Here is a 144,179-nt window from a genome sequence, read left to right on the forward strand (position 1 = left end):
GTTCTGTTTGTGACCAAACTTTTTAACTTTGTGTCCTAAAAATGATGTTTTACTCCCCTGATTCCTTTTATTTCATATTTGGTTACATACTCTTCTCTTATTCATGGATCTGTTAGGTAAAATTTTCCATACTCCCCTAATTTACTTATGATATCACCTCATGTGTCTGAATCATGTACCCATTTTGATCTTATTTTGGTATAAGGTGCAAAATATTAGTTTATATTTAGTTTCTGCCAAATTGCTTTCTAGTTTCCACAGCAATTTTTGTCAAATGGTGAGTTCTTGACCCCAAAGCTGGATCTTTAGGTTTATTCAACACTAGATTACTATGGTCATTTACTATTATTTATTATGCAGCTAATCTATTCCACTGATCTACCACTCTGTTTCTTAGCTAGTACTAGATTGTTTTGATGGCTTCTGCTTTATGACATATGTTTTGAATATGGTATTACTAGACCACCTCATTAACATGTTTTTCCAATGATTCTCAAGAGAATATTCTTGACTTTTTGTTCCTCCAGATGATTTTTGCTATTTTTTTCCAGATTTATAAAATAATTTGTTGGTAGTTTGGTATGACACTAAATAAATCAATTAATTTAGGCAGAATTGTCATTTTTATTACAATGGTTCAATCTACCCATAAGCTGCAAATATTTCCAAGTTGTTTATTTATTTTTAAAATTTTATTGAATTAACTTAGAATATTTTTCCATGGTTACAAGATTCATGTTCTTTCCCGGCCCTCCTTCAGCTCCCTCCCATAGCTGATGTGCAATTCCTCTGGGTTCTACATGTGTTATTGATCAAGACCCATTTCTATACCATTAATATTTGCACCAGGGTGATCATTTAGAATCTATATCCCCAATCATATCCCCATTGACCCATGTGATCAAGCAGTTGTTTTTCTTCTGTGTTTCTATTCCCATAGTTCTTCCTCTTAGATGGCATTCTTTCTCATAAATCCCTCTGAATTGTCCTTGATCATTGCATTGATGCTAGTAGAGAAGTCCATGATATTCGATTGTACCACAGTGTATCAGTCTCTGTGAATAATGTTTTCCTGGTTCTGCTCCTCTCGCTCTGCATCAATTCCTGGAGATTGTTCCAGTTCACATGGAATTCGTCCAGTTTATTATTCCTTTCAGCACAATAGTATTCCACCACCAACATATACCATAATTTGTTCAGTCATTCCCCAATTGGAGGGCATCCCCTCATTTTCCTTTTTTTTTTGCCACCATGAAGAGTGTAGCTATGAATATTTTGGAACAAGTATTTTTCTTTATGATCTCTTTAGGATACAAACCCAGCAGTGCTATAGCTGGGTCAAAGGGCAGATAGTCTTTTAGTGCCCTTTGGGCATAGTTCCAAATTGCCTTCCAGAATGGCTGGATCAATTCACAACTCCACCAGCAATGCATTAATGTCCCAATTTTGTCACATCCCCTCCAACATTTATTACTTTCCTTTGATGTCATTTTAGCCAATCTGCTAGGTGTAAGGTGGGACCTCAGAGTTGTTTTGATTTGTATTTCTTTTTCATGTGTTTATTGATAGTTTTAATTTCTTTATCTGAAAATTGCCTATTCATGTCCCTTGCCCATTTATCAATTGGAGAATGGCTTGATTTTTTGTAGAATTGATTTAGCTCTTTATAAATTTGAGTAATTAGACCTTTGTCAGAGTTTTTTGTTATGAAGATTTTCCCCCCATTTGTTGCTTCCCTTCTAATTTTGGCTGCATTGATTTTGTTTGGACAAAACCTTTATTTTAATGTAATCAAAATTTTTTATTTTATATTCTGTAATTTTTTCTAACTCTTCCTTGATATTAAAATCTTTTCTTTCCCAAAGATCTGACAAGTATATTATTCTATTCACCTAATTTATTTATAGTCCAAGTTATTTAGATCTGTATTCATGTGAAAAAATTTTATAATTGTGTTCATATAGTTCCTGGGTTTGTCTTGACAGGTAAACTCTATAGTTATTTTAAATGGTATGTCTCTTTCTAACTCTTCTGCTGGGTTTTGTTGATAATATATAGAAATGTTGATGATTCATGTGGGTTTATTTTATATCCTACAACTCTGATAAAGTTGTTCAGTGTTTCAACTAGCCTTTTGGTGGATTCTCAAAGTAATACAATCATATGTAATCTGCAAAGAGTGATTGTTTTGTTTCCTTGTTGCTTATTTTTATTCCTTTGATTTCTTTTTATTGTCTTATTGCTAAAGCTTGCATTTCTAGTACAATATTAAATAATAGTGGGATAATGGACATCCTTGCTTCACTCCTGATCTTATTGAGAAGACTTCTGGTTTATCTCCATCACAGATAATGCTTGTTCTTGTTTTTAAATGGTCTTTACTTATCAGTTTAAGAAAGGGTCCATTTATTCCTCTGCTTTCTAGTGTTTTTAATAGGAATAGGTATTATGTTTCATCAAAAGCTTTTTCTGACTATCTTGATATATAAATTATAAGCCTAACTAACAATGTCAATTAAAAAAATGTTTATGTTTTTGTTGTTTTTTAAAATGGTTAGTTAGGATTATGGGTTTCCTAATATTGAACCAGCCCTACAATCATGGTATAAATCCTCACTTATCTAAATATATGATCTTTACCATAAACTTCTTGCTATTCCCATGTTTCTTAATAATTACTTTATTCGGTGGAGTCAAGATGGCAGCTTAGCAAGCAGCAAAAGTTCAGACCTCGTGGAAGACCTTTCCTTAACCAATACAGACTGAATGCTCCTAGGGCACCGAAATTCAATCTGAACAACAGGACAAAAGTGGGGAACCCTCCTTCTGGATTCAAATCAAAAGGTATGCCCCCCCAAAAGCCAGAATCCGAGAATACTCAGGGCTAAGGGGAAGGCAGACTGAAGGTCCCAGGACCCCTCCCCCACAACCCAGAGGGCTGAGCCCCCAGCAGCAGCGGGAACCTCTAGGCAGGCAAAGGTGCTGGTTTGGAGGGTCTACCTTGTGAGCAGCGGGGCGCCGGGCTTGGAGCATCCAGCTTGGACAGCTGGGAGGAAGCCAGGGAGAAATGTGCCGTGGCTGGGTCCCTCCATCGGGCTCCAGTCTCACCCTTGCCTCGGGGCACATCCAGACCAATTCAGTTAAACATAATTCCATCAGAACTCCTCAGAGTTTAGGGAGGCGGGCAAAGGCACTTGTGGACAGCAGAGAAGCAGCTGGAGAGAACTGGAGAGAGCCTGGATGGCCCAGCCTTCCAGGAGTCTTCAGAGCCTCAGAGCTTCATACCACATACAGCCCAACCCAATTGAACTCAATCCAATCAAAAGCCTCCAGAGGACAGGGAAGCTAACATTCCTCCCCTAGAGACTGTACCAAGAGATCTGACAAAGCTCCAAGAGGTGAGACTGACAGCCCCAAAACCAAAACAAAATGAGAGGAGCAAGAGCAGAGCCAAATACGGGGAGCAAAGAAGGGGTAAACTCAAGCAAACAACAGAAAAAGAAGAAAGAAATTACAATAGACAGCTTCTGCACAGGTAATGAGCAAAGAGTGAATGAAACAGTGGGGGAGGACCCAGCAAAGGAAAAATCAGAAATTCCAGTGAATTGAATACAGGCTTTGGAAGAACTCAAAATGCAATTCAAAACACAATTAAGAGAGGCTGAAGACAATTGGGAAAAGAACTTAAAAACCAAGATAAGTCATCTGGAAACAGAAAATAGTGTCTTGAAAGCCAAAATCAACCAGCTGGAAAATGAGGGAAAGGAGATGAAAGATGAGGCAAAGCAGATGAAAGATGAGGTGAAGAAGATGAAAGATGACCTCCAAAGAAAATCCGACCAAAAGGAAAAGGATGACCAAAACAACTAAGGATGAAATCCAGTCTTTAAGAACCAGAATACAACAACTAGAATCGAATGACCTCACAAGGCAGCAAGACACTATAAAACAAAACCAAAAGAATGAAAAAATTGAGGAAAATATGAAGCATCTCATTCACAAAACAGAGGATTTAGAAAATCATTCAAGGAGAGACAATTTAAGAATTATTGGCCTACCAGAAGACCATGACAAAAGAAAAATCCTGGACATTATATTACAGGAAATTATTAAAGAAAACTGCCCCGAAATCCTTGAACAAGAGGGAAAAGTGGAGATTGATAGAATCCACAGATCACCTCCTGTACTTAATCCCCAACTGACAACATCCAGGAATGTTATAGCCAAATTCAAGAACTATCAGACCAAAGAAAAGATATTACAAGCTGCTAAGAAAAAGTCATTCAGATACCAAGGAACCACAGTGAGGAAAACTCAGGATCTGGCTGCATCCACATTGAAAAAAAGAAAGGCATGGAATACAATATTCTGGAAAGCAAGGGAACTAGGTCTACAACCAATAATCAACTACCCAGCAAAACTTCTTACAGGGGAAAGTATGGTCATTCAACAAAATAGAAGAATTCCAAGAATTCGTAAAGAAAAGACCAGACCTGAACAGAAAATGTGATGTCCAAGCACAGAACTCAAGAGAATCATCAAAAGGTAATTAAAAAAGAGGGGAAAAAAGAAAAACAAAAAAAAATTTTTAAGAGACTCAATAAGTTAAAATGATATGTATCCCTATAAGAAAAGAGGTCATTGGTAACTCTTAAAAACTGTTGTTATTACCTGGGCAGCAAAAAGAAGTATACTTAGAGGGAACAGCAACAAACTGTATAGGATGAAAGGACAAGACATAAATAGGTATATAGATATATGCATGCAAAAATGCATACGCATAAGTATGCATATATATATATAACTAGAGCTTAAAAATAGGTTAATATTAAAAGAAATGGGAAAAGGAACAAATGGGGGTAAATTTATATGTCATAAAGAAGCTCATGGTGGGAGGGGGGAGAACATCAATACACTGGAAGGGTAAAGAGGTCAGAGACAGGAAATACTCAACTTTTATGTGCTTTGAAAGTGACTCAAAGAGGGAAAAACAATCCAATCCATTGGGGGCAGAGAATAGATTTGCACCCTATAGGGGAGTAGAAGGGTAACAAATGGTCTGGTGGGGAGGGAATCAGTACAAGAGAGGGAGGGAGCAGGGGGGTTAATTTTAGAAAGACTACAGGGAAAGAAGGGGGGATAAACAGGGAGGGGGGTAGAAAGGGAAGTAAAATAACGGTGGGAACAAGGGGGACTATTCAAAAGCAAACATTGGTGTAGAAGGAAATAGTGAAAGAAGAAAAGGCAGGTAAAGGAGCAGAAATCAAAATGCTGGGAAATATACAGCTAGTAATCATAACTCTGAATGTGAATGGAATGAACTCACCCATAAAACACAAGCGAATAGCAGAGTGGATTAGAGTTCAAAACCCTACCATATGCTTTCTACAAGAAACACATATGAGGAAGGTAGATACACATAGGGTGAAAGTAAGAGGGTGGAGCCAAATCTATTGGGCATCAGCTGACAAAAAGAAGGCAGGAGTCACAATCATGATATCCGACAAAGCCAAAGTAAAAATAAATCTAGTTAAAAGAGATAGGGAAGGTAAATATATCCTGATAAAAGGGAGTATAGGCAATGAGGAAATATCAGTAATCAAAATGTATGCACCAAATGGCATAGCATCCAAATTTCTAAAGGAGAAACTAGAGGAACTCAAGGACGAAATAGATAGAAAAACTATACTAGTGGGAGACATGAACCTTCCTCTATCCAAACTAGATAAATCAAACCAAAAAATAAATAAGAAAGAGGTAAGAGAAGTGAATGAAATCTTAGAAAAATTAGAGTTAGTAGACATGTGGAGAAAAATAAATAGGGACAAAAAGGAATATACCTTCTTTTCTGCAGCACATGCTACATTTACAAAAATTGACCATGTATTAGGGCATAAAAACATTGCAAACAAGTGCAAAAGAGCAGAAATAATAAATGCAACCTTCTCAGATCACAATGCAATGAAAATAATAATTAGTAAGGGAACATGGAGAGGTAAATCAAAAATTAATTGGAAATTAAACTACGATTCTCCAAAACAAGTTAGTTAAAGAACAAATTGTAGAAACAATTAATAACTTCATTGAAGAAAATGACAATGATAAGACATCCTTTCAAAACCTATGGGATGTAGCCAAAGCAGTACTCAGGGGGAAATTTATATCCTTGAGTTCATATATTAACAAATTAAGAAGGGCAGAGGTCAATGAATTGGGCATGCAAATTAAAAAATTAGAAAGTGAACAAATTAAAAATCCTCAGATGAAGACTAAATTAGAGATCCTAAAAATCAAAGGAGAAATCAATAAAATTGAAAGTCAAAGAACTATTGATTTAATAAATAAGACTAGAAGCTGGTACATTGAAAAAACAAATAAAATAGACAAAGTACTAGTCAGTCTAATTAAAAAAAGGAAAGAAACAAACCAAATTGACAGTAGCCAAGATGAAAAAGGAGACCTCACCTCTAATGAAGAGGAGATTAAGGCAATCATTAAAAACTACTATGCCCAATTATATGGCAACAAATATGGCAATCTAAGTGATATGGATGAATACTTACAAAAATATAAATTGCCTAGACTAAAAGAGGAAGAAATAAATTACGTTAACAACCCCATTTCAGAAAAAGAAATTGAAGAAGCCGTCAAAGAACTCCCTAAGAAAAAATCTCCAGGTCCAGATGCATTCACAAATGAATTCTATCAAACATTCAAAGAACAACTAATCCCAATATTAAACAAACTATTTGACAGAATAGGCCAAGAAGGAGTTCTACCAAATTCATTCTACGACACAAACATGGTACTGATCCCAAAGCCAGGCAGGTCAGAAACAGAGAAAGAAAACTATAGACCAATTTCCCTAATGAATATAGACTCAAAAATCTTAAATAGGATATTACCAAAAAGACTCCAGCAAGTCATCACAAGGGTCATCCACTATGACCAGGCAGGATTCATACCAGGAATGCAAAGTTCAATATTAGGAAAACCATCCACATAATTGACCATATTAACAAGCAAATTGACAAAAATCACATGATTATCTCAATAGATGCAAAAAAAGCCTTTGATAAAATACAACACCCATTCCTATTGAAAACACTAGAAAGTATAGGAATAGAAGGGCCTTTCCTAAAAATAATAAACAGTATATATCTAAAACCATCATCAAACATCATCTGCAATGGAGATAAACTAGAAGCCTTTCCAATAAGATCAGGAGTAAAACAAGGATGCTCGTTATCACCTCTATTATTTAACATTGTACTAGAAACACTAGCTATGCAATTAGAGAAGAAAAAGAAATGGAAGGTATTAAAATTGGCAATGAGGAGACCAAGCTATCACTCTTTGCAGATGATATGATGGTTTACTTAAGGAATCCTAGAGAATCAACCAAAAAGTTACTTGAAATAATCAACAACTTTAGCAAAGTTGCAGGATACAAAATAAACCCGCATAAGTCATCAACATTTCTATATATCTCTAACCCATTTCAGCAGCAAGAATTAGAAAGCGAAATACCATTCAAAATCACCCTAGACAATATAAAATACTTAGGAATCTATCTGCTGAGACCAACACAGGAACTATATGAACACAACGACAAAACACTTTCCACACAACTAAAATTAGATCTAAACAATTGGAAAAACATTGATTGCTCATGGGTGGGACGAGCTAACATAATAAAAATGACAATCCTACCCAAATTAATTTACTTATTTAGTGCCATACCCATTGAACTACCAAAAAACTTCTTTACTGAATTAGAAAAAACCATAACAAAGTTCATTTGGAAGAACAAAGGATCAAGAATGTCCAGGGAAATCATGAAAAAAAATGCAAAGGAAGGAGGACTTGCAGTCCCAGATCTCAAACTATACTATAAAGCAGTGGTTATCAAAACAATTTGGTACTGGCTAAGAGACAGAAAGGAGGATCAGTGGAATAGACTTGGCATAAATGATCTCAGCAAGACAGTTTATGACAAACCCAAAGACCCCAGCTTTTGGGACAAAAATCCATTATTTGATAAAAACTGCTGGGAAAATTGGAAGACAGTGTGGGAGAGATTAGGTTTGGATCAACACCTCACACCCTACACCAAGATAAATTCAGAATGGGTGAATGACTTGAACATAAAGAAGGAAACTATAAGTAAATTAGGTGAACACAGAATAGAATACCTGTCAGACCTTTGGGAAGGGAAAGATTTTAAAACCAAGCAAGACTTAGAAAGAGTCACAAAATGTAAAATAAATAATTTTGACTACATCAAATTAAAAAGGTTTTGTACAAACAAAACCAATGTAACCAAAATCAGAAGGGTAGCAACAAATTGGGAAACAATCTTCATAAAAACCTCTGACAAAGGTTTAATTACTCAAATTTACAAAGAGCTAAATCAATTATACAAAAAATCAAGCCATTCTCCAATTGATAAATAGACAAGGGACATGAATAGGCAGTTCTCAGCCAAAGAAATCAAAACTATTAATAAGCACATGAAAAAGTGCTCTACATCTCTTATAATCAGAAAGATGCAAATCAAAACAACTCTGAGGTATCACCTCACACCTAGCAGATTGGCTAACATGACAGCAAAGGAAAGTAATGAATGCTGGAGGGGATGTGGCAAAGTGGAGACATTAATTCATTGCTGGTGGAGTTGTGAATTGATCCAACCATTCTGGAGGGCAATTTGGAACTATGTCCAAAGGGTGATAAAAGACTGTCTGCCCTTTGATCCAGCCATAGCACTGCTGGGTCTGTACCCCAAAGAGATAATAAGGAAAAAGACTTGTACAAGAATATTCATAGCTGCGCTCTCTGTGGTGGCAAAATATTGGAAAATGAGGGGATGCCCTTCAATTGGAGAATGGCTGAACAAATTGTGGTATATGTTGGTGATGGAATACTATTGTGGTAAAAGGAATAATAAAGTGGAGGAATTCCATGGAGACTGGAACAACCTCCAAGAAGTATTGCAGAGTGAGAAGAGCAGAACCAGGAAAACATTGTACACAGAGACTGAAACACTGTGGTATAATCGAAGGTGATGGACTTCTCCATTAGGGACAATGCAATGTCCCTGAACAATCTTCCGGGATCTAAAAAACACTATCCACAAGCAGAAGATAAACTATGGGAGTAAAAACACTGAAGAAAAGCAACTGCTTGACTACAGGGGTGGAGGGGATATGACTGAGGAGAGACTCTGAATGAACACTCTAATGCAGATACCAACAACATGGAAATGGGTTTGAATCAAGAACACATGTGATACCCAGTGGAATTGCGCATGGGCTATGGGAGAGGTGGTAGGAGGGAGGGAGGGAAAGAAAATGATCTTTGTTTCCAATGAATAATGTTTGGAAATGACCAAATAAAAATAAAAAAATAAAAATAAATAATTACTTTATTCATTTATTTACATTGTGTTATATATTGTATTACATATAATATATAAAGAGCTTGTTATATATGTTATTTTTAGAATATATTTATATTATATAATATATTTGTTTATAAATTAATAAATAAACTCCTTACCTTTCATCATAGAAATAATACTATGTATTGGTTCTAAGGCAGAAGAGTGGTAAGAGTTTTCCAACAGTGGGTTAAGTGACTTGCTCAGGGTCACACAGTGCTAATGATTGTCTTAAATTGAGAAAAAAATTAAAACTGGATCTAGCCCTGGCTGGAAAGTGCAAGGACCACTCATAGATATGATCCCACTCTGACTGGAATAGGGACGGTGACCTGTTCCATTTTTGACTAGGGCTGATTTGCCCCTCTGAAGAGTTTAGCATATTAATACCAAAGGATTATCTTAGCCCACTGCATCTCAGAACTCCTGAGCTCAAGAGATCCACCAACTTCAGTCTCCTCAGTAGATGGCATTAAAGACATGCAATTCCATGCCTAGCACTTTTTTCTTTTTAAGTTTATTTAAGTAATTAATTTAGACTATTTTTCCATGCTTACATGATTCATGGTCTTTCCCTCCCCTCCTCCCACCCCTCTCCTGTAGCCAATGAGCAACCTAGAACTTAAACATTTTTTTTCCAACAGAAATTGCTGTCAGTTTTTTTCAAAAGACAATTTTGCATCTATTGACATAATTTGGAATTTTTTTTTTCATGAAGATCAACTATAACATATTGATGTGATCTGGGATAATAGGCTGCCCTGTTTTTCTTCAGAAATCAGATCTTCAGGGTAAAAAAGACAGTTGAAATGTAAAAGAAGATGTCTTCAGATGCAAAACAAATGTTGCATACACAGGAAGAAACCAAGCAAAACCAGTTCTTTAGTGTATAGGCTGCTTTTCTTTACTCACTCCTCCTTTTAAAGATCCAGAAGCAGTCTGAGAAGTGGGACTGACTAATTTAGGGCTGACCACCATTAGTCAAGGTGGAGTGCTTTCAGCCAGGGAGAAATGTTGCAAGAGAAAGGTCAGACCTCTCCAGTCTTCTCCTGCCTGGGGGGATAAGCCAGTCATCTTTGGAACTTCACTTCTCCATGTTAGCAGCTATGCATAGCTAATCCTACCCATTATTTTATAGGTAAAGAAGCTGAATCACTTCATTTTGTTTTTATCCCTCAAGACAGATTACTTTTTAGATTTGGAGTCAGAAGATCTGAGTTCAAATTCTGACTCTGCCACTCTTAGTTTATAGATCTAAGGCAATTTGACTCCAGATATTTCTTAGCTGGTGACCCTGGGCAAGTCATTTGACTCCCATTGCCAATTCTTACCACTTTTCTGCCTTGGAACCAATACACAATATTGATTCTAAGAGGGAACGTAAGGGCTTAAAAAAAAAGAACTAAGTCCAAGAGACTAATCCAGGGTCACATGCCTTGTAAGTGTGTGGTTTAATGATAATAATAGCTAACATTTATATGATGTTTAGTATGTACCAAGCACAGTACTAAGTGCTTTATAATTATTATCTCATTTGATCCTCACAAGAGCCCTGGCAGGTAGGTGCTATTAATTTTTTTTTAAAACCCTTACCTTCCATCTTGGAGTCAATACTATATATTGGCTCCAAGGCAGAAGAGTGGTAAGGGCTAGGCAATGGGGGTCAAGTGACTTGCCTAGGGTCACACAGCTAGGAAGTGGCTGAGGTCAGATTTGAACCTAGGACCTCCCATCTCTAGGCCTGGCTCTCAATCCACCAAGCTACCCAGCTGCCCCCCGGTAGGTGCTATTATTATCTTTATTTTGCAGTGGAGGAAACAGAGGCAAAAACAGCAGGTAAGTGACTTGCCCAGGGTCACACAGCTAGTGTCTGAGGCTGGGTCTGGTTTCAGCCCTAGCATTTTTTCCCCTTGTACCATCTAGTTGCTCCAGATTTGATCCTATATTGTACTGACTTTAAGTTGTGGACTTTACCACATCTCTCAATTAAAGCATGAGAAATGGGGGCTACATCTTTTAGCATAAATGGACAGAGGTAAGGTAGAATAATCTAGGAAAGTTTCATGGAGGATATAGGTGTGGAGTAGTTTTGGAAAGAAGGTGATCACACTGAGGCAAGAGGGAATAGCTAAAGGTAGATAGATGTTCTAATACAATTTTGTGGGAACAGCTTCTCTGAGTAACTCAGCTAGTAGAGGCAGGGCCAGGTTGGGGTAGAGTGTCATGTAGGGCTATTTAACCGTAGTGGAGGGTGCAAAACAAGTTGTGATTATTGCCAAGGGAAGTTTGTTAAGAAGGGGGGAACTGGAGCAGATCCCAATTGTACTTTTAACATAATAATTCTAAAGCTAGCAATTATATAGCATCCTAAGGTTTGCAAAGCACTCGTACAGATGCTCTCTCATAATAACCCTGGCAGACAGGAGCTATTATTATCCTCATCTTGCAGGTAAAGAAACTGACCTTAAAAGCAGCTTCATGACTCGTCTTTGGTCACACAACTAGTAAGTGTCCTAGGCAGGATTTAAACTCAAGTCTTCCTGGACTCCAGGTCCAACCAAGAGCCCTTGCAAAATTCTGGAAAGGAGAGTCAGTGGTCCAAAATTGCATTTAACTAAGATATTCCCTATGGTGTTGGATAGGACAGACTGCGGAAGGAAGTGTCTGAAAGGAAAGAGGCTAGTAAGGCTTTTGCAGTGGCCCAGTTAGTTGGCTGCCAGTCAATAACATTTATTGGGTGTTCACCACATGCAGAGGACTATAACTAGGCATCATGGGAACAAAAGACAAAAATCAGACCGTACTGACAACCTGGAGTTTAATACTGTGAAGGGTCTGGTCTAGGGCCATGACTGTGGGAATGAGGAGAGTCACATGTAGAAGTACCACAACATTTTTGGAATCTTGGTAACAGTAGATGTATGGGATGGGGAAAGAACTGCTGAAGATGGCTGCAAGTTTTTGCACCAAGGGAGAAAGGAGGATTGTGCTCTAGAAAGGAAGGAGGCTTGGGAATACCGAGCGATAAGTTAGGCAGGGGAAGATGAGTTGTTCTGGTCCTTAAATGTTGTTAGGGACCACTTTTTTGGGAGGGGGAAATGGGTGATAGCTTGGATAATGCAAACAGAGAAGATGGAAGATCATGCTGGAGAGAAGAGGAGGAGTATTGCTGGAAGAATCATCCGCTGAGAGCACAGCTGAGATCTGAGATCTCTGGAGTGGGTTGTTTTGACTGAAGCATTGAGATTCCAGCTATTTGGTAAAGAGAAAGAAGGGAAGAGAACAGACCCATCTTTTTGTGATCAAAATGGTGTTAGAACATGATAATTCTGATACCGAGACAAGACAGGGTTCTAAGGAAGAGAGGAGGTTCAGTCTTGTCAGAAGCAGTGGACAGATCCTGGTGTGTTGAATCTCTTCAGAAGAAGGTCACTGTGGACCAGCAATATTCTGTTGAATATGAGCTGTGAACCAAACTTATTGTTGTTGAAATGCATGGACCTGGGTGGGATCCTGAGGGCAAGAAGGAGAATAATCCAGAAAGAAATATAATGTGGCTGGGCTACAAACCCTCAATTTACAAAACAACTCAAAGAGGAGTTAATATTAACATTTCCAGAATGTTTTCTTTTGCTTTAGCAAATGATTCATAAAAATTTGACTTTATGAAGACTTGGATTCCTCACAAGATGAAGTTGTTTATATGGAACAAGGTGTACTGAGACAAGATACACTTGAACTAGATTTGTGATTTTATTGGTATAAGGAGTTCTTGATGAGGAAACTCTTTCCATTGATATAGATTATCAACTGTGTGGCTAATTATAGTCTTCTAAAAACAAAACTGAACAACCCTTACCTGCTGACTTAGAATCAATACTGTGTATTGGTTCCAAGGCAAAAGAGTGGTAAAGGCTAGGCCATGGGAGTTAAGTGACTTGTCCAGGGTCACAGAGCTAAGAAATGTTTGAGGCTGCATTTGAACCCAGGACCTCTCATCTCTAGGCCTGGCTCTTAACCCACTGAGCCACCTACCTGCCCCCTAATTATAATCTTAAAGAATTGCTAAGGGCACTGAGTGGTTAAGCAACTTGTCCAAAGTCGGAAATGGGAATTAATGGGGCTCAGTTCTTCTTCTCCGTTCATTCACTGTTGCCCTAGGGTATCCCTCATATTGTATATTATGAGCCCCAATCCAAGGAAGAAGTGATTCTCCTCTTCTCACTGTGCAGTGATTATCTTCCATAATGTAGGACTAGCTCTCTTATTTCAGACTTAGTTCTAATTGTTTTTTTTTTAAACAGATATAAGCATTTTTCTCCAACATACTTTCTCCAGGGTCCCCACTTGGAGTTCCCAGGTCTCCAGCTGACTTTTGGCCCTGCTTTAGGGGTTGTGTTCTTCCTGCCACCAGACCCAGGCTTCCAGTCTACAAATAGGAAATGAAGTGGGGGAAAGAAGGAAAGAAGGGAGGAATACAGGAATGCTATCCAGCTGGTTGTTGGCTTCCTAGACTCCCTCACTAAAACTGTACTTGTGCAGCTCTTGGTTTTGACCTGAAAGTGTTTCATTGCCTTCATCATTGAAGGAAGGAGCGTCTTAAAGCCATTTCAATCAAAGATCTGAATTCAAATAACTCAAAACCAAAATTCAGAGGGGCCATGGAGAAATACCATCTCTTCTTCATATTCCCCCCTCCTCGTCAGTGAGCTGACAGTTTGATTGCAGTACAGTTCAGTCTTCAGACTGTAATATTATGCTCAAGACTCTCATACAACACTCAATAAATCTGCTGGAACTAAATAAATAATGAATTTATTTAAGTCCATGTACAAATGAAATCCAATACAGCTATTACAAAGCATTTTGTTTTTTGCAAAAAAAAAAATATCCATACAGTGATGTGAGCTACTTTGTTACACTAGGATTTTATTGGAAGAATACTGTCCAAAACACTTAGTGGCACATATGTGTTCAGAGATCCCATGCAAACGGAATGTGAAAGAGGGCAGCTCGGGCTCCCCTGTAGTCTCCCTCCTCCTGCATAGTGGCCTTTCGCCTTGATACATTTAGATAGTTAAGACAAAAAGGATGTTTGGGGATCGAATGAGCCAAGTAATTCCCTCAATTCTCAAAATCCCTTTCTGTGTGAGTCAATTATAACCTCAGATTATGGAAGGGGAAACCAACTGCTTTTCCAACTGGACACAATTGTAAAAAACCTATAAATGGGAGCACAATAGGAATAAGTGCCTAGAAGAACGTAGGGGCTTCTTTTGCTCCGACAACCAAACTTCTATTTACAAAGAGCCAAAATTCTCATCGATTACTTGGTCTCTATAATGTGAGGCAATGGTATAGAACTTGTTCCCTCTATCATTAATCTAGTTTAGAATTCAGTTTTTCTTTTGAGAGCAGCATAATGGAAAAGATATAACTTTATCCATAAATATGGAGTCATGTGTGTATGTATATATATATATATATTAATTTTCTTTTTATATAAATGTATATATACAGATAGATATGCTCTCTATATAGCAAGTGCATATATATACTGTGTGCATATCTATATATCTATAATCATACATTGATATAGATATATATGGACTGTATATATGAGGAAAAGCTTACTTTTAAAGTAGTGTATAATGTTATAAAGACACACTTTATTATGACAGCTGAAAAAAATCCAATGAAATGTTGCTTATTGTTTTACTAGTACAATATTAAGAAAAAGCAAATACAAGGTCAGATATACAAATTCACAAATTCCCCCCCCCCAAAAAAAAACAAACCAAAACAACATATCTCTTACCTTTCCATTAGTGTATCCCGTACACTTCCCTCCTTTAACTAGAACTGTGAGTCTCAGTTGCTGACCTTACATTGCAGAACACTAAAATTCACTCAAGGTACTGCCCAGCTCTTGGGTAGTTTATCCCCAATATTTTGTCCTTTTTCTAACTGAAATAGGTGACTTAACTATTAAAAGAAGGTAGCTTTAGCGGGGATATGGGAATTTAAATGTCCATTTCCTCAACTCAGAGAGTAGTTGCATCACAGTTACAACAATACTTCCAATTAATATCACGCCATTCTCTACTCTTCTCTACTCTACTCATATGACTGACTCACAATAATACCCATCCATTATCCTTCCAATATGGGAGATTCCCATTTTAGAGATCAGGAAACTGAGGCACAAACAAATTAAGCTTCAAGTCCTAGAACAGGGACCAGAAACCTGCCTTCAATGTAGTGACCCAATCTCTTCTGCTCCCCTCCCCTTCCAAAACCACCCACATCTCCACTACCATTCCACCATCTGTCTATTGAATCCACTTAGTTGTTGGTGATTCCCTAAATGAAAAGAACTCCTTTTCCTTAGTTTGCTTGAGGACTACCATCCTTATAAGGAAATAGCAATTAACTATGTTTACCTTTTTCTTCTCTTTCCTTTTCCCCTCAAATCTAACATTCCTTTGAATCATTGAGTTTGGAAGCTGGAAGAGACTTAAGGGATATCAAAATAACCTCTTTACAGATGAGGAAACTGAGACCCAGAAGAGTCATGACTCAACCATAGTAATACCATCAGTTTGTGACAAGAGCTGGGATTTGAACCAATGTCCCACTAGAGTCTCTCTAGTTCACTGCTCTTTGTGTTGGGTTACATGACTTGGGTAGCTGGGTCCCAGGCAGAAAGCCTCTTAAGTTCCCTTTCCCAGGAACCGCAAGGCCATTCAGCAACCACTCAACACCAAGCTACTTACTGCCTTTCCCTCACTATGTGTTCAGTGCTTCCCACCCTGTATCAAAGGGAACCACCCACAGCTTTGCAGACCATGAGAAAGTTGTTCGTAAGACCACCATCAGGACCTAATAACAAATAAATTATTTTAAAGGTTACAATGCATTACATTCACCCTGGACACACACAACCTATGCTCACAGGTTAGCTACCAATCGCCAGCTGACTCTCCCAGGAAATAGTTGGAAGCACCAATAGAAAGACTCAACAGAGATGTGAGAAAAATATCGTAAGATCATCTGAGCAGAGATTAGTATTATTATTATTTTTCTTTACCAAAAAGAAGGCCTCATCTTGGAATTATAAACATAAGCAGATATAAATTTCTCTTTCTACAAATATATATAGACGGTTTTTATGGAGTACACAAAACAGCGTTCTGAGAGGTGGCAGTGGCCTCAAAGGCTTCATTACAAACACAACGAGACTACAGTATTTGTTGAAAATGACCTCTCTGTAGAGCATCGTGGCACAACTTTGTAGCTGTACCCACACCTGAGATCTAGAGCTAAATATTCACTAGAAAGGAAAAGAATTCTTTATGCAAATCTGTAGGTGGCTTGTTTTTGTTTTTTAGTGAAAAGCAATTCTACATTGAGCACTTGTGAGTGTGTGTGTGTGTGTGTGTGCGTGCGTGCCAATGCTTCATTTCAGAAGGAAAGAGAACCCCAATGCTATAATTAGTAAACAGATGAATACACTCTCCCCTTTCCTCGCTGTCCCCCCTCCCCCCTCCTTTCGTCCATTCCTGGAGACAGTTCCCCGCCATTGACTCGGAACGGAGGCTCGGGGCCTCCCTCAGGACTGGTGATAGTGGTGATAGTGGTGGTGGTGGTGGTGTTCGTGGTGGTGGTGATGCTCGTGTCTCTGAATGACGGGAATGACGTAGCCCTCGTTGGTTAGGACAGGGGGTAAATCCCTGATCACCTCATGCTCCAGGACTGCGGGCTGCGAGTGAGTGGCTTTCAGCGGGGAGTGGGAGTCCTTCGCTTTCTGCCGGTACTTCTTGTGAGCGTGTGGCTGCTGCTGGAGGTGGTACACATCCTGGGCGGCCGGGGAGGGGGCGGCGGGCATGTAATAGTTAAAAGCTTTCCCCGGCTTCACACCCCCACTGCCTCCTGTCACGGCCGGCATCTTGCCAGAGCCTTTGGGCGACTTCAGGAACTGCTTCTCTTGGCCTTTGAGCCTCTGCTGCATCTCCAGGACCCTCGGGGTGGGTTCAGCCGCCAGAGGGACAGCATAATCGGCGAGCACCTGGGACCTCCGGTGATGCACCACGTGAGCCTCGGACTCCTGGGAACGGGACCTGTTTTGGGAATGGGAGGCTCGGCCGTGGTGTTCTTGTTTGGGTTGCGCTGGAGGGGAACCTGCAAATACAAGGGGTGGAGGGTTAAAACCTTTCTCCTGACCTCCCTCTATGGGGGAGTATGAAAATGCATGCAATCAACGCTTGGCGCATGTTTAATAAACGTTTATAGACCGATTTCTGTACTCCTTGTAATGATATGGAGTCATTCATTATGGTTAATTAATATGGATTCATAGATTTCAAGCTAGAAGCAACCACCTAGCCCAAATCTCTCATTTTTGGGGAAGCCCAGTGGATAGAATACTGGGCCTACAGTCAGGAAGACCCAAGTTCAAATGTTGCCTTAGACAATGAACACTGTATATCACTCTTTGCGGATGACATGATGGTCTACTTAAAGAATCCTAGAGATTCAACCAAAAAGCTAATTGAAATAATCAACAACTTTAGCAAAGTTGCAGGATACAAAATAAACCCACATAAATCATCAGCTTTTCTATATATCTCCAACACAGCTCAGCAGCAAGAACTAGAAAGAGAAATCCCATTCAAAATCACCTTAGACAAAATAAAATACCTAGGAATCTATCTCCCAAGACAAACACAGGAACTATATGAACACAACGACAATGAACACTGTGACCCCTGGGCACTTTATTGAACCAGTTTGCCTCAGTGTCCCCATATGTAAAATGGGGATAATGATAGAACCTACCCCTCAGGGTTAAGGATAAAATAATATTTGTAAAATGCTTTGTAAATCTTAAAGTACTACATAAAGGCTAACTTATTTTTTTTAAATAATTTCATTTTTTAATGTCATGCAAAACACAATTCTGTATTGGTCATTGTTGTGAGAGCAAAACTCATACATGACAACCCCCCCCCCCCTCCAAATCCAGCCATAAATACACTGATGTGAAAGACAACTCCAGTAATTCCTCCTCTGGAGGTGGATAAGGACTAGTTATTATTACTCAGATTTGGAAACCGAGATAACATGATGTTGAATGCCTGGCCTGCATTCTCTGACTCCAGTGCTCCATTTCACCAGGACATTTTACCAAAGGGAAATTTTCAAAGGTCCAAAATTGACTCCTTAGATACATGAGAAGTAGAAATGCTCAAGTAATATTGCTTATAAATAGCTTTAAGCATCTGTGTCTACTACTAGAGGTTTTGAAGTATAGATTCTATCTTGAGTCATAGAAGTCAGACAATTGAATCTTAGGCAAATTAATTTTATTGATTTTTTAAAAAAACCCTTACCTTTTATCATAGAATCAATACTTAGTATTGGTTCCAAGGCAGAAGAGATGTAAAGGCTAAGTATTTGGGATTAAGTGACTTACCCAGGGTCACATAGCTAGGAAGCATCTGAGATCAGATTAGAACACAGGACCTCCTGTCTTCAGGCCTGCTGCTCTATCCACCAAGCCATCTAGCTATCTCAAGTTTATTAATTTTTATGAATTCACTTCAAATCTCCTTATTTTTTTGTCTGAAACTATGATTTCATTAGTGCAAGAAACTTCCTTCCTTCCTTCATTCCTTCCTTCCTTCCTTCTTTCCTTCCTTCCTTCCTTCCTTCCTTCCTTCCTTCCTTCCTTCCTTCCTTCCTTCCTTCCTTCCTTCCTTCCTTCCTTCCTTCCTGTGTCTCTGTCTCTGTCTCTGTCTCTCTGTCTCTCTCTCTGTCTCTCTCTCTCTCTCTGTCTCTGTCTCTCTTTCTCTCTCTATCTCTCTCCGTCTCTCTCTCTGTTTTTCTCTGGCATCCCTTCTGTCTTGGAATACATACTAAGGAGCAATTCCAAGGCAGAAGTCATAAAGAATAGGTAAGTAATTGGGATTAAGTGACTTGCCCAGGATTTCACAGCTGGGAAGTGTCTGAGACCTGAATGGAACCCAGGACTTCCCATCTCTAGACCTGGCTCTCTATCCATGGAGCCACCTAGCTTCTCCTAGCATTCCTTTCTAAAGTGTGGCACCCCCCCCCCCCCATGCACAAGCACCACTGTTGATGGAAGAGGTATCAGATAGGAAATGCCTCAAGTAATGCATTAATATAGCCCATTGTTAGAAAAACCGGATAGTTCAGTTAAACTATTGGTACTTCCGGAAAGAAAAAAAGCACTTTCAAGTTTAGTTTGGATTTAGAAGTCATTAGGCAGTTTTTGGACGTTATGTCTAATTGTTTTATTAATCTCGTGGGTCAGGAAAATTTAAGAACATTTCTACAATAGCTTTTCCACTCTATGCTATTTAGATTAAAACAATCCCCCTCTGCTTTTTTCCTTTTTTTTTTTTAAGGTCTTTAGAGACTAACAAAATATAGCAGAAAAGCCTACGTAGAAGCCATTAAGAACAAGCCATGGCTCCTTTCACTAGAAGCACCCTTTAAACATGTCAGAATAGAATATATTGGTTCCAGGTTCAGGTCATGATGAAATGTTTTGTAACACAGGTTCAGGTTCTATGTTAACAAATGACAATCCACATTTGTATATGCTAGTTATTTCTTAGTCTAAATGTGCACTTGAATTATGCATTAATAATAATGATGATGATGCTTTTCACTTTTAGAACACTCATTATTATTCCCAGTTTACAGATGAGGAAATTGAGGTTGAGGGAGATTAAGTGGAGCCACATAGCTAGTATCTAAGATAGGATCTGAACTCAGCAGTATTTAAACATAGGTCTTCCTAATTCCTAGGGGCAGTGAGTTGGTACAGTGGATATAATAGTGGGCTTGAAGTCAGGAAGATCTGAGTTGAAATTTGGCTTCAGACGCTCACTAGCAGTATGACCTTGGGTAAGCCACTAAACCATGGTTGCCTCAGTTCCTCATCTGCAAAATAAGCTGGAGAAGGAAATGGCAAACCACTCCAGAATCTTTGCCAAGAAAACCCCAACTTAGACAGTTTCCTGGAGGTAATAAAATTAAAAGTATGGAAGTATAAAAATTTTGGAACAATTGCTGATCTGCACTGAGGAAGGGAAATTCTTCACTGAGTTTTCTACACTGATTAACCGATAGGTTCAGACCAAAAATCAAAACAAAGATATTTGAAGTGAATTCTTAAGAAATAGCTGAATTTGTGCAAGATTGAATTATCTGGCTTGAATGGACCATGTCCTATTTTCCTCAAGAAAACCCCTATGAAGGGTAGGACATAGCTGAAAATGACTAAATAAGAACCACTTCCTAACTCCAAGTCCAGCTGTCTTTGTATAATGGACTGAAATAAATCCAAGCATTCTCTCCTCCTGAAAAGGATGACAATACAGATACTTTCTGTATCAATTGGAGTGCCTTCACTGGTGCTTAGCTCCTCATTGCTATAGGTCTTTGATCTTTATGATGAAGGCCATTTTTTTGGCCCACTAGATTGGGGGAACATTGTTCAGGTTCCAATTTGTCAATACAAAAATCTGTGAGAATCCAGAAATTCCACGGCATCTTTCTTCAACTTCTTCAATAATATTTGATGCACAAAAAGACAGGTTGTACCTTGTAAATTGAGGTGGAAGGATGCTATTGTCCTTTTCCCACTTGCCACACTGAGAATTATTGGCATGTGAATTCATACCATATCATATGGTGATAATTTATATTTCATGTTGTCATATGGAGGTGGCTAGGTGGCTCAGAGGATAGAGAGCTAGGTTTGGAATCAGGAAGACCTAGGTTCAAATCCTGCTTCAGACACTCACTAGATATGACTTTGGGCAAAACATTTAGCCTCTGTTTGCCTTAATCCACTAAAAAAGTAAATGGCATGCCACTCCAGTATTTTTACCAAGAAAACACAATGGACAGTATGGTCCATGGGGTCATGAAGAGTTATACATGACTGTTCAACAATAAAGCTATAGGGAAGAGAAACTGGAAAGACAAAACTCTCCAAATTAGCTTGCATAAGAAGTTTTATAAAGCACATATTCAATCAATAAATAAGGGATGAGTTTCCCTAAACTCTGAAGAATGCTGATAAAATTAGATTTTATTTTATATGGACTCTAGAAATCCTTCTCCTTAGCATCTGGACCCCAAAGAAGAGGATTATCTGCAGTCAAAGGCTGTATCTGGTTTGTGTGTCTACCTGGCCCAAACTTTGAAGTGTAGTTCTCAATTCCAGCAAGGTCAAGGTAGTGGTTCCTTCTCTCGGTATTTTCATCAACACAGTACTGCTCACGCACAGTGTAATGGTGGTGATCATTGTTTGGCCTCCTGTGGTGTTTGGAAATGGATAGGACAGGAATCCATTAGTTACAAGACAAAATTCATACAGACATAAACACACACATCCACAATCCCTGCTTAAGAGTCTATAAGAGGCAGTGTGATGAGGCAGAAGGGATGCTCTGCTTGAACTCAAGAGGTCTAATTTGGAATCCTAGCTCCAATAGTTTTAATTTTCATGACCATCTTCAATTCATTTAGCCTTTCTGAGTTTTAACTGTCTGAGGAGGAGAATAACATTTGCACTCCTGCTGGATGAAGAGTTTTCAAAAGCTGAAATTGCTATATAAATGTGATTTACTGTGATTATTTCATTTTATACTTAAAAGATAACAGAAGGCTAATTGAGGTGTTAAGAGCATTCCATTAATAATGGCTTATGTTAAGATGGGTTCATTTTGAGAGGTAAAATGATTGGCCTAAGATCGTCTAATTAGTATGTAGTAGAACTGGAAAAACAAAATACAACAAAAGCCATGTTCTGCAGCCAAGCCCGGTGCTCTTGAGGCAATCTGCAAGTGTTCATCATTTACAATATTCAAGGCACTGGATTAGGTACTGTGGATACATATGCAAAAAAAATGAAAACAGATGTTGCCCTCAAGGAGTTTACATTCCAGTGGGGGAAATCCATTCTACATCAGGAGGGGTGAGGGGTACAATGACCCTACAATCTGGAAAATCCAGATTTTTTGGCCTTTCCTTTGATCTGGAGAAATGGGGATTTTTTTCTTTTTTTTCTTTTATGGGATGTTTACAGTATTTTGTTGTATTACAAGATAAAATGTGTTGATATTACATAAATATATTTTGGGCATTTCTGAGTTTCTAAACTTTTTCTCCTCAAAACACCCCTCCCCCCAATTCCCATTTAATTTCTTATGCAGACCCACCATATATTGAAACCATGATGGGGAAAGGCACAAATGTGGAAGGGATACTTGTATATGTATATAGGTATATACAAAGTATGTACAAAGTAAACATGCAACAAAACCTTAGAGGGGAAGATGCTAACATCTAGGAGAAAGAATAAAGATCTTCTGCAGAACGGGATGCTTGAGTTGAGTCTCAAAGGAAGCTGGAGAAGCCAGCAGATAGAAGTGAGGAGGGAGAGCATTCCAGAGATCGTAGACATCCAAGGCAAAGACACAGAGGTGGTAGATAGAATGTTATGTTAGAGGGACAGCAAATAGGTCAATATGACTGAATCTCAGAGTGTGTGAAGGTAATTGGAATAACAGGAAGGGTCAAGTAATAAAAACCTTTCAAGCAATTCATATTTGGTCCTGAGTAATAAGGAGCCTTGTGAGTTTACTGAGGAGGGAGGTGACATTGTTAGATCCTCACTTTAGGAAACAGTTATGGCATCTGAGTAAAGGATGGAATGGAATAGGGGAAGACTCGAGTCAGATAGACCAATTAGGAGATTATTGTAATAATCCAGGGAAGAGGTGATGAGGGTCTGAACTAGGGTGGTCATAAAGGGAAGGGAATAATACAAGAGATGTTATAGGGCTAAAAATGACAGGATTTGGCAACTGATTGGATTTGTGGGATGAGTGAGTATAGGGAGTCAGGAATGATACTGAGGTTGTGACCCAGGATGACTGGAAGGATAATGGTATTCTCAGTAGTAACAGACAAGTATGGAATGATTTTTTGGAACTGCTGTTTTTGAGATCCCTCTGGGATATCCATTTTAAAACGTGTAATAGGCAGCTAGTGAAGCAAGATTGAAGCTCGGGAGAAAGACAAGAGATGGATAAATAGACCTAGGATAAATAAATAAATAGCCAGATAAATAGGAGCTTGACTTCCATCAAGTTGACAGTTGAATTTATGGGAACTGATGAGACTGGGAACCAAAAGAATAGAGTGAAAAAAGAGAAGTGGACCACTGAAGGACCCACTCCCAGTAGTCAGTGTGATGTGGATATAGATGCTGCAAAAGTGGCTTGGAAGGCACTAGTCTCATGAAATCCCAGAGAGGAAAAAATACCCAATAGAGAAGGAAATCAATGGTGTCAGATGCCGAGGAGAAGGCAAGAAAGAAGAACAATAAATTAGATTGGGCAATTAAATTAAGGTTATTAGTAACTTTGGATAGCATTTCAAATTGAATGATGATATCTAAAGCCACATCAAAGAGGATTTAGAAGAGAGTGAGAGGAGAGTAAGTGGGGGAACCAAATGTAGACAAATTTCTCAAGCCAAAATGAAAAGGAGAAGAGAGATATGGGCCAATAGCTAGCAGAGATGGCAGTATCGAGTGAACATTTTTTTTAAGGATAGGGGAAACTTGGGTGTGTTTGGTGATAGTAGAGAAGGAACCAGGACACATGGAGAGAATGAAGGTTAGAGAAAGCAGGCCAATCTGTTAGAGAAGACATATAATACTAGACAACACTGTCTATAATAAATACAGGAAATAAATCATAATAAAATAGTAAAAAATTTCATATATTTGGGGATATCATATATTTCTACATCACACTTAGACAGTTTAAATGACCAATGCTTATAAGAGGAAAAAGCAAGGAGGAAGTGAATTAAAAAAACAAACAAACCTTTAACTTTTGTCTTAGAATCAATACAAGGTATCAGTTCTAAGGTAGAAGTATGGTAAAGGTTAGGCAATTGGGGTTAAATGACTTGTCCAAGGTCACACAACTAGGAAATGTCTCTGGGAAGGGAGGCCAAATTTAAATTCAGAACCTCCTCTCTCCAGGACTGACTCTCTATCCACTGAGCCACCTAACTGTCCCAAGCCCCTGCTTCTTTTAAATGAATTATAATGAACACAAGGACATGTCCTGGTCTTTGAACATTTCTTTTTGGTGGATGTCATTTCTTTCACCTTGTTTGTTTCTATTTGTTTCATTGAGAGATGATTTGGCCAAAAATGAAAGCTTGGCACTGTTTACTAATATCTCTGTGATCCTTCCTCATATAAGTTGAAACCAAAGGGGCAGCAAGGTGGCTCAGTGGACAGAGTACAACTTGGTTGTCAGGAGTACCTGGTTCAAATCTTGTTCATCTGCCATCTCTGCTAGCTATTGTCTTGTATCTCTCTTCTCCTGTTCAAGATGACTTGAGAAAGCTATCTACGTTTGGTGTCCCCACTTATTCTCCTTTCACTCTCTTCTAAATCCTCTATGACGTGGCTCCAGACCTCATCCCTAGGCAAGTCCCCAATTGCCTAGTCAGGATTTTTTTTCTTCTTAAATGAAACCAAGGTAACTTTCAATGAAAGGGCTCCAAACTTTTCAGTGTCTTACCTGACATGAGCAGATAGTCTCTTGTCTGAAATCCTCATTTCTTCAGAGTGTTCACCTTCGGTTTTACATCGAATAGCTTCTCGATCTAAAAGACACATAATTAGGATCACTTTACAATAAAAAAGGACATGTGGCAGTCCATAATACACCCAGTCATTCAGCATCCTCACCTGGATGTCCCTCCTTCCTCTTGCTCGAAGGCTCAGGACTCACAGTCAGTTTCACCCGGAGTGTCTTGCTGTTGGTGGAGGAGTGGTTGACTGAAGCATCTACAACTTCATAAATGGTGTGCATCAAGCTGGACATGTCCTTGCATAAGGAGCAAAGCAGAGAATATCAGTATCCAGAATTAATAACATCTCATCTCCAAACAACTTAACCAAACAATCAACTCATCCACATTTTGTTTTTGTTCTTGTTTAAACCCTTACCCTCCATCTTAGAATAAATACTGTGTATTGGTTCCAAGGCAGAAGGGCAATAAGGGCTAGGCAATGGGGGTTAGTGACTTGCCCAGGGTCACACAGCTAGGAAGTGTCTGAGGGTAGATTTGAAGCCAGGACCTCCCATCTCTGGGTCTGACTCTCAATCCACTGAGCCACCCAGTTGCCCCATACTCTTTGCTTTTAATTGTTGCTTTGATTGAAACAACTGGCGCAACTCTAGCATCATCTAGCTAGTAGCCAGGGATAGAATTTCATTTTCGTTATAGCCTTGAATTTAATCCCAACAATTCCAGAAAGAAGGGAAGGATTCTCGTTGCTATTGAAATGACCTCTAAGTGACTGAAATTTCAAATAGATTTTGGTCTCCACACAAGTTTGTTTTTCTCTTATCCCTAGCCCGAACTTAAACTCTAGATGCCTAGTTCTTTTAGAAGGCTGGGGATAAATAAGGGCAAAGGACCTTTAACATATGCCCCTGGACTGACTGCTGCCACTTGTAGGCTCCTGCTCATGCAGTGTATCACCAAAGAAGGCCCCTGGCATGGGCAGACGGGCAGACGAGAAAGAGAAGAAAATTGACTAAGGCAGCTCTTGTTTCAGGTGTATTGGGGAGGTGCTAGGGGCAGCCAGGTGACTCAGTGGCTAGAGAGACTTGAGTTCAAATCTAGCTGCATTACCATAGGTTAAATCCTGCTTACCTCACTTTCCTTATCTGTAAAATGGGGGTGATAATAATAGCAACTGTCTCTCAGGGTTGTTGTGAAGATCAAATGAGATAATAATTGTAAAGCCCTTAACACAGTGTCTAGCACATAGTAAGCACTGTATACATGCTAATTATTATTGTTATTTTTGCTGGATCTCCTGAAGTTGCTTTTGAATTGAAGGAATGGGTTCCAGAGAGAGCCCTTGATGATGTCACATCCAAATCTTGGTTGATTCTGACCAATCCCTACACACAAGGCTATATTCTATCCTGTCAAGGGGCCACTTTTTTCCAGGTAAAAACAAATATTACCTCTTTGGTTACTTTTCCACTGTTGTCAAAATCATACAGGGTAAATGTCCATTCTTGACGATTGTCATCTTCTACTGAGACATCGCATTGAAGCTCCTGCAAACAAGGATTCTTTTTTTTACCAAAAACTAAAAATCCTAAATAGAATATGTAATGTCTTTTCCATATGTAGCAAAGAATGGAAGCATGTCTTTGTTCCAGTTTTATAGACCATAACAGGTAGGGGAGAGGAAGAAGCTAACAACTTTCCCTATTTATTTTATTTTTTTAAACCTTTACCTTTCTTCATCATAGAATCAATACTAAATATCAGTTCTGAGAGGGGTAGGCAACTGGGGTTAAGTGACTTGCCCAGGGTCACACAGCTAGGAAATGTCTACGGCCAGATTTGAACCCAGGATCTCCTGTCTCTGGGCCTGGCTCTCCATCCACTGAGCCACTTAACTGCCCTCTCTAGTATCTTTCCAAGAAAATCCCAATTGGGGTCACAAAGAGTCATACATGACTGAAAACAATTGAATGACAAGTTGAAAAATGCTGGAGTGGGTCAAAAGAGTTTGGATTGTGTCCTAGTTCTTCAACTTACTTGCTAGGTAACTTCAGTTTTCTTATCTATTAAAGGAAGACTTTAGATTAAAAGGTCAATTAGAATCCTTCTGGGCATCAATACTTTACATATTTTTAGGAGTACATTTATGACATTACAGAGAGGCATACCAGTATGGGTTTTATGTTAGGGCAAAGCCTTTAATCATTTATCGGAAATAATTTTTAAGGTTTGAAGGAAGGGCTATAGTGCTTACAATTTAATCTTTACATGACTTTAAGTACGAATTTTAAATACTCCTACAGAAAAATAGTTCTTGTTTATGGCCAAAGCTATTGGAAAGACCTTAGAAGCCAAACATTTCAGGGAAAATGGTGGGCTAAAATTTTTTCCCTCCTCATTCTGGGTGGGAACTAATAATTCAACTTGTCAACTGTGGAATGCAGGAAATTCCATTTGAGACCTTTTCTTGGAGTTTCTACTTTGGTCTTGTAGATTCATTTGTCCTGATGCTATCCCTGAGATCATTTATTCCCAATTTGCAGATGGGAAAACCAAGGCTGCAAGAAGATCAAAGAACTGATTCACTGTGAGGAGAAGAATGGAGGAAAGGGTGCTGTGGGTATAGTTTCTGTCTCTGGTGCCAGGCTAATGCCCTCCCTAGCAATCTACTGTGTACATTGTTGACAGTTCCCCCAAAATGGTATCTGTCCTATAATCTGAGGTTAATAGATGTGCATCATTTGCTTTTTTTTAAGTTCAGCAATGGAGGAGGAGGGAAGAAGGAAAAATAATATCCTTTTATAACCCTCTACCCCTGAGTGTAGCTTGCCTTGCAAAATAATAACTTTTTATTCCAATAATACCAAATATCTTATAATGGGCACCTTGTGCACCAGCCAAGGAATTCTAAATTGTTTGTGAAAGTTTACTTTATATCACTTCTGTAGTGTAAAATGTGCAAAGCCAAGCAAAATACTGAATTTCTTTAAAGATTTTAATGTAACGTAAGACAATTTTAGCCTTATTAGCAAAATTCCATGGCAGGATCTTTACCCCCTACAAACTTGCCAAATTTAAAGTCAATTCCACCACATATTTTAACACTGCAATTTGCTAGAGTAGAAAAGAATTTCCTTCTTGAAAAGTCAAATTGGAACCCCAATTTGAGGGCCAAACTGTATAGTGAACACATTCAGGACCTGGTGAACTAACGTACAGAGAAAGAGACATTATAATTAAACAGACAAAGATAACATACATCGATATTTAACCGCTTCTTCCCCATTCCTCGGTTTATGTCTTTATTGGCATTTTTTTCTCCATCTTCTAGATTAAAAGGTTGTACGTAGCCTTCACATCCTTCTACTTTCTCAGGAGGAAGAGCAACTGTGAGACCAAAAGAAAAACTGGGTAAGAAGAGCATAGAATCTCTCCAGCATACTTATTTAATTGAATGTGTTGAGCATTTATAAATGCTACCAGGTGTCAAGAATGTAACTACTGGTTAGACCAGCATACTCAGAATCAGGATTCAGAAATATGGACCTGTATTCTTGCCTTCTCTGTCTCTCTCATCCTAGTCCTTCAAGGGCAGTCTTTAGACTAGGGAAGAGTAAGGAGAAGGGAGGGTTTCCTTTGGCCTCCTCTGCCAAATAACTTTGAATAACTCTTTTAACAGATCCTATAGGAGGGTAAATAATTCACAGGTGTATGGATGGTATACAGAAAGAATGGTACCAACTACCAGTGAAATCTTTTTGTTAGCATCTAGAGATGTGATCTTGTCTTTCCTGGTTTCTCCTCTAGGGTGGTAGAGAATGAGATTAGGGACAGAGAGAATGAAAAAGGAAATCAAAATGGTAGATGGGCAAGGCAATATTTACCACAAGAACCAGGTGAATTATCATGTAACTTCCCCCCCCACCCCACTTCTTCTAATTAGGATTTAGTTACTTGTCCCTTCCTATTTAGAGCTCATATTGAGAAACTCTAGAGTTCAATACAAGGAGCCCTCTAGAATGTTGAGTAAGACTTGGGTTCAAATCCAGGCTCTACTGTTTATCAGCTGAGTGATCAAGCCAATGATTTAACTTTTCAAAGCTTTCATTTCCTGTTCAATAAAATGGGGCTAAAAATTCTTCTTTTTTTTTAAGTTTACTCATTGCCTTTTGTTTTTATGCCACAATCACTTACTTTTGGTCTTTCCCTTCCTGAATCCACCCTAACAATTAAAAAACTCCAGCAAACATGTGAGCACAATTGACAGTAAACACATGTGATGGTATATTTCCCCTTCAAAATCTATAGTCTCCACCTTGATGCTGGGAGGAGGGAAGCATTTCTTCTTGTCATCTACCTTACAGGGTTGATATTTGAGACAGATAAAAACAAAACAAAACTATATAAAAGTTCTTTGTAGCTAACTATCAAGTACTATATAAAAGTAAGCTGCTGTTACTGCTTCATGCATCATCCAAACCTGTACAGATCAAGAAAATGATTCTTCTACAATTCAGGCAGAATTTGGATTCTCTGGGTGTTCATGTTTATATGTATAAGCCTGTAAAACATGGGGGAATAGCATACACTAAAAGCATATTGTAAGCTGCTTTTGAAGAATGAATCACTGAAAATGAAAATAATAAGTATGTGTGTAGAAAGATTGGCACTAAAAACTATGTAGTTTAACATCTTTAAATTGCAAACACTCCATACATATTTTTAACCAAGTCACCAGTCCTAACTTGGCTTAGATTTAAATGGAGGAATGCTGGTTATTTGAAAAGCTGATCAGGGTCAGCATCTCAATGTAGATTTCCAAAAGGCTATTAATGCTCCTTCGAACTTTTGAATACACATGTGGATGTTTTTAAAGTGCCAAGGAGGAAAGTGGCCTTTTGAGTTTTCTCCCTAGCTCCAGGAGTAAGATTATGTACTTACCCTCCAGGGGGCATTGATCCTCCCGAAAATGTCCCTCTTTTACTTCTCCATTCAGTAGCTCCTGCAGGGAGAACAAGGCCCAGCTGTAAGTGAATATGCAGGATTTCAGCTGCAGCCCCAGTGAAAACAAACAGTTACAGGCAGAAGCATTTCTTACATGTAGAGTTCTGAGATGTGAGATCTGGGAACAAGTCCCATCATATGAACTGAACATCTGCAAGGGCTATTGTGTTACACTGTCTGGGTCCAAAAAATTTAACAACTGCCAAATCCTTTATGCCTCATTCAAGTTTCAGATTTTCAGAAATCAAAATACCACCCATACTCTATTATATCGTCAGATTTCATTGTGACAGTCTTCATGACAAAAAAAAAATTGCTCGGCACATGATGGCTGACATGTCAAATGAAGCAATTAGAGAAAATGCTGGTGAAAATGACACAAATGGTCTTCACTCATCTTTGCACCAAAATAAAGAGCATTGCACTCTATCAGCCCCAGATTCTCTACTTTGGCCACACATTTATCTCTCAGCTCACAATAATGATACAATACATCTGAACAGCCATTGCTGAGTGGGAGAAGGGAGGTGGAAAGGTGGGAAGAGATAAGACAGAGAGACAAAGAGAGAGAGAGGGAGGAGAGTAAGAGAGAGAGACACACACAGAGAAAGATGGGGGGGAGAAAGAAAGAGAGAGGGGGAGAGAGAAAAAGAAAGGGGAAGAGAGAGGGGGAGAAAAAAGAAAGGAAGGAAGGAAAGAAGGAAGAAAAAGAAAGAAAGGGGGAAGAGAGGAAGAAAAAGAGAGAAAGATGAGAGAGAGAGAGAGAGAGAGAGAGAGAGAGAGAGAGAGAGAGAGAGAGAGAGATGTTTTGGCAGAAATTTCATATTCCTTCCATCCCTGACCCTGCTGATGACACTTTGCTCTGGAGTGGAATGAAAAGAACTTAATTGTCCTGCTCACTAATGCAGTTGCCATGTGCAAATCCAGGGCCAGTGAATTTCTCAGGGCAAAAGTTGCCTCTGAAGATGAGGAGATGAAAGGTGAGCCCTATTATGGATTTCCATGGGGTTTCTAAGGGCCAGAGGGTGGGGAGAGCCTGCTTAGGAGACAACTCTACATCACTTTTGACAACAGATTTCTGGATCAGATTTGGGGGCAGGGAAGACTTCATACCTAGGTGAATAAAGTTAGCCAAAAACTACATATAGCTCTTCTCATGATAAATAATGACTACATTCCCAAATGGGGAAAAGTAATATAGGAACATACTATTTTGAAAGCACTCTTAAAAATCATTACACAACAATAGGAAACCAATGCAAACATCTTGCTTCACAATGAGCACAGGACTATTTTTTTCATCATGTTTCTGCTTTTATGGAATCCCTAACTCCTGTCACTAAGTTCTCAATAGCAAAGTAATACTCAGAGGACTGACCCATGCCAGTGTGGGATTCCATTCTAGGGACCATTCCAGGAAGGGCATTTCTGAAAGTTGCTACATAGACTGGAAACGAATCTTTTTCTTCCAAGATTTAGCTGAAGATATCACCCGTGGATGAATATGAGCCTCTGAAAATGCACCATCTCTCTCAGGTTGTTTCGAAGTGAATAATTACTGTGCTTACTTAACTGCTTCAGACATTGCTATCATAATTCCTACAGTTTTATTATTTCTTCCTGACAAAGAGCTTTATCCTGTGTAACTCGAGAAACCTCATAATCTCCCTTTCCGATCTTCTGTGTGGCTTAAGTCCCAAAGCATCAGTGGTGCTCCGTGGAATCTGTCTTGGGCAGAAGGCCAGAAGGATTTACCCCAGTGAGGGCTTCTCGATTCTCCAGCTGCCTCCCTGTTGGAGTATTGCATCATGAAATGGTTTTATCTCCAGCCAGGTGCCCATAAACTACACACTGCCCACAGATGGAGGTAAATAGCCAGGGCTCTCTAGGTCCCTCCTGTGAGCAGCTGTCATCAATCAGGGTCCCCAGCAGGAGAGCAGCCAGGAATGTTCCCCAGCACCAGACAGGGCCCTTTCCAGTTGCCCTCTGCTGAGTCCACATGGATGTTTATGAAGGGCCAATAAACCAGAGCCAGGAGGACCGCCCCCCCCCCCAATACCTCCAGCCAGGCTGCAAAATCAAGGCTTTAATAAAATCACTCCTCACAGTAAATTTTGAGTATGGCTTGTAATTTAGTTAACTAAGAGTTATCCTATTGATCCATCTCCTAAAAAAAAATGGAAGGGGTTGGGGGTATGGGGAGCAGAAAGGGCAGCCTTTTCAACTGAGAGGTTAAATTCCAGGAACAAAGCTGCCGCCTTAAGGAAGCACCGGCTTTGTGGGTTCCCAGCCAGCTATTGCCTGGTGTATTACCTCACCATATGGTTGGGGTGGCTCAGGGCCCTCACCTTCCAAGGGCCAACATTCTATTTTGGAATCACAAGTATTTGTGTTTGCCTAAACTCAACGGGGGAGGCCCATCTCCCCAGAAAGGCAGCCAGGGCTTCTAATAAAAGGAAGTGCCAATCTGCAAGGGTTTGGCAGCCCAATTCGGTCGGATGGAGGAGTCAGCCATCCAGCCTTTATGAGGGAAAGCTTGACTCTCCCCTCTCCCATGTTATGTCTCATTAAAGACACCCAAACCCCCAAAGGACGCTGAAACATTAATGAAATCCATCACCTTTGCAAATGACTGGTTGAGCCTTTGTTTATAGTGAAAGCCAGTTAGGGCTTTATTCTACAGTTACACACAGGGGCTGAGCCACAAGGACAGAGAGAGGTCTCTGATGGGCCTGATAGGCGCTTGGAAAACAAACAAAAGAATCAGCTGGCTGTTTGTTCCTGTTTTTGCAACATCACTGCCAAGCATCCTTCAGCCGGGCCTTTTACCAGCCTTTTAAGTGATATCGGATTACTCTGAGGTTTTCATTGCTAAGGACCCGGTGACATCAGCCAAATCTTCAGCTCTCTCAACCCACCCCCGCTGGTTGGGGGAACACTACAGATCTTTGTTTCAACCTTTTCCTCTCAAAGAAAACCAGGCAAACTTATCAGGCTATCAGAAATTCCACCTTTGGGGACTTGCACATGTCAGTCAACAAGACTTAAAAGGAAAGGCAGCAGACTCCATCGAAAGACTAAAAATGCAAAGCTGCTTAAAAAAAATAATTAGGTGGCTTTGTGATAAATGAAGAAAATAATTACAGGAGCAACATTTTCCTCTGGATGATGCAACAACTAAAATTAAAGTGAAAAAAAAAGTCCTTCCTGAGCCCTGCCTCCTTCTACCCCAAAGTGCAATCTGGTCACTGGTTTTACAAAAGTTTGGAGGTAGAAGATTTTCAAACATTAAAATTTCTAAGTCAGTCTCTCTCTCTCTCTCTCTCTCTCTCTCTCTCTCTCTCTCTCTCTCTCTCTCTCTTCTCTCCCTCCCTCTCTTTTCCCCTCCCCCTCTTTCTTTCTTTCTCCCCCCTCTTCTCTCCCCTCTCTCCCACTCCCCTTCCCTCTTTCTTTCCTCTCTCTCCCCCCTCCCTCTTTTCCCTCTCTCTCTTCCCCTCTCCCCCCACTCCCATCTCTTTGTCTCTCCATCTCTGTTTCTGTCTCTCTTCACTGATTTAGCATTCTAATGGCTACAAAGCATATTATAAGCATCATGTCATGTAAGCCCTGAGGTGCGCTGGAGCCAGAATAAACCAGCTAGTGAGAGCCAAGTGTTAAATTTTCAGGGTAAGTATTTACACCTCAGAAGTTGGCAAACATTGCAAATTAGATCTTGATTTATGGTTCTGTTGATTGTCCAGACATATGAAAGTGATGGAAAAAATGTTAATGTAGATTAAACTTGAAAGTATATCATTCCTTCCTTTTTCTCCTTTGGAAAGCTGGTTATTAAACATTTGTCAGTACATCTCTATGTAAGGTCTACAAGCCAGTGAGGTAGGTATTATGGGTATTGGTGTTCCCAATAGATGAGAAAACTATTTTTTTTAGCCTTATATGATGAGAGAGAGAGAGAGAGAGAGAGAGAGAGAGAGAGAGAGAGAGAGAGAGAGAGAGAATGACTTAAGGTGATATGACTGCTAAGTGTCAAAGTGCATGGGAAGGGCACCTAGACAGTTCATTCAAGAGCATGCCAGACCTGAAGATGGGAAGTCCCGAGTTAAAATCTCAGATACTTCCTAGCTGTGTGATCTTGGGCAAGTCTCAACCTCAACTGCCTAGGCTTTACCTCTCTTCTTCATTGGAACCACCCTTAGTATCAATTCTGTTTAAAAGCAAGGATTAAAAATAAAAGTGCATGGAAACCTGAATCTTCCTGAGTTGAAGACCAGAAGCACTCTGGTTACTCTACTATTGAGGAAGTATCATTGCTCCAAGTGAAAATGAGGAAGAATAAAAGTTTTCTTTAAATGAGTGAGAAGTAAACTTGAATATTTTTTGAGTGAATAGAAAAAGAGTTTTAACGTATAGTAGGTCTTGATCATCAGTCAAGACAAAGCATGAAAGGTTAGATGTTTCATGAGACATCCTTTTATTATGAATGATATACATTCCTTTCTTGGAGGTCCATTTGATTTTGGAAGATCGCTATTACACCATGTTAATATAAGGTCAGAAAGAGGCCATTTATCAGCCCAGCTTTAGCAGCCAGGAATCTAGTGGCTTCAAATAAAAAATCCAACTCCTTTTCACCAGTGTGAGGAACCTGTCATTATATAAGGTCCTCCCATAAGCATTTTGTGGAATGAAATTAAGCACGCTAACTTGAATAAGGGCAAGAAAACAATTGTGATGAAAAATGGGATAAGATCTCCCGATAAACTTTCTGCAACAATTTCAATAGTACCTCCCCCTCCCCAACCTACACCGTTGTTATTATTCTAGGGCTCTTTCATGATAGTGGAGGATACTAGCATGTATAGGCTGACATAAATTTGGAATCAGTTCATTTCCGCAGGCAATAAAAGTACATGGACTTGAAATGTCATCCATTTTTTCTTATTTTTAAGTATTATTTCCTTCCATTAACACTGCCTTGTCAACCTAGCAAAGTAGCCAACTGAACTTCAAAAGGCTCTGATTTACCACACCAGCTCAAAAGACTTAAAATATTTTGGCTAGAGTTACATATCTAATGAATTTAACTTGGGGTCATATCTAAACAAGTTTCTTACTTAACAAACAACCTCAACTGCCCAGAACACAGGCACCAGAAAGATGTTAAGGGTTTCCTTGGGTTATCTGACTGCATTTCATCAAAGGTTCCCATCCTGATGGATTTAAAAAAAAGTAATAACTTTTCAAAGAGGCCAGACTTTTTTCAAGCAGCCTGAAGATTATTTTTATGAAAAAAGTTTTTTTCTTGTGCTTTTGTAAAACAAAACAAAACAAAACAAAAAAGCAAAAATCTAACTTGTTTGTGGCATGGAAGTACTGTACTCTTCATTTGTGACTATCTGCATTTGGGTGAGGGAGTGGTAAATCTCACTCTGTGAATGGATTATGTCCCACAAATTCAAGTTTAGTTTGAAAAGCTATAAGGCTTTGGAACTCAGTTTTCTTCACTAGAACAATGTTACAAACATCACACCAGTCAAACCACAAACAACTATTGAACCATAATGCAGCTGAATTGTAATCTTAATAATAAGATGGAACCTTACCAGGGAGGTGGTTTAATATAGTGTTCTGGACCCAGAGTTAGGATGACTTGAATTTAAGTTCTTCTCATACTTGTTAGCGTGTGACAGTGAAGAAGCCATTGAACTTTACAGGCAACTCCATAAAGCCATAAATTATAGGCCATTTGTGATTTGCATTAGTAGAGAGAGATTTTTCCATAATGGCACTTCCAGCACCAAGGAAATCACATGTCTTGGAGTAGCAATGATACAGGATTTGTACTCAGAAACTGGGATGTTAGAACACATCCCTAGAGCTCTGAAGAAGCACCTTTTCCAAACTGCTAAAGTGGCTCTACTGGGAAATAAGGGTTCCTTGGGAGAGTGGCTTTTGGTGGTGGCCTCTCCAGTGGTAGAACTTTGGCAACTGCTCAGATGTGGAAATTTTAGAAGTTGAAGGGGAGATGTTCTGGAAATGTACAGGTCTTTTGTGAACTGAGAGCTGCCTAAATGTACATTTTCATTTAAATCATATAGACTTTATAAGCAGTTCACCACTGGTCATCCTCTATTCTCAGATGATTGGGGCAGGGAAAACAATATTCTCAAAACTCAGTACAAGGATGAATCTTTAAAGATTGAGGATGAATTGATTAAGATATGGGCTATTTCAGTCATTTCTTTGCAGCACAAAACAGAATAGAATTTAAGCTCTAAGATCATACCATTCACGTGTGGGCAATGGAATCACAACACTGAGTATGTATAATTCACTTAATATATATTATATTACATATAATATATAAATTACTTAATAAATCACTAGATAACACTATACTTGCATTTTAAATATATTTTAACAATGGTAACTTCTGTAGATATGAAAGAAAATTTTCATACTTTGCACTATTATCATAAATTAAGAAACAGTTCAGGAATTGAAAAAGCAGAAAAGATGGTTTCTGGATTAGCCAAAACAAATATCAATTTATCAATCAGCAAGCATTTATTAAGTGTCTATGATGCGCTAGTCACTGTGCTAGGGCTGGCCTGTTATACTGGACTGGTTGTTGGAAGTTTATTGTCATAATTATTATTGTTAATAGTAAGAAGAACAGTTGACATGGGTGTGTGGGGAACCAGCCTTGGAGCCAGGAGGGCTTGGTTTCACCTCCTGGCCATGTGACCTTGGTCTCTGTGTCATAAGCAACTCTATTGCTCAGTGACAGAGAAGTGACCCCATCTGCATTGGGAACTGGAATAGCCTTACTTGGAATTTCCTCTTTTAACCATGAAGATACAAGTCTAATCTCTCCTTATTCCTAATAATAATAAAATAAGAAGAAAGTTCTTTTTTTAATTTTATGACTAAAATGCACATATTTACTTTGTATGATTATTATGTATTTGTTGTTAGGAAAAATATCAAGAAAATATAAATTTATTGTTTTAGTTGGATAAAACAATTTAAATGTCTTTTTTTGGAGTGATGGTTTTCCTAAAATCAGCAAGATATTAACAATTCATACATGATCAATGACTGAGCTGGAGATATCTTTCTTGAATGACTTGGAAAGAATCTGCTTCAAATGATCTTGCAAATAAAACAAACAAATCATTGTTCAGTTTTCTGATGCACTGTAGAAGCAAAATTAATCTTGAGGGAAAAAAGGAGGCCAGAAAGAATTAGTGCTTTTAAAATGCACGGTCTGTTCCTTCGAAAAATTAAATCTACTTCTATCTCTAGGTTGTGAAGAGCCTGGGTTGGGGTTATATGACAAATGAAAAGAATGTCCTTTTTTTGTTGAAAACAATTAAATCTAGCCTCGAATAGTGATTTAAAGGAAACCCAACCTAGTTCCAATAAATCTGCCCTTCTCCCAATCGAAGGCTGTTTTTGTTCAATATGAGGGGCCAAGAACTTTAATTACAATTTATTAAATCGTCTGTAGATCATTTACATCTGGCTGGGCTGGCCACACTAAAACAGATGTGATGCAGTGGCTCAAACTTCAACAGTTATTTCCTAAGTATTAAGATCTCTGGGTCTCCAAGGGCTCCAGGCACCGGTAACTATTGAGAGACACAGCCGTTTTTTCCCATTGGCTGCCTTTCCCCTTTTCATGATCAAAGCCAGACTGACTCTGGAAACTGTCCCTGTTTAAAAAAAAAAATGCTCGGATGATCAAAGTTCAGTCTTTCACATTATTCTCAGCATGTTAGCAGTTCTCATACAGGCAAAGTGCTATCATTCCTATATTTACCACCTCCCACAGCACAAAGAACTCAGCTATCTTCTCCTCAGGCTTCCAATAAAAGAACACTGGAGGTGGGGAGGTGGGGGGGGGGGAGAAGGAAGAGGAGATTTAAACTGTGTCCAGTCTTACTCTAATTCACATTTACAGCAGATCTGGGCTTAGTACAAACCATTGTTTCCTGGCCCCTTGTCCCAAGGCTTAATTCTTTACATATTCTGACTCCAGTTTGGAATATAAATTACATTTCCCAATAACAGCTAACAATCGCTGCCTTTATAACTAGAAAAAAGCCCGTATAATAAAAGCTATATTCCACACAGAATGAAAGTGTTCCAGTGCTTTTAACAGGAAACCATCCCAGAGGAGTTCTGTGGATTTTACACTGACGTTTGAATCGGTTGGGGAGGAGGAGGAGGGAAAGGGCTGGGGCGGCGGGAATCAACAATCCTCAAAGATCCCATATCTGAAAATAAAAGTCCAATGCCTCATTCAAAGCTCTTTCCAAGCTTTAGGCAATCAGAAACTCTCCTTTGGCTATAGCATCAAAAAAAAAAATTCAGCTTAATGCATGTCATTGTAAGGAGTGGACAATGGTGGGATGGTGATCACTATTTCCGGAGCAGGGAATTTTCTCCTAAGAGGGGAGGAGGAGAATGCCATCAGTCGGCAGGCAGCGGTTAGCTAGAGACTGCGCTTTATTTGTCACTCCTTGCAGGCATCTTGCTAAGTGCTTTGTAGTATATAGTTGACTGTTTGGCACCAGAGGACTCTTCCCTTGTAAAGTCTGTTTACTATTACTGAGACAATAGTGGCCTTTGACACTGAAGTGTGACCCTACAGGATCTCCTGTTTACAAGGAGGCTCTGAAAGAGTTTCAAAGTAAATATTTTCCAAGGGCTCTACGGAGCAGGGGCCATTAGTTAGGATGCCTTACCTCATTTTAAATAAGATTAGAGAAGTCCCAAATCTCCCACAAAGCATATGGGTATTGGCTGAGCTATTAATAGGTACAAATTATTATTAAATACTTATGTTGTGCTAATCCTAGTGATTTGGGGGCACACTTTCCAATTGTTTGGAGAGTAGCTTAATCTCTCATGGGCCCACAATTCATTTTCCACTCATAATTGCCAGCTTTCATCAATGTATAGGCTCCTAGGTGGCCAAGTTACCAGATTCGTGTTGGTTCTTTTCCGGTAGCATTTTCTTCAACTTGGTTTTTCTTGGCCTCACTTTGTTATTTGAATGAAGAAGGTAGGCCACCTTCCTCCTATCCCCCATATATCTTGTATGTACTCAGTTATTAACAATTGTTTCCCTCATTAGAATGTGTGTTCTTTGAGGGCAGGGATTGTATTTACCTGTCTTGGTACCTTTATCCTTAGCACAGTTTTTGGCACCATAGCACTTCATACATTTTTATTTATTAACTACATGGCTGCAAAAGAGGTCTCAGGATGCCAGGTACTGGTCATAGATCCAAGAGTGATTGAGACTCTAATTAATCCCTTCCTCATGCCTAGGAAAAGTACAAACAATGTAGATTTCTTAATGTATGGGGTTCTGGGCACTCGCCTGATTGTCCCCTAAGAAGATCAGGTCCTGGGATGCTCATTTGCTGGTCTGAGACCCAGGGATCATAAATTGAAGATCAATTCAAATGTTGACATTTCACAAATAATGGTAAGGTTAATGATGAAAGAGAGACTGACTTGATTTCATCAATGATCACCTGGCTCTAGATATCCAGCCACTACTGTGTGCAATGAGGCCAGAGAACAGCAATATGCCTCCACAGTTTGTATAGCAACCACCTGACTGCTAGCCCATGTCGTCATGCTACTAAGGCCAAAGATACTGCCAGCTCTAATCTTTAAGATCTAGAAAGGTAAGCGGAGATGTGAGAGGGAAACCTAGGGCCAGGAAAAGAGGAAGTTGACAGTGGATCAAGAAGATAGAACCAGGAGTCAGATGAAAGTCTTCAAAAGTCATTCTCTGATACGTAAGGGATCAGAAGAATTGTTAACTGGTTAGCAACCACATTTTTCAAAAATGCTCCAAATTTGTGACAATAAATGTGAGTTGAAATGATTCTAAGATTTTATCTTACATCTGACCAGCTGGCAGAGATGAGAACAATCATTGTTGCAAGGGTAGTGTTAAAAAGGCAGCCTAACGTATTGTTAGTGTATCAGTGAACTGGTCCAAACATTCTGGAAAGCAATTTTACTTATCCTTTAAAAAGTGACTAAAATGTACATTCTTTTTAACCAGAGAGTCCAATGTCAGGCATATAGTCCAAGGGCAACGATAAGAAGAAAGACTCCATATCTACTATATACTTATAGCAGCACTTTTTGAAGTAGCAAAGAACTGGAAACATTCCCCAGTGATTGGCAAAATTAACAAAAAAAAAGCTATGGTATATGAATGAAATAGAATATTATTATGTTGTAAAAACTGAATAGAAACAGAGAAGCATGGAAAGACCTCTATGAACTGATTCAAAGTAAAATAAGCAGAACCAGGAAAACCAATATACTAGATGACTGTAACAATGTGAATAAGCAAAAGGAAAACAAACAACAATTAAAACCAAGTTCTAACAAAATATAATGACCAAGGGTGGTCTTAAAGATGAGATATGAGAAGACATCTAACCCCACTCCCCATTTAAAAAAAATTGCACTGGGGAGACTATGGTTGTAGAATAAGGCATATTACGTCTTATTTAAAACATTTTTTTGGTTAATTTTTTTCTGAAGTTTTTTCTCTTCTTTTTAATTTTTTTCTAACAAGGTATGGCTCTCTGGGAAGGATAGAGCATATACACTGGGAAGTTTAAGTGATGTAAAAACAAAAGATATCAATAAAAATTCATTTTAAAAAAGCATAAAGACCTATGCCTCCCAGACTGCCATCATTTTTTCACTTTCTCTGCTTTTGTCTTGGTTCTTAAAAAAAAAAAAAATATATATATATATATACACACACACATATATTCTCAAATTTTGAGTTAAGGAGTAGTGTGTGTGTATGTTTGTGCTGTAGGGGGAAGATGGGAATTAATACAATCCTAAAAAATGACCAAGTATCTTGAGGTCAAATAAATAGTGGCCCTAAATTTTTGATGAACTGGAGTACAGAAACATTATTCCTGAAGGGAACTTTAAAATCTAAATACAGTAATAAAATTAATGGCCTTATTAAAACTTCTATTCACTCACTACTATTGATGCAATTATAAATTAACAATTTCTTTTCTATCTATAAATAACTAAACATATGAGTATAATACACTGGATGACCATTGTCTTACAACCTTTCCTGGATAATCTTTCTCTTTCTTCTGGGATGTATTGGCAAACTCTAAAGAGGCAGGCTGAGGCTAGAAGGAGATGATCCTTTGCTGTTTCATATTCCTATCTCATGCCTTCTAGAGCAGCTTGTAACATGAAAGGAATTGATCTAAGCTTCTAAGTGGAGGCTCCTTTCCATGATGGGGGTCAAGATCCACAATCCCTTCACTCAAGTTTCAAGCTTAACACAAGAAACTCTACTGTTTTCAGCAACAATGACTGGCTTAGTCAACTGTTTCTTATTCTTTTTCACTGACACTGCTGGATACAGCCAGCTGCTCACAGTCACCTCCCTATCCACTCCATGGAGAACGCTGTGAGATACTGGACAGACAGAGGAAGATGAATGTAAAAATGTCCACCAAAAAATGGAAGAGGAAGAAATGGCCAGATAGAAGAAAAATCAGAGGGGAATGGTGTTATGGAACCCAAAGGAGAAGAAAACATCAAGAAGAAATGGAAGTGGGGGCAGCTGGTGACTCAGTGGATAGAAGGCCAGACTTGGAGATGGGAGGTCCTGGGTTCAAATCTGGAAGGCTTTTCCTGGCTGTGGTACCCTCGACAAGTCACTTGATGCCCATTGCTTAGCCTTTAGTGCTTTTCTCCCTTGGAAGCAATATTTAGTATTAATTTTAAGATGGAAGGTAGGGGTTTTAAAAAGAAGAAGAAAAGGAGATAGTTCACAATGGCAGATTGATATAAATATAGATGATTGCTAGGTTGGTAGGTAGATTAGACAGATGATAGATGCTTGATTAATGTAGAAAGAAGATAGATTAATCAATAAACAGAGAGCTGATAGATTGAAAGAAAGCATTTATTAAGTACTTGAGAACTGCAAAATGCTGGGAATATAAATACAAACCCAAAGAAATAAAATCTCTGACTTTTAAGGTGCTTACATTCTAATGAGAGGGAAGGGATATATATATAAATATTGACACTAAACAGTTTTTAGCAGAGTACTGGGGGGAGGAAAGTGACTCCAGAATTCAGGAGATTCAAGAGAATGAGTGGATACAGAGGCAGTGAAAGCAGTGAGTGTAGAATTTAGACTATTTTTTTTTCTAGAAGTCTATCAGGCAAAGAGGAGGATTAGACAATTGCTTTAGAGTTATAGCAGCAATTGGGGAAAGGTCTTTGGGCTGGGGAGACCTTAGTACATTTTTTAGGAAGGGAGAGAAACAGGATGCAGAAAGAGAGAAAGGAGATGAAAAAGAGGAGCCTGGAGAAAGAGATGAGATTTTAAAGTAGAGTTGTTACCATTGGGAAGAAGGAGGGTCATTTCATCTTCTGAAACTGGAGGGTAAAAAGAGAGGATAGAAGAAATCGTTTTTCAAGTATGCAGAAAAGAGACTGCAGGAACTTAGGAATCAAAGCCTTAATCCTCTCAGGAAAGTAATAGGTGAAGTCACACATTGAGGGAGAGGGGGAAAGTGCAGAATTGGGATCTTGAAGGGAGAAAAGTCTTAGAAAAGTTGCGGTAGGGATTGTGATAGCTTAGAGACAACAGCAGCAGAGAAGAACCAGTTGTGTTTATTTTGCAAGGTAAGTAAATGCTTGTCATTGACTGAATGGTTAAGACTTGACCTTGTTTCTCAGTTTCTCCATCTTACTCTGCCTTGCCACTCTTGTTCCCAGGCTCTACTTGGAACAAGCTAGTAGTATCTAGTCTTCTCATTCATTTTTCAGGTGGAAGTTACTGCTCTGCACCTAGATTTTGAGTTTAGAAACCTGTGTATCTTTGGTCTTGGACTGAGAAGTCAACATCTCCCTCCTTCAAACTTTACCCCACCTCTTGACTAGCTTCTGCTGCCTTTATTCTGTAGACTTTGTTGTCTCTTGACTTTCATCTCACCCTCTATTTAATTTCTATAGTGATTTTTATAAATGTATTTCAACAGTAATTTGAGAAGTAGCAGGACATGGTGGCTAGAGAGCTATCCTGGAAAATTCAGACTCAAAAATCACCTTGGATACTTCTGAGCTTTGTGGCTATGAATAGCCATTTGAGCTGAAGGTGACTCTCTAATACTCTAAGTTACAGATAGATTATGATTTGAGCTAGTAGAAGGGGTTCCCACAACAATGAAAATATACAACTATCTTTGGATTTGTTGCTTTTTATGTTTTGATTTAATATTTAACCTTACATAATACTTGGGTCTAGGTTTGCAATAAGGCTTGCTTAATGGCAGGCCTTTATCACCTCTTTTTTTGGGGTTGTCCTTTATGTTTTGCATGCAGTTGGCATTGAATTCACTTTTTTCTTCTTAAACTTGCTTCTTCTGACTTTACAATTTTTTTGTCTGCCCTGCCTTTACCCTATCCTATATTCAAAAGCTTGATGTTCTCTTTGACTCTTTCCTATTCCTCACCACTCATCAATTTTATCTACATAACATCCCCTCTTCTCTCTTCTCACTGCTGCCATGCTAGCATAGAGGCCCTCATTACTCCTTTGCCTAGACTATTGCAATAACCAGCTAGTAGATCTATCCCTACTCCCCTCTAATCCTTCCTGTATGCTAATACCAGAAAAGTCTTCTACCTATACACCTCTGCTCAAAAACATCCTACAATTCTTTATAGCCTCACAGGTTAAGGTCAAAGCTCTTTCTCTCTCATTCAAGATCATCTAAAATGCAGTGCCCAGCCATTATGGATGGCAATTTGGAACTATGCCCAAAGGGCGCTAAAAGGCTGCCTACCCTTTGATCCAGCCATAGCACTGCTGGGTTTGCACCCCAAAAAGATAATAAGGAAAAAGACTTGTACGAGAATATTCATAGCTGCGCTCTTTGTGGTGGCAAAAAATTGGAAAATGAGCAGATGCCCTTCAATTCGGTTGAATGGCTGAACAAATTGTGGTATATGTTGGTGATGGAATAGTATTGTGCTGAAAGGAATAATAAAGTGGAGGAATTCCATGGGGACTGGAGCCTCCAGGAATTGATGCAGAGTGAGAGGAGCAGAACCAGGAGAACATTGTACACAGAGACTGATACACTGTGGTACAACTGAATGTAATGGACTTCTTTACTAGCAGTAATGCAGTGATCCAGAACAATTCTGAGGGACTTATGAGAAAGAACACGATCCACATCCAGAGAAAGAACTGTGGGAGTAGAAACATGGAAGAAAACAACTGCTTGATCACATGGGTCAGTGGGGATATAATTGAGGATATAGACTCTAAATGATCACTCTAATGCAAATATTAATGGTATGGAAATGGGTCTTGATCAACAACACATGTAAAACCCAGAGTAATTGAGCATCAGATAGGGGAGGGGGGGTGGAGGGAATGGAAAGGACACAAATCACGTAACCATGGAAAAATAGTCTAAATTGATTAATGAAATAAACATTTCAATAAAATGCCTACTGAGCTTTTTGACCTTATCTCACATTGCTCCTTTCTAAGAATCCCATTTTTGGGATTTGGGAAAATCCCATTTTCTTGCCAACCTGGAATATTCTGTGCATCTAACATATCCTGCTCTGTCCATGCCTTTGTTTGACCTAATCCCTGGTCCTGGAACTGTCCTTCTTGCCCTTGTTCACCAGTCAAATGCCTGACTGCCTTTTAGAGTGAAATTCTGAAGCAACTTTCATTATATTTTCAGTGATCCCTCCTATCAATAATGAACTTGCTTCCTATGTCACATAGCATTTTATTACAAACTTTTCTAATGCAAATGTCATAGGATATGAAATACTTTAGTTACTTGGGTATCTTATTCCATCATGAAACTATAAATTCTTATAAGGTTAAGCATCATGTCTTATATATACTTTGTTTCTCCACCACTGCCTGATACACTGTTCTATCACATGCAATAGGTACTTAAATGGTGAATTGAAGTGTTGAAACAGAAGTGAGAAAGCAACAGAAAATGTATTCCCTTTTTGTTACAACCCTGTGAAAGGAAGAAAGTGGATATCATTGTCACATCAGTGAGGATAGAGCAGATGATTTCAATGAGCAGGGAATGTTCTCTACCAAAGCTGGCTAGCACCTTTTTTTGCAATCAATCAATCAATAAAAATGTATTCAATGTCCATTACATATCAGGCTCTGTGCTAAACTCTGGTGAACAAAAAGAGGTAAAAAATCAATTCTTGCCTTCAAGGAGATCACAATCTAATGAGATAGACACCACCCAAACAAATATATTCCAGGTAAGCAATATACAAGGAAAATGGAAATAATGAACAGAGAAGACCCTGGAATTTAAAGGGGTTAGGGAAAGCTTCCTGAAGAAAGTAGGATTTTAGTTGGAACTTAAAGGAGGCCAGGAAGGTCAGTAGAAGGAGTTTAGGCGATAAACTGTTCCAGCAATGGGCAATAGCCAAAGGAAGTGCTTGAAGCTGAGGAGTGGAGTGTCTTGTTCGGAAGATCAGCCAGGAGGCCAGTGTCACTGGATTGAAGATTGCATGTTGGAGGGAAAGGTATAAGAAGACCAGAAAGATAGGAAGGTTATGGAGGGCTTTGAATGTCAAACAGAACATCTTATATTTGTTTCTTAAGGCAAAAAGGGGACATTGGCATTTAGTGAGTAGGGAGTAGGGTTGACATGATTGAACCTATACTTTAGGAGAATCACTTTGGTAGCTGAATGGAAGATGAGCTAGAGTGGGGAGAGCCAAGGCAGGTAGACCTACCAGCAAGCCATTCTTTTTTTTTTTTTAAACCCTTACCTTCTATCTTGGAGTCAATTGTCTCCAAGGTAGAAGAGTGGTAAGGACTAGGCAATGGGGGTTAAGTGACTTGCCCAGGGTCACACAGCTGGGAAGTGTCTGAGGCCAGATTTGAACCCAGGACCTCCTGTTTCTAGGCTTGGCTCTCAATTCACCGAGCCACCCAGATGCCCCCACCAGCAAGCCATTCTAATGATCCAAGCATGAGATGAGACTCTGTACTAGAGAGGTGGCAGTATCAGAAGGCAGAAAAGGGCACGTTCAAGAGATGTTGCTGAGGTGAAATTAAGAGTTCATGGCAACATCTAGGATATGGGGGAGGGATAAGAGATTGGGAGGAGTCTAGGATGACTCCTAGATTGAGACCCTGAGGGGTTGAGGATGGTGTTGTCCTCTACAGTAACAGACTTAGGAGGAAAAGACAATGCATTCTATTTCGGACATATTGATGTCCTTTGGATATCTAGTTTAAGATATCTAAAAGGTAGCTGAAGATGTGAGATTGGAGGCTAGCAGAAATTGGGGCAGGATAAATCGATTTGAGAATCAAGATAAATTCATGGGACCTAATGATATCACCAAATAGTATAGAGGGAAAAGAGGGACCAGAACTGAATGCTGAGGGGACACCTTAGGGATAGTTAAAGGACATAATCTGGAAGAGAATTCAGTAAAGGAGACAGAAAAAGCAGTTGGTTAGTCAAGAGGAGTCTCAGACAGTTGCTTAGAGCATTGAGAGACTTGCACAGGACCCCACATAGACACTACATGTCAAAGATGAGATTTGAACTTAGGTCTTCCTGGTTTGGAGGCCAGCTCTCTATTCACTATACCATGCAGCCTCTATCCATAACTTTTACTGGGTTTGTATATGTGTACACACACACACACACACACACACACACACACACAACACACACACATATGCATGCGCGCGCGCCTTGCACTTGTCTGCTCTGACCCCTTTCTAGAAACAGAGTTTATTTTCAGCAGGATGTGAAGGTTGTTAGCAAGTAATCCATTCATTCATTGCCTGACTCTGGGCATTTCTTTGGCTTCATCTCATGCACAAATATATGTCTAGATACATGTGTGTATCCATATAAATACACATCTATGTACACACATATACATATACATTCATATACTCATATAGTTCTAGTTATAGCTATATAACTGTATTTAAAGAAGGGGGAATATGAGGAAGAATGGTTAAGTGATTTAGGATTATAGGATTTACAGCTAGAAGATGCTTAACTTTCTCATTTTGCTGGTGAGGAAACTGAGGTTCAAAGAAATTGTGATTTGCTGAAATGCCCCCAGACAGTAAAGGACAGGACTCCTAACCAGTGTTCTTGCTGCTCTTACTGTAGCTGCTTAAAGTTAAACAACCAGGTAGTAAAGGAGCCACAGCTGGAATCCAGGTCTCCAGATGCCTGGCCCTGTGCTCTCTAACAAATCCTATTTGCACATATTAATGCCACCAAGACTTGTTTTGCCCAATCCTGCAATAAAGAAGCATAGGTTGAGTTAATGGGAATTTGGCAAAACTGGCGGAATTCAAACTGCATTTTGTCAAAAAAGAAAAAAAAAGAAATAAACCCTGATGTGCCCTTTGAGTGAACAAAGTGAGAATTATATTGACACCCGTTGTATGATGCTTCCAAGTCTGCTCTCGTGTGTGTGTGTGTGTGTTTCTGGCTGTATCTCAGAGCATGGGGGACTTGGCCCAAGCTGGGAGACCATCTCTCTCTCTCACAGCAGGGCTGTGTGCTCTGAAGAAGGTCTCTGGAATGTGGAACAAATCCCTTCAGCTTTATCAGCTATCGCGTGCACACCATGAGCGTGCTGGATGGGCCAGAATCTTGGAATGGAGTGTTAAGAATTCACAGCGATGGCCAGAAACAGGGTGAACATCCTGTTTGAACTGTGAAACTTCTTTCCCACACTACTCTTGGCGGCCTTTGATATGGATTTGCTCTGTTTTCTTTGCGTTATCCTGTGGTCACTAGGTTTTGCCTAATAGGCAATGTGAGTCTGGAGTGAATGTGCAGAGATTTTATGCCCCACTTTAAAGCCACAGAGAGAAGAAAATCTGTCTTGGAAGCCTCAACATACACGATCTCTGTTAGTGGATTGAAATGGTCCCACAGTTTTCCATTGGGGATGTTCATTTTTAGTTTTCATTTTATTCAGTTGAACAATTTCCCTTGGAGTTACTTCAGTTAAAGAACATCTGTTTCACTTGAGCATTGCTTATATTATTTGACTGATGACAATATAGAAATGAGGCTAACTATGAGTGTTAACTCTTTGGAGACCAAACAGGTGGGTTAGCAAGTTTTTGAAAGTTTTTGTCTCATGCCTTAGCTCATTGGCGATATTCAGAAAAGCATCGGCTGTCTTCCAATTGGTGATGACTTCTTGCCCTTCCTCCTTTCTATTTCATGTTTACATTCTTTTAGGTTGTTCTCTCAGAAAAGGAATCATTTTTTGGCTGTACTGTGCTTCTTAAGAAGTTTCTTGAAACAAAAACCTGTGGAAACAGTTCTTTTTGTTTGGTTCAGGGGTTTTTGTGGATTCCAAGGAAAACAGACCACCCTTAAAACACTGGAATGTGTTTGCTCAATGATTACAGATGAGCCTAGCCTCGAGAATACCTTCTATATGAGGATATACATATTTTTCAAAATAAAGGAATTCAGGAATGATTGTTTGCATTACAAAAGTATTCTTTCTTATAGTGATCCTTTAAATTAGGAGCCCTTCCACGGCACTTGAAAGAGGATTTTACTATTTCACACCTTTGAAGAAGGGATTCTTTACCTTTTTGTGCAACTCAGACCCTTTGAAACTATGGAGAAAATTGTGACTACTAGAGGTGGGGTCCACAATGTTAAGAGGGGCAAAAACGGGTCGGGGTGTGTGTGTGTGTGTGTGTGTGTGTGTGTGTGTGTGTGTGTGTGTGTGTGTGAAGACTGAGAAAAGGCCACTGGACATCCATGAAAGACACCAGTCTTGGATAACCTTTGAAAGAGTATCTTTTTAAAAAAATAATTAATCTAGAATATTTTCCCATGGTTACATGATTCATGTTCTTTCCCTTCCTTCTTCCCTCCCCACTCCCAGAGCTGATGACCAATTGGAAAGAGTATCTTCACTCTAGTGGTAGGATAGAGAATAGACTATAAGAGGCTGAGAAATGAGTATGAGAAGAAGAAATGAAGTCAATGAGAATAAGTGACTTTTCCTCTGATTTGGTTGTGAAAAGAAGAGAAATTAGAGGATACCTTGAGGGTTTCTTGCAGGACCAAATGATGAGTCTTCAAGGATAAAGGAAACCTGGAGGCAAAGTGGCACAGAGTGATGAACTTGGATTCAGGAAGCTGTAGGTTCAAATCCCACCTTGGTCACTTCTGGTCTTGGCTTCAGTTTCCTCATGTATAAAATGAGGGAGGTGGACATGGATGACTTCCAAGGTCTCTTCAAGTTCTAAATCTCTTATGTATGAACTACTCATGTATTATAGGCAATGGAGGAGGAGCCAATATATAGATAGAGTTTAAAGGAGAGTAACATTGAAGGATCGAATGGGCAAGTTCCCAAAGCAGACAAGATGGTGTGGGATTAAGGATACATGTAAAGGGGTGGGGATGAGGGCAGCTAAAAGGCTCAGTGGATAGAGAGCCAGGTCTGGAGATGGGAGATCCTGGGTTCAAATCTGGCCTTAGATACTTCCTAGCTGTGTGACCCTGAGCAAGTCACTTAACTTCCATTGCTCATCCCTTCCCCTCTTCTTCCTTTTTTAAAACCCTTACCTTCCGTCTTGGAATCAATACTGTGTACTGGTTCCAAGGCAAAAGAGTGGTAAGGGCTAGGCAATGGGGTTAAGTGACTTGCCTAGGGTCACACAGATGGAAAGTGTCTGAGGCCAGATTTGAATCTAGGACCTCCCATCTCTAGACCTGACTCTCAATCCACTGAGCTACCTAGCTGCCCCCCTTCCACTCTTCTGCCTGGGAACCAATATATAACATTGATTCTAAGATGGAAGGCAAGGGTTTAAAAAATACAAGTAAAGAGACTGGCAGGGAGGAGAATGCCATCTCTTTGTCAGGGGCTGAAGGCTGAAGTCCCTAAGCATGAGGACATGTATTGAGGTAGTGAGGAAAGCCATTGTGTCCAGGGAATTCCTGCTTAGGCTCCCTTCCAATTTTCACACTGTGAAGTTCCTAGTACACCAGTTGGGTTCCAGTGTGAGGTTCATTATGGGGAATTTGGAAAGGCAAAAATGAGACCTAATGGTGAAGGATCTTGACTTCTGGAAGGAGCTCTTGGACTTCATACTAAGGTCAGTAAGGAAGCTTCCTGAACAACAGAATTAAATGACTAAAGTGGGATTTTAGGCAGATCAGTTTGACTATGGGTTCTTTTTGGCTCTGATAAGGATTATCCATTATTTCCTGAAGTCTGATCTAAACATGTTCAATTTCTGGCAGATTCTAGGTTTTACTAAAACTCTCTGTGGTTTTCCTAAGATCTGAAGAGTATAGAAAACCACATGTTTCCTATGGGTTCAGGTGAATACCTAAAGGTACCTTTTCTCATTCTACATTCTACATTCTACAAATGAGCAAGGATTTTCCAAAATTCACTAGAAGGCACTTGTACGATACTCTTGGTGAATGAGCTTTAAGCCTGGGCTCACCGACCAGTTTCAGATACTGTCACGATTTGCCACTGACAATAGCTTTGGGAGTTAAGAGTGAGCACTTTCTCTTATATTCACGTCTCAGTTATCACCCTATATATATATATATATATATATATATATATATATATATATATATATATATATATATATAACTGTTAGTCTAGTTTCCTTTCCACACAAGTGGTTTGATGTTTCAATATTCTTTTGGAACTCTTAACATCTCTAGTTTCATCTTGATAGTTCAAAGTTTATTTCAAAATAAAAGTTTGTTTTCTTGCAGAATTCTGAGGATTTTGCATGCATGTAAAGGAATTTGGAGTTTCAGTGGTTTTAATTTTTTTGTCTCCAATGACAAATATCATCATTTTATATATTGATATCCCAGGGGAAAAGGCTTTGTTTACATATATTAAAAACCTGTCCGTGCTCTGATTTTTGTTGTTCCAAAGTAAAAGCTACGCAGCTTGTGTGAGCTGGCTGGTTTAAAAATCTTGAGAAGCATTGGCTTCTGATTGTCAGCCTGTCAGTGAAAAGTTTTGGAACTCTTTCCTGTTCATACCAAACAGCCTGATAGTTGTTATTGGAATTCCTTATTTCCTGTGAGTTGCTTTGGGAACCAACATTTATGTTATTGTTCCTAGTCTTCTCCATTCTCTGCTTAATGTGGGGGCTAATGAAGATAATGTATAATCATTACAAAGAGCAAACAAACATTAGAAAATTTCTAGCATGAAAAGAATTCCATAACTAAGGAACTGATTTAATAGATGAATAGTAAGAGGCAACATGGCAGGGTAGATACGATGTTGAAATTGGAGTGAGGAAGATTTGGATTCAAATCCTGCTTTTGGTACCAGCTATACAACCTTGGGCAAGTTACTTGAATCCTCTGAACCTCAGTTTTTTTATCTATAAAATGGGAATACTGGACAAGATGGCCTCTGAGGTTCCTTCTAGCTCAATATCTGTTGGCCTTGGGCCTAGAAGCATTTAATTTTTCAATAATGTGATGCTCAAAATTTTAAATTACAAAACATACATTTGTTATGAAATCTTTGAAGGTAAAGTACAAAGAAAAATCAGTGTACACATTTGTAATAGTTCTCATTGATTCAGACTGAAACTGGACTTGTTGCTGCTACTGAAGCCAAAGCAGCTAACAAGTACGGTGGGATATATTGAGAATTCTAGAAGTTTCCCGTTATAGCAGCTTCTAGAGTTCATGGTACTACCTCACAGAAGTTTTTCTGCTATCATATTTTAGGAAAAATTATTAGGAAAAGGCGAGAGGGCATGGGGATATAAATAAATATACTAGTTCTTTCCTTGAAAAATTGTTTGTAAATCAAGCCACATTTCTAGTACTTTAGGGGGAATCTGATATTTAAAAGGATCTTGAGGTGAGTTTTTTTTATAAAGTAAAAAGTCCTTTTGTAATGGAAATAAACATTCCTTGATTAATCTCTTTTGGTAAGCCTAATCTTCATGGTATAAGTATAAAGACTCCTGGTAAAAGTATAAGGTGTAAGTATAAAGATTCCTAAGTATAAAGAGTCCTAAGGGACTCAGAAGATCTGGGTTCTAAGGATGCTTCTGTCACTACTTGTGTGACCTGACCTTAGGCAAATCCCTTAATCTTTTTGGTCCCGTTTCCTCATCCCTAAAATGAAGGGTCCAGATTGGAAGGAAAGAGGAGCTTGTGATTTACCTAGTTCTTTGATAATAAATGCAGATTTTGTAATGTAAAGCTTCCTTAAAGCAGAATATCATGGTATTTAGTAAGCAAATATTTCTTATTTTCCTGAATTGGATTGATTTTATAAAGATAAACAACTGGAAGTAGAAAAGCAGTTACAAATTTTCTTTAAAAAAACAAAACCTAATCTTCTACCTGATCCCAAGATGAACGCATGAGTAATTTGTTATTTTTCTGGAAAGTACTTTGAACTTTCTAAGTCTTGAACTTTGAAACTTCTGAAGAACATATAGGCATATGATTTAAATTCGAGTCTCTAGTCTGTGGACATTAAAGTGTTTGACTCAAAACATTGTTCCTTTATAAAGTTACTTTCTCCTTAGAGAAGCCAGTTAGTATTCTCAAATCTATATTTAAGTCAAATTAGACTATTGCTGTTCACTCACACTGCCTGCCCTTCCCACACACAATTCATTCACTATCAAATCAACATACATTTATTAAGCACCTACTGCATACTATGTCTAGTGCTAAGATATGAGGATACAAAGAAAAATTTAAAAAGCTCCCAAAACAAAAATCTCTGAACTTCTAAAGGAACTCTCAACTTGGTGAGAAAAGCTATTTGCAAATTATGTACAAATGAGAAAAATAGGATAAATGGTGGATACCTTATTTCTGCCAACTGAATTCCAGTTTTCCCAACAATTTTTACCAAAGAGAAATTTCTTATCCCAAGAGCTGGATTTTTATTTTATTTTTATTTTTTAAAATCTTTACTTTCTGTCTCAGAATAGAGAGCAAGAACAGATTCCAAGACAGTAAGGGCTAGGCAATTGGGGTTAAATGACTTGCCTAGGTCACAAACACACTGCTAGGAAGGGTCTAGATTTTTACTTTTGTCAAACACACGGTTATTATAACCCTTCACTACTATTTACTATATTTCTGTTCTGTTCCACTTGTCTACTTTTCTTTTTCTTAGCCAGTACCAGATAGTTTTGATAATTACTGTTTTATAATACAATTTAAAATGTAGTATTGCTAGACATCCTTTCTTAACATTTTTCACTAATTCCTTTGATATTTTTGATCTTTTGTTCTTCCAAATGAATGCTTTTTCTATCAATAAAATAATTTTTTGGTAATGTAATTGATATGGCATTGAATAAGAAAATTAGTTCAGGTAAGATTGTAGCTTCCACCACTTTCATATCCACTGGAGCAAATGGTTCTCACGTGCTCATTCCTCCAGGGGAAGTCTTCACATGCTTGGAGTAGACATCCCCCTAACTCACGTGGGTCTGAGACTTGTTAGTTACCCACACCCAGGTTTAGCTTGTCTGCTGTGATGGTTTTACCTTTACATGTACTAAACTTTGCTATACTGATGTTACTGCTATTTCTATACATATCTGGATAGAAACTATGGCTTAGTACCCTGATAACCCAGAATGGTGCCATGAACATGGTCAATACTTGAGAAATTTTGCTGAACTGAAGTAGCTACTTTTGTAGCATCTAGGAATATCCCCACTTTCCAAATGAGTCTCAAGAAACTTTCAAAACAAATCATTAATTCAAATAAATATTTAGAATGCACGCATGTAATTTCTTTGTCATACCAAGTCCCCTATTTATTAGCTGTGTAACAACCATAAAGAATCTCTTCTCTTCCCTCAGCCACACCTATAAAATAAGGGGAATGATGAGATTACTTCCTAAAGTTAGTTCTGGTTCGAACTCTCAGAATCTTGTTTCTTATTAACAGGTACTTTTGTGCATCTCTGGTATAATTATAATTGCTATTTACATGATCTTGAGGTGTTTTGTTTCCTGAAATAACTTCTTAATCATAGAGGAAAGAATAGGAATCAGGTTCGGTATGGCTTTGGTGTTAGGTATATTTTAATCCTCTGAAAACTGATAATCCATTTATGGTGTATGAGGCATGATGCAAGATAATGAGACTAATTTGTTAACAAACATAAGAGAACTTGCAGCTCCAAAAGAATGTTGTCATTTCAATAGGAGATTTTTGCAGTGGAAAGAACACTAGATTTAGAATCAGGGGCCATAGATTCTAGTTTCAGCTCAGCCACTTAGTATATTTAAGTTCTCAGAATCTCTTTTTCCTCATTTGTAAAATGAGGATAATATTGTTTGCACTACTTACTTGCAAGATTTTCTTAAGAGTCTCTGCTAGTGCTCATGGGAGACTGCATTAAAAGCTAAATTATGAACTACATAATTAAACAAAGTTGTTTGCATGTTGTATCCTCATTAGAACAGAAACTATCTTTTATCTTTCTTTGTACCACCCCCCAGCACTTTGAGTAGTGCCTGACACCCTGTTAGCAGCATTAATTGTATTAATAAAATAGTAGATTAAATAAATACCAACACTGTTAATAAATGCTAACTGATACAAGAACATCAGGCTCATTACCTTATGGTCATACTTTGTTTTAAATAAAAAATAGGGATGTGGAGTAACACTTGTTACCCACTTCACTTACCAGCCCTGATTCTGAATGCTTTTTAGTCATTTCCAGAAATCAAAACAGAAGAAGAAAGAAAGAAGATGATGATGATGAAGGAGAAGAAGGAGAAGGAGGAGGAGGAGGAGGAGGAGGAGGAGGAAGAGGAGAAGAAGAAAGAAGAAGAAAGAAAGAAGATGATGATGATGAAGGAGAAGAAGGAGAAGAAGAAGAAGGAGGAGAAGAAGAAGAAGAGGAAGAAGAGGAAGAGGAAGAAGAAGAAGAAAATTTGGCACTGCTGAGGCTATTCCAAATAATGTTGTCATTGACTTGGAAGCCAATTTTTAATGAGCAAGTTCCAAAAATGCTCTTAGTGGCAACAGTTCCATTGGAATAAAGGCATCATTTTCCCTTCCCTTGGAAAACTCAATTGGAAATAGACATTTAATTCCAGAATTACTGATTTTGCACCGACTATGGGTAAAGTAGACAGTGAGGTAGCATAGTAGATAGAGTGCTTGGTCTAGAATTAGGAACACCCATCATCTTGAGTTCAGATCTGACCTCAGACACTAGTTATATAACCCTGGGCAAGTCACTTACTCCTGTTTACCACAGTTTCCTCATCCTTAAAAATGAGCTGGAGGAGGAAATGGAAAACAACTCCAGCATATATGCCAAGAAAACCCCAAATGGAGTTATAGAGAGTGGGACATGACTAAAAAATGACTCAACAACTAATGGGAAAAATGCTGAAGAAAGTACAAAGATAAATGCAAGATGGTCATTTGCTTTTAAGTAGCTTATGATCTAGTAGGAAAGTTCTGCTATGGTTGTTAAAAAATTACTCCAGTTGCTTTTATGGTTCCATAAAAGCCTTATACATCAAGACTCCCTAATTTCTCCTTTTCTGTGAATGGCATCATGAAATCCTAGGAGTCACTCCGACTTCTTGTGGAAGTATTAAGTTTTGACTTCTTTTTTCCATAATGTTTTCCTAGATTACTTTTTTCTCATTCACATTAGACTTACCCTGATCCAAGGCCCCATCACTCTACTCAATGCATCTGTGAGCATGGTAATTCTCTCAATAAAGAGCACATGCTTGTCTCCCCATCCTTGGCTATGTCTCCCCATAAACTTACTATAGAGGGACTGACCTGATGTGCAGGAAAATCTTCCTTGAATATTTCTGCTTTTGGGAGGGACAGGAATTACTAGTGGAACATTCAGGCTTTATATAAGCTGTTTCTTTGGACATCATTTTGGGGGGTTGGTATATTTTATTTATGTCATCTTTCATACAATTGCTTATTTGTGCCATGTTGCTTCATGATCATACCCATTATGTACCTCTCCACTGACCTTTGGGTGATCCCCAACTTTAATTCTTTGGAGACAATGGTATTTTACAACTTTCAACCTAATTGTGACACTGAAAGATTATTGTTAAAAAGTTGGGCCTTTGTTTCAGGAAGGACCCTAGATTTTTTCAATAGTCTCGTAGATGGTTTTCTAATACTCAAGCCTAGAATCTTTCTCTTCCAAAACTGCCAGAAAAATACTAAAGTACAATTCTTTTATAAAAATATCATCTTCATGGCGTTTTCCTTTTTAAAAACTTACAATGACTTCCTGTAGTTTATCATATCATGTCCAAACTACTTAATTTAATGCACTGTATTATACTTAAATAACTAAAGTAACCTTCTACTACTTCTCATCAACAAAGTCTATGCTAACCAGGCAGGTCTCCCCATTATCCTCCTCATGATCTCCTTCATTCTCCCCTTCTCACCTTTATTCACACTATTTCCTGAACCTAGGATTTCCTTTTCTCTCTCCATCTAACCAAATTCGATGTGATTTTCTAGGCCCACCTCAAATTCTATCTCCTTCATGAAGTCTACCCTGAAACTCCAGTCCACATCGGTCTCTATCTCTTCCATTTTTGCACTTAGTTTCAATACTGTACAACTAGCACAATACTGCATGCTTTTCATAGACTAAATTTGAGTAGGAAGGGAATCTCAGCTAGTATAGCACTAGGAATACAGGCACTTAAATTCTTAATTTTGTTTCAATTTAATCCAATTTAACAAGTATATGTTAGACACCTGCTGTGTGCTACACACTTGACTGATTCAATGCCTAGCTACAGAAAATAACCCATCTGTCAGTATGCAAATGAGACCCACCCATGTATCCCTCAAGAAAATCTTAATTTTTTTCTTAATGCATTTACCTTAGGAACAAATAAAAAAAGCCACAGATCATTTTTTAAGCTTGAAAAATGGTGAACTCAAAAACATTTAATGACCCATCTAAAAAATCCCCATGAAAATTCATTTTTATTGACTTCACTTACAACTGATGGCTCATTGCTATATTTTTACATGCACTGTTTCCCACTTTAGTTAAACAACTAGTACTGGTTAAAAAATAGAAAAGTAGAGCAGTGGAATAAACTAGAAAAGAATGAGAAATAACCAAATTTAATAATTCAGTGTTTGATAACCTCAAGGAAATGGAATATTGGGTAAAAACTCCTTGTTTGAGAACTACTGAGAAAACTGGAAAATAGTTTGCTAAAAAATAGGTGTAGACCAGCATCTTATACTGTATACCATGATAGGTGCCAAATGGGTACTTGAATTAAATATAAAAAAGTCACATCTTTTTTTTTTAATAGAGAAAAATGGATAAATGTATCCTTTACAACTAAAGCTTGAGGAGAAATTCTTAGTCAGATAGGAGCAGTAGAGAGCTAGGTACACTGATAAAATGATGATGGTGCTGTGAATTGGTCCAACCATTTTAGAAAACAATTTGGAATCATACTTAAAAAAGTGACTACAATGAGGTCCCACTGCTAAGTATCTAACCCAAGGATGTCAAAGTCAAAGTAATGTGTTTTATATTTATTTATACATATAGATGTATACATATATACAATTATTATTGTTAATTTCTCTCTATTTTTAAAAATGATGTGATCTTTTAAATTTAAGTTATGTTGGGGGCAGCTGGGTAGCTCAGTGGATTGAGAGCTAGGACTAGAGATAGGAGGTCCTAGGTTCAAATCTGACCTCAGACACTTCCCAACTGTATGACCCTGGACAAGTCACTTAATTCTCATTGCTTAGCCCTTACCACTCTTCTGCCTTGGAGCCAATACACAGTATTGACTAATAAATAAAAAATAAAATAAAAAAATAAATAAATTTAAGCCATGTCCATTTGGCACACAGCACGGTATAAGAAACTGATCTAAACCCATTTTTTCCAGTAGTTTTCGTCAAATAGGGAGTTTGTACACAAAAGTCTACACATACACACACACACATTCATGGATGTATATACATAATGCATATATATTTATATTCACAAAAGAACTGGTTATAGTAGCAAAGAACTAGAAACAAAGTAGGTCCCCACTGACTGGGGAATGGCATTGGGCTCAGAATCAGGAATCCTTGTCTTCATGCATTCAAATCCAGGTTCAGACATTTACTAGCTATGTAATCCTGGAAAGTCACTTAACCCTGGTTGCCTCAGTTTCCTCATCTGTAAAAATGAGCTGGAGAAGGAAATGGCAAGCCACTCCAGTATCTTGGCCAAGAAAACCCCAAATGGAATCATGACATGTTGGAAGCAATTAAATACAACAAAGATGACAGCAGATAGTGATATAATTAGAACTTGGGAGATATATACAGAATAACTATAACAATGTTAACAGAAAGAGCAGTAGAAACTCAACTGAATGGGGCATTATTGTGATGACAGAGCCTGGCCTTGAAGAAGCGTTGAGGAGATATACTTCCCTTCATTGCAGAGGAGCAGAGTTTACTGTCTCTATCAGATACAGCTGCTAGATGCTTTGGTTGTTTGGCTGCTTTTTTCTCCTCTCCCCCTTCAAAAAAAAGCCCCCAAACAACAAACCTTTATCTTCTGTCAGAATCAGTACTGAGGTTCCAAGGCAGAAAAGTGGTAAGGGCTGGGCAATGAGGGTTAAGTGACTTGCTGCGGGTCCCACAGCTAGGAAGTGTCTGTCTTTTGCTTTTAAAATCTCTGTTAGAAGGGCTGGCGTCCTAGATAGGACCTTGGGTGGGCAGTGGGAAATGGGCAGGAAGAAGAGCTATATTTGAAAATGAAGGTTATAAACAATCAGAAACACCATTAAAGCCAAAGAATTTCATTGAATTTTTGGTCCTTAATCAAGTTTTTCTTTGTATCTGAGCAGATCTCATGTGGCATTATGCTCCTGGTTCAGTAATTTTAGGATATAGTTCATATTATAAAACAATGAATAATAACAGACTAGTCTGAGGGAGACCCATACAAGTCCTTTTCTCACCCTTTAGCAACAGTACTAATGGGTTATTGTTTTTGTTTTTAAATTCTGCCAAAGAGATAGATAATCATCTCTGAAAAAGGTGACCCCAGCTAGAGCAGAAGCTACAAAAATGGATACCTTTTCCTTCTCCTTCACTGGAGGCTTTCCTGGCTGACTGGTGATGACAAGTGTATGGTGATGTATGGTTCTAAAATTATGAATAGCTTCCTGTGCCTACCATGCTGATCTGGTGGCTCCAAATGGGGCGTGCTTCATTGAAAGTGCCCGCTTCCCCCCCAAAGCTCTCTTTCTTCAGAGAACTCTGTCTGAGGTAGACAGAGTGAAAACATTACAGAGGACTCCGGGGGGCACTGCTCCCTCCAGCTTCATTTCCTTTGCTTCCTTTTATTCCATCTTTTACATATTCCTTCTATGTTTCAGATCACAGAGAATGAGGAGCTTGTCTTGGGACATTTACAAGAAGTTAATAAAACAACAACAAAAATTCCTTCCTTTCAGTAATGTCTTCATTTTAACTGGGTCCACTCTGACTGACTCCTCCGATGTATAAATGTATTCACTCAGAGTGGAGCGAATAAATGAAAAAGTATTTATGAAGTACTTTTTGTTTCTTGTTGTTTGTTTATTTTAGTTGTGTCTGCCTTTTCATGACTCCATTTGGGTTTTCTTGGCAAAGATAATGGAATGGCTTGCCATTTTGATCTCCAGCTCATTTTATAGATGGACAATGAGGCAAATAGGGTTAAATGACTTATTCAGAGTCACATGGCTAGTAAGTAAGGATGGATTTGAACTCAGGTCTTCTTGACTTCCTAAGACTTGGCCAGTTTACTTAGATTCTAGACTAAAAGTTCCCTCTGTCCTCCCCCACCCAACTTAAAAGCATAAATACTCTGCTTTTAGATAGATATAAAAGAATAGAATATAATGAATAAATTATATGAACAGATTGTTTTATCAAAGGTCTGCAACTAGAAGTGACCTTAAAGGTTATTCAGTCTAAGCCCTTCATTTAACATGGGAGGAAACTGAGTTGTAATATAAAGTCTTGGATTTTGAAAACCAAATTTGTTCCCAGAAGCCCAGGAGTATGAATAGACTGAAGCATGAAGTATATGAAGTCCAGTAATGCGAGATCAAACAGGAAAGAAAAGTTGGAGCCATGTTAAGGAGCTTTCTTTTTACTTGGTAGGCAGTAGGGAATCATTGAAGGTTTTGGGTAGTGGAATGACATCATCATACCCAAAGACCAATGCATTAGTGGTATGTGATTAAAGGGGGAAAAAGCTGGAGGGAGAGGGACTTTGTTGAGGCATTCCCCAATCTAAGAAGGAGGTAAGAAGAGTCTAAATGAAGTAATAATAATAAGAATAACTAAGAGGGAATGGAAGCTGGACCCAGACACTTCCTAGTTGTGCGATGCTGGACAAATCACTCAACCCCCAATACCTAACCCTTATTGCTCTTTGGCTTTGGGACCAATATACAGTATTGCTTCTAAAACAGTGTAAGGGTTTAAAAAAAAGGAGGGGGCAGATGGGTATCTCAGTGGATTGAGAGCCAGACCTAGAGATGGGAGGTCCTAGGTTCAAATCTGGCCTCAGACACTTCCCAGCTGTGTGACCCTGGGCAAGTCACTTAACTCCCATTGCCTAACCCTTACCACTCGTCTGCCTTGGAACCAATACATGGTAGTGATTCCAAGATGGAAGGTAAGTGTTTAAAAATAAATAAATAAAAAGAGGAGATAGATGGGAGAGACCTGGGAGGTGGGGAAAATGAAGGGAGATATACATAGAATGTATTTTGATGTTGTGGGATCCAAGAGAAGGAAGGGCCAAAGGTGATTCAGAGATTGTAATCATCAATCTAGCCACCAGTGAGTGTCCATTTCCTAACAGACACAATCACCTGTGTGGTATAGAAAAAGGACTAGAAATCAGAAAGCCCATATTCTGATCCAAGCTCTGGTACTAAGTGATGTGATCTTTGGCAAGACATTAATCCTTTCTAAGCTCCATGTTCCTCATCTGTAAAAATCTAGAAAATAATTCCTGACCTCAGGGAGCCATTGTAAGAATCAAATAAGATGGGAAGTGAAAACACTTTGCAAAATGTTGTTGTTGTTTGTCCTTCATTCTCAAAGAGGACTAATGATGTCATGAGATGATATCTACTTGTGCATAAATTGAATTTTATCTATGCAGAGTCCCACAAAGTTGTCAGACTCAGTTTCTCTTTCAGAGCCATCAAACTCCAGTGGAAGGACAAAAGTCAGGATGAATAGCAAGGGCCCAGGATGCAAGGGATGACTTTAGCATCTTTGATGTCTGACAAAGAGCGAAGAGCTCCACAGTACCTACTTCAGTTGCCTTCATGACCTTTGGAACAAATTGTTCTCATCTGCCCATTCCATAGGGCAAAGTCTTCATACAGTAGACACTTTCCTAACTTATTGACAAATTTGTGACCCATTGATTACCCTCAATCTGGTTTAGCCCGTCTTCCAAGATACCAAGGCCATAGGGTGTGGCCTTTGCAAGGCTACAAATTCTTGGAGTCACAGTTAAGTGTTGAGTGCCAAGTTGACACCAAAGATAAATGAACAGTCCTGAAAAGGGTTTAGCAAGCCCTGACACCAGAAGTACTAGTCCATCTCGAATACCCATACACCCCACAAAATGTAAAGACTGTACTAATGTAAAGTATTAAGGCATCAAACTATTCATGGTATATTCTTAAGCAGAGAATTCAAGCTGAACTTTTAATTAAGATTGATTAGTCAACCACACTCAATTTTGGTAAACATAAGGGTGAAAAAGGACAAAGAAATTTATATTGATATCAATAAATAGTTTGGTGCCAATAAATAGATGAACTTAAGTCCAGGGGTGGATAAGTGATGCAGTGGAGAGAGTGCCAGGTCTGGAGTCAGGAAGACCCATCTTCAGTTCAAGTCTGGCCTCAGACACTTATTAGCTGTGATTCTGCACACGTCACTTAACCCCATTTACCTTGGTTTCTTCATCTGTAAAATGAACTGGAGAAAGAAATGGTAAACCATTCCAGTATCTCTGCCAAGAAAACCCCAAATGGGGTCATGAAGAGTCAGACATGACTGAAAACAACTGAACAACAATGAAGTCTTTTTCAGATGACCTTGCCCTCAAAAGAAACCTAAGATACTGTCAGACAGCCTGGCAAATTTTTAGACAGTGGTCTCCTGAGTGTTGAAGAAGAGTGAGGAGTCAAAAATAACAACTTTACAACCAAGAGGATGGTGGGACCCTCAACAGTAATAAAGGAAGATTGGAAGGAGGAAGGGTTTAGAAGGAAAGAAAATGAGTTCAGCTTGCGACATGTTGAATTTAAGGGATCTATGAGATGTCAAGTTCAAGATGTCCAATAGGCAGCCAATATGTCTGATATAAGACTGGAGGACTGGAGAGAAGTTAGGTCTAGCCAAATAGATCTAAGACTCATCATCTTCATAGACATTATAGTGGAATCCATGAGATCGTCAAGGGACATAGTATAGAGGAAAAGGAGAGGATGGCTCAGGACTGAAGTTAAGAGGTCTCAAAGTTTTATACAGATAGAGATACAATGATAGAAAGAAGGATGGATAGATAGACAGACAGACAGAAAGAAGGATGTATGTATGTATGTATAGATAGATAAGTAGATGTGTATATACATATATACACATACAGCTATGCATATAGATATGTATGTAGATATACATATATATGTACATTAATACACAGACGCATGCATAGATATATACATGTATACACATATACTTATATACACATACATACGCGCTTACATGTATGTATTAGCAGAGCTGAGATTCAAACCCAGATCCTCTGACTGATTCTTTTTCCTCTGTGTCATACTGCTGCCTAATTAAAATATGACATTCTAAAGAAAGCCTTCCCTGATCTCGTGAGCAATGACTTTTTTCCCTGGACCTCACACAACTCTTTAGTATGCATCTCTTTAACATAAAATTTCTATCCCCTTACATTCAGAAAATACTGGGAAACTGGAGTTCTGGAACCTTAGTTCCACTGAATGCTGACTTCTCTCAAAGAGCCAGCTACACACCTTCATCTTTTTCATACATAGAGCCCATGTAGAGATTCAAGTGGCTAGACCTAAGATCTCCGTGAGTTTGGTAGCCGAATGTAGAAATAGGGTTTGATGGACTCCAGAATAGGCTCCCCTAAAATATAACCATGACAGAGGTAGGTGGGGGAAAAAACCTAGTTATTTTCATTTACCAGAGATTCTTCACATCACATGATCATCAGGATCAATATCTCTAGGACCTTTTAGATGAGCCATAGTAAACAACCACATTTTACAACCTGGTATAGGCTTGCCTAAATTTGTAGAAATGATAACAGGTTTGAGGATTCATTCTCTTTCTCTCTCTCTCTGTTGCATTGAACTTTGCAATGCATCAATGCATTTCTTCTTTCTAAATGTAATAATGTTAAGGGAACTAACTAAAAGAAAAAAACCAGGGCTAGTTGTTAGTAGTGTTCTGCCACAAAAAATTAATAAAATATTACATATCCACAGAACTTTTAAGTGTCTTTCTTTACAACGATGCCTGTGAAGCAGTCTTGTCCTTCCCTATGCCAATCTATTTTCCACTCAGCTGCCAAATCCCCATTTTATAGATGAATAAACTGAGGATGGAGGTAAAAATGACTTCTTTACTATCACAAATAGCAAGTGGCATATTTGAACCCAGTCTTCTAACTCTAGACCCAGGATTGTTTCTACTACATCATGCTGCTCCAATGAAAAGGATAAAATGTGAGCTCTGAAAGACTACAGTAACAATTATGAATTGTTCTTTTTCTTAAGCCAGAGTTATAACTAGAAAAGTTCACAGAAAGCTATACTTAGATGAAACATCTACATGTTTGGTGCCAAAAATGAATTCCTCATAGTGTATTCCAAAAAATCCTATCCAGAGTCTTTATATTTGAGAATTCCATTTTCTCCAGGGGGCAAATATTTACTCCTACGCAAATTATTAACTTTATCCTCTGGATTCAAGAGGAAATAAGATCATGGTTATATGCATGGATGTGTGTGTGTGTGTGTGCGCGCGCGCGCGTGTGTGTATGTGTGCTTGAAAGCTTCCAAGAACATTTTGTTTTAATAAAAATACAGTTTCCCCTACTTAGGGCCATAACTAAATTTTGGCAAAGATAGGCATTCCTTCATAGGCTTTAAGGTGAGCCCATCAAATGCCTGGCATTAAGGCTGTGTCTATACAATTTCAGTAAAATCATATAGAACTCACTCAGAGCAGTCCTTTCAAATTTTCCAGGTCTGTTTATATGACACCATTTGAAGAAGAGGCTGAATAGATGGCTTTTGTGGTTGTTGTTCAATTGTTTCAGTTGTGTAAAGATTTTTCCTGACTCCATTTGAGGTTTTCTTGGCAAAGATACTGGAGTGGTTTGCCATTTCCTTCTCCGGCTCATTTTACAGATGAGGAAACTGAGGCAAGCTGAGTGAAGTGACTTGCCCAGGATCATATAGCTCTAGCAAATGTCTGAGGTCACATTTGAACTCGGGTCTTCCTGACTCTAAGTCTGGTGCTTTATCCACCAGTACACTTAGCTGCCCTGAATGGATGGATGCTTGAACGCATAAGATTAGAGGGGAATTTGTAAGCTTCATCTTCACTTTTGTGTGGAGTTTCAACTCCTAGGAATTTCCTAGTATACTATAGCTTCCTGGTTTTAGTGATCCCTGGTTCTGGGGTAGTGAGAAACATTCTGAATTCTTTATGAGTTATCTGTCTCTGCCTTAATCTTTTGTGATGGTCCAGGCCACTTTGTTGGTTACTTTTTCAACTGGAGTTTAAGAAAAGTTCATGTGGCTGGGTCCTCCAGCCCTGGGGAGTGAGTTGCTGTTCACAGAAGCCAGTGCTGGTCACCCACAAGAATCCAAGTGGATCAAAGCCATAGCTGAGCATCCCTGCCATCCCAGCAAATTTAGGTGTGGGGGAGTCCTGGGTACCAAAGGTATTACCCCTTTGGGAAGACTGATGGGAGAAGGGTTTGTCCAGGCTCCACCCACTCGGGGGCTGCAGAAGGAGAGGGCAGGAGAAGGGCCGGCCCAGAAAGCCCAGGGTGGCCAGGAGGAGAGGTACGGGGATGGCGCCTGTCTGCCTCACACATAACTTAATCTGCACCAAAAAAACAGTGAAGCAAATTTCAAAGTGAGATTAATATCATCTGTCTCCAAAAATAATTTCAGAGGAATTACTATGATGAAATAGGATGCTATTTTTCAGAAACTTTGTTTTTGTATAAAATTCCAGACTAATAGTTCCTAAGAACTAAGCAGAATCCTTTATTTCTCCTCGATGAACACAAATGCACAGTTGGAATAATGAGGAAGAAGAAAGTTATTCTAGTACTGCAGTAATAATAATAGTGATGAGAGCAGGCCCACCTGTCCTGTTCTTCCTTTTATCTCGACAGATGAGTGACTTACAAACAATAATTTTTAAAGGTCTTTCAGTGTGGTTGTGAAGAATGAATGGTAGGGGATGGAGTGAAGGGGCAGTCAGAAGATGGGGACTTTGGGCAAATCACCTAAACCACTCCTTATTTCATTGGTCAAATGGGGAGAAGTTTTTTCCTCCTTCCCTTATAGAATTCTCATGAGAATTAAGGGAATATTTGTGAAAATGACCTGGAATTATAAAAGACTACAGAAATGAAATTATTATTAAGAACTGCTTTCCTTGTTACAAGGAAGGGTTTTATAGGGCTAAGGAAAATAATAAAAAACTATATTATTTGGGAAAAACCCTCAAAAAACAAAAATGAAAGGCATCAATAAATCTTTAAAAGCAAAAGCAAAAACTAATAGAGAACACATGAACAAAGATGCAATTATGAGCTCTTGTGAACCCAAGAAGTTTAATGCCAACTTGGAGGAAGGTCTCTAATAAAGCACCCTTAGGGATTCCAGGTCCTTTACAGCTCAGCATTTTTATCAAGTCCCTGGGTGAAGGCAATGGCACACCTGTGAACTCAGAAAATGACATGAAGCTGGGAGAAAGACATGAATATTTCATAGTTCCTACTATGGGCTAGGACTTTTCGCAAATATTATCTCATTCAATCCTCATAGGAACCTATGTGCTATTGTAAACCCTGTTTTACAGTTGATAAAATTGAGACAGATAAAGATTAAATGACTAGCCCAGGGTCACACAGCTAGGAAGTAGTTTCACTCTTACCTTTCCAGTTTTCTTTCACTTCACAACCAACCATACACTCTTTGAAATCCATTGACAACTGATCTCCTTTCTTCAAATATACTTGTTTCTTGGTCCTGGGTATTTTCCTTGGCTGTCCTGCACTCCCAGCACCCTCTCCCTCTTTATCTTTGCCTCTTCACTTCCCTGACTTGTTTCAAGTCTGGGCTAAAATCTTATCTTCTCCAAATTCTTCTTAATCTGAGTTGATTATTTCCCTATTTATCTGCATGGAGCTTGATTGTACATAACTGCATTCCTTGAAAGATTTCTTTCTTTCTTTCTTTCTTTCTTTCTTTCTTTCTTTCTTTTTTTCTTTCTTTCTTCCTTCCTTCCTTCCTTCCTTCCTTCCTTCCTTCCTTCCTTCCTTCCTTCCTTCCTTCCTTCCTTCCTTCCTTCCTTCCTTCCTTCCTTCCTTCCTTCCTTCCTTCCTTCCTTCCTTCCTTCCTTTCTTCCTCCTTAAGAATCATCTTGGAATCAATAATATATATTGGTTCCATGACAGAAGAGCAGTAAGGACTAGGCAATGGCTTGCTTTGGGTCACCCAGCTAGGAAGTGTCTGAGGTCACATTTGAAGCCAGGACCTCCCATCTCTTGGCCTGGCTCTCAATCCACTGAACCACTCAGCTGCCCCCACAAAGCTCTTTGTTTTTTGCTTCTCTTTGAATCCCCAGCTTAGCACAGTGTCTGGTACATAGTAGACTTTTAATAAAAGTTTTTACTAACTGCTTGACTGACGTGACTGAAGCTGGATTTGAACACAAGTCTACCTGAATCCAGGCCCAGTGCTCTCTCCATTGTACCACCCAAATTCCCACTGGAAAGGATAACAACATTTTGCATGATAGGATCCAGGTCCAAAAAAATCTCAAAATACTATATATAACATATATACTAAAATGAAAATGTAAAGTTCTACACATGGGTTTAAAAAATCTTCACAAATACAGCAGAGGATAAAAATATGGGGCAACTAGATGACTGTTTTTGTTTAAAAAAATCTAGGGTTGTTAGTGTATTGAAAACTCAATATAAGTCAACAGTGTAACATGGCAGCCTATTAGCTTTAATAGGTAAAATTTAGCTACAGCTATATAGTGTGAATAATGAACCTCTCTAATTTGTTCACATTATTCAAAATCTTACTACGTATTTTCTTTGGGCTGGAACTAATGGCTATATTTGATATAATTTAAACTCTGAATAGTGTAAATTCAAATACATACAACTGCTTGGGGGGGGATTGATTGTTCGGACTAATTGGGATTTGGTTTGTATTCCATTATGTAAGCAAGTCCTGGCTGTTCATCAAAAAATTACCTGACAGCACAAGTTAATCTAGGTATACAGTTTTCTTCCAAAGAACAAATTCTTCCCAGGATAACATCTGTATCTTAAAATTTTCTTTGATCTTGGTTTCCTCCCTTTGATCAAACTATCCACTGAACAAATCTCCCAAATTCCTGGGGCCAGCTCTGACCAGAAGATAGCCCATTGGTGTGGGTGGTGGGCTAGATAGGGTTCACTGGGACCACCCAAGTGTGGACCCTTAGCAGGCTTGAGTTACTTCTGAAGCCTCCTCCTAGAGGCCAGGGGAATTATGCAGCAGGTGGGACATCACCGATAAGGGTCCTTTGGAGGGCAAATTTCTCTCTCAGTCATGGCTATGATGTAAGTGTCCCCTGGTCAATAAGCCATTCTGGTACCAGATGACCTTCAGAGTCACTTTAATATTTACAGTTGCTCTGGTAGGATGTAGGGACCCCCTAGCTTTCCAGGAAAAAGAGTGGCAGACAATATTGTCCAGATGCTAATAGCTGAAACAATTTTAAAAAGCCTTGAGTATTCTTTTAATAATAAAATATTTCATGTTGATGCTTGAGCATATTTAAATAAAGGAAAGGGAAGAAAGTGACAGGAATTATTATGGAAATTTCTGGAGGTGACTGGGGTGTTTTTAAAAATTATTTTTTGATTCTGAACAATGAAAAAACAACATTTCTGTGTATTTAAAAGGGCACAAAAGAGCATTCTCTATGAAACCAAGAATCTCCATTTTATATTACCTGCTTAAGATACATACACATATATCATCACTCATGTACAATAAATTATAGAAATTAATTTCAAAACTGTCCTGCTTACCTGCATTTGTTTCTGTTCTCTTCTGTGCATTAAAACAAACAAACAAACCTTTACCTTCTGGCTTAGAATCAATACCATGTATTGGTTCTAAGGCAGAAGAGAGTTAAGGGGTAGGCATTGGGGTTAAATGACTTGCCCAGGGTCACAAAGCTAGGAAGTGTCTAAGATCAGATTTGAACCTAGGACCCTCCCTCTCTATCCACTGAACCACCTAGCTGCCCCCAGTGTATGGTTTTATTTTTTTAATTTCAAAGATCACCTTTTTTAAAAAAATTGTTTTCATGACTGCTAGTCCCTCCTTCTGCCTTAGGGGCACTTTGATAAGGTTTAAGACATAGTTTACTAATGTCTAATTTTAAAGCTTCCCTTTTCCCTTATACAAGAACACAACCAGTATTACTTGTACACAAGTCAGCTCTGCTGAGGGTTGTTCTGGGGTGTCACAAATAAAAAAATAGAGATAGAAGAATAAGAGACTTTTCTTCACAACCTGAGGAGAAATTATTAGAGGAAAGTGGGAGTTGTTTTTTTAAGACGTGTGTGTGTGTGAGAGAGGAGGAATTGCCTAAGCAGGAATTAATAATCTAGAGCCAAAAGAAAAAGAAAAGAGAAAAAAGAAAAAAGAAAAGAAAAGAAAAGAAAAGAAAGAAAAAGGAGGTAGAAGAGCAAGGAGGATGGGAGGAGGAATGGGTGATCTTATGTGTGGATAATCTTCCTAAAGGCAAAGAGACAAAAAGACAAAAAGGTGCTGGATCTCTTATAGGTTAGCAAGTTGTGATTGTAAGCCAAGGCAGACTGACTATTATCTGAAAGGACCTTGAATTTCGGGCTGGGTGGACATATAGGACATTTTCATCTCAAAAAATATATTCAGACTCTCCTATATTTATTAGAACTCATTTATATATTACTTTGTAGGCAGCTAGGTGGCACAGTGAAGAGAGTGCTGGATCTTGAGTCAAGAGGATAGAGTTCAAATATGGTCTCAGACACCTAGTAGCTGTGTGACCCTGGGTAAGTCACTGTGAAAAATGAGCTGGCAAAGGAAATGGTAAATCACTCCAATATCTTTACTAAGAAAACCCCCAAAGGGATCATGAAGCATCAGCCATGACTGAAAATGACTAAATCTAAGCAAATATGAAGTGCTCTCTAATTTCTCTTTATTGTAATCCTTGTTTTGGTCCCAAAAGGAAGTTTGAGCAAGTGAATATCCCCTATAAAGGTAGGAACACTCTTTTTCTGGGGATCAGATCCAGGGAATGCCCTGAAGGATCCCTTTTGAGAACTCCCACCTTTTGGTGGAAGCAGCTCCAAAGGACAAGTTGTGTCTTATTCTATATATGAACTAATAGAATCTGGAGAAGTTTTTTGGTGTTCTTCCTTTTCATAAAAGAGTAGAAGAAATTGAAGCAACTAGTCCCAAGAAGTAACTAGCCCAAGGGAGTAACAGTTACCATTTCTTTACTGCTTTAAGATTTTGCAAAGGTTTTTCAATGTCACCAAGATAAGAAGGAAAGCAGAAAGCTGGGGGAAAAATTTTATAGCAAGTATCAATGGTAAAAGTCTCATTTCTCAACTATATAAATTAATAAAAAAATTTAAGTCATTCCCCAACTGATAAATGGTCAAAGGACATGAACAGGAAATTTTTAAATGAAGAAATCAAAGTTATTTATAGTTAAATCAAAAAGTGCTCTAAATCATTCTTTTTTAAACCCGTATCTTCTGTCTTAGAATCAATACTGTGTATAGGTTCCAAAGCAGAAGATAGGTAAGGGCTAGGCAATTCAAATTAAGTGACTAGCCCAGGGTCACACAGCTAGTAAGTGTCTGAGAGCAGATTTGAACCCAGGACCTCTCTTCTCTAAGCCTTGCACACTATCCACTTGCTACGTCACTGCCCCAGTTGACTATTTCTTTTGAAAAGAATACATGCTCTTCTTTCAGTCCATCCCTGACTTCCTTGCTCCAAAGGTAATATATATATCGCTTAATACTCAGAGGTTATCAAACATTCAATAAACATACCCTTGGACTCCATGTACCTCAGTCATGACAAGGATAAATTACCCACTCACTTTACCATTTCTTTTGGAGGATTTAAGTGACCAGACCTAATGACTGGAACCTCTGCTGGGAAACTTAATAAGGACCCCCCATAGAACTAAGAAAAATGCCTTACACATAGTAGGTGCTCAATAAATATTTACTGAATTCCAGTGAGTGGAAATTTTCCTAAAGACATTTGTCCACTGGGACCTAAAACCAACAAGCGAACTCAATCAAGGCTTTCAATCATTCTTCCTCAGCTTGGATTTGGTCTAAGCACTGATCCACTAACAATACTACATATCCCATTACCCACCACTTGCTTCAGACACATATGGGGTTCTACAGGAATCAAAGCAGAGCGACTATTTCAAATGCCCCCCTTTTAAAAAAAATAGTATTTTGAAACACGATTGTACTGACAAATCAGAGGCCATCGCAATTCCCAAACTGTGACCAAGTCTCCATATCTATGGTGACAGTGAGGACATTTGCCACTGTATGTCTAAAGAAATCAAGGGTGGTTTTTTTTTTTTGTTTGTTTCTTTAAAAAAAGAAAAGAAAAAGAAAAAATCTGTTAAGGTAATAAAGGCACATTTTCTACATGTTCACCATCTGAGTGGAATTTGATTTCAAGGTGATCTGCCAGCCGGGTCTGTCTGGAAACACTAGGGTAGGCTTTGAAGTCAAAGTCTCCGTTTCAACAGCTAAACAGTTTCAGATGTGACAATGTAGTTTTATGGGCTTAATAATACCTACATATGTGCAGTTGAGGTCCACAGAGGGTAGATTACAACAATAATGAAAGATGGTTTCCATTCTAAAAGGGGCCTACTTTTCAAATGTTATTCTGAACTTCTGATTTTAAAACGAAAGGCTTAAAGGGCTATGAAAACCAAGGCATTCTTCCTGGAGGGGTGGGGGTGGGGATACAGAGTTCCTGAGCAGAAACTTCTAGGTCTCTTGGTATGTTTCTTTTTAAATTACACCGAAGGACCATGTTTTTAAAGAGGCTTTGCTACAATTTTTTTTTCCATTCTACTTATTTGGATGCTTGCTGAAATCAGAGTTTTTGTATGAACCAAAGAAGAGGAGCTAAATTTAAAAGCTGGGAAACTATGGGATCAATTGTTCTTTGATCAAAAACATATTTTCCCCACTCTGTCAGTGTTAAGATCTATCATTTTTCACAAAATTATTGAGGAACAAATATTAGGCTAAAAAAGTTAAACCACTCTTTCTTTTCTTCTATTCTCTGCTCCCGCCCCTCCCCCCCCCCATGAGACTTTACTCTCATCTCCATCAGATCTCTTGCAAGGTTGGGGATATTTTAGCAATCAAGTACATGGAATTCCTCCTCTTCCTCCTCATGATCTTATAATTATTAGAGTTCTCATTTCTGAAGCACTCTGTGATTGACAAAAACATTTTCTTTGCAATCCCATGAAATGGGCACTGTATTATTTTGCTCAAATTATGCCCAGACATGGTGCTTACAGAATACTTTCACAAATACCATTTCATTTAAATCTCACAACAGCAATGTAAGGTAGGACAGGTATTAAGTACTCAAATCTGTAAATTGATCTGTGATGTCACAGATTAGGACATTACCTCCAACAAGGCTTTGGGGCACCTATTTGGACTGGCCCATTTTATGCCATCCTAGTAAATTTGCTCCTGATATTTGGACCATCAGGTTACAGCTTGAGGACTATGGGGGATCTCAGAGACCAGCCAGTTCAACTTCAACTTGGGAAGGGACCTACTTTGATTTCTCTGGACATCACATGACTTACAGACCATATAGGTCATCCAGTGGTTATTCCTCTACTTGGTGATGAATTCTATAATAGAGGTCTCCTCTCCATTTTGCAAGTGGGGAAACCGAGGCTCAGAGAAGTAAGGGACATGTTCAAATTTACACAGCTATCAAGTGACTAAGATAGGACTCAGACATGAATTCAGATGTTCCAATCCCCAGTTCAATATTGTATGAATTATATTATAATGAATAAAGTAAATGGCATGCTGGGAATAGGGGTGTGTGCATACACATACCCTTTGGTTCATGGAAATTTGCTAATTTAACACAAGCAATTATTAATGTGTCCATTGATATGCTAGAAATGAGTTCACTAAGACATCAAACCAAGGCAAGCTTGTAGAGTTGATTCCTCTGTGTGTCAGGCAGTTTATTCTTGGTTTTATAGCCACTAAGAACAACCCAGGCTCTGGAACCCAGCTAGGAAATTTGTGCCACTGTAATGAGAGATACCAGTGATAGAAGAGAGAAGTTTAAGGTAAGAAAGAGCCTCAGAATTGGAAAAAATTGCTCAGAGCGTCTGCCTTAACATTAGCAGGTGCCCTGTACATGAAGAAGATTCATAGCCAATACCAGAAACCAAACTAGAACATAATAGGTACTTAATAACTGACTGAGTGACCAGGGAGTTCTCTGCATAAATGAAATCACGGAACCATTCCCTATCTTTAATAACTTCCCTGGCTTCAGCAAAGGGTTACTGTGAAAATCAAATAAGATCATAGATCTAGAATCAAAAGGGATCTTAGAGGTTATGTGGTTCAGCACCTTCATTTTACAGATGAAGAAACTGATACGTATAGAGGTGAGTAAGTTGTCCAAGATCATGGAACTAATAAGTGTCTGAGAAAGATTGTGGTAGTAAATGTTTAACAACCAGTTTGGGGGCCAGGGGAGGGAAGGAGAGGGGAAATGTTCCTATTAAGCTTAATCTGAATTATTAACACTTTCTCCATTACTTTTTTTAAAAACAACAGCTCTAATCTACTGTCTTAGATTCTAAGACAGAAGAGTGTCCAGGCAACTGGGGTAAAGAGACTTGCCCAGGGTCACACAGCTAGGAAATTTCTGAATCCAGATTTGAACACAGCACTTCCCGTCTCCAGATGTGGCTCTCTATTCATATCTTCCTCCCCTTTAAACATTTTTTTTTGTAAATAAAACATGGCTCTTTGGGTAGGGTAGAGAGGAAGTATTATTGAAAAATGAATAAACTATAAATACCTATTAATTAATACCTATTAATTAAATAATTATATAATTTATTTTAGTATCATAAATTATATAAAGTAGAAATTACATACATAATATAAATAAGCATATAATTAATAATAATCCTTAACATACAAATTAAATGAGAATAATTTTTATTACTTTAAACTTTAATAATTTAATCCAATTAAAAAAAACCATAATTGCTATTAGTTGTCCCTTCAGATTACCAAAAATTAGTCTTCTGGGTAGATCATAGGATTAAAAACCAAAAGTGACACAGGAGATCATCCGTTCTGTTTCCCTCATTTTAAAAATTAGTATATCACAGCCCATAAATATGAATCCGCTTATCAGAAGTCATACAACCAGGAAGCATAAGAATCAGAATTTGAATCTTGGCTTCTAAATATGGAGATTTTTTTGTTTCTACCAAGTTGTGTATAAAGACAATTTTTTAAATCTAAAAGGCTAAGGGATGCTAAATGCAAACGTTTGTTTTTTCTACATGTTATTATATAGGTGCCCATAGTACAGCTATCAATCATATTCCAAGAACACTTGTAAGTTTAAGGGACAAAAATTTTCTTTCCACCTTTAAACACATACAAAAGTCAAATTTATAGTCTATTTTAAAATCAAAGCAAGCACAATGGCTTACTAGAATCATAAGACCCACTAAAAACTGTTCCTATATTTGAAAAAAAACAAAAAACAACCAACCTAAAATCTTTTATTTTCAGAGCTGGCTTAATTGAATTGTGTTGTTTAAATCAAATGTCCACAACTGTTCTCTCTTTATCCTCCAGTACAAGGGAAAAACTCAGGACAATCTTTTGCTTTCTTTCCTGGGTGTCGAAACCTCATGTTTCCTATTTCAAAGGAAGGTTGATTCCAAAGCTGGAAAAGGATCCTACTCCATTTTACATTTTTAAATTTAGAAGGCACCATATATTAAAGCGCAATGTGAATGTACTTAAGAAAGATAAACAAACTGAAAATGTTGAACTGGTTATATTTGATTACAGCATTAGGACCCTGAGGATTAAGCTTTTTTGAAAAAACAGTAATAAAACTTTTTTTTTTCAAGCAACCTACATAGGTTTATGTGGAAACATACCTTGCACACTACAATTTAATAACCTTTAAACCCAGCTCTGTTGTTGTTGGCTAGAAGCTACACAAGATCAAACGGGGAATGAAATCCAGCAGACTAAGCCAAAAACGTCTGCAGTAAGCCTCAACTTCAAGTCATGGTATTTTCTTTATGCTTTGATATCTGGCAACAAGGACTTAGATGAATTTTAAAGGGCCAGAGGACTATAAGTAATTCATCCAAACACGAACCAAAATCCCCCAATAAATTAAAAGAATTTGGCCAGGACCTCACATGATAAAGATTAAATACATACAATATACACATACATCTATACATCACACACACAGATATGTTATAAAAGAACTTAGACACACATCTATGTTGAATAATAAATTATCTTGTCTGAGAGATGGAAACAGACCTAAAACAGTCAAAAAGGTTTGAGGAAATCTCAGTTTGAACAGGAAAAACTGTGAATGACCAAAAAATGCTTACAGCATTTCTCACGAGTGGTTCTGACCACTATAAAATAAGGCGCAGGAGGAAAACCCCAGTGTTTCTTAGAATAAAGATGAAGCTCAGGACTACATTTTAAAACTTGATATCTGGAAAAGAGCTCTGCTTAACTCTTATGGCTCAGACATCAAATTATTCAACTACGTACTTAGGAGACAGATATATGTAGCCTGTATTTAGGTTAAGAGGGGGCAGAATTACATAATGGGCAAAGTGCTGGGATTGATGTCAGAATGAGCTGGGAATAAATCCCACCTTGCACAATTACTTGTTACATGATCATGGGTAACTTGTTTCACTCTGCCAAAGTAACTTTTTGTAACTCTTAAGTTTTAGATACTTCAGTGGAGGAAGTTTCTCTTCCAATAAAATGAAAGGTTCTTGGCACTGATATAGAGGTACAGATCTATGTAGAGGAATAGAAGTATAGTTAAGGGTATAAGGAATAAATATTGATATTGGTATATGTACAGCTACAGGTATGGGTAGAGTTATAGATATGGGTATAAGTAGAGGTAGAGGTATAATTATAGATCTAGTTACAGTTATAGGCATGGGTATGGGTATAGTTATAGTTACAGATAGAAAATATAATATCGGCAGGGGGGCAGCTGGGTGGATCCGTGAATTGAGAGCCAGATCTATAAATGGGGGGTCCTGGATTCAAATCTGAGCTCAGACTCGTTCTAGCAGTGTGACCCTGGGAAAGTCACTTAACCCCCACTGCCTAGTGTAAAGGTTAAATTTAGGGTTGGAGATATAATTTAATTTTTACACTAGCCCTTAAGACTCTTCTGCCTTGGAACCAATACACAGTATTGATTTCAAGACAAAAGAGAAGGATTTTAAAGAAATTTAAAAAACAAAATAAGATACAATATTGGGTAAATGTATAATTATAGGCATAAATATCAGTATAATTATAGGCATAGGTATAGATATGGGTATAAGAAGTTATAGGTATAGATTTAATTATAGGTCTAGTTATAGATATAGGTATGAGCATAGGTACAGATGTGTTATACGTATAGTTATAGATATAAAATATAATAATGGATATAAATATAATTATAAATATAGGTATAGCCTGGCATAGGTATAATTAAATATCTAAAATATAATATTGGTATAATTATAATAATACTTTAAATGTAATATAAGTATAATAAGTATAAATATAGTACAAGAATAAATATTGGTCTAGTTATAGGTATGAGCACAGGTATAGGGATGAGTATGTGTACAGGTATAGTATGGCGCAATTATAGGTAAAGGCATAGGTATAAATATGCATATAAATATATATGCACATATTGCCTGAAATCTCAGGAACTCCCAAAGATACATGTGAGCATATATAACACTGATAAATGTGCACCCATATCACTCTAAGTACACTCATGCAATAGATTCATAAATGTATTTTTTCTATCTGAGAAGGAAAGGGTCAGCCTAGACTGTCAGTGGCTCAGTGAATGGAGAGCTGGTCCTAGAGTCAGGAAGACCGTGATTCAGTTATTGCTGCTGGCATGCCGGGGCCATGTGGCCCAAGACAAGTCGCTTCCATTTTCTTAGTGCATGCTCTGGAGAACTCGCTGAGACTAGAAGTTGCCAACCTTCACTGGGAAGGAGTTTCCTCATTGAGATTCCTATATCAGTAAGACCAGAGGTCCAGTTCCTATCTCTATCCTTATATAAATGGTATAACCATATTGCCTTAAGCTGTGATTTCGTGGAATCTCACAAGTTTATAAACCAAGTAGGCAATGAGGTAGGTTGTTTCAATCAAAAGAATCTTGAGAAAGTGGTTAGCTCAGGGTCCAGCAGAGCCCAGATGTGGCTGGGATGGTGGTGGGGAGCCATTTCTTTCTTGTGGCCCCAACCCTAATCCTGTCCTGACAGATACTTCCCATCCTCCTTTGTCACACACTGGTCTGGGGGAATTCCAAGCTGGGAAATGGCATTGCCTGCCTCCCTGGGCTCTCCCAGCAGTTTCAACTGAACAGGGAAAGCCAATTCAGCTCCTTCAATCTCTACCCAGATTTTTCCTTTTGGCTCTTCCTGTTGAACTTCAGAAGAAAAAGGGGAAAGCAAGGAGAGAAGAAACAAAAATAGAAGCCACCTGGTGAAAAAAAAAAAAGCCCCCCAGAGATAATCTCTTAGGGAGTGTTCTCATCTATGAAGTCAGGAAAATAACATTTGCCCTCAGCTCATCTCACAGGAGTGTTGTGAGATCTAATGAGAAAATGTTTGCACAGTGCTTTGAGTTCCTCGGATGAAAGGCACTGTGTAAATACAGAGCATTATTATCTTAATTGAAGGCTGGAAGCAGCAAATATAGTTAGCAGTGTTTTGACTGGGAGGCTCTTCTTTTGTGGGAAATGCTTTGATTTGTAGCTGAGAACAGTTTAGCACAACTCCTGGGGACTGGGTCGTTTGCCCTAACTTTTACATTCTTCCCTCCTCTCCACTTCTCACCCCTCCATCTATGGGCAGTCCCTTCTTCATCCAGACATACACCTAATACCAAAGGCAACAGGGCCCTGGCAAGTTTGGGCTGTGTAAGAGAAGGATAAAGAAATAAAGTGGCCTTCCCCGTATCATTCTCAAAGAATGCCCAAACATTGGGTTTGTTTTTTTATAAAACCATAGTTGGTTGTCTTAAAATACATTCTAGGTTCTTTTTGGATAATTGAATGAAATAATTCAGGAGCTATATTTACCTTTGGTCCTAAAATAGTTAGCTTTCTTTTTTTTTTCCTCTCTCTTCTTCTTCTGAAAAAAATGGGTCATTAGGAAAAAAATAATTGGAATGAAAGCAGATGGCAATGCAACCCACTGTGTGGGTTTCAGGCTGCTGGGGGATGCCAATCTCCTCCCATAGCCTCCATATCCTGGAGTAGAAGCCCAGGAACTCTCCAGAGTTAAGCAGGGTTAGATTAGGTCAGCAGATGGGAGAGCTCCAAGAAAAATCAGATGCTTCTGGCATTGGTGCTGGTCCTTCAGCAGGTGGCACTCTCTCCTGAGATAAAATCTAGTGTGGTGGAAAGGAAGCCAGGAGGGCTGGGTGAGGGGAAGACATCAACTAGGCTCCTATATTGCCTTTCATCCTGATGAGGTGTGTGGTCAGGAATAAAATCATTTAACCTCAGTTACTTGTTCAGTGAAATGAGGCTAATATGACTTGCAGTTTTTACTTTCCAGAGTTATTGTGAGGAAACTTATGTAAGTGTGAATTGTTATGGTATTATTGCTAATGGCCAACCTTGCAGGATTTGAAGGTGGCTCTTTGGCACCATGGATAGAGCACCAGGACTTTTGTCATTCAAATACAGCTTTAGGCACTTATTAGCTGGTGTAACACCAAGGGAATCACTTACCCTCTGTCTGCCTCAGTTTCCTTAACTGTTAAATGAGAATAATAGTACTATATCATTTTTAGGGTTGTTGTGACGGTCAAGTGAGAGAAGATTTATAAAGTCCTTAGGTCAGTGGCTGACTTACAGAAGGTCCTTAATAAGTGCTTATTTCCTTCCTTTTTGCCCTGACAAGAACTGAAGGTTTTTTCCTACCTCTACTGTATTTTTTGGGGGGCCTTGCTTTCCAATGGGGTTTGACTAGATGATTGCTAAAGTCCCTTCCCGTTCTAAATTCTATGATCTTGTTATTATTATTATGGATCCTTCCATTCATCCTTCCCCTTTCCTATTGTTTTTCTACACATTAGGAGTTAATTTTCTCTTCAAAATGCAGACCAGATCAAAGAAACAATTATCAAGGAAGAAGGTACCCAAAGCAAAGATAAGGAAGATATAGAGAAGAGGAAATTTTGGACAAATTGAAGAACCTCATTAATCCCAGAATCCCAGAATTTGAGAATCAGAAAGAGAGACCTTGGCTGCCATGCATCCAACCTACTGATGAAAGGAATCCCTGCTCTGGATGGAGGGCAAGTGATCTTCCAGCCTTTAAAGATCTCAAGGGACAGGGAACCTACTAACTCTCCAGGAAACCTATTCTACCTTTGGACAGCACAGACTGCTAATCTAAATTGATCTCTTTTCTGAACCAGATGGAATTATAATCATCAAAATTATAATTCCTCTTCTACATAACAAGCCTTTCAGGTATTTTAATGAGTGAAAGGAAACAACATTTATTAAGCACTAACTATGGTACAAAGAACTGTTCTAAGCCTAGGGATAGAAAATCAGGGTTGGTCCCTGCTCTCATGGAGCTCACATTCTAATGAGGAGGACAACATATGGGTTTGAGCTGCCAGTCAGGTGGAAAGGTTCCAGGGTCCTTCGGTTACAGTGGCGAGAAAAGCCTTAATGTCATTTCCACTGATAAAATCATATCTGTTTCTTATTTCCAACAATTTCACAGTTAAATAAAGGCTTTTGTGGGCTGATGTGGAACCATAACTACAATTTATAGTACTATTCTCTGGGATAATCTGAGGAAGGAATGCATTAGCACCATGAATACAAGCTCCCCTCCCTACTACTATTATGGGAGTTTCTGGCCTCTTAGGGAAAAGAGTATTTGGAGATTGGAGAATTATTTCTCTTTGTGGATCTAGGGGAAGGTCCTCCCCAGCCCCAAGTTGGCTTAGCTATTTATAGTATGATTGTTGATAAATTGAGTGTTCCTAACTTGGGAAGTGCCTTCTATTCCATTCCAAGGGACCATGTGAGCAGATGACCAGAGTTCCAAATAATCAGAGAAAGGGTTATCAAGGGTATTCAGTGCAAAAATTTCTGGAGTTGCTCAAGAAAGTAGAGTCAGATTACAAAATCTTGTGGTTATTCAGTTTTCACTGCTTTACCATGATGGATCTGCTGGACTTTCTAGAAGCATTTGGATTTGTGCATGAATGTCTCACTCTGTTAGTCAAGTTATAAATCAGATCTTGAGCTCATTAAAGGAATCCTAGTAAATGAATGTGGTGATATTTTTTAAAGAAAAATGGACAATGTTGGATACTAAATACTTAAAATTTTTTTGATGCTATATGTTTTTAAGGGTCATCCTTGGAATTGTGAGACACAGTATGGTCCAGCAGAAAGAGTGCTGCTTGGATACAGAGTCAAGGACTAGGATTCGAATCTGAGCTTTGACACTCACTATGTGACCCTGGGTAAGTCACTTCACCTCTAGACCTCACTATCCTCAACCATAAAATGAGGAGGCATAATGAAAAATGACCTTAAAGATCCCTTCCATCTCTAAATCTACTATTGCATGAGTTTGCTTTGGAGTCAGGGCCTCAAATGCTCTATAAATACACAAAGATGATATATATGATGAATCCATCCTCAAGACACTTACTTTGAGTTTGTAGCACATCATATAGTCTCAGAGTTCTCGGGCTATTGGCAGAATAGCACACATTTTGTGACCTCAAAAGGCCAAAGTAGGATCCAACCCATTAATCTAGTTTTATTAACATACATTCCAAAAAACTGAGCCACAGATCAAAGGCAGGGGCACATCCCACTGCAGAGGACCACACCGGGTTGTGCTGCATTGTTTTCATATTGTCTGGCTGAGGACAACCTGCTTTCCCTTGTGGAAAGGGAAGGGAGAGTTGATACTAGTTAATTGCTTTCTATCAAACCCCATAATAGGGAGTTAGGAGCCCTCGCTACTCCTGCTAAGCATTAGGAAAGCCACAGCAAAACCAATAAAGAAAAAAAAAGGCAAAAGAGATCCCTAAACAAAGGTTAAAATTTAATCTTTCCTCTGCCCTGTTGTTCAAGCTGCCCAATTCTTACTATGCGAATTCTTCCAGGTTAGCCTATGGACTAAGAACATATTTTGGGAGAGAGCAGGAAAGACATCTCAAAAATTGGGGAAAAAGAACAGAAATCAGCAGGAAACTCAAGAGGACAAAAGGAAGACTGGAGATAGAGGGATTCATTTTCAAACAAACAGGATGGTGTCAATTTTCTCCCTGTAAAATTGTGTGATCAGAGAAAAGAAAATCCACCTAATTTTAGGAAACTTTTCTACATTAGGAAGCAAGGGAAAAATATACTGCTAACATTCATTCATTCAACCAACCAAAAAAACAGCTTACTCAGTAACTACTATGAGCTAGTCATAGCATCAAGTGCTTTGGGGGATGATTTGGGCTGGGAAAGAGGGAAAAAATAAATAGAAATCAAAGTATCTGCTTTTAAGAAGCTTCTAGTGTACTGGAGATGTGGCCAACATATGAAAACCAATCATAGGATATACGCAAGTGGCAGAAACAAAGTGGAGTGAGTGATTCAGGAATGTGTAAGCCATGTCAATGACTATCATAAACCACAAATTAAACACAATTAGGATTTTTGGAGGTGGTAATTGTTTAGTTTTATTTGATCTGTATTACAATGGAATGCTATTAAAATTATCAACATAAGAGCACACACAATAGGGCAAAAATTGGGTTCAAAGTTAACAGAGAAGATGTTATGTAATGTCACATAGAAGAAGGTGATTCAAACCATAGAATTAAGCCTGATTGTTGAACTCTTCACCTTCCTCCTTAGCCCTTCTCCCCTATTTTAGCTCATCTTGGACACTGTCCAAATGCAGAATATAGCCTCCTCATTTTGAAATGAAAAGGACCTTAGAAATGGCCTTATCTAGCCCCTTTATTTTTTTTTTTTAACAAATAAACAGATGCAAGTCAGACTGTATTAACTGACTTGCCCAGGGATGTATGGATATTAAGTGAAAGAACCAGATTTTGAACCCAAGTCTTCTAAAATCAAAACCAGTGCCCTTTCTCTTATACTAAAATCCTTTTGAATAGCTTTTTGGACATGGATTTTTTTTTTAAACCCTTACCTTCCATCTTGGAATCAATACTATGTATTGGCTCCAAGGCAGAAGAGTGGTAAGGGCTAGGCAATGGGGGTCAAGTGACTTGCCCAGGGTCACACAGCTAGGAAGTGGCTGAGGCCAGATTTGAACCCAGGACCTCCTGTCTCTAGGCCTGGTTCTCAATCCACTGAGCTACCCAGCTGCCCCCAGACATGGATTTTTCTAATGAAAAGAAAACAATGTGGAGCCCACTTTAATAAAAAACCCCAAAACTCCAATTTTTTCAGAGAACTGTCAGTGTTGGTTTCTGAAGACTCGAGGTGTCTTTTTTTTTTTTTTTAACCCCTACCTTCCATCTTAGAATCAATTTTGTGTTATAAGGCAAGAGTGGCTAGGCAATGAGGACTAAGTGACTTGTCCTGGATCACACATAGCTAGGAAGTATCTGAAGTTAAATTTGAACCCAGAACCTTTTATCTCTAGACCTGACTCTCAGTCCACTGAGTCATCTAGCTGCTCTCAGTTCAAAGTCTTTTAAACACTATGTGGTGTATATATTTATAACTATTTTTTAAAATGAGTTAGAGAAGTCAGTCTTTGTCAAAATATGATACCCAAGCCAAACAAGATGACTCTAAATTCATTCTAATAAAGGATAGGTGGACAGGACTACTTTTTATCTCTAACATATGGGAAAATATACTTCTTTCCTCAGACAATTTTCCAGGAAATATATTGAAATATCACTTGTGTTATCTTGTGTGACTTGTGGTTTCTCTCAAAAGGAGCACAATGTTTTCTTTCAGGTTCAGATGCCTGCCTGCAAATCTTACAGAAAAATATTTCAAAAATGGATTTATAACTGATAAACCAAACCTACAATCAAATAAAAATAACAAAAAAATTCAGTGTACTTTTATTGAACACCCATTAGGTTTGAGATTCCTTTGGGACCAACATGGAGCCAAAGGTGCCTACATTCTGTCTTCAAAGGGTTCAAATTCTTTTTAAGAAATACAGAGTTGAAAACTGAAATAGTAACAAACACAGAATTGCAAGAGAACATAGGCTTTAGAGCTAGAAGGGATTTTGAGGATGATATAACTCAGTTCTACTAATTTTACGTGTGAGGAAACTGAGGGCCAGGGAGGTTACATTGCAGGCAGGAAAAGAGTAAGTGCCAAATGACTGCTATAGCCACTGAATGCCAGGAGTTCAGGAAAGTAAAAAATCACTGCAGGCTACAGTGATTTGAAAAGCCTGTGAGGAGGAGGAATGAAATATGGACCTTAAAAGATGGTTTAGATTTGAATAGAAAGAGAGGACAACATTCCAAAGGAAGGAAAAGTGTGAGCAACAGTATGAGGGTAGGGCTATTCTAAAATAATTTGAAGGATGATGAGTGGACCAGCTTGGTTGAAACAGTTCATATAGTGGAATATTATCAATAATAATAATAGCTATCATTTTTGTTGTTATTAATAATCTGTAAAATGAGCTAGAGAAGGAAATGGCAAACCGTTCCAATATCTTTGCCAAGAAAATCTTAAATGGGGTCAGGAAGAGTAAGACATGACTGAAATGATTAAACAACAGCAAAGTCAAAATCATTTATATAGTGCTTACTATGTGCCAGGCACTGTGCTAAGTACTTTATAATGAATTATTTCATTTGATCCTTACAGTAACCCTGGGAGGCAGATGCTCGTATTATCTTCTGTTTACAGATGAAGAAAATGAGGCAAATAAGTGTTAAGTAATTTTACCAGTATCACATAGCTAATAAGTGTCAGAGGCCAGGCTTGAACTTTGGTCTTCAAAGCTGACTCCAGTCCCAGTAATCTATCCACTATGTCACCTAGCTTCCCCAGTTATTTTATTTTTGTTAAGAGATAAAGCTAGAGGGAAAGGATCGTCTAATTATGGAGGTTCTTGAGTGCCAGGCTAAGGAGTTGGGATTGTGTTCTGTGGATAGTGGGGAGTCATTGATGATCTTTGAGCTGAGGTATTATCCAAACCTCTGGACTTGAATAGCAGCCCATAAGACTATCTTGTCTAACCCAACAATTATATAAAAAAAGAAGAAGCAGTGACCTGGGAAGCTGAAATATTTGTCTGAGCTCATGAAATTAATAGGCAATGTCTCCGGAAGATTTATCTGGCTCTATGCACGATGGAAAGGGCAGGGGAGTTAGGAAATTATTAAAGTAGTTCAGTTGGCAGACATGAAGGTCTTAATGAGGGTAGTAATAATGGAAAAAGTAAAGAAGAAATGAAGACAAGAGACATCTTGTTGTGGATATACCTTACCTTCCATCTTAGAATCAATACCATGTATTGGTTACAAAGCAGTTTGGGCTAGGCAATAGGAGTTAAGTGGCTCAGGGTCTCACAGTGAGAAAGTGTCTGAGGCCAGATTTGAACCCTGGACCTCCCTCCTGTCTTTAGGACTGGCTCTCAATCCACTGAGCCCTAACTGCCCCCATGAAAACATTTGTAAGATATGCCTTGTAGCACCTATCTCATGGGGCTGATGTAAGGTTCAAATGAGATAATAATAAATGCCCTAAATAATGAAGCCTCATATATATAAATTTCAACCATCATCAGTTAAGATGGAAGAAGCTTTAGAAATTACCGTTCAACAATTATTTACCAAACATGTATTAGGTGCTGGGCACTAGATGCTAGTATCAAAGATGAAAGCAAATCAGTCCAAGCCTGTCAGGATCTTATGTTCCCTTGGCAGGAAACAACTTGCACACTGATAGGTAAATACAAAAGATGTACAAATTAAATCATCTTAATGGGGAGAGGCAGCTAGATGGAACAGAGGACAGAGTGCAAAGCCTGGAGTCAGGAAGACTCATGTTTCTGAATTCAAATCCAGCCTTAGATCTATACTAACTTGTGATCTGGGTAAGTCAGGTAACTTGGCGTGCCTCAGTTTCCTCATCTATAAAATGAGCTGGAGAAGGAAATGGTGAACCACTCCAGTATCTTTGCCAAGAAAATCCCAAATGGGGTCACAAAGAGTCAGACATGGATGAAAATGACTGAAAAGCAAAATTGGAGATGGGGTGACTAGCAGCCTCTGAAATCAGGAAAGTCTTCAAGGTAGGAGGTGGCATGTGAGCTGAGCTTTGAAGGGAGCTAAAGGTTTCAAAGAGAAGAAGATGAGGAGGGAAAACATTCCTGAGTAGCAGCACAGAGACAAGATATAGAGGGCTGCATACAGGCAATGACCAGTAGACCAGTTTGGCTATCATAGAGAGTCCCTGAGGGTGAGTAATGTGTAATTGGTCTGGGAAGAGAAGTTGGAGCCAAACTGTAAGGGACTTTAAATTCCTTAATTTACAGAGAGAGAAACTGAGTTCCAGGTTAGGAAGAAAGCTACTCAAAGTCATATAAATAGTAACAGTGGAAGCTAGGTGGTCCTCTAAATCTAAATCAGTACTCTCTCCATTACCTAACAATTCTTTTCTGTGATTCTCCTTTACAATATGTCATCTAAAACCGCAATATGAGTATTAATGGGGAGGCAGCTTGGTGTCTCAGTGGATACCTGAGTTCAAATCTGATCCCAGACATTTCCTAGCTATGTGACCCTGGGAAAGTCACTTAACCTCAATTGCCTAGCACTTACCACTCTTCTGTCTTAAAACCAATACTTTGTTATGATTCAAAGCAGAAAATATGGTTTTAAAAAAAGTTTACTAATGGGCATAAATCAAATTCCCTCCAGGATAAGCCTTAATGCCTAGTTGAAGAAATTCAGGACATGAAGCATTTATATATGGTGGGTAATTTTGAATAGCCTGTCATATGGTAATACAATTCAAAATTCGATTAAAGTAAAATCTATTTAATTCCTGTGAATTGGAAATTCCATTACAATTTGCATTTTTGAAGTTGGAGATTACCCAACCAAAATCAGAGCATTGCTATAAAGCATCTTTCAGATACTTGGGATTTAGGGCAAGGTGGCCCAAATTATACCTTTTCAATCACAAATGGCTCAGACCTCACTGTTTAATGTCTCTGATATTTTATGAAGGGCCATGGGGAGAAGAGAATATCAAGGAGGGGAAGAGGAAGGAGATGATTAAGTAGGAGGAAGAGAAAAAACAAATTCATTTTTACTGATGAAAAAGAGATATTTCCTTCCAAACATGGGAACAGAAAAATCAGTTTCTTTATGAAAATGTAAAGTATGTCAGTGTTTATGAGATGCTCCGAAGATACAGTGCTTGTGAAAAAGAAAAGAAAGGGGCAGCTAGGTAGTAGTGCACTGGATAGAGAGCCATACTTTGAAGATGGGAGGTCCTGGGTTCAAATGTAGCCTTAGACACTTCCTAGCTCTGTGACCTTAGGCAAGTCACTGACCTCAAGTGCCTAGTCCTTGATACTTTTCCATCTTAGAATTGATAATTTAAATAGAAGGTAAGGGTTTAAAAGAAATAAAAAGAAGGACCTGAAAAGTTTAAAAGAAAGATGAAAGGTCAAATTAACAGGTGGTTTTCCCTTGCTTGGAATGTACTTTTTGCTCACTTCCCTGAGGTGAGATGAGAATCCCTAACTTCCTTCAAGAAACAGTTCAGGTGTCACTTCTTGTAGAAGACCTTCCTGATTCCTCCACATACCAATGACTTCTTTCTTCTGAAATTACTTTGCATTAGTAAAAAAGTAGTATCCATAAGTAAAGACAGAGAATCCATAAGATGGGATGGTGGTCAAAAGTAGCAAATGCTTTGGAGATGTCAAAGTGGATCAAACCTGAGAAAAGGCCATTAAGAGATCATTGATAACTATAAGTAATAATGTCCAAAGTCTTTTAAAAAAGAAATCCCTTTGACTTGTCAGATACAAATAAACTCTTCATAAGAGTGGAGAGCACTTCCGGTTTGGAGAATACTTGCACTTCTGGGGCTTTGAAAGTTTCATTGTGCTTGATAAAGATGCAAACAACACTATCTTGAAAATGGAATCTGTTTAATTTTTCTATTATGGCATATAATAAATAGCATTTTATCCATTTTTGTTTTGAATTTTCAAGCTAGCCTTCAAAATATCAAGGTCTTAAAATTATCAATAAGAATTTAAAACCCATCAATAAAAATAATTATAAATAAAGGAAAGGAAGCCAGCTCTTTTATGGGTTGTCTTCTTCCATAAGTATATAAGCTCACAGTACCTAGGTAGCACAGTGGATAGAGTGCCAGACCTGGAGTTGGGAGAGACTGAGTTTAAATCTGGCTTCAGACACTTTCTGTGTGACCTGCATAAGTCACTGAATCCTGTTTGCCTAGTCCTTGCCCTTTTGTCCTAGAGCTGTTACAAAGACAGAAAGTAGGGGGTTTAAAAACAAAAGAATATAAGCTCCTTGCAGGCAGGGGTTGTCTTGCTTTTTTATATTTTTAACTCTAGCACTTAGCACAGTAAATGACACTTAGTGTTTAGTAAATTCTCTCTCTCTCTCTCTCTCTCTCTCTCTCTCTCTCTCTCTCTCTCTCTCTCTCTCTCTCTCCCCCCCTCTCTCTCTCTCTCTCTCGTTCTAAACTTTTTGTTTCCCATAGGCCATGTGGTGATAATAAAATGGAAGCCAAATGACATAAATTCCCATTTCAGTTATACTTTGACCTAAATGTGTGATCCTGGATAAATTGAATGAACTTTTTTGGATCTTGGTTTTCTCGCCAGTCAAATGGACAGATTGGACTAGATGTCTTCTAAGAATTTCTTCCAATTTATTTCAATTCTAAAGTTTTATCATTTTAAAAATAGCTTCATTTACTTCATAACAAGACTGTCCTTGTCCTATCTGCAGTCATTTCTAGTTAATTGTCAAGTTATTTTAAATAATAGGGAAAAATTAAAAATGAAGTTTTGTAAAAGAATGAAACTGTTAGTATAAAGTAACCAGTTGGAAAAGGGCATATTACACAAACCCTAATCCTCATCCTTTCCCTCATACCTCAAGTGGCACATTATTTTCTACTTTTCAAATTCCCTTTTCATGTAGTTCTATATTACAGTAAGCTCTCTTACACTTTTGCTAGACTATAAGCTCCATGAAGGCAGAGACTTTCTTAGGCAAATTTTATATCTTTCTTGGTTTCTCGCATAGTGCTTTGCACACACAGTATATGCTTAATAAATGAATTGAACAAATGAATTTAAAAATGTCCTTATATACAGAAGAGGCAGCTTGGTGTATTAGATAGAGAGTTAACCAGAAAACCTTAGGTTTTAGTCCTCTCACGTTGGTCAAGTCATTTAAACGTTCCAATGCCTCCTCTCCATTTCTATATTTCAGGCTAAAAACTGGAAAGCAGGTATCATCTGCTCAGGACAGAGAATTTCCTCACATGAATTTTCCTAAGCCAATGAAATTACAATTTCTTCACCTTCCCCAAAAATTACGATGAAAGGCATTAGTTAAGGAAGATTCAAAAATGGTTCTTGTCATAAAGGAGTTTCTACTACAGTACGGCAGAGGGTTCATGAGTACTCAAGATGAGCCTTTTCATTCGACTTCCAATTTTTCTTATTCTCTTCTTCAACTGATTCTCCACACATTTACCAAAATGATCTTCCTAAAGCAAAGGCTGGACCAGCTCACTCCTCTGTTCAAGACCTTTCAATGGTTCCCCATTGGATAGCATGTTCCAAAATATTTATAGCAGTTCTCTTGTAGTGACAAAGAGCTGGAAATCGAAGGGATGCCCATCAATTGGGGAATGGCTAAATAAGTTGTGGTATATGATTGTGATGGAACACTACTGCATCATAACAAATGATAAGCAGTTTAATTTTTAAAGAATTTGATACTTGAAGAATAAATTGCAAAATGTTACTTCCAGAGTGTGAACTGAAAACTGGAAATATGAAAGATATAATTTATACATACTGAAAAAAAAGGCAAAAGGTATAGGTGGAATACTCTCTATTTGCAAGTTAGGAGGCAGGGGAAGAGAATTGCTTGTGTTGCTTTATCCTCCCAAAGCCAACAAATGATCAAAAGCAAGACTGTGGAATCCTGGTGCCTTCTGAGCATCCCACCCCTTTGTCCACCAGATCCCATTGCCCAGAGTTAGGCACGAAGAACTGTTTGAGGAGCATTTGCTCATGCTCCAGTTTGAGCCTGGCATTCCTCTGTGCCCAGAAGCCTCTACTAAGGATTAGAAATGAGCAAGCATACAACAAAGGAACCAAAAAGCACATAATGAATCACACATGGGATTATTGGAGAAGCATTGGATCTCTACATTGGAAATAAATCGGGAACTTCTTAGCTCTTCTCTTCCTGGATAGTGTGGCAAGTCCTAGCCTGAAAACTAGACCTGAAAGCTAAGAACAGGGCTGGGAGACCACGAGAAAAGACAGAACTCACAGGAGGGGTCTAAGTGCACCCACAAAAGGCAGAACTCATCCAAGGTAGCAGATCCTATTGAGATAAAAGAGTATTTTGTCAAAGGGCAAATGAGTGTCAACACCTCAAATTATTTTCAATTGCTTTCCCAATTAAAATGAAAGTGAATTGAAAGGGGAGAAAATTCAGTAACTGAATCTCCTTCCCTTTAGAGGGTACTAAATGCCAGGTGATCCAGGGTACACATTTAATTTAATACTTGGCTTCCAATGCTTGTAAATGGTATGAAAACAGAAAATGGAGGAGGGGATTATCCATTGCTGATAGAACCCCTCAGGTAGAAAGCTCTCTCCAGGTCTAGTCCTTATTCTGCGTGTCCTGAAGGCCAGTGATGGCTCCCGTTACTTAGTATTCTTAGCGCTCAATTGTAAGCTACAAATACAACCCAACCACATCATCAGCAGTAAATTCAGAACAGACCTGACATTTTAACTATCACATAAACATAATCCCCAATTTGAATTGTTTCATGTTAAAATATTCTCTGCTAGGAGCTAGCTCCCCCTGACTTCATAGCTCACAACTAGTTGCAATTTCCTTGGGAAGACACTGTGTAGAACAAAAGGAAAATAAATCCCCCTACTTCAAACTGCCAAGAGCTGGCTATCATTATAAATAAATTCAAGCTACAGCATAACAAACAGGATCTAACAGACCCAATTTGTTTAATGTTGGCATAAAAGCCTGCCAGCTCGGTGCCTTGCCAAATACTCCCCAGACATGAAAGAAGATGAGAGATCACATAAACGAGAGCAGTTGATGTAATTCACTTTGAGGGGAGAGCTGGGTTTCTGAAAAGCATTATGTCTAATTACATTCAGGTTCTTAATGCTAAGAATTAGCATCCCAAGGAGATGGCCCAAACCAAAGCCAATGCCACATTTAAATTTTTAGAGCCTTACTAGGGGACTTAGCCAAAAAACAGATCATTTATTATGCCATGGAAAATGTCTCTAGTGGATTGATGGAATGTCTCTCAACTCAGGTTAGAAATTAAGTGATTAGTGAGTGTAGCCTTAAAAGAAGGAACAGACATGATTTCATGACATTGACATTGTCTTTGCTGCCTAAGCTCCTGCCGAAGTCCCTTTGCATTAATGTGACAGACCTAGGAACGTGTCATCCAGTGAGCCCTTTTGGTTGAGGATCCAAGGAAACAGAGCATCTAGTACCAGTCCATGCTGTAACTAAGTGCTTGCTAAATGCTTTTGAAGTATGGATCCAAGCCATGAAAGCTGTATGAAGAAGATGGATAGCTCACATTATTATCATTAACTAAGGAGAAGGAGTTCTTCTCTAGTTATAGAGATGAATAGTGGACACTCAGTATCCAGGACTCTGCTTCGTTTACGAATATAATAAGAAGTGCAAGGTAGCCTCAACCTACAGGGTCAAACCAATCTGCCAAATGCTAACCCATCATGGTTACTTCTTGGAATATAGACTCCAAAGGGGCAGGGAAGGTATAATAGAATGAGCTTACTTGCATTCAATTCTCCTAGTTCATTGCTTCAAATAGATCAGTGATGCCATCCATATGAATGATTCCCTTCCCTGGTGCAGACTGAGGCCCAGCCATGCCTCTGAATTGTCCTGAATACCTCTGGTTCTTGTCCACAATCATCAACAGAGGATGCACCCCAAGTGCTGGAGGTCTAGCCAGAAGGGACCTCATAGGTCACTTTTCTACGTTCTTTGGCAACCGGTGCCTCATTCTGGTTGTCTACCTGCTATTCCTTGATGTCATCATGCAATTCACTCTATTTCCTTTTTCAAGGATGCATTTCCTCAGTGACAGGCCTCATGCCGGCTCTTTTGTAGTATTTATAGTAATGTAAGTCATCATTAGACACCTACTGCAGCCTACCTGCTTCCACCAGGTATCTCTTGGGTACCACTACCCTTTGGGTAATCACAACCATTGCCAGAGTATATCTATCTCTATAAAGACCGAGTTCCAATCTTGCATCTGTCCCCAAGGAGTCACTGACCTAGGAAAGTCACCTCTATCTCAGTTTCTTCATCTGGAAAAGGAGATCTGTTCTGTTTCCCTTGTCAAGTTGTATAGATAAGATAAAAACATGTGAAAGGTGTTATCCTCTAAGCACCTATAAGAGGAAAATAATCATTTGTCCCTTTCTTTTTATTTGATTGCACTAACACAACAATCATGTCACAATCCAGGGAGAGCTGCTACAATGCATGCTCCAATTCTAGTCTGAGGGTCCCACAGATTATCACTGGGTATATATCTTCACCTACCTTTCCTGTGTACATCAATCTTATTTCTTATATTTGGGATTACCTTTACTTTGCATTCCTCAGTAAAATGGGAGGGTAGCAAGCCCATCTTAAACTAGGGGTTCTTAATGAGGGGTTCAAGACCTCATTTTTAAAAATCTATTAATTGCATTTCAGTATATTTTGTTTCCTTTGTTGTCTCAAATGTTTATGCATTAAAAAATTATACTGAGAAGGGAGTCCATAACATTCAGTAGGCTGCCCAAAAGGGTCCATGATAAAAGAAAAATTAAGAACTCGTGGACTATAAACACAGACAACCTTGGCACTGAAGACTTTTCCAAAAATGTTGGGTGCAAATTTAAATGAGCAATACTTGTATGTTAATTCAGCAAAAATGAATTATGCACCTACTATATGCAAGGCCCTGGGTAGATACCAGACAGACCTGAAAAGACCTGTATAATTTCAGAAAACTACATAGATATTCTCAGACACAAATAGTGGGTTCTCACTAAATAAAGGCCAGTTAATTCTCTAGTAGTCAGAGGACTGAATCCTATCTCTAAAACTCGAAGTGCAGCATTTCTATGCACTTAACAATAATCTTTTAATCTGAAAGGGTAACTGGGTAAATGTTTGCCTTTATTTAAGTTCCAAAAAAGTTAGTTGTTTCCACTTTTCCTGGGACCTGAAAAAAATGCTTTTCTTTTAATGCTTCAAGAAGTAGAAAAGAAGAGATAAGATTGGTAATTCAGCTCTGTATTTGCTACTAGTAATTCTCTTTATTATCCCAAGTAATTGAAGCATATTCTTTAACTCTCCTTATATGCTGTCAAAATGTTTTCCTTTTCTTAATTCATCCCCTCTTGTATCGTGTCTCCCTCATGTATATGGCCAGATGGACACGGAGGTAGATCTGTAATAGAATGCAAGAGTTTCCAATGGAACTGAAAGTACCTTTGGGAGTATCTCATGAAGAGGGAGAATGTGATTGGAGAGAATAACTAAAAAACAGCTGGTATGTGTCTAACTTTTTATTCCCATCAGTAGTGATCTTTGTGATCTTGAGATAGTCATTCAAGCTTGGGTGGACTCATTTTAACCAATTATAAAGTAGAAATAATTACAGTAATAGTTCATATATAGGGAGAGCTTTGAGATTTGCTAAGGGCTTTGCATACAATCTCTTAGGTGTTCCTATTATTCCCCTCATGAAGATTAACTACTTATTTGGAAGATGACTGGGTAAGCCTCTTAGCTTCTCTGGACCTCAGTTCCCTCATCTGTAGATAAAGAAGGTCGAACAAGGTAAGAGCTGAAATTTATTTGGAATTTTAGGTTTCTAAAGTCCTTCCCAGATCCATGTCATTTGATCTTCACAATAACCCTGGGAGGTAATTGATATTACTAGCTCCATTTTACCAAGGAGAAAACTGAGGCTCAAAAGTGGATAAATAACTTACCTAAGGTCCCACAGCTAGTCGGTGTCACAAGTAGAATTGGAAAAAGAGTTTCCTGACTTCAAGTCCAGTTATCATTTCACTACTCCACACTGCCCTATGATTTACCTTTATTCAAGAATCCTAGGGGGGCCATGGATAGAATTATGGACTTAAAGTCAGGAGGACTCATCTTTCTGAGCTCAAATCTGGCCTCAGACACTTAACCAGCTGGGTGACTTTAGGCAAGTAACTTAACCCTGTTTGCCTCAGTTTCCTTATATACAAAATGAGCTGGAAAAATAAAATGATAAGCCACTCTAGTATCTTTGCCAAGAAAATCCCAAATGAGGTCATAAAGAGTTGGAAACAACGGAAATGACTGAACAACAACAACAGATAGCCAATCTTCATTAATGTTTAGAAATGTTAACATGAAAGATCTTAGATAATAGATTATTTGAAATACTCTTGCTTACCAAATCAACCAAAAGCAATGAACTATCTTATCAACCTTTTAGCTCAATGTTACTATGGGATAGAACAGGTAAAGGTGATTCATGATAACTGGAAAGAAACCATTCAGTTAAAAATTGGTAATAAATATATTTTAAAAATTGACAGCCACTTAAATAAAGATAGCTGTTTCTACTAGTTTTATATATGACAACATTTTCAACTACCTTCATGTGAAAAAAAGAGGCCACAGAAGCCTCACAAAAGGCAGTTGATACCCAGGGTCAGGTCAGTTCACATCAGCCTAAAAATGGAATATCTGTTTCATTTTGAGTGGACTTTCCCTCATCTCCCTCATGGGGGAAGTTGGGTCAGGAAAGGAAAGGCAGTGAGAAAGGAAGATGAAGGATGGTTAAAAGACAAGAGGAAGATAAGGGGGAAAATGTTTCTACTTACACTTGTTTAGATGTGAAAAGTAAAACTCAAGTCACCAGGATAACTAGAAGATGAGGCCAAATTCCTACTACCTCAAACACTAGACACATTCCACTAGAAAGACTGGATGTTTAAAAACAATTCATTTGACTGTGGATTTAGTTAAAGTTTTGGATCTTCCATGATTCCCCCTTCTATTTTGTGGTAATCAGTTAACTTGAAACAACTAGGAAGTTAGCAGTCAGAAGACGATAAGTCGAATAAAAAGGCTATATATGTGATTAATTTGGATGTTAGTGAGAAAAGGTCATACTTTAAGAGTTAAATATTTGTGGTTACAATGGGCCACAATGTATGCTGCCACACATAAAAAGATCTAAGTATGCTGAAAATACTCACCATCTGGAATCAGACTCTGGATTATCTGATTATATATGAATTCACAACCTGTTGGGAGGCTGACTTTCCACCAGACCTGAACTTATTGTCATTTTTAAGGCAGGAAGATTGCTGAGGAACTATAGAATCACAAACTTGGTAGGAGGCACAAAAGTCTTTACTTAGATATCTTTACTAGATAGTATGTTAGTGTAACCCTGTCTAACTCTAAGAGCCCCAAAGATCCAACAGATAAAGTATATGGGAACTTCCTTCAATGACATATATTACAACCCAGACATTCCTACCCATTCTAATAACTAAAAATAAAAATACAGCAATCCCTCACTTATCCAGGGAGTTGCATTCCAGAGATCCCCACAATAGGTGAAAATCCACCAATTAGCAGCATGACATTCATTTTATTATTTATATATATTTTAAGGTTTTATAAACCCTTCCCACTCTCCTATAAACCTTTTCTACACTTTTATTAACCTACAGGCATTGAGCCAATAAGTGCCCAGAATACAGAACACAGCACTGTGGTTGGTCACCTTTCATTCTGTCAGAAAATAGTGTGCGCCAATAAGTGTAACTCCACGATACAGAATTAGACATACATTTAACAAACAAACCATGATACAGTAAAGGCGTGATAAGTGAACCCGGATATAGTGAGGAACAACTATTACTTTTAAAACTTCTCCTCAATGCAGTTTATGGAGCTTGTTAGTTATTTAAAAAGTTAACTGAAAGAAAACATTTTTGACACTTTTCTTTGTCCAGACCTTTGATTTCAATGGTGTAGAGAAGTCCCAATGTGAAGCCTCCCTCTATAATTATGTAAATTAGAAACTCATCTGCAAATTACAGTCATTTGGTAAGCATCTATTAAGCATCTACTAAGTGTCAGGCATTGTGCTAATTGTTGGAGATACAAAGGTAAAAGATAGTCTCTATCCTCAAGAAGCTCATAGGGTAATGGAGGAGACATCATTCAAACAAATATGTATGTGCAAGATACACAGGATAAACTGGAGATGATCAGTGGAGAAAGCAGTAATATCAAATGAGGTCAGAAAAGCCTTACAGAGTTTATTTTGTTCAGGGTGGTGGGGGGAGCAGGAGATGGAGGTATCTAACACTTATATGGTGTCTAGCATGTGACAGGAATGGTGCTAAGTCTCACTTGATTCTCACAACAGGCTTGGAAGTAGATGCTATCATGATCATCCTTTTACAGAGGAAACTGAAGTAGATGGAGGGGAAGTGATTTACCCCTGGTCACACAGCTAGTCAGTGTCTGAGGCTGGATATGAATTCAGATCTCTACTCCTGGTCTACCACTCTATGCACTATAGTGCCACTTGGTAACATATGGTCAATATATGTCAAAATTAGGATTTGAACACAGATCTGTCATCAACTCTATCTATAACATCATGCTGCCTTTCAAGTTCATTACTTGCTTCTATAATTTTTGTCAAGATCTATTTTGATAACCTTCCCCTTCTACTCCCCAGTGACTCATATCATGATCCCTCCATGATTTACTGGACCAACTATGTAAGTTGCTTGAGCCAAAAATGTCACCACCTGTCCCAGTGATGCGGCTCTCTGAATTTAGTTGGGTTGGCCTTCAGATGACAGACACAAGCAGACTGTGGTTGGACCCCTCCCTACTCAGAATCTTCCCATCTTGCTGGACCTGTTAGAACTTGAATTCCTGTGACTTATGACTTTAAGAACCCAGGACTACCTCTAAATTAAGGATATAATATAATAAGGCAACAGAGTAGCCCTGAATAGCATCCGAATAGCTGAGATTATATTCATTGTTTCCAAATTAAGCAACATCCATAGTGAAAACCATCAAAGCAGTTTCCTGCTAGGTGTGCAAATTCTAATAGGTAAATGGACCATGTACATTTATAAGAAACAACAAACAAGAATTCGCAATTCCAAAGAAAGCCTTAAGAGCAAATGAGTTTTGTGGACATAGTTCTATAGTGGAGCTCTAAATGTATCACAAAGTTTAAAAGATCACATGCAATTTTTCTCTCTCCATTTTCAGATTTTACGAGTGAACCTTCTTTCATATAATTTTCCTTTGAAATGCTTATTCTGAAAAGCAGATTCAGAATTTTTCTTAATTGGATTAGAGACTTCTTGGTGGAATGGACATCAGAGGTAATCACGTTCAAAACTGCATCCTACAGATTAGATGAGTTACCTGAAGCCCAGAAGAATGAAATGACTTGCCTAAATCCACCCAGTGTAGATCCAGGATTTAAGCCAGGACTTCTAACTTCAAATTGAGTCTTCCTTCTGGAATATCACACTGCCTCCACTGACTATATCTAGAAGACCCTGTCTTACCTAGCAGGAAGAGACAGTTTACCTACTAAGGTACACCCAGGAACCACATAAATATAAACACTTAACTGAAAAAAATTGCTCTAGATAATTGGAGACACATTAATTGCTCATGGTTGGGTTATGCCACTAGAATGAAAAAGAGAATACTATCTAAGTTAATTTACTTTTTCAGTGTCACACCACTCAAACACCCAAAGGATTACATTATGGAACTAAAAAAATTCATCTGGACAAACAAAGATCAAGAATCTCGATGAAAATATTGGGGGAAAAAACAGTGAAGGAAGGAGCCTAGCAGTATGAGATCTGAAATGATTCTATAAATCTTTAACTGTCAAAATTATTTGTTACTGATTTTTTAAAAAAGAAGCTTATTAATGGAACAGATTAGGTATACAATATATGGAACAAATGAATATAGTAACCTGGTGGTTGATAAACCCATTAAAACTCCATTTCTTTTTGGGGGAAACATTAAGTTTTTAAGATGGAAAAGATTTGGGGATGAGAATGGGCATCTAAAGGTTGATACAAGAACCAATGGGATACTTTGAGAAAAGAGGGCATCTTGGAATAGAAGTCAATGTTGGTATTTAATCACTTCCCTAGTCCCCAAGATGCCTCTTCCTAAAGGAAGAAATGGTATAAAGTTCAGCAGAATCAGATGCAGTTTGCAGACTTCTGGCCAACTGCCTCACTGGTCAAAGTTTGCATATTCTTGTGCCTAGAAGAACTCTAGGCAGGTGTTAGCTCTTTCTCCCAGCCAAACCAATAATTTCTTTTAAAAAAATCTAACCAGGGAGAAGATAGAAGATGGAGCAGCTGGTCATGAGGCAAGACATCATCATCACTCCTAGTGATAGAAAGAGGGGCCTCAAATTCTCCCCCTTCAAGCTCTTTGATGTTTTTCTAGAACAGATGGCAAATCCAATTAACCAACTGTTTGAGAAAACACCCAACCATTCTCCTTCCCCCATTCTTTAAAAACATCCCCCAACCAAGCACTTCTCCTGCCTATAACCTATCCACCAACCTTCTCTTTGCCCTTGTAAACTCTTTACTGTTTCACATGGAGTGAAAGGAAATTAGTGCTCAAAGGTTGAATTGCATTTAAATACATTTTCTTTTACTGATGAATACAGGGGAAACACTTTTACAAGGTCTATTAAAAACTGGATATTTGGGACACAGTTTAAAAAAAAGCCCACCCTCTTTTCCAACTAAAACAACATGGAGGAATTATAGTAATTGGCTTTGGAAATGAAAGAAAAAAGGCACAACCCTCCTTTCCCCCTAGCCCTACCACCAACCCTAAAATCGCTTCCAGGGGGAAAAAAAGGTTCAGCATGTAAAAATTTGAGTTAACAATATGGTGACACTGACACACCCCAGCTGGGTGTTGGAAAGCTTTCTAAAATGTAGGAGGAGGGGGAACCAAAGCATAGCAATAACAATTTTCATTGAGAAGTTCATGACCATTCTAGAAGAATATATAATGTGCTGGGAGAACTCTTACTTGATCTGAAGAGTCTATGTTGAACTTTTATGAACTGAGGCAAGAAAAGTTTCAATTATGAAATCTCCTACTGCGAGAAAGATTTTATCTTTCTTTAAGTAAAGAAATTTGGTGTGATGAGGTCCTCCCCAAGAGAGGAATTCCATTAGCCACAGAGGGTCAACCTGAAAACTTTAGGATCACAACTTGTTGTGGCGCAGTATGGTCTAAGTCCAGAGCCTTCTCCTCTACATGTCCTCCAGCACAGAACCCATCAGTCATCAGTGCCACAGGTTGTTTGCTCTATATAAATGTAGAAGAGCCTGTTATTCCCAAGGAATTACAGTGAGCTGCACCATGTTGAAAACTTTGGAATACCAACCACTCCTTAGACCAGAGGTATCAGATTCAAATAGAAACTGATCTCTGTGGATTGCAAGCTGACTTAGAAAACCACAAATTAGCATCATCTATGCTTTAGTATATTTCAAATTTATTTTATTAAACATTTCCCAATTATATTTTAGTCTGGTTTGAGCCAAAATTGGGAATTTTGCTGTCTACAGGGCTGTTAGTTTGACACTTCTGCTCAAGGTCAGGGGTTATCAAACTTTTTAGTCTTAGAATTTCTTTACATTCTTAAAAATTATGGAGAGATCTATCCAAATTGCTGTTGTTTATATGGGCTATAACTATAGGGGCATATGCTATTAATAATTAAAATACCTTAGTATTATTATTAAAACAGTTTTGGCCTCCTGAAGGGGTTTCACGGATTACATTTTGAAAACCTCTGCTTTAGACTGATAGAGTCCATGAGACTGGGATGGTGGTGGGAAAAGATAATGACATTATACAAATCTCAGGGAAGAGAATCAAGCCACATTTCTTTGTAGAGAATCAAAGCCAAATCCAAAGGGCAGAATGAGCTGATTTTAGTTCCTTATGCTATCGAACCAAGGCAAATCTGGAGTATACTCTCCTTTATTTCCATGTATAAGTGAAAACAAAGTTTCTCTGCCTAATGAATAGGGTTTTTTTTTTTTTAATGAGAAAGCTAAGAATTCTGTTTCTGAAACTTCTTTGCTTCATATAAAAGGAATGAGAGGAAAATATAGTCCTGAATCACATAACTGATATATGTAATCAAAATGTTAGGAGGTGACCATTACTCCAGGCTGTACTACATTAAAAAAAAATGAAAAGTACAAAAAAAATTTACAAAATCCTGGGAGACGGGGACTTCTTTCCCTAGAATAGCATTTACTCTATTCTGTCTTGTGGATCCTTACTCTAAATCCAAACAATATGAAGTTTAACATAAAAGAGTTTTTTAACCTTATTACAGAAGCTTTTCTATAAGATTCTAAGAGCAACTAATGGATAAGAAAAGTAAAAAAAAAAGATAACAGAATCCCTTGGTCCTTCCCTGGAAGAGACAATGGATGCTGTGGGCTTAACAGGCCTATCCAATAAGAAGATGGTTATAAACAAAAAGTGGCATCCCACAGCAATTAGAATTTGGTAGAAAAGAGATTAGAATTTAGAAAAAGAAAGAAAAAGATCTATACTACACATCCTGACACACGATCTTTGATTACCCTTTTTAAGAGCAGCCCCCGTGGCTTCCCTGGGCACTGATCCATTCTACAATATGTACCTCACGGGCAGGAACTACTGCCAGACGAAAGCTGGAATAGAGAACAGAAGGGACTACAAATGGAATGATTTAAAAGGAAAGGAAAAACAGAACTCCCTCTAGTCCAAGAAGTAACTAACTAACTTCAAGTAGAATAATAGCTGCTGACCAGTCCTCCAGAAGTAATAAAAACAGGGAGCTGATGTTCTTTTTCCTTCTCACCCATCAGTGGACAAAAGAATACCCGACTGCCTGGGAGAAAAGTAAAAATTGAAAGGGACCTGTGGGAAACTAAACAAGAATAAAGAGGGCAGAACTGCTCTGTGGGAGGCTATCAGAAATCATCTGTGGAAGTATGAATTGGGGGAAAGCAGTGAAAAGAGTACAACCAGAGGACCTGGGTCCAAATCCCACCTCTATTGCTTATTCCATGGCTAACTCTTAGCAGGTCACTTCATCTGTGTGTGCTTCCATTTCTTCATCTCTAAAATAAGGAGGTTGGAGGAGATGGTCTCTGAGATGGCAATATTTGGGACTCATGAGATCCAGTTTTGAATTTGAAGTCACTCCTAAATTTGGAGCTTGTACCTCTTACCGAGCACATTTTTCACTTACTTCCCCTTGGAAGACAGGGGTTCTTAGATTACTAGTCCTCATGTCTGATCTAAAATTAACATGTGAGGCGAAGGGCATGACGTCTTCCAGCCATCAACGATGTTTTCTAAAAAGTTCCTCAGAAGTCAGAAAGAGATTCAAGTTCGGGCAGCTCTATGAATAAATCCTTTGAGTTGCCTGCCTTACCACAATGCCCATAGGATCTCCAGCAAGGAGAGTGCTCAGCAATACCTTTCCTCTATTAGAAACAACTGTCAGGTCTCGTTCAACTTGGTAACAAACCACACACTAACACTGGCAGGGTGCCCTGACCGCATTTCATTCTGGACTTCCATAGAGTTCTGGATAATATTTCTCTAATAACTTCATAAGATTATATAAGGCTTTTCCTTCTAAACCTAGTTATTTTTCTGAAGTCAGCTTATGGTTTCCTCACAAGCCCTAGTCAAACCTAACTGGGGAGAGGTTTTTGCAAGACACCTGCAAGATGTAACTCAGCTCTGTCCAGTTTGGGTCATTTTCCTTTGAAACGTAAGCACTGACTCAAACTGGTTCGCTTTCATCGACTCCTGGTTCCTGTTGGAATGACTCACTGTACACTTCCAGGTTATTTCAGAAAGCTCCAAATGTCAAGAGATAAACTGTGCCTGACTCTGATTCAAAAACTTTCTTCCATTTAAAAAGGCAACAACAAAAAGTCACTAACTCGTTGAAGCTAGCCAAAAAGGCAGAGATGGCTTTCTTTCATCAATGGAGAAACAGCATTACAGCATGTCTAGCAAGAACAAATATGGTTAAGTGAGGGGCATGAAACGAAGTCAAATGTGCAAGGAAGGGATACAGAGAATCTAGCCAAAAGGGGGGCTTTCCTTTCCAAGGAGTCTCTGGGAATCTTTACACCACTGTCTCTTTCCCTCCTCCCCACCCCTACCCCCTACAGAAAAAGGAAGGCTGTTAAATTCTTTAAATCAGTTCAGTTAAATTGAATTAAATTTAATTTGGAACTGTGAACTAAAAAAAAGGATAATTGTGTTTTGATGACATTGTTTATATATGTAATCCTATGTAGTTTATGCATTTCAAAACATTTTGAGAATGTAGAACATTGTAGAATTTATGAATTAGCAGATATTGATTAAGGGGTTCTATATGCAAGGCACTGTATTAAATGCTCATTAATGATCCTGATCCTAAAATCCACCAATAAAAATCACAGTTACTCTGACTTAGTAAATAGGACCCAGGGAGCTGATCTAGGCATAAAAAAGTAAAGTGAATTGCCCAGAGTCACAAAGCTGCCAGAGGCAGGATTCAAACCCAGATCATCTAAATTCTAAGCCCCACATTACATCTGTATACCAGGCTACCTTTTCTCTGGGAAAACAAAGTTTTAAAAAATGGTATAGTCCCTGCCTTCAAGAAACTTTTACAATCTAAGAAAGATTCTTATTTTCAGAGGGGATCTTTGGCTCATTTGTTGATTGGTCCTCTCCAGAGACACAGGCAACAGACCTTACTGCTCTCTTTGGGAAAGTTCTGTGTTGTGCGCAATAAGCCAAGTACAAAAGTAGAAAAAATTTCAGCTCTTATCTTGAGGTTCCCATCACAGAGCAGAGCTATCTCCTTTGAAGGAGCAGAAACAAATTGAGACAAAGATTTTCCCAGACTCTAGAGACATAAACATCCAAAGTCCCTCCAAAGCACTTATCAACTGAGTGCCCTTATCAGCTAAGGAGACTAGGAGAGATGGGTTGAGAGATGTAGAAATCACTGGATCAAGTAATGTTTTCTTTTTTCCTTAACTGCCTATAAATTCCACTGTGTTTCATCTCTACTAGGTCTCATTACATTATTGCTGAATCCAATACATAGGTAATGAAGGGATGACAATAGCAGTTGTAGGTGGATAAATGTGAATGATTGAGATATATCTACTCAAATTCTGTCATTAGGTGGGTCCCCAGGACCACATTTTCCTACTTTCCTGAATGTATGAGGATTGAAGTAATGGTTGGCTTGCAGGAATTCTTTCAGACTTTAATATTGTACCAAGTTGAGATGAGAACCCACATGTTTTCAGCCATCAGGAATAACCTTAAAGAGGTGGTAGTCAAGACTTCCATAATGGTATTTTCCTTAATATCTAGCAGTGTAGTTTATACATAATAGGCATTTATGAATTAAAACGAAAACTAAATCTTATTAACACTATCAAATCAAACAGATACCAAATAGATCTTGACTGTTAATAAAGTTATCTGACTGATAGCAATTAGAACCTGAGACCAAATTTGAACTCATGCTTTCTTGACTCTCTTTTAGACCTGGACACTTTAGCTACCTTTGTGATCAGCCCACAAAACCATGGTGTTAAAGAATTGCAGGTTATGATATAGACCATAATCACTATTTCCATTGCTAGAGAATAAATCACTAAAAGTATAGGGGGATATCCTAATAGCTGATATTCACCATAGCTCTAAGTTTTATGGCCTTTTAAAAGAGCTTTACCTAACTTCTCAAAAAAAGCTTTGTGAGATAGGAACTATAAGTATCTCATAGTTGAGGAAATCGAGGCTCAAAGTTAGTTGACATGGCCACACATTCATTAAGGGTCGGGGTTGGGATTTGGACAGATTTCCCCTGACACTTCTTCCCAGTATCCTATACTATCTTCTCATGTGAACTATAAAATACCGAAGGTTGCTAGAATTCTATTTCTTGTAGTCTATATTTAACACTTTTCATGAGATGTTCATTTGCTGGGTTTGATGACTTTTTTCTGAAAAGAGCACAGTAAAATGGAAAATCTATGAAGTTGCCTGAAAGGGGCTATGTATTAAAGTTTACCACCATGTAGTTAAACAAAAATCCCAAATTTGACTATGATACTCTGTTGCAGATTGTAATGATCCATCATGGTTTTAGAGTCATTTTTCCAGCAGCAGCAGCAGCAGAGATGGATTTATGCCAATCCATCCACACTCTCACCCAGTTGTTCTTCCTAGTACCCAAGGGAAACATTATAAAGAATGTTATTCAGAACAGAATGGGGAGTCTGTGGTCTGAGAATACAGGGAATGTTGAACCTTGGATCATAGTTTCCTTAGCACCATATACTAGCTTCCTTAAGTGGACCCAAATCTTTTAAGTGTAATAATTTGCTATTTGCATTTGTAATATTTCCTTTAAAATTAGGTCTCTTTTTAGATAGATGGCAACTTATAGGCCATCTATTCATATGAATGTAGGAAGGGGATGACGGCTCTCTTTGAAAATCTGAATTTCTGATAGTTATAATAGATCCTATGTTCTTTTAAGGAAAAGCAATATGTAAGTTCTTAACTTATAAAACTAAAATTCTGTAGGTAAATAAGCCACAAATATAAAAGTGACGGAGAAAGAAAATAAACTGTTACTCAGTTGGCACAAAATTTTTGTATATATTGGCATTTGTTTCCTGCCTGTGAGTTTTTTTTTCTTACAAACTTCCAAAAATCAGCTAATAAAACCATGGCAAATCATGCAGACTAGCTGGAGGGGAGCTGATATTAAAGCTCAAGAGCTCTCTGCTTTTAGAACTTAGAATTTTTAGCTCATTGACTCATATACATAACATAGAATGCTTTCTCATATTACCTCTCTTTTCTGGACACCAGAATTTGTGTTTGTAAAATAGCCAATCTCATAGACACAGCCCACCTCCAAAAGCAGAAAATAGTTTATAGCATTCTTTAAAAAAACAAACAAACCAACAACAGAAAACTTACCTTCCATCTTAGAATCAATACCATGTACTGATTCCAAGGCAGAAGAGTTGTAAGGATAAGGCAATGGGGATTAAGTGGCTTGCGCAGGGTCAAACAGCTAGAAGTATCTGAGGTCAAATTTGAACCCAGGACCCCCCCCCCCCCATCCCAATCTCTAGGCCTGATTCTCACTCCACTGAGACACCTAGTTGCCTTCCAGTTTGTAGCATTTATATCTGGACAAAACTTTTGCGGTCCAACCTTATAATTTTACAGATGAGAGAGTTAAGATGACTGAAGAGTCTAACTTTGAGCCCAAGTTTTCTGAATCCAAATTCTGTTCTCTTGCAACTCACTGCACCATAGCTTTCTTGCACAATCTGCTTGGAAGTGACTCTTCATTTTGCTTTGTTTTATTTTCATATATGACCTCCATGGGAAATTACTTTTGAGTTATTCCTTTGTGTCAGCAATGATGCTATGGTGAAACATGACACCATGTTTAAATTGCTTCTTATTTAAAAAAACTTCTTTAAAGACCGAAACTAAAACTATAAACTTTTCCAACCAGGAGTGAGTTAAATTCACTCTGAATATACATACATACATATATATATACATATTATATATATACATATAGCCTTTTCACTGCCTAAAACCTCCATAACTTTCAATGGGCGGATCACGTCCTACTTGTTTTTGAGGCCCATGTGCAAAACATAAGTGTAACTACATTGGAATGACAGTGATGAATATACATGACTTCTCTTCATAGGCCACCTGCTATAACATAACAATTTCAGTCCACAATTTCTTAGTGTTCAAAGCATCTGAATCTTTTAAAATGGAAATCACTCAGGAGGAGTTGTCACCAGGTTAGCAGGAGGTGTCTTTGGGTCTTGCTGAGCCAGATCGCTAAGAGGGGCTTCTTCCTCTTTCAGAATGGCATGTAGCAAAAACTGGACTAGATGGTGTATTAACAACATCCTCCTTTGCAGATGCACCATTTTATGGCCTTATGGAATTAATTTAAATGAGATGAATTGCAAATGAAATCTCAGTTCTTCAGAGAACACTTAAGATGCCAGGATGCCATTAAAAAAAAATCCTACCTTCTGTCTTGGAATCAATACTATGTATTGGTCCCAAGGCAGAAGAGTAGTAAGGACTGGGCAATGGGAGTTAAGTGACTTGCCCAGGGTCACACAGCAAGGAAGTGTCTGAGGCCATATTTGAAACCAGACCCTCCCATCTCTAGGACTGGCTCTCAATCCACTGAGCCACCTAATTGCCCCCTGCCCCCCCCAGGATGCCATTAAGAAAATGTTAAGGATGTCATTCTTAGCCACTTTAAGAAAAATAGCCAATATTTTTATCTAACCTTAAAATAGTTTACTTATGCCTTGTAACCTTCGATTATCACAGGTACCTCATCTATGCAATGAACAGATTGGGATAAATGATCACCATTGCCCCTTCTGCTTCCAACCTTTGGTGATTCTTTGCCTCTATTAAATGATTCTTCCAGGATTTTTACCTTACACCTATTATATCCAATAGAAGTGACTAAAGATGGTTGGTTCCATAGCTGCTCATCTTAATAGCCAAATAATTATCAATGGAATCATTTCCTGGAAGGGCTATTGTATCATGCCATCTCCCTCTGCTTTTATCAAGCAGTCTTTACTATAATGCTTACGATCAGTCAGTCTGATAAGTCAACACTTATTAAGTACCTACTATGTGGCAGACATTGTACTAAGCAGTGAGAATACAAAAAGAGGCAAAAGACTGTCCCTGCCTTCAAGGAGATCCCAGCAGAATAGGAGAGAAAACAAGCAAAGAAAGAGGATTAATTAAAAGAAGGAAGACACTAGAATTAAGAGGTTTGGGGAAGACTTTATATAGAAGATAGAGTTTTTGTTGGGATTTAAAGAAAGCCAAAGACACTAGGAGATGGAGAAGAGGGAGAGCATTCCAGATATGGAGGACTACCAAAGAAGATTCCCAGAGACAAAAGATGGACCAGACAGGAGGGCAGGATTATTGGATGGTAGAGTATGTGGCAGAAGTGGTAGAGTGGCAGAAAGTCAGGGATAAGAAGATTGGAAAGGTTAGAGGGATGGGGTAGGCTAGGTTAGGAAGTGCTTTGAACACTAAACAGAGGATTTTGTACTTGATTCAACAGAAGACCACTGCAGCTTAACAAGCATGGGGGTGGGAGGTAGTATGGACCTGCACTTTAAGAAAATCATTTTGAAGGAGGCAGCTAGGTGGCTCAGTAGATCAGGAGTCAGGTCTAGAGACAGGAGGTTCTGGGTTAAAATCTGGCTTCACATACTTACCCACCTGTGTGACCCTGAACAAGTCACTTAACTCCCATTTCCTATCTCTTACTGGTCTTCTGCCTTGGAACCAATACACAGTATTGATTCTAAGATGGAAAGTAAGGGTTTAAAAAAAGTAAAACCACTTTGGCAGCTTCTGTATAGGAGGATTATATTGGAGTGGGGAGAGACTTGAGGTAGGCAAACCCATAAACAGGCTATTTCAATACTTTAGGATTGAGATGATGAATTCTCATACCAAGGTGGTTGCAGGAGCAGAGGAGAGAAAGGGGCATATTAAAGAAATGCAAACATGAAACTGGAGGTAGCTGGGTACATCAGCAGATTAAGAGCCAGGCCTGGGGATGGAAGGTCCTGGATTCAAATCTAGCCTCAGATACTTCCTTGGCTATGTGACCCTGGGCAAGTCACTTAACCCCCATTGCCTAGCTCTTACATTCCTTCAGATTCCTTTGTTGGATCCTTTTTCAGAGCATGCCCTCTAACGGGAGGTGTACCATAAAATTCTATACTAGACCCTCTCCTCTTCTGTCTCTATACTGCTACACTTGGTGACCCCATTGGCTCCCTTGGATTGAACCACCATCTCTATGTTGATTTTGAATTAGATGTCTAATAGACATTTTAAACTCCACATGTCCAAAACAAAACTCATTATCTTTCTCTCTAAACACTCCTCTCCTAACTTCACCAATATAGATGATAATGCCAACCTTATCAGACTTGCAACCCAAGTATTATCCTCCATTTTTTACTTTCTCTCACTTCCCATATCCAGTCTATAGCCTGATGATTTCACTTTTTTAAAAACCCTTACCTTTCATCTTAGAATTAATGCTATGTATTGGTTCCAAGGCAGAAGAATGTAAGAGCTAGGCAATGGGGGTTAAGTGACTTGCCCAGGGCCACAGTAGGATGGATAGTATGAGATCCAGGACAATACCTGGAGAGAAGAGAGTATCAAGGAGAGAATGGCCAACAGTGTCAAAGAATGATGTTTGAGAAAAGCCCATTGGATTCAGCAATGAAATGAACATTGGTAACTTTGGAGAGAGCAATTTTGGTGGAATGACAATTTCAGAAGCCAGACTGTAAGAGCTTAAGAAGTGAATAAGAGGAAAGTGAGGGCAACTGTTATAAATGAATTTTTTAAGTTTTGCTCCAAAAGGTAGCTAGGTGGGACAGTGGATAGAGTGCCAGGCTTTGGGTCAGAAAGACTTCTTTCTGAGTTCAAATTTGGCCTCAGACACTAGCTAGACAAATCACTTAACTCTGTTTTCCTCAGTTTCTTCATTTGTAAAATCAGCTGGAGAAGGAGATGATAAGCCACTCCAGGATCTTTGCCAACAAAACCAAACCAAAACAAACCCAAACCCAAATTAAGTCATGAGGAGTCAGATATGACTAAAAATGACCAAAAGCTCCAAAAGACAGAAGAGATAAAATATAGGATGATAGAGGGGATGGGAGGGTTTTTTGAGGCTCATAGAAAAGGGCAATCACCTTATTGATCTCACTGTTTAGTATGCTTCCCTAAATGATGAAGATGCCATCTATAACTTCCCATAATATATTTTTATCATTCTCAGAACCTGCCTATAATACTCGCCCCCTCACCCTCCAACCAGTCACTAATCTCTTTTGGGAGAAAGGAAAGGGCTCTGATCAAAAGTGTCATTAGATCAGTCCAAGGAACTAAAGTCATTCTTAAAGTTTTGAAGCAAACAAAAAATATCCATGGATAAAAGCTACCCAGATAATAGAGAGAGCTTTCTGGTAGCCAGTGATCAGAATGTTGACAGTCAGGTGCTTCCTTCATAGGTTTCCTACTTTAAGAATACACTAACAGATATTTAGTTACCATAGATATAGGATATGAATTCATGAAATAAAGAAATTAATCTTAAAATGGAGATAATAAGTAAAAACAATTGTAAGAGGGAGGGAGCACAGTGAGTAGAAACAGCTGGATTTGAGTCAAAAGACCTCAGTTCAAATCCTGACTCCGCCAACTTGTATGACCTTAGACAATTCTTTTAATTTCTTTAAGTTTTAGTTTCATCACCTGTTGAATGAAATGGTTGGACTAGAAGACTTCTAATGGCCCTTCCCTCTCTTAAAATATGGTGCTATGACAGATCTAAAAGCCTATTGCAAAGCCATCATTGGGCACCTTATTTCCCTTCATTGAAAAATAGACTAACACTATTATTTCCATTTTCTTCCAAACTTCCCATATAAGTTACAGTGCTACCTGGGAAGGAGATACATACTCTGAGTTGCATTTTGAGAGTTTTTCTTACAGTGCCTTGCATTATATAAGTACCTAATGAATACTTGTTGAATTGAGCCACAAATCAAGAATGACTATATTGAAATATTGTTTTAGAAGTTATGGGGGAAGCTAAATGGCTCAGTGGATAGAGAGCCAGACCTGTAGACAGGAGCTCCTGAGTTCAAATCTTGCCTCCAACACTTCCTAGCTGTGTGACTCTGAACAAGTCACTCAACCCTCATTGCCTTGCCCTTACTGCCCTTCTGTTTTGGAATCAAAACTTAGTATTGATTATAAGATGGAAGACAAGAATTAAAAAATAAAAGTTATAGAGCACCAGGATTTGGAGTAGAGTGCATCTGAATTCAAAGAATATAAGTTTAAGTCATGATTCTACCTGTAGAACCCTGGACAAGTCACTTAACCTCCATGCATATCAATTCCCTCATCAGTAAAATGTGGGGAGAAGGAGAAGGTGGTTAGACTGGATAGTCTCAAAAGTCCCTTCCAGGTAAGATTCCAGAATGCCAGATGCTTGATCCTGGAATCACAGGTTTAATTAAAAATAAGTTTGAAAAATTGAAAGCCGTGATCCATTTCTCAGTTCAGATATTTCTGGATATAAGTCACATACATTTCCACAAATATCAACAGGGAAAAAAGCAATCTAACAATTTTCTTACTGATCTCCTTACCCTCCCCTCCTTAAAAACAAAAGAAAATAAAAACACCCTGGAAAATATCCCTGGGTACAATTGAAGGCAATGAATCCTGGTTTAAAAAAAAATCAGTGAAGAAGATAAGACAAACAACACGCTGTACATGAACAACCTGAAAGTGATATACCAAGAAGAGAAGAATAAAAATGCTACTGTTTTCAGTAACTAATCATTCATGATAAACATGGAAAAATTCTCAAGATCAGTGGAAGAAAATGCTTTAAAGACAATCACCAGTACTCAGTTTGAAGTAACAGTGCCAACTACTTTCATTTTTATCAAATGTACACGTGACACAAAACCGGGAGGGACAGCTACCATATTGAAGGGAAAATTTTGAATTAATAAAGGATATTAGCAAGTTGGAACTATGAATTGAAAATAATAAGATAAAACTTAACAAGGATATATGTAAAGTCCCAAACACAGGCTTAACGAATCAAGTGCAAAAGTACAGAGTGAAGAAGATACTTCCTAATAATCTGTCCCAAGTCACATGAAAAAGGGCAAAGGGTTTTAACTGAGGGAAAGCAAGCTCACTGTCATTCACTGGGAACATACTGCCAAAGGATAGGCTTTACTAATAGAAAAATAATGCTCACATCTTCAAGGGTGACAGTTTCTCTGTTCTCTGAACTAGTTAGCACATCTTAGAGTATTTTGTGCAGTTTTGAGTGCTAGCATTTTAAGACAGACATTGATAAACTGGAGTATGTTAACAGGATAGAGGGTCACAGGGAGGTCAAAAGTCCTGGAAACCATGGTGTAAGAGGAACAACGAAAGCAATCAAAGAAGTTATTTTAGTGTGGAAAAGAGAAGCAGAGCATGATATGTGTCTCTATGTATGTGAAGGGCAGTGATACGGAAAAGGGATCTGATGTGGCTCAGGAAGGAAGAACCAAGATGAAGCAGGAAGTTACTAGACTAGAAGCTCAGGAGAGATTGAACTATCTCCATGTTTGTCTTTGTATCCACTGGGTCTGACTGATAGAAGTTAGAGGAAGCAGATTTTAGCTGAATGAAAGAAAGAACTTTGTAACAATTAAAACTATTCATAAATGTCATGAGTTGCTTTTGGAGATGACAATTCCCTATAACTGCAGGAGTACAAGCAGCGGTTATCAAGGATGTTGGAGGGGGATTCTTGTATCAGCTAAAAGGTCAGAATCTAAGGTCTTTTTTAACTCCAAGATTCTATGGATCCAAGAAGAATATGAGCAGAAGCTTTTCATATCTGCCATAGTGGAGACATTTTTTCTTCTTCAAGAAACATTCTTCCTTTTCAAAATAAGTTAGTGAGATACAGAATAATCATGACATCAGTCAAGACAATCAGTTTAGATTTTCAGGGGACTACAATATCAGATACACTTGGGGGGAAAATACTTGTTTGAACTTGCTTCTCCTCTTATTTTCCCTCCACACCCCATTCAGAACAAGTAGGTGAGCTTAACTTTATCTACTAGATCAGTTTCTCAAGGCATACAAACTAGGCTAATTCAAAGAGGTTTTGGAAATATGTATTATTGATTTGATCATACCCTATGGAGCAGTTAATAAGCACTTTCTTTTTTAGATAAGGAAGGAGGAGCTAGGGAAGGAGAAACTGAAAAAGACCTGATGCCATAAGGAACAAAGCTTAATAACTAGTTAGGGCATTCTTACCACAGTCCAGCAATCTCCAACTACCTCTTCTCTAATACCAAATACTATTCTTAATAGGCCATTTTGAAAAATGGTAGAGTTTTTTTGGTGAGGAAGTTAATGACACATAAATGCAAACTAGATAAGATGAGAATGCACACATAGAATAAGATCTGTGCTTAATACTTTCTACCAGTTTCAATCTGTGATGTGATCCATTAGGAGGGTGTGTATACACACAGAGGTACACATAGAGACAGATCTACTACTAGCCTAACCATCTGCACACACATGTACATGCATATACACCTACACTCCTAATGTATCACATTATAACTTCTGTTTCTGGGAATTACACTAGTGTAGTAAATGACCTAAAAGAATTGAAAATTATACAAATAAACATATACACACAGACTAGAAGGATGAAAGCAATTGGTGTCTCAGCCAATACTTGTCTTAAGTGATTTAGGTTCAGATTCATTTATGAGAAAAGGGCAGGACTAAATGCTCTGGAGATCCATTTCATCAGCACAGTCTTGCAATTCTATTGAGTAGCATGCCATAAAATCCAATGGAAAGTTTGGGGAGGTGGCAGGGTGGGGGTGGGAGGTCTGAATCACTTGGTTTGGTAGTCCACATTGATCACACTAATGGGAGGACTGCCAAATAGTCATTCACTATGGCTGGGGACAAAAATTCAGTGGGTCCTGTTTACCAGATGTTGTCTATGCAGATGAACAAATCTGCTGACTCCATGTGCTTGCCATCCACTTTGGCCATACAATCTGGGCTCCATGAATGAATCCAGGCTAACTATATTTTTTGGTTAAGCCTGACATGGCCATAATTGTATGAGCCATCCTTTATCCTGGGTGGATTCTGCCTTCAGGCTGACTCTGGGATCTGAAAATGTCATAGAATCACTTCTGCTTTCATTTTCTATACATGAATTTCCTACCTACTCCCAGTCAGTTTATGTCTGTAGGCAAATGCAGAGGTGAGGCTCTGGTACAATTTAGCTAGCATAATAATATCTGACAATAATATAGTACTTTGCAGGTATACTCTCATTTGAATTTTGCAACAAACCTGTGAGATACTGATGTTTATTATCTGTAAAGTTATAGATAAGGAAACTGAAGCTCAGAAGGCTTGAGCACCTTGTCTAAGGTCATATAGTTAGGAAGGTCAGAATTCAAACTTGGGACTTCAAGTATTCTATAGGCATCTATTAAACATGTAAAATGTTCATGTCACTGTTGAACAGAAGGGAAAGGGAGGCTGAAAAATAAAACAACCTTTGTTGTCAAGGAGCTTTTACTCTACCACAAGAACACCATGGCCCTACTAAACCAAAGATCTCACTTTCCACTTTAGAAACTGTTCTTTTATACCAAAACATCTATCATCACCTGGGGAACAATCTGTTTTTATTACATTTAAATCAGGGGTACTGAACTTTTTTTAATGCCATGGACCCCTATTTCAGTCTGGTGAAAACTATGGACTCTTTGGAACAGAGTTTTAAATGCATAAAATAAAATACAGAAGATAAAAAAAGGAAATTAAAATTATGTTGAAATAGTCATCAAATTTTTTTTTAAGCACTTTCACAGACCACAGGTTGGGAACTCTTGAAATGGTTTATTTCAAAGAAAGGGTAGAGAGGACAATTGAGAAGAGTATTTCATATAACAAGAACTTCACATAACCTCTTATAACAAGACACTATCATGACTGTGAATGCATTTCCAGTACACATTGGAGTTTAATCAAAGGTTCTGTCTAAAGTCTAGGCATACCAATCAGAGTTTAATCTTCTCTCAAAGTTTCCATTAATTAGACCCATCACTCTTCCCCTCTCTTACAAGGGACTCAAAGACCCTACTCACATGCTTCCTCTGGTCACAAAGTTAAGTAGATAACAAGTGATGGCGGTACTTGCTCTATCAAATGTCTGCAGGCTTTAGCCTAGTTGGTAAATACTAGGTACTGGCATTTCTATTGCGATTTAAATATAAAAGGGCATTTTTTGTTTCCACTCTACAGGTCAAAACCCTAAACCCAGTCTAATCCTGTGTTTGCACTTCTCTCTACTTCTACAAATGTCTTAAACATTTTTATTTTTACTCCCACAGACGAGAAGCAGCATTTTGGAGAAACTGTCACGCTGAATCACTAGATAGAGATACTTTATGCTTCTCATGCCTAATTTCCCCCTATGAACCAGCTCCCTTCCTATCATTTGTGAATATAGCTCCAAAGAACGGATGTAAGAAGAATAAACCCTTATCTCTCCCAGAAGTCAGAGCACCAGCACGAGCTTATCACTAGAAAGGAACCAAGTGGAGAGGAAGAATGCAAGGTCTTTCTCCAGCTCGGTTAAGCAGCTGCCAAAGTTAGGCAGGATGGATGGTGGGAAGTGTCTTTCACTCACCTGTTTGTCTCTCGATCTGTGCTCTCCGACTCCAAACCTGTCTCCTTCTTCCAAACCTTTACGGTTGCCCACGTAGGAGTTCACCACAAAGCTGTCCCCTGCAATAGCCGGCCAGCACCGGACACACGGGTAACAGACAACCCAAAGGAAAGGGGGAAGCAAATTATTAATGAAGGCAGATGCACAAACTTCCGAGGGCTCACTGCAGGCTCACACGGGATTGGGGGTGTGTGCGGAGGGGGGTCGTAAGGGCGGGGAAATCCTATTACTGGAGAGAGCCGGCCAGAGAGATGCTGCCAGGAGGGGCCCACCGAATCTAAAGTGAAGTCCCAAGGTAGCTAGTTGCTTATTCCTGCCACAGTCTAAGTATTTCTCAAACCGCTCTTCAATCCCAGGGGAGAGGAGGAAGATATACAGAATCCCATCTCTTCCATGAGAGGAAAATTTCTAGTCTTTCAGATTCTCATTTCAAAGGGCGATCAAAGCTAGTTCCTCCAGGACAAGGAGGAAAAGGTAAGGTTTGCTGTCAGATGAGAAGACTCACCCCGAGGGCTCAGGAGGAGACACCAGGGGCAATTTATTAATCTCCTCCTAACCTTCTCGGGTCAGTAAACCGAGCAGCCACCAACTGTATCGCTGCAGGAAGAGCAGCATCTTCTCCTCAGGACAGCAGGCAGCATCCTTCTCCCTCCTCCCGCACACCCAGATGGAAGCAAAGGAACGAAGCTCGGACCCAGTTGGCACCCAATAGCTTCGGTCCAAGCAATCCATAGCAAGCACCCCAGTTGGATCGCCGGTCCATCCACTCCCACCCCCTACTTCCCCCTTTCCTCTCACCTTCTGGATTTTCTCTTCTCTTGCATGCTGCTGTCGCCAGTTGGCAAAAGGCAGAGTAGAAGAGAGGAAGAGAGACGGGTTGTGGGGGGCCAGAGGGAGGGAGAGGAGAAAAGGGAGAAAACACAGTTGAGATGTGTATTTTTCAACCCGTAAAAGGATGCAACATCCCAATGCAAAGTGCCCACCACAACCTGCTCTGCCTCCCCCCTTAACACCTCAACTCCAACAACCCTCTCCTCCGCCCGCTGCCCAACAGCAGCAAGAACTCCATCTCTTACCGTGTTTGGACTGAAATTTCCCCATTCCGCTCTCCTCGATCACTTCTCTAGCCAATTCAGCGGGTTCAACTCGCCCTCCTCTAGCGGGGGCCTCTTCTTTCCCCAGGGTTCCCACCCTTCCCACCCCCCGCCCCCAGCTCTCCTCCTGGAGTCTGCAGTCTCTACCGCTGGCCCAGATGCAGATTCCCGGTTTGGGACAAGGCGATCATTCAGGTGCAGATTTGTAATCCAAAAACCAGAGGGGAAGCCCGAAAGATCCACATGGAATTCGCGCAAGGAAAGCGACGGTGCGCTGCAGCCTCTTCGGTGGCCAGTCTTTCTCTCGCCCGCTTGTTCCCCACGCTCAGCTCTGCCCCGGGTCCTAGGTCTTCGGGAAGGTGGGAGCGAATGGAATAGGGGAGGGGCAAAGGTCTTTCACCTTAAGGAAATACACAATTAAGGATGCCGAAAGCACCCAGGGACTGGAAGGCGGGAGCGGAAAACAGCCCGACTCCCGGCAACACGGCAGGGGCGGCGTGGATGCAGATGCGACAGCGCCAGCACCACCAACAGCAGCAGCAGCAGCAGCAGCAGCAGCAGCAGCAGCAGCAGCAGCAGCAGCAGCAGCAGCAGCAGCAACAGCAGCAGCAGCGATTGCAGAAACGTGGGAGCAGCAGAAGGAGGCAGGAGCGACCCGAGCCTCCCCAAAAGGTTAGGGGGCGGCGCAGAGAAGCACAGGAAAGAAAAAAGAGAAAAGAAAGAAGAGGTACAAGGACGGGGAGGAAGGAGGAAGAATAAGAGGAACTGGAGGAAAAAAAGGAGGAAGCTCCAGCTGCAACAGCAGCAGCGTGTGCGGGCCCCCAGCTGCACTCTGAGAGCGCGCGCCGGGAGCTTGGGGGTTTAATCGCAGCCCTGCTCAGCGCCCCTGGCGGCCTCATACAGCATTGCGTGTAGTGACAGACTAGGGTCTCTCCAGGAGTTTCAAAAGCTGCCTTCTGAACATGGTGGCTGCCCAGGAGGCAGGCTGTTCCCTCCAGGGGGTCTCAGAGGACGCTGGGAGCTAATTCTCCCTCTCTCAGCTCCAGTGGACAAGAAAAGATGCACGCTTTACAGAGAGCCAGAAAGACAACCCTGTTCTTCCAAAAAGCATTTGCATTTTTACCCCCAGATGGTATTAGAGTTCTAAGAAGGCAATAAAGCTGTGTCTGCAGACAACAGAGTACACATTTGACACGGATAGCTGAATTCATTGGTACTGATAGCCCAATTAGAATGGATGGGCATTATGACCCAAATAGCCTCATCTAGAGTTCACACAGCTCCAAAAAGCTTAATTAACAAGGTGTCCCTTTTGTACTGTCAAAATATACTTTCATAATATGTTCTTTGTCTATAGATATACATATATTTATATATATTTTATACATTCCATTGGCATAAAATGTGCAAACATGAGTATAAAAGTAATAATACTTTACTCTGATGAGCTATTATCAAGTCTTCTTATGTCTCTGGATCTCAGTTTCTTTATCTGCAAAATGGAGGGGGGAGGTGACTATCTGTCAAATAGAGGGGGAAGTAGAAATCTTTTGTCCTTTAATCTATGATCCTATGATTTGTCAAATAAGATAATGGAAGTAAAAGTGTTTGCCTATCTGTGGAGACCATATGAATATAACTTATTATTTTTGGTTGTCATATCTGACATTGTAGTTCAAACCAATTTAAGGATTCCTATACACAGAACTTTAGAGCTGGAAAGACTTTTAGAAATAATTGAGTACAATACTTTTATTCTATAGATGAAGACATTAAAATAAAGAGATCTATATCTGAAGCCCTATAATTAGCTAACAGAGCTAGTAGTGAAACCTAAAGTTTCCATACTGCCTCTGCAGGAGAAGAGGGAGAAGTAAAGATTGTTATAAATTCTTGAAGATTTTACTCTGAAAAAATAATATATAAGTAGTTTGTAGTTAAGAGATAAATTCCCTTGACAACCTAGTTAACCTAGACAACCTCCAATTCAACTCCCCTGTAACCCGATTCAAGAGATCATCACACTTTTATGGTTGTTTCTTCATCCTCTTCATGTTCCCACACAGAAGGGGGAGACTAGAGAAATTGCCTAGGATTTGGTTACAATATTATGCTTCCAAATCCTTCTTTTGCTTTCTTGGAATTAAGCCCTGTAACCTGGATCTGGCTGTCAGAAACAACCACATACTATGTATGACATTTTCTGTATGCACACACATGAACCAGTAGAGGTCATCACACACTTCATTAAGTAAACAGGCAGGCTTTGGTAGAGATTCTCAGCTTCCTTTAAGAATAGTTCCACAAAGGGATTTTCTGCTACATAGCTAAATGTGCTGTCCCTGAGAGAATATTTACATTGATGACCATTGAAGTGAAGATTAAAGACAAACTACCAACTAGAGTAAATCATTTGGAGGGCTCTGATCCTTTTCTAACTCTCCCTTCTCTACATCATCTTCATTTTCTCCCTTTGCACTGGTTCCTTCTCTACTTTCAAATATATACAGTATTCTCCTATACTGGGAAAAAAAAAAAAACCCTTTCATTGATACCTTGTCCCTTTTACTCCAAGCTGCCATCTTATCTTTTGCCCTCCTCCAACAAGTGACCTTGATTTTGTCATCCCCTCCATTTTACCTCTGAAAATCAGTCCTCAATAGCCACCACTAGTCTGAAATTATTTTCTCATTGATAAATAGGCAAATCGATCTACCTTTTCTCAGTCCTCGGGTTTTCCTTGATCTGACCTTTGGGCAGTAACTGGTCCTTACTATCACTCTCTCCTTTAAACTCCCCCTGGTTTCCCCATGTTAAATTACACTAGTTTTCCTACCTCCATGATCTTTCTACACCTGTTTGCCTTTCTGGATTCTTTTCCCGTTTCCAGATTCTGGCCCAACTTCTACCTCCTCCCAGCACTAAGCTCAGTCCTTGATCCTTTTTTTCTCTGTTCAATCCATTTCTTGGAGAAATCATCCTTGTTCCTAACTTCAATCATATCTCTGTTCCTGGCTCCTAAATCTGTACCTTCCATTATTATTCCCCAATTAAGTTCTACCTCTGTAATTCCAGCTGCCTATAGAACATTTACATTGATAGGTCACATAATCTGAAACTCATCATGTTCAAAATTGGTTATTTTTTTCTATAAATCTGCTTTTTTATTCCATGTCTAAATCTTTTATCCTCATTTTCCAAATTTTCCTCAATAGCATCTCTATTTCCTCACTCATCCAAGCTTCATTCTTTTAGCTAGCAACCCTTTAAAGTGGTGTAGGAGGGGAGCCAAAATAAAGTAATAGAAACAGTGTCTGTCCACAAAGAGCTTATAGTCTAAGCAAGAAGGAAAGATATATGTACACAGATGAAGGTAGTAAACAAGACAATACTTTATATACCTGATTATGTGCCTACTGCATTATGAGCCAGGCATGTTGAAGAAAAAAAGCTGCCCCGTAGAGGGTATTCACTTCTGCCCCGGGAAACCTTAAAGAACAGTGTTACAACTATGTCTCATACTTCAGAAACAGAACTCCAGGGGCCAAGAGAATGCAAGTTCATCTCTTTCATGAATGCAAGTTCATCTCCATGGCTAATCAGAACACAGTGCTAATGAGGCCAAGGTCACAAGTTCAATCCCTGTAAAGATCAATTAACTCTTCTATCTTCTATGGCAATAGACTGCACCCTTGCATACTAGTTATTCTTCTTGTCAATGATGGAGCCTTTGAATATAAAGTATTATCCAGGACTGGGAGAGGAGGGACTTAGCAAAAGTGGGTTGAATCTTATAAGATGAAAATAAATAGAAATGAATGGAAAAGACCAACATTTTGTTTTAGAAAATAGAATGCACAAGCACAAAATCTGATAAGTACAACTACTTTTTCACTTTATGTGAAAACAGCTGGGATTTTTGGTGGACTGCGTGCTCAGCATGGCAGCTAGGTCATGTAGTGGATAGAACACCAGGCATAGAACTGGGAAGATTCAATCTTCATAAGTTCAAATCTCTTCTCAGTCACTAGCTGTGTGATCCTTGGCAAGTCACTTAACCCCATTTGCCTCAGTTTCTCATCTAACAAAAATAAGCAAGGGTAGGAAAAGCCAAACCACAAAGATACTGGTATCTTTGTCAAGAAAACCCCAAGTGGGGCCAAAAGGATTCAGACATTAATGTAAAAAAAAAAAAGACTGAACAATGACAAAAAAAATTTGGGTTTGATGAAAGAAGACCTCATAAAATTAGCGCTGTCTAAAAGTGGAATAGATATCCAAGACAAGTAGATAAAAGATCTTCCCATTGGAGCGTGGTGGTTGGCAATGATGGATTCCACTCTTTATTGAGGAGGGCAGAGACCTCTGAAAACCATGAAGCAACTGTTGATGAAGAGGTTATGGCTCCCTCTTCCTCCTCCCCCAAGAAATTAGACAATTTGGTAAGTAGCTTCCTATTTAAACTAATTATTCTTAATAACTAGGTACTAAGGTCAATAGTTTCTTCACTTTGGGCATCAAAGAAGCTTGACTATTGGGGGTTAAGGTAGAGTTAGGCAAAATATAGATGCTTTGAGTTGCAAGGTTAAAAGAGGACTTGAAGTCAACCTCCTCCTAACCCCCAACTCTAAACCTTCAAAGTATCATATTCTGGAAAAGATCTTAGAGATCATTGAACACAATTTATTCATTTTACAGAGAAGGAAACTGAAGCCCCAGAGGAGAAGTGCCTTGCCAAGTATCACAGAGGAAGCCTCCCTCAGCTCTTCTATCCTGAGTCTATGCTGAGGTGGAGCCCAAAACTAAAAAACTCTGGGACTGTCTGAGCTGGAAGGAACCTCAGAGATCACTTCACAGACAAAAAAGAACCTCTGGTTAGTGTTAAAGTGGAGACTAGAACTCAGTTCTTTTAATTCTTTTGGGCCAGTGTCTGTTCAGCAGAGTTATGGAAATCTGGCTGGGGTTTGAGGGTGGGTAAGGGCAGCATAGCCTTTCAGTAGCAGAAGTCCCTGCTCTATTGCTTCAGAATAAGTAGTTAATTAGGTGAGGTGGGGGAGGGGTTCAATCCTTCCAGGCCTGCCCAAGCTCATCGTTCCCTCCCTGTCTCCAATCCTGGGAAAGTTTAAGAAGCTTAGAAGGTCACCCTCCTTTGTCTCCTCTCTTTCCTGTTTTGTTCCCCCAGAATAATCCCCATCCACACTCCTTTCATCCCCTTCAAAGGGCACAAGGTATAGAGAGGTAGGTGATGGTAGAGAACTCCTTGCCTAAAAGCTTTTCCACTTCCTCAGTTAGCCTTGGTAAAGGGCACTTCCACTTCCACCCCAGAGCACCCACCCCAAGCTTAATCTTGGGAAAGTTTGATGAGTCAAGGAGGGCTAAACTTCAGAGAGAGGCAAAGGTGGAGGTGACTCCAGGAAGGCTCAAGCTTCCAGCAGGAATAAAGGATGTCTCCTTCCTCTTCCAACCCTGACCCTGTGCCCCCATCCCCAACCCAAACATGAGGTTCCATCCCTGCCCCACTCCTACACCCTCTCCACTACTCTGTCACACCTTGACTTCTTTCTCAGAGAAATACTACTACTTGTTAAGTGACTCTTGGCCAAATTCATCACTCTTTCGCTGGCGATTGTCGCCCTATTAACCTTACCATAGTTCTTTTGCTGGACACTGGGAAGATTTTACTGCCAGGACTCTGTTTAGCACCAGGACCTCTGATACCCAAACTAACTGGAAACCAAGCATGCCCTACATGCTTGATGTATATTCTGGGTATGCATCAGCTCCTGCCATATTGGTATTAGGGCATAAGAACTGGCTCCAGTCAATTAGTCAGTCAAATAATAAGCAGGTAGGTGGAGCAGTGGATAGATCTCTGGGCTCAGAGTGAGGAATACCTATGTTCAAATCTGGCCTTAGATACTTACAAGCTGTGTGAACCTGGACAAATCATGTTACCTCTCTCAGTCTCAGTTTCTACATCTGTTAAATGGGAATAATAACAGTACTTACCTCTCAAGGTTGTTATGCGGATCAAACGAGATAATATTTATAAATATTAGTAAAATTAATTAATTAATATTAATGTAAATATCATATATAAATATAAATAAAATAAAACATAGCTCTAAAGAAATGCTATTAAACATTTATTTATTGTCTACTATGTTAATCAATTAACGAACAATTATTAAGTGCCTACTATGTGCCAGACACTGTACATGTTGGAGATAGGAAATGATGTAAAAGATTGTCTCTGCCTTGAAGGAGCTTACAGTCTTAAAGGAGAGGCAAGAGACAGACAAATATGCTTTAATTAAACTACAAATTTTCCTTTAAAAGGTGGGCTTTTAATTGGGACTTGAAGGAAGCCAAAGAAGTTAGAAGGGAGGAAGAGAGAGCATTCCAGGCTTGAGCCATAGCCAGAGAGAATGCCTGGAGTCAAGAGATGGAGTGTCTTGTTAGTGGAACAGCCAGAAGGTCAGTGTCACTAGATTAAATGGTATGTGGCAGACAGTAAGGAATGAGAAGACAGGCAAGATGGAATGGGCTTAGACCATGAAGGGCTTTAAATGGCAAACAGAGCATTTTGCATTTGATCTTGGGGGCAATTGGGAGCTTTGGAGTTTTTTGAGTAAGAGGATGGCTTTGTCTGATCTTTTCTTTAGGACAATCACTAATGATTTTCTATGTGCTAGACAAACTTTATGATGAGTAGGGAATGCAAACACACAAAAACGAAACAACCCTGTGCTTTAGAAGAGATAATATACAAATGTAAGTATATACACAATTAATACGAAGTTAATATGGAGTAGTTAGGGAGGCAGGGAAGGAAGAAGTGATTGTGAGGAATCAGGAAAGACCATGAAGAAGGTTAGTAGTTTAGCTGTGGCAGGAAGGAAATGAAGGATTTCGAATTTATCAACCCAACATTGCCAAGGCTAGGATGTCTAGCTCAGGATCAATCATTTATGCTCAAGGAAAAAGTCCCAAAACCAAACTGGTGGCCAGACACTCTTTTCAGTCACTATACATGCTCAATCTGCCATATTCAAGCAGTCACCATCTCTGTCAGGACAGAGAGATGGAGAGAGAGTCAGACAGAAATAGAGAGAAAGAAAGAGACAGACAGACAGACAGACAGAGACACAGAGACACAGAGAAACTTGTAATTCACTGTTCCAGAATAAGATTGGAACCTATATACCTTTTTAAACATTTTAAGCTATAGAAGTCCTCCTTCCTTCTCCTCCCCTGCCAACTGGGGTGCGTTCATCTGTCTCTTATTCTGGAAGGGTTTCTGGACTCCTGGAGAAGATCAAGCACTGTCGTCTCAGTGCTGCCCAGTGTCCTGCATTAAAAGTACCAGTAAAAAGCCCATGTGGTACAGATCCTAATGACTTCCCAAATGCCATATAAAAAGTCACAAGTAGTTACTTCAGCAAAGTTTTCAGACAATCAATGAATTCCAGTCTCTGGCTGGGTGGGAGGGAGGTGGCACCCAGACTTACCACAGCTGGTGGGTCTGGAGATCACTATCACCCCCAAATATAAAGATAATGCCTGTTCCACAAACAACAGTTACTGCAGTTATCATCTTCAGGACATAGTTCTTAAGAGACATAGAGCATCTGTCTCTAGTTGCTAAAGAGCCACAGAGAGTTTCCTTTAATCTTCCCATACAGTTCTCCTAAGTAGCCAACATCACCAGAAACCCCACCAGGTGTAGAGGCCACCAGGGGCTGACTTTCCTCTGTAACCCCCTCCTCCACTTCAGGCAATGCATTCCACAACAATCCTGCCTACTATCACCAATGTAACTGGCCAGGTCTGCCCTGAGCCAGGCTGGAAGTCATGTTCAAGAGTGTGATAAAATAAGACAGCTGAGGAACATCTAGTGGTTAGCAAAAAGGACTTTACTTAGCCATAACATGGAAAGATACACCAAGAATATAGCTTGGGGATAACTGGGTGACTCAGTGGATTGAGAGCCAAGTCTAGGGACAGAAGGTCCTAGATTCAACTCGGACACTTTCTGGTTGTGTGTTCCTGGGCAAGTCACTTAACTCCCATTGCCGCACCCTTACCACTCTTTTTTGCCTTGGAACTGATACACAGTATTGATTCTAAGATGGAAGGTAAGGGTTTTTAAAAAAAAGCATTTAGTCTCAGTTTAGTTGAATGAAGTTTTCATGACTCTGTATTGTCTCTAGTGGCCCATGGGCAGAGAGACCTGAAGGAGCTTCTCATGTTCTTGGACCTTATTGTATTTAGGGGACCAGAAAGCCATGTTAATGGCCAGAACCTTAGTTTCCTGGGTCAATTAAGTTCTTTTTAAGAAAAAAATTCATCTAACATGCAATAAGATTAAGTTAAACTCAACTAGGTCTACATGTCCCAGCTGTAGGAAATATTGCTCCTATCACACCCTGCTGCAAAGATGCTGCATTTCATTGTCTGAAATATTGCTGTCTTTTGCCCTAGGAAGTCAGAGACCCTGTGGCCCCAGCTTCTCATGTAAAGGGCAAGGTTTTGAGTGTTTCCTGGCTCCATGGAATCCACAACTCTGGCACCAACAGAGGACGTTAGCCCTCACATCTAATGCTCTTTGGAACATATCAATGCTTGCAACATCTCAGTAGAGTAGGTTAGGGTGTGAAGGGTTTCTCTCCCATATTGTGGCAACCATTTCCTTTGTTCTCCATTTCTAACTCATTCTTACTGCTTTGTGTCTTAACTTTCATGTTTCTTGCTTTGTATATTAGAAAGAGAACTCTGCAGCTCTTTTTGTGGTGGCAAAGAATTGGAAATTGAAGGGATGTCCATCAGTTGGGGAATGGCTGAGCAAATTGTGGTACATGTTGGTGATGGAATACTATTGGCTCAAAGGAATGATGAACAGGATGATTTCAGAAAGAGCTGGAAAGACCTCTATGGACTGGTGCAGAGTGAAATAAGCACAACTAGATCATTGTATACAGTAACAGCAATATTGTGGAATGATCAAATGTGATAGACTACTCTCAGCAACACAATGATCAGGACAATTCTGAGGGACTTATGAAAAAGAAGGCTATCCACCTCCAGAGAAAGAACTGTGGGAGACAGAATGCAGATCAAAGCATAAGAGTTTTTGCTTTAGTTTATTTGGGTTCTTAGTTGGGGTTTTGGTTCTATATGTTTATTCTCTTACAAAAATGAACAATATGGAAATATGTTTTGCATGATAATGCATGTATAACCCAGATCGATTTTCTTGCCAGCTCTGGAAAGGGGGAGGGAAAGGAGAGAGGGAGACAATTCTGGATTGTATAACTTCAGAAAACTTATGTAGAAAATTATTATTACATGTAATTGATAAAAATAAAGTATCCTTACCAAAAAAAGGGGAGTTTTGCTAGCCTAGATGGCTAACCTCTGGACAAGTGGGTAAAGAAACTGTGCCCTGGTGTTAACAAATGGAAGGCAGATGATCCAAGATGAAGCTCTGTGGAATGTGGCAATCAAATTGCCCAGGACACGAGATTTAGTCACCAGTTGCCAATTTGGAAATCCTTTTCCCTGTGACTTCTCCTTTTAAATTAACTTCATTTTTGCTATACCTTCTTACTACTTCTTGTCCTCTTGTGTCCTTTTCCATTGTGCCTCTAAAACTCATTCTTATATTGACAGACATCTTATACTTCCTCTCTTATTTTCAGTTAGTCAGTCAACAAGCATTTGTTAAGGGTCTGTCTGCTACATGTGGTCAGTGGATAGAGTGCCAAGTCTAGAATCAGGAGGACTCATCTTCAATTTTAATCTGGCCTCAGACACTTATTAGTTGTGTGACTCTGGGCCAGTCACTTTTTGCCTGTTTGTCTCAGTTTTCTCATCTGTAAAATGAGCTGGAGAAGGAAATGACAAACCACTCAAGGATCTTTGCCAAGAAAATCCCAAATAAGGTCATAAAGAGTCAGGCATGATTGAAACAACTGAACAACAACAATAAAAGACATGCTCTTTTCCAACTTTTCCCCTCAGAAATAATTTTGGTACTGAGTAAAAAAAAAGAACTAAATGCTACTTTTAAAATCCCAAATTCATGCTTTTAAAAAGTGCTTAGCTACAATTGATCTGTTCTGTCCAAATTGGGAGAATCATTTGTGGCCACTCAAAAGCACCCAATATACCTGCAGTTCTACTCAACCAAGACTATTGTAGCATGAAAGGTTTAGTTATCTCAGCTAAAGTGAGCCAAATAAACAAACCCATGAATTCATTAGAGACATTTCTAAGATCATCCCGGCTTTTAGAACCTTACTTTAATGATTTTCCAGGGCAAAGAGAGGCAGAAGGACTAGTTTTCCCATGAGCAGGGGTTATAATGATTCTGTTTCTTTCAGAACAGAGCTAATATAATAGGGATTGAGACTAGATCTGTAAGTTCATAACCAGTCTAGGGGAGGAAACTCCCTCTTTTTTGCCATATTGCCTTTCTCTAATATAAGAGTCAGTTAACTTGGTATTTAATTGTCATCATGGTATAGAAATAGGAGCTCTTTTGTGTTCTGGACCCCTCAGGTCGTCTGATGAAGTCTATGGACACCTTCTTAGATTACTATTTTAAGCACATAAAAATAAAACATATAAAATTGCAAAGGAAGCAGATTATATTGAAATAAAGATATAATTTCCCCCATTCAAGTTCACGGCTTCCTTGAAATTTGCCAACAGACCCCCAAGTTAAGAAACTCTGATGTAAAATGTGGATTTGAATTGTATCCCTATTGGCAATGTCACTTTGGACAAGTCTGACCCTCCCAAGACAATAGAATTCGAAGAGGCCCAACAGAAAACCCAGGCTAAACTCCCTTTTCCTAATAGATAAGGTTTCTGAGGACTAGGAAGGTTCCAGGACTGCCCAGGATCCCAAAGTGGGTGAGTAGTCAGGCTAATCCAAGCTAAGCCCTACAGTTACTGGGCTTGCTGCCTTTCGTTAACATCAAAGAATTGTTCTGAGAATCAAAGGAGATAGGTAGATGTGTAAAAGCATTTCATAAAGAGCAACTATTTTATTTTTATTTAATTTAGCATTCATTTAAAACAATTTTTGAATTCCAAATTCTCTCCCTTTCTCACTCCCTTTCTCCTTTCTGTCCCCCCTCTTTAAGATGCTAAGCAATCGGTTATAGATTTTCATGTGCAATCATGTAAGACATTTTTCTATATTAATCATTTTTGTGGAAGAAACAAAGAAAAAATGAAGAAAGAAAGTGAAATATAGTATGTTTTGGTTTACATTCAGACTCCATCAATTCTTTCTTTGGAGGCGGTTGGTATTTTTCATCATAAGTTCTTTGGGATTGTCTTGGTTCATGGTATTGCTGAGAATAGCAAAGTCATTCACAACTGTTCATCATATAATATTGCTGTTATTGTGTACAGTGTTCTCATTCTGCTCATTTCACTTTCTCATGTACATATAAAGAGCAATTTTATTTTAATTACACTAGGTGACTTCTAAGGTCACTTTCATCTCCAGAATACTAAGTTACTTCTAGTGGCAGGGACCTTACAACATAGCCCATCCTTTAAAAAATTTAATTAATACGTTTGTTTGTTACATTAAAATGCCCAGTTAACTTCCTCCCTCCCCTCCTTTCATTAGAAAAGGCATCATTTGACAAAAAGATATGTGTGGATGTATAAGACTCTTTTACTTATTTCTATTTATCAGTTCTTTCTCTGGAGGTGGACATACACAAATCATTCTTCAAAAACTATTTTTGTTGCTGGATATAATATTCACTTCATTTTCTGTTCACTTCATTCTTAATAATTTCATGTAGGCCTTTTGATGTTTTTCCAAAATTAACTTGCTTATCATTTTGTACCTTGAAATAGGATTGCATCACAATGATATGCCACAACTTCTTTAGCCATTCCCTAACTGATGGGCATCCCTTCAATTTCTAGTTCTTTGTCACCACAAAGAGAGCTGCTACAAATATCTGAGAACATAAAGATTCTTTTCCTTTTTCCTTCATCACCTTAGGAAATAAAGCTAATAGTGGTTTTACTGGGTCAAAAGGCATACACAATCTTACAAATTCTTGAGTATAATTCCAGATTGCTCTCCAAAATGAGAAGAACAGGGATCACATTTACCTATCAGATTTATGGATAGGAGAAGAATTTATGAATAACTAAGACAGAGAAAGCATTGTGAAATATAAAGTGGATAATTTTGAATACATTAAATTGAAAAGTTGTTATACAAATTAAACAAATGCAGCCAAGATTAGAAGGAAAGCAGGAAGTCGTGAAAAAATATTATAGTTTCTTGGATAGAGGTCACCTGTTTGAAATATATAGAAAACTTTGTCAAATAAAAAGAATACAATGCAAAATGAAGTGAGCAGAACCAGGAGAACAGTGTCCATCATAAGAGAAATATTATACAATGATCATCTGTGAGTGACTAAATTGTTTTCAGCAAAACAAAATTCCAAGACAAGCCCAAGGGATCCATGATAAAAACCAAAACAGAACATTATCCCCAGCCAGAAAAGGAACTGTTGGAATCTGATTGCAGATAAAGGCATGACATCCTTCCCTTTATTTCCTTCATGAGTTTTTATTGTATGTGTGATATGTGACTTTAGTCATGACATGGGGAATATGGAAATATGCATTGTATGAAAGCACTGGTATAACCTCTATCATACTCTTTACTGTTTCAGGGAGTATTGGAGGGAGGGAGAGAATCTGAATCACAAAAAATAAAATTTAATTAAAAACCCCCAACATATAAGAATATGAGCTATTTCCCAAAAGAAAAGTGGTCAAAAGATATGGACAGACAGTTTTTGGATGAAGGAATGAAAGCCCATTCTTTTTTTTTTTTTGTCATATGGGTAAGATATGGCCTGTGAAGAAGGGCCTTGGTGTACCTATGGGAGACCATGGACAAGAATCACATGGAATGGACAAACACAGATGGGCTATATAACCTGTAGAAAAATATTCATGATTGGAGAAACAGTCAAATCTGACCATATTTGAGCATTTGGGTATGATGAGGTAGATTACCACTTTGAGAAAATTATTTCATTTGCTGAATTTAGAACAAAAATCTAATGCTAAAGGGGACCAATTAAGAAGTTTATAATTTACTACAATATGGTCCATAGCTGAATCAATTACAGATGTTGACATGAAGACATTCCTTTTATAGCCCAGTGAGTGAATGGAATGGAACAAAACAAACCCTTTTTTAATACATCAAAGAAGACTGGAAGGCTTACCAAAAGAAACCAGTGACAAGGAGAGTTTTGTCACTAACTTAAGATGTGCTGTGAACTGCATGAGATTCTCAAGTTCTGGGTTCTAAGTTTCTATGGTTCTGAGCTTCCTAATAGGCATACCCAGTGGACCTAGTTAACTTCGTAGTTTGTTTTTAAGGGTTTGCTATATAGAATTAGATACTTTGATTTTTAAAAATCTGCTTGTACACCACAACTAGGTCTGTATCTCAAAGAGATTTTTAGAAAGTTAAAAGGTCACTTTTGTACAAAAATATTGGTAGCAGCTCTTTTTGTGATAGCAGAGTTAGAAAATGAAGGAATGCACATGATCTGAGGAATAGCTGAACAAGTTGTGTTATATAATTGTGATGGAACATTATTGTGCTACAAGAAACGATGAAAAGGATGATTTCAGAAAAACTTGGGAAGACTTATGTGACCGGATGTAAGATAAAGTGAGCAAAACCAGAAGAACATTGTACACTGTAATAGGAATAACTTAATGATGATCCACTGTGAAAGACAGCTACTCTGATCAATAAATTGATCTAGTTCTGAAGGACTTAGGATAAAAAATGCCATCTATCTCCTGAGAGAGACCTAAAGAATTCTGTGTGAAGATTGAAGTATACTTTTTTTCACCTTATTTTCCTCACTTTTTCCCCAACATGGCTAATATGGAAATGTTTTGCATGACTTCACATGTATAATTGATATCATATTGCTTGCCTTCTTAATGAGTGGAGGAGGGATAAAAAGGAAGGAGGACATTTGAAACTTAACATTTTTTAAAATTAATGTTATATATAAATAAATAATAGTTTGGGGGTTCAAATAATAGCCTGCATATACAGGGTGTTTCAAAAGACCAAGGGAAGTTTTAAGCTATTAAAGCTTTTATACTTCTTAGTGTGCTATGCAAGAAACACTGACTTCTTAAAGACTGGCACCTGGCTAGCACAGTGAATAGACAAGGTTGGAGTTAGGAGGGACCTGGGTTTAAATCTGATCTCATATACCTCTTATCTGTGTGGCCCTGGGCAAGCCACTTAACCCCATTTGCCTAACCTTTACCCTTCTATCCTAGAACTGTTAATAGAACAGAAAGTAAATGTTTAAAAAAATTGGTGCTTGGGCACAAGAGGTTGTGATATTTCATCATGGGGAAGAGATGAAAATCCTGGGAAGGGGAAAAGAAAGACATGAAAACTCAAGGCAACCAATCCAGTCAGCAGCTACTAGAACCAGGCTAGGCTTTGAACATCTGGGAAGTTCTGAAGTTCAGAGAGATCAAAGAATATCCCTATGCAGGATGACCCAGCAAACCAGACAGGGGAGAAACCAGAGAGGTAGGGGGAGAATCAGGAGAAGAGAGTGGCAGATTAACAGCCAAGAGGGGCAAATTTTCCCCAGTGCATAGGCAAAAATTTGGATGAAGGGGGGCCTTTTCTCTGGACTATATTGGGGAAGAGAAGAATGAAAATGTGTTCATTTGGGAAATGGCTACTATGAATACTTCTCTCATTTCCTTTTAATCCTAAATTAAAGTTTTAGGATAATTCTATTGCTGTTATTAGTACTGTTTTGTTACAGAAATTCAAGTTGACTTTAGAGCATTCCACCTTTTTATAGAGGAGAAGGCTTGAGTTATGTGAAGGACACTCACTACAAACCATTCCTTAGGAAAAAGAAACAGAGATTATGAGAGAACTCGGGGTAGCTGGGCTAAGGGCAACGTTGTATGGACTTTTCCAATATGCCTTATGAGCTTGAAGTTAAATTGTTTATATCTCAATAGCCTTGTGCCAGTAGGTTATAGAGAGATATATATTATATGTAGTGTAATGCATGTTGTAATTATATTATTATAATGCATGATATTATGTGTATATATAAAATATGTATATATAATACATATTATACATAATATATAAAATATACATAATATATAAAATGTGTCGATAGATATATAAATATATATATATATGCATGTATGCATGCAAGTGTAATGGTATGTCAGTAATTTGTAGGTCAAAGCTTTTGATTTATTTTGAGAGAAGTATGTTGTAAGTTAAAGCTGTTGATTTTAGCAGCGTTCTATGGAAGATAAACTTTGCCAACAATCCGGACAAATTTGCTTCTTGTAAAATTGTGTTGAGTGACCTTCTATGTTTGTGGAGTAAATAAGCAGTATTATAGTAGTTATACTGAGGTATTAGGGAGGTGGGGATCAGTGACAGAACTATTCTCTCATCAATGATTACTGATTTCAGGGGGACCTACAGGACAGACTGAAATGGCGAGACTTTTGAAAGGATTTTACATAATGCTATGGACTCTTTGGGGGCTGTAAATTCTGGGGCAAAATGCAAGAAGGAAATTGACATAGTTACTGCACTGTTTGAGCTTCCTGAAAACTGTAGGGTATTCCCAAATCCCTAATAATCTCCTAATTTATATTCTGACAAGAGCTGAGTAGGATACTCTTGGCAAGAGTTGGGTGGCCATCTATAAGTTTAGCATTCATTACTAGCCAGGGAAGGCCAACAGAAATATAGATGCTTTATCCCATAGGTCCTATTCATTAATAATATTGGGGATGCCCATGGAAAAGATGAAGATTATTTGTGTCCTGGGGAGGGAGAGGAGAAGGGCTTACAAAAGAAAACACATTTTAGGGACTTGTACTTTGTTTTATTTTTTTTAATTGTTCTGGAATCTTTCTTACTATTAAAACTTTCTTTTCTTTGGTTCCATTTAATGATAAAGCAAGAAATGACAGTAATAGAAACTGTTCACATACTTTGTGGAAAGTCATATATTTAAGGGAACAGAAATCTGGGATGCCATGATGGAGAAGTAGAATATAGAGAGTAAGGAAGAGAAAAAGAGTAACCGAGGTTTGTGGGTTTTTTAACCTATAAATTTTAAAAACTTTTATTTTGGGTAGCAAAAATGTTGCAGACCAGAATATGCATACTATGACTTGGTAGATGGGCAATACTTGGTTGATGGTAATAGTGTTTAGTAGTTGGTTAGGATTCCTGGATTCTAGTTCTATTTCTTCTTCTAATTAGATATTAAACTGCATAGCTTATACTTGGCCCAGTTCTTAGATATCACAATACATGTCTTCATAGACTTAGACATAGAAAAAAGGGCTAATCAATGAATGTCAGTTAAATAGATTTTCATGTTGGGAAATGAAAGCTACTTCTTATATAGTTGTTTATATAGTGTTTATTTTAATGTTCAAGTGCTCATCACGAAACTTCAAAACAGTGCCTTTTTTTCCAACCACATTTATAAAATCTTTGAGCAAAAGATACCATAAAATCTTTTTATTATTTTTCCTTATGGTTAATGATAATAAATGTTGTGACCTGTAAAAAGGTCTAGATATTTCGTACTTTCTTAGAAAAATGTGTTTTAGGTGGGACTATGTTAGCATTAAATCAGCCTCCTTTTGCTTAAATGCTTAGCACAGTGACTGAAATATGGTAGGTGCTATATAAATGTTTATCCTTTCTTGTACCCCCTTCCTCTTGGATAATTGAGGTCAAGTCAGTCAGCTATTCAATCAACAAGTATTTATTGAGTGCTTACCATGTTCCTGGCATTGTACTAAGAACAACGTGATACAAAGAAAGGCAAAAAATCATGGTTCTTGCTTTCAAGATGCTCATGGGAGACAACATGTGAATAAGTAATTACATATAAGATGTATTTAGAATAGATAGAAGGAAATCTGAGAAGATATCAGCAGCTGTTGGATAAATATCTATAAGTGTTAAAAAAACAAAACAAAACCAACAGGGAACTCTTAGTTCTCTAGAATGAGATTATGAGATTGAGAGATTCATTGAAACTGAACAACAGATACTATACCAGTTTATTACAGATCTTATGAAAGATATTAGAAGTCAGATGGTACTACCTAAGTCTCCCAATGTATAGCTATTAAGGCTCTGTATGATCCTTTTGGATATTTGAGCCAAGACAAAACTCTGGAGTTGGGATGGACCAAGTTTCCCTGATCTAAGCTGACCTGGAAAACTTCCCCAATAGACAATACATCTGGGGAGAAGTAACTTTCTATACATGCATGGATTTTCCCTGTTAAGATCTGTTCTGATTAAGAATTAGATTAATATAGGAATTGAAGGAGAGAGCAGTACCAGGAGAATAATCCCTTTCACAACCAGATTTAAAAACAATCTGAAAGATTTAAGGATTCTGATCAGTGCAGTGACCAACTACTATCTCCAGTGATGGACATATTCTTATCAACCTCTTGGCAGAGGAATATAGGATTTATCCAACACTCCAAGAATTATATTTTATAAAGTTTATTAATAATCATTTGAAGTAGAAGGAATAAAAAGGAACTGGAAGTAAAAAAAAAAACAAAGAAACTAATTATCTAACAAAATTAAGACCACATGAGCAATAGTCTCCTGGCTGTCACCTCAGGCCACCTCCACCAAACCTGATCACAGGAAGAGAGGAGGAGAGGTGGTGCTACACCAAATTTATATCCTCCCTATATCAACATGTAAAGTGAGAAGGAACATGGGATGCTGGGAATTTGAGTTCTAGGGTACAGAAACTAATTACACAGGAAATAGACCCAAGATGCACTGTGAGAAGTATATTTTTGGATGAGTCAAATACATGGACTTGTTTCACTTGACTGCTTATTTCTTGAAAGGACTTTTTTGTTTGTTTGTTTTCCTTTTGGGGAAAGGACTTAGTGATATTTCAATAGGTTTGAGCAGAAGACCCTGTAAGTTTACTTTCTTTATTGGGTAGATATGTATTGCTGCCAGGAATGATGCCCAGATTCATGAATTGGTGTCTGGGCAGGCGACCTGACTGCTTGTTGATTTATGCTTTGGAATTCCAGAAGATAGAAAAGCTATGGAGACTCATAACTAGAATATCACTTGTTTGTGAGGTCAGTTGAAGGAGACTGTTTCAGGGCAGCTAGGTGGGTCAGTGAATAGAGAACCACACCCTGGAGATGGGAGATCCTTGGTTCAAATATGACCTCAGATAGTTCCTAGCTGTATGCCCCTGGGCAAGCCACTTAACCCCCATTGCCTAGCCCTTGCCACTCTTTTGTCTTAGAATCAATGCTTAGTATTGATTCTAAGATGGAAGATAAGGTTTAAAAAAAATGGAGAAAGAGGAACTGACGACCCACTTATAGGATCTTATCAGAAAAACTCAAAGAGAAATAAGTAGCAAGCAGTATGGTGCTCATGTTTGCCATCTGGAACTCCAGAGATGGGATATAGAGTGTTGTTCAGTTGTTTTGGTTGTGTCTGACCTTTGAGACCCCATTTGAATTTTTCTTTTTTTTGCAAAGATACCAGAGTGGTTTGCTATTTCCGTCTTTAGCTCATTTTACATTTACATTTCATGGAGGAAATTAAGGCAAATAGGGTTAAATGACTTGCCCAACATTATACAGCTAGTAAGTGTCTGAGGTCAGATTGGGCAGGAAGGCAAGTCTACCTTACTCCAGGCCCTCTACTCTCTCTAATACAACACCTGGCTATCCAGAATATAGAGTACTGCTAAGAAATCTTGGTATCCAGGGAAAATACATGATATCATCATAGTGGAGAGCCATCCTACATATTAGATTGTTGAAAAACCTGATAAGCAGCTTAATCAAAAATATCCCTAGAGAATCACTAAACCCTGACAAAATATGTTGCCTTATGATCTTTCCCTTGGCAACTGTGAGAACAGGGATGGTGGGAATTCAAGGAAGACAATGCAATTGTCTATTTGTGAGAACTTTTAAAAAAGGAGTGTTGCTCTTAGGATGTTTGGGTGCCTTGACCTGAGGAGGGACCTCTTCCCAGACAGGAAAGGAGGACTAAAAGCAAATACTCCTGATTTTGCAATATCAAAGGGAATCAAGGCTACCTGTAGAAAGCCTGACTCTGTGGGGATGGGAAATAGTATTAGTAATCCTTCATCTTCTAGGGCTCAGAAGTAGGTGTGCAGATCAGTAGTGTGCCTGAGGATACTGATCTACCTCCTGGATTTCTAAAGGCCAGAGCATCAAAAGTGATAGTAGGTCACCACAGAAATGCCAGTACTCTCCAGTCATCTGGCCAATAAATCATACTGATATTCTGTGCTCACAGGCTAATGAGGGAGAATGTGATTAATCATGTGGCTAGCCAATGACCATTGATGGTGGGTATGCAATGAGGATACGTGACATGAAGTCATTGGTCTAGAAAGAACATTGAAAGGTCAAGTGACTTGTCTTCTTAGGTGACTCAGCCAGTGTTTCTCAAAGGTAGGACTTGGACTCAGATGATCCTGTTTCTGAGTTCATTACATCCTATGGCTTTTCAAGCATTATATATTATGAATTTGCATTAGATCTACATAAAGAAGTAGCATAATGCTGTGAGAGATGTATTTGGCATAATGTTGTTTTTCAGTCATTTTTCAATTGTGGCTGATTCTTCATGGCCTCATTTGGGGTTTTCTTGGCAAAGATTCTACAATGGTTTGCCATTTCCTTCCCCAGTGAATTAAGGCAAACAGAGGTTAAATGATTTGTCCAGGATCACACAGCTAGTAAGTGTCCAAGGTCAGATTTGAACTTGTGTCTTCCTGACTTTAGGCTCACTCCTTTGTCCACTGAATCATCTTGGCTACTCCATAAAACCCAGTGATTCCCTATTGCCTTTCAGATCATATGTAAACTCCTCTATTTGGCACTGAAAAACTTTATAACCTGACCCTAAACCTTTCTATTCTAGGACCCAGACCTATTTGGTAGGAGAAAAAAGTTTCCAACAAGAGGAAATGTATAACCTGGGCATGTATGGGTCTATCCAGTTAACCTAATCTGGAAGCAATCTTGAAGGGCTTTGGAGCATGTCTAGTTTGTCTGGCATTGAACCTTCAGTCCTCACTCATGAGTGGGGGTACCCTCCCTTGACTGGCTACCCATATCTTTAAGACTGACAATTGATTGTCATTCACTCTCTTTTTGCTATTCTCCTACTGACTGTATCCAGAAGGTGATGAGCCTAGTTTACCCACAGTGAGGATACCATGAACTGTACCAGTGAGAGGGGAAGGACTTGCTTTCCTCTGCTCCCTCTTTTTCACCCTTTCTCAGAGAAATGGGCTTGTGGGTGTCAGCTTCTATTCTGTGTTGTTTTTTCTTCTCAGTTTCCAGTACTGGAGCTGTTCCTCAATGGACTGGGAGTTGGAGTCATGGCAACCTTGGAGCCAGAATTGCAGGCAGGGTGGTACTGCCAACCAGCTTCACATGAAAGTCCTGAGAAGCCATGGTGCTTGGGTCTTGAGCCTAAAGAGAAGTTTGGACTTGAAACTGGGACTGTATTCTATGGAAGCCAAACTGAGCTATGGACCAAACCACTAGATCCTGAGAGATCAAGGTGGTGCAGGCAGAGAGCAGGATTATTTCTCTCTTGTTGGGGAAGGAGGTTTGTATATTTGTGAGTATACCTTTCTGTGCAAAAACTAAAAAGAAGCCAACAAAACTCAGCTTAGGCTCAACCTTTGGAAAACCTTTCTTGAGCCTCTTTTTTGTCCCCCATTACTTTGTATTTATTATGCAAATGTTTATATACGCACATATTGTCTCTCCAACTCCTTGAAGAAAGATTTTTATTTTTAGCTTGATGTTACCTAGCATACGTTTTGGGCATAGAGTAAGTCCTTTAATTCTTTTGATCAATTGATTTGAGAGGAGAGAGTGTTGGATTTTGAGTCAGAGGATCCATAGTTTTGATCTAGTCACCTGGCCTTTGTAGTACTTAGTTTCCTCCTCAATAAAATACAGGAGTTTAAAAAAGGTCCTTAGATGTTAGATGTTATGTAATGTGTACTTATAGTTGTTTCTCTCTGGGGTGATATGCAGGGACTAAATTTTTTTGTATTTGGGGAGTTGGGTTTGAACAACATAAATGACCCTTAAATTATTATTCTTTTTAAACTTCATGGAATACTTTCTTTGTGCTCAATATTCCAGTAAGGAGAATTGACCTATCACAGGTAACCCTGAAGCAATGGAGTTGACTTGTCGTCTTCAAGAATCCTAAGTACCTTGGTGTGACTGACTCTCCTTCCTACAAAAAAATGAACAAAGGATCTCTTCTTGAGTTGTTGTTGGGTGGGGCAGGCAGCAAGGTAGCTCAAAGGATTGAGAGTCAGATCCAGAGACAGGAGGTCCTGGGTTCAAATGTGACCTTAAATACTACTTTGAGACCTTGTGTGGTGGCCACTGAAGTTTTCTTTCCTCCAAACTCAGAAATAGTTTCTCTTCTTTCCTCTTTAGAAAGGTAAATAAGATTTCAGTAAATCTACAATGGCTGATTTTTTTCACTTGTGTAAAAAGTTTCTTAAATGAGCTGATCTGGCCCTCCAGCTAAACTCATATTGATTTCCAAAGAGCCCACCACAGCCTTCAGTTTGGGCATGAAATACCACTGACAGCAATGGGGGTTTGGTTGGGGCATTGAGTGTTGGTTGTGCCTCCTTGGATTTGTTGCTTTTCTGCTGAAAAACTGTGCTGATTAGAATTATCCTGAGCTGATTGGAATACCATCTCAGAAGAAGCACATCCTCAGCTCTGATGTTTCTTCCCTGAACCAAAGCAACAGATAAATAATTCAGAAAAGAAAGAACAAAAGTTGCCCTTTCCTTCACATCCTCTGTCAGCTGGGTAAGTTACATTTTGGCAATGGAGGAGAGATAAAGCCAGTCTGGTCTAGCTGCTGTCCTCATTATTTCCCTTTTTTCTTTCAGATTTTTCAAACCTGCATTGCATCTTCAGAGGGCTTTAAGATGTGGAGTCTGAAGAAAATATGAATAACAATGATGATTTTAAAAGCCCACACCAATAATATATATCAGTTAGCCTGATTCCATACATTTTCCTCCCTAACCTTTTCTGATCCCTAGTACATATACTCCCTTACCTCTAATTGGGGTTGGTAGGAGAAGTAGGCTAGTGTAATTAATGTGGCTGAAAGGAGAAAGTGTGCCAGAAGGAATGGAGGCTGACCTAGGGGAAGGAAGATCTAGGTTCAGGTTCTTTCTCTGACATAGTTCTCTCTTCCTCAGGCAACACCCTAAAACTGTATGTCTGCATTATTGGGGAGAGTTTACACACTGGGAATTCCATATGTCAATGAAATCATATGTCTAGACTAAGTAAATAAATGTATATGTTGTTCAGACGTTTCAGTCATGTCTGACTCTTCTTGACCCCATTAGGTGTTTCCTTGGCAAAGATACTGGAGTGGTTTGCCATCCCCCCCTCATTTTACAGATGAGGAAACTGAGGCTATTAGGGTTAAGGGGTTTGCCTGGAATCACACAGGTAAGAGTAAGTGTCAGAGGCCAGATTTAAACTCAGATCTTCTTTAGTCCAGACCTAGAGCTCTATCCATAGTGCTACCTGGATTCCCTGAATGTATATGTAGGGATAGTCAAATTGATTCAAAAAAATTCTCTTTCCTACAACACAATCTTCAATCCATGGAATGAGCAAGAGATCTGGGCTGTATCAGACCTGAAAAGTAACCTTGCTCATGTTTCTCCAGTGTGTGTTATGTAGGTTCCTAGACCAGATGCCCTCTGGATAAAATGTAGCATGGAACTGGGCACAGATACCAAGGAAGTCAAAGGGTAGTAGAACAAAGCCCTACTATTCAGGCAGTAATTATGGGAATCCAGGTGATACGGTGGGTAGAATGCTGGGCCTGGAGTCAAGAAGACCTAACCTACTGGCTATGTGACCCTGGGCAAGTTACTTAATCTTGTTTGCCTCAGTTTCCTCACCTGTAAAAGGAGCTGGAGAGGGAAATGGCAAACCACTCCAGCATCTTTGCCAAGAAAACTCCTGAAAGGGGTCACAAAGAGCTACTGAAAATGATTAAGCAACAAAAATTGAAGCAGTCCCCTCCCACATATGGGGCCCCTGGAATAAGGTTCAAGGATTTCTATGGGTTCACATCTATTCATAAGGAAAAATCACACATATCAATTGATGTGTTTTTTCACCTCCTCTGCGCAATTGTCTAGCATTTTTCAAGTCATCTTGGTGTTAAGGAAAGACTATCCCTCTGGTGTGAGGGCTTGCTGAGCCTTTCTCAGGGCTGCTTTTCTTGGTTGGTGTTTACCTGCCCCATAGCTCTCACTGGTGGCTCCAAGAAGCTGTAGCATGCACAGTAGTCACATCCTAGTAAACTGTCTTGACAGCCAGGCAAAAACCAGATTGAGGGTAATAAACAGAGCTCAAATCTGCTGGTGAATTAGGGCAAGCAAAAACTTCCCTTGGTTGGAGCTGGTGGATGGGAACAATTTATTTCCACTGCCATGAAGACAGTGGAAGCAGGTGTGATGGAGTGTTTAGAGCTTGGTTAGGTATTGAAGAAGCCAAAGTCATCCACCACATCCTGGACCATGGCCAGACATCCTGATTTTTGTCTTGTCAATGGCCTTTAATGACACTGGAAAAGAGAGTGAGGCTGAAGACTTTGTGCAGTTCTGCCTCACTTAAATACAATTTATGCAAAGGTTAAAAGACATCAGCCAACACCAACCAGCCATCAGACATTGAGTTAAGTACTGAGGATACAAAGCAAACCACAAGACTCTCAAAGAACTTACAGTCTAATGTCAAGGAATTATTAATAGTTCATAACATAATTAATTTTAAAAAACGAGGAGCTGATGAGATAGAAGATATGCAAGAGAACATTCCCTACCGCACATTCATCCAGAAATAGACACCCCATCATCAGTGAAAAGAGCGAGCACTTAGAGGGATGGTGTGCATGGGAACTGTGGGTGGAGGAGCAAGTCACACCTCCCAGGCTGCTGCAGGGACCACCTATGTTTTCTAATGATGTCATCAAATTGTTCTTACTCCAACTGAGGCACCTTCCACTTGTGTCTTTCCCCTAACTCCCATCTGGAGGTAGTCTCTTCTGATGCCTGGTGTTACTCAACTGGGCCTGTAGGCTCAGCTTTTGCTCTGGTAACTGCTGACCTGTAGACTCTGCTGAACATTGCTTCTTGCCATCATCTTCTGGACTCATCACAAGTTCTCTCAACTTTGGGCTGAGACTCCAGGATGGTGAAAAATATGCATCCCTTTTTACATCATAGGGGGGGTTTAAAATGCATAAACTAAAATGCATGGGATCACAAAGGAAGTAAATTATGTGATATTACAGCCTTCAAACTATTTTGAAAAAGTAAATTCACCGACCCTAGGCTAAGAGCCTTTGGACTACATAGTGACTTGAGCACTCTGGGGGAGGGCAGGCAGATAGCCCTTTGGTAACAGCCACCACACCCAGTTAACTCAAGTTGGACATTGTGTCTCCAGGCTAAGCTTAGATCTTTCCATTTCCACTCCCACATCTGGGTGGAGATCAAAGCTTTCTATTAGAGATGACTATCTAACTTGGGGTTAGAAACTCACCCATTCCCAAGGTCCTCTCTGGCCTCTGCAAATGTACTAGACTCAAAATCAAAGGTGATCTTCGAAAGTCAGAGTTCTCCTACCTCATTCTTGTCATGATGTTTATGCTTATCTGTAGCCAATAAAGCCTCATTGTTTTGGTGTGATATTTTGGCCATTGAAATCTTCAATCTCTCTATATGTATATAAGACAACACATGCATAGATGTATACTTTTCCTGATAGCAAAGTACTATGTAAACATTTTGCATGTCAACTGATTGAACTGGGAAAACACACACACACACACACACACACACACACACACACAATTAAAATGTAGAGGGGAAGCCAGGTGGCTCAGTGTATAGAGAGCCAGGCTTAGAGATCAGAGGTCCTGGGTTCAAATTTGACCTCAGAAATTTCTTAGTTGTAGGACCCTGGGCTAATCACTTAATCCTCATTGCCTTGCCCTTAATCATTTTTCTGCCTTGGAATCAATAAACAGTATTGATTCTATGGAAAGGGTTGAAAAATATAATGGAATATTATTATGAAATAAGAAATAATGAATAGAAAGAATTTGGAGAAGCATGGGAAAATGTTTATGGATAGATATAGAAAGAAATGGAAGCCAAAGAATGATATGTACAATTATTGCTATAGTGGAAATAAAAAGGTCACTAAAAAGAAGTCAGTGATAGAACCTATAATGAATTTCTCCTTCTACCTCGTAGCAAATGCATTGTTGTTCAGGTGTTTTGCAGTTGTGTCCAATTTACATTTCTGTCCAACGGCTCATGACCCCATTTGAAGTTTTCTTGGCAAAGATACTGGAGTGGTTTGCCATTTCCTTCTCCAGTTCATTTTACAGATGAGAAAACTGAGGCAAATAGAGTTAAATGATTTGCTCAGGATCACATATCTAGTAAATGTCTGAGGCCAGATTTGAACTCAGTAAGATGAGTCTTTTTGACTCCAGGCCTGGTACTCTGTCCACTGTGCCACTTAGCTGCCCTCCATTGCAAGTAGAGCAAAGAACTAGCAGGGCAAAATTCTGAAAACATCATCAGATGACGATTTGAGTATGTAATATTTTGGTTTAATTGTCTTTCTTTTATAGTGAAACTCTGCAATTATTCGCTCAGAAGGGACTGGAAGTATGTATCTTTAATATTATCAGTTCATGTCCCCCTTCTGGTGTATTCTCTCCATACTAAGTTCTAGCGATTTGTTCCCCAGTTTCATTTAATGAATTAACATCAAATTACTTTTCCAAAGGGATATTCACTGAGAAGATACAGAAAGCATAGACTTCACAAATACTTTCCCTCAATGTATGGAGGGACACTCCCTGATAATGACCTGGTTCCTGGTACTAGTGATCTCAAACCAAATGCATTTTCTCACCAAGTTAATTTCCCAAAGTGACATAGCTGATGGATGAGTCTGTTTTTGCTATCATTGACCTGGACCAAAGCCAAGTCTTTACTCCTTACCATCTGTTTTCTTTCTTTCTTCCTTCCCTTTTTCTTTCTTCCTTCCCTTTTTCTTTCTTCCTTCTTTCTTTCTTTCTTTCTTTCTTTCTTTCTTTCTTTCTTTCTTTCTTTCTTTCTTTCTTTCTTTCTTTCTTTCTTTCTTTCTTTCTTTCTTTCTTTCTTTCTTTCTTTCTTTCTTTCTTTCTTTCTTTCTTTCTTTCTTTCTTTCTTTCTTTCTTTTCTATGACAGAAGAGTGGCAAGGGCTAGGCAATGGAGGTTAAATAACTTGCCCACGGTCATATAGCTAGGAAGTGTTTGAGGTCAGATTTGAATCCAAGTCTTCCTGGGATTCCAGAGTTGTTGCTCTATCCACTGTGCTATCTAGCTGCCCCTTACCATCTAGTTTCTAGCAAATTCCAAAGGAAGCTTTGGATCTTGGACTTTGTAGGAGCTTCAAAATTCACAAGCTCATAACTGACTCCAATACTCCTTCACCTGAAAGTAGGGAAGAACAAGTACAAAAGAGGCCAGGAACAAAAGTCCAGAATCATGGGCACATCAGAGCCTCAGATGCAGAGGGCTCAGGCCTTTCCTTTCCAGAGGCCGATATCAATGTGGTATAGTGGAAGGAGGACCCCCACATGGATGGCTGGTAGCCTGCTTCTGGGAAAGTTGTGACCTTGGAGAAACTGTGGAGCTTTTTGGTTGGCTATAAGAGCATTCAAAAGTGCCTGTCAACTGTAGCTACTTCCTCTTAGCTTTATCTAGTGATTTCTTTATCTGTAGCATCTGTAGAGATAAGACTGTAAGGAGAAAAGCCTTTCTCCCTTCTGAGGCTATCTGGCTTTGTGAAAAGGCCTTGGTTCTTGGCCTCTGCATTTGTTCTTTTTTAAGTGAAGGATTCTGAAGCCTCCATGACCATGAGAATTCAGAAGGTCAGGAGAGTACTTCAGTATTCCAAGATTCTAGAATTTGGGTTCTAGAGTTAGTGTATCAGTACTCCAGTGCCCTGGGTTCTAGAGCCTGGACTTCAGAATAGGTGCATCATCAATGCCACTGGGAGTCATTTTGGGATTGACCATGAGGACCCCAGACCCAGCTAAGACAAAGATTCATCTGGAAGAGATGTTGCTTTGGATGTGAACTTGGCACAGCCAATGCTATGTAAAAATTGAGAGGTAGCATAGGAAACTTTAGGCTCCTGAAATGCTGGAGGAAAATATTTGTACTTATGTCTTTGAAATTTAATACCCCTTTGTAAAAGTCACTTTCTGCTCCCATCTCATTGCCAGACTCTGGACATCTTCCATCTTCCCCAAAGGATTTCTTCCTGGGCAGGGAATTTACTACTTCCTGTTTCTCCCTCATAGCCAGCCTTCTCTGGTGAGAAGATCTCAGACTAAATACTATCATGCCTTGTACCTTCCATTTCATATTGGATGTAGCTTGTTCCCTGAGGCAGGGCTGCAAGAAGCTGCCAGGCATCTTCCATCTTCCTCAAAGCAATTGCTTCCATCTGTATCAGCACAAGGTAACGCCCACCTTCTGCTGCCAGCTCAGTCTCGCAGCTGAGATGTGGATAACCTCTGGTGCAAAGAAGAGCAACCTAACTTTTGACTCCAGGCTCCTTATCTCCTGTAAGATCTGTCCTTTGTGGGGAATAGGAAGAGAAAGTTGATGGGGAATGGGACTTCTTTGGTCTTTGTGTAGATTCCACTTCTCTCTCCAGTTGCACCCTTTTCCTGCCTAATTTCTAGCCTTTGTGGGGAAGAGGAATTATGCAGAGGCACCTCCCTTCTGATCATAGACTTCCCACCTCATAGTGCACCTGCTTCCAGCATGATCTTCAACCTCTGTTGGGTAGAGCCCTAGTGCTCTCTACTCACCAATGAATATTCTCACACTTGGTCATTCCCTTTACCTCCCGGTGACTCTGAACTCCTGTAGATCATCATTCCCCACCTTACTCTTCATCTCCCTCAACCCTCCTACCCTAAAGTTGCAACCTAATTCCATCAGCTCCTCCATTGCCCTCTCTGGAATCTTTTCATCTCAAGTCTTTTCTCTCTCTCACTTTTTCAGTTTCCTAGTTCTTTTTTCTTCTCTTACTTTCTGTCTTAATAACAACCCTAATACAGGGGAAACAAGGTTAAATGACTTGTCCAGGATCACACAGCTAGGAAGATTCTGAGGTCAAATTTGAGTCCAGGTCACCTGACTCCAAGTCTGATGCTACTGTCCCACCTAGTTGTCCTCAGTCTACTAGCTATTAAAAAACAAAACAAAACAAAACAACCTCTCTTACTTTTCCATCTTAGAATCAATACCATGTATTGGTTCCTAGACAGAAGAGAGATAAGGGCCAGGCATTGAGGGGTTAAGTGACTTGCCCAGGCTAACACACCTAGAAAGTATCCAAGGTCAAATTTGAATCCAGGACCTCCTACTTCTAGGCCTGACTCTCAACCCTCTGAGCCATCTAACTGCCCTTAGTCTACTAGCTCTTATTGAAGCTTCTCTTTGATAACAGTCTACATAGTCTCCCTCACCACCCTTTCTAATATTGGTGATACCTTCATTCATTCTCCTCATCTCATACATCAAGGTGAAGTTGGCATAGTCCTTGTTCCCATGGCCACTTCCCGGTTTACCTCTATCACTAACCTCATTTCCTTTGAGGTTCATACTATTTATGTATATAAAAAATCCTGACCAAATCCCAAATTACCAAGTTCAGATCTACCTTACCAAGACTAACTCCTCTAACTCCTCTCCATGTCCCCCCTGTCATCTCCAATCTTTTACTTGCTTTCAATCTCTTCCTCTCTAAAGCCTACAAATATGCCTATGTGGCCCCCAATTCTGCAAAAAAGCCCACCTTTATTTGATCCTTCT

The 144,179-nt window shown here is 38.9% G+C and overlaps 1 protein-coding gene across 2 annotated transcripts; it reads right to left on the reverse strand.

Moving 5' to 3' along the window:
• Nucleotides 1-14,235: 14,235 nt before the first annotated feature.
• Nucleotides 14,236-115,807, reverse strand: NKD2 (NKD inhibitor of WNT signaling pathway 2). 2 transcript variants are annotated; one of them, XM_007486790.3, is made up of 10 exons: nucleotides 115,017-115,807; nucleotides 114,739-114,765; nucleotides 113,902-113,999; nucleotides 30,044-30,104; nucleotides 28,362-28,489; nucleotides 26,554-26,649; nucleotides 25,260-25,398; nucleotides 25,090-25,174; nucleotides 21,669-21,796; nucleotides 14,236-17,623 (listed from the first exon to the last, which is right to left on the reverse strand). In XM_007486790.3, the coding sequence occupies exons 1-10, from the start codon at nucleotides 115,039-115,041 to the stop codon at nucleotides 17,055-17,057; spliced, it is 1,356 nt and encodes a 451-aa protein (XP_007486852.1). In that variant the 5' UTR covers nucleotides 115,042-115,807; the 3' UTR covers nucleotides 14,236-17,054. The 2 variants fall into 2 exon arrangements, with proteins under 2 accessions (XP_007486852.1, XP_007486851.1); XM_007486789.3 differs by having other exon boundaries at nucleotides 114,739-114,768.
• Between the last annotated feature and the right edge of the window lie 28,372 nt (nucleotides 115,808-144,179).

This window comes from Monodelphis domestica, chromosome 3, assembly GCF_027887165.1.
Source record: "Monodelphis domestica isolate mMonDom1 chromosome 3, mMonDom1.pri, whole genome shotgun sequence".
Classification (NCBI taxonomy): Eukaryota; Metazoa; Chordata; class Mammalia; order Didelphimorphia; family Didelphidae; genus Monodelphis; species Monodelphis domestica.

Bases quoted from the DNA above. Each gene is read 5' to 3' on its own strand.
- NKD2 (XM_007486789.3), bottom strand. From the start codon at position 115,041: ATGGGGAAATTTCAGTCCAAACACG. The intron at 114,000-114,738 runs GTGAGAGGAAAG...CGGCTATTGCAG, and splicing joins GAGAAGAGAAAATCCAGAAG to GGGACAGCTTTGTGGTGAAC. The intron at 17,624-21,668 runs GTAGACACACAA...TTGTATTTGCAG, and splicing joins CACTTCAAAGTTTGGGCCAG to GTTCCCCTCCAGCGCAACCC.